The sequence below is a fragment of the Marmota monax genome, unplaced genomic scaffold, assembly GCF_021218885.2.
Source record: "Marmota monax isolate L192 unplaced genomic scaffold, Marmota_monax_Labrador192_F-V1.1 WCK01_AAM20220418_F8-fsc00125, whole genome shotgun sequence".
NCBI classification, from domain to species: domain Eukaryota; kingdom Metazoa; phylum Chordata; class Mammalia; order Rodentia; family Sciuridae; genus Marmota; species Marmota monax.
This window is the reverse complement of record NW_026695235.1, coordinates 2,535,816-2,672,284: the sequence shown is the minus strand read 5'-3', so window position 1 is coordinate 2,672,284 and position 136,469 is coordinate 2,535,816. Positions and strand designations below refer to the sequence as shown.

At 44.1% G+C, this 136,469-nt stretch overlaps 3 protein-coding genes across 5 annotated transcripts; 2 read left to right on the top strand and 1 right to left on the bottom strand.

Moving 5' to 3' along the window:
• The first annotated feature begins 15,831 nt into the window (after positions 1-15,831).
• On the top strand, positions 15,832-85,033 carry Urb1 (URB1 ribosome biogenesis homolog). Of its 3 annotated transcripts, XM_046439091.2 has the most exons (39): positions 15,832-16,080; positions 19,820-19,959; positions 20,887-21,038; positions 22,122-22,254; positions 26,735-26,831; positions 29,571-29,656; positions 30,661-30,795; positions 31,819-31,943; positions 35,156-35,351; positions 36,698-36,835; positions 39,100-39,273; positions 40,098-40,227; positions 40,826-40,942; positions 42,314-42,426; positions 44,379-44,498; positions 46,083-46,199; positions 49,303-49,441; positions 50,228-50,398; positions 51,355-51,548; positions 53,253-53,471; positions 54,096-54,275; positions 55,476-56,331; positions 57,283-57,484; positions 58,076-58,262; positions 61,590-61,648; positions 63,654-63,847; positions 65,218-65,328; positions 65,412-65,475; positions 67,042-67,213; positions 67,581-67,686; positions 74,887-75,047; positions 75,641-75,752; positions 77,468-77,574; positions 78,098-78,241; positions 79,365-79,474; positions 80,598-80,795; positions 81,678-81,919; positions 82,572-83,171; positions 84,310-85,033. In XM_046439091.2, the coding sequence occupies exons 1-39, from the start codon at positions 15,939-15,941 to the stop codon at positions 84,480-84,482; spliced, it is 6,816 nt and encodes a 2,271-aa protein (XP_046295047.1). In that variant the 5' UTR covers positions 15,832-15,938; the 3' UTR covers positions 84,483-85,033. The 3 variants fall into 3 exon arrangements, with proteins under 3 accessions (XP_046295047.1, XP_058433219.1, XP_046295048.1); XM_058577236.1 differs by lacking the exon at positions 39,100-39,273; XM_046439092.2 differs by lacking the exons at positions 15,832-16,080; positions 19,820-19,959 and adding an exon at positions 19,984-20,092.
• A 2,069-nt stretch (positions 85,034-87,102) lies between these two features.
• Mrap (melanocortin 2 receptor accessory protein) lies at positions 87,103-104,397 on the bottom strand. Its single transcript, XM_046439152.2, has 3 exons — positions 104,039-104,397; positions 90,130-90,229; positions 87,103-87,646 (listed from the first exon to the last, which is right to left on the bottom strand). Exons 1-3 carry the CDS (start codon positions 104,142-104,144, stop codon positions 87,526-87,528), a joined length of 327 nt encoding a protein of 108 aa, XP_046295108.1. The 5' UTR covers positions 104,145-104,397; the 3' UTR covers positions 87,103-87,525.
• Positions 104,398-117,086: 12,689 nt separating this feature from the next.
• Mis18a (MIS18 kinetochore protein A) lies at positions 117,087-129,969 on the top strand. Its single transcript, XM_046438822.2, has 5 exons — positions 117,087-117,454; positions 120,136-120,202; positions 124,319-124,441; positions 126,613-126,709; positions 127,271-129,969. The coding sequence occupies exons 1-5, from the start codon at positions 117,127-117,129 to the stop codon at positions 127,349-127,351; spliced, it is 696 nt and encodes a 231-aa protein (XP_046294778.1). The 5' UTR covers positions 117,087-117,126; the 3' UTR covers positions 127,352-129,969.
• The last annotated feature ends 6,500 nt before the right edge of the window (positions 129,970-136,469 follow it).

The following is a 136,469-nucleotide window of genomic DNA, read 5'->3' as shown; positions in this document are numbered from 1 at the left end:
CATTCCCTTTTTCCCTGATGGCAATGCTAAGCATCAGGATTTGTCGAGCCGGATCCAGTCTACTAGGCACAAAGATTTTTTAAATCTACATTAAAGTAAAAACTCAGCCTTCTCAATAATCCTGGGCCATAGGTATTAATGTGCACTTCTGAGTTGGAGTCGCTGGGCCTGGGAGTGTAGATAAGAATGCTCAAGACGCAGAAGTTGCTCAGTGAAGTTTGCCCAGGGCTCCGGTCCCTCTTGGATTTTCTAATCTATCCATGTATATGAATTGGGTACAGTGTGTGCCAGGTTCTATGCTAGGGACTGGACATACTGGCAGGGTGAGACAACCACATTCCCTGGGGGGCAGGGGCTGGCTGCACTGTTCTCTGGTTCTACAGTAGCTTCCAGATGCCAGGGTGGGCATTGTTACTGTGACTGCATACCAGGCGTCCTTATCTGTAAAGTCCTCAGGTTAGTTGTGAGGATTTAATAAGTGGACACAGGTGATGTGCATAAAACAGAGCCTGAAACAGTAAGTGTTCAGTCAATATTAGCTGTGTTACAACATGGAAGAAACACATTGGACAGTTACTGCCCAGCAAATGGAGATTGGTGAAAGACCAGGGACCACTGGAGCAAAAGAGAGAAAGAAGAAGAAACGAGCAGAGAGGGGAGGGCACATGCCAGGGGCAATTCCAAGGCAAGATGGATGAGAAAGATGGCAGGAGTTGGCACAAGCTAGGCATTAGGGGAGGGTGAACATTTTAGAAAAGGGCACTAGTCTGTTGAAATCCAAAAAGAATGTGGCTCCATAGAAGGATGAAGAGATGTCTAGGGTGGTTGGGACAGAGGAAAGGGCAGGGTGACCTGGAGAGTCCAACAGGCTGGAGCTGAGGACCTTGGAGGCCTCAGCAAGCACTTCCATCTTTATCTGAAGGTATTGCTTAATGGACATTTTTATGTGAAGCTGGCAGTAGGTTATAAGCAGAGAAGTGATGTGACTGGATGTGCTCTGTAAGCGATTACCATGCTTATGGCTGGAGGTTTAGCTCAGTGGTACAGCATTTGCCTAGCATGAGTTCAATCCACAACACCAAAATAAATAAATAAATACATACATACATACATACATACATATAAGAGTATTGTGGTTGCTGAGTGTAATGTGACTAGAGGAGTCAACAGGGACTCCAGGGAACATATGCCCCACAGAGACCCAACAGTTGCTTGGGTAACATTCATTGCAGCATATTCACAGTAGTCAAATGGTGGAAGCAACCCAAGTGTCCATCAATGGATGAGTGGATCAACAAAATGCAGAATATTATTCACCCATATAAGGAATGACAATCTGACACCTTGAAGATGTTATCCTAAGAAATAAGCCAGGCACAAAAGGACAGATAATGCACGTGTCCACTTATATGAAACATTTACAACAGGCAAATTCATGGAGATAGTATGTACACTAGAGATTACCAGGAGCTGGAGGGAAGGAGTGGAGAGTTATTGTTTAAGGAGTACTGAGTTCCTGTTTGATCTTCAAAATTCGGGAAGTAGTGGTGATGGTTGCATATCTGGGATGTTAATTACAGCCACTGAATTATATAATTAAAATGGTTAAAATGGTACATTTTATGTTATATAAATTTATATAAAAAAAACAATGTAATTTGCCCAAACTCATTGGATTTTGAATGGATGAGTTGTATGACTTGTGAAAAACATCTCAAACTGCTAAAAAGAAAAAAAGTCAAACAAGATCACTAAGGTGGGTTTGAAGAGATGGTCAGGAAGGAGTGTGGTCAGGAGAGCATGGCTGTGCTCTAGGCTGGTATGCTGCAGGCCCATACAGAGAGGGAGAAGGGGCCAACTTGGAAGAAGTCTAGGAGGAGGGTGGACAGCACAGTGTAACCAGGAGGGTGTGGGACATAAGGAAGGGAGAGGAGAGTGAGGACAGCGCCCCGGCTTCCCTCTGCATTGCCCTTCAATCGTTGGCTGTTCAATTGAAAGAGTTTACTTCTAATCTGCTCTCCTTTAAGAATTTTTTTAAATTCTCTTTTTTTAGTTGTAGATGGACACGATACCTTTATTTTATTTATTCATATTTATGTGGTGCTGAGGATTGAACCCATGCCTCCCGTGAGCGAGGCCAGCGCTCTGCCACTGAGCTACAACCCCAGCCCAAGGATGTTTTAATCTTTCAAGAAAACAAAATTAACTACAGTCATCTTCCTCTTTGCCTCCCACATTTCCAAGTACCTTGATTTCCCCAATCAAATGGCAACTCCCTTCCCTGCCCTATTCCCCTCCTTCTAAATATTATAGAATCAAATACCTCAAATTTGGGGCTCTATAAAAATTCATAGGAAAGGAAGGCAGGGAAGGACTGTGAGCTTCCAAGGAGGGGAAACCTTGCAAAATCAATTTGAGCCATGAGGAGGACTAATCTTTCCTACCAAGGCAATTTTCCCCTAAGCTCTTTCTTCTATGTGGGAATTTGATACATAAAAAGCAATTGTAGCCATTTGATTATTCAGCTCGATTATGGACACTGGAATTAGGGTGAATTCTGTCTGGTGAAAGGTGATCCAAATAACAAACTGTTCCCCAAAATTAATACTCCCACCAACCGTTTGAGATGATGCTAACCAGTTAGCAACATGATTTACTGGTTCATTACAATATGAAAATGAAGGGCCGCCTTTAAAAAAAAATTGTTCAGAATTCCAAGATAGCAATAGCAGAGCATTAAACCAAGCCTGGGCTATTTGAGCATAGGATCCTGAGTGATTGCCCAGGTCACATGAAGTCAGCCCTGCTGTTACCAGTATCTCCATTTCTCAGATGAGAAAACTGAGAACCCATGCTCAGTTGGACCATCCAAGCCAGAATTTGAAGCCCTCTTGTTCTGTAAGGACACAGCAATTAGGGGATGGATGCTAAAATAAGGACTGGGGATATAGATCAGTGGTAGAGCACCTGACTAGCATGGATGAGGCCCTTGGTTCAATCCTCAGTACCACAATTCTCTGTGGGGGAAGTAGGTGTTCCTTTTTATGTTCCATTAGGCACTCTTGTCTCCTCTTAATATGATTTTAAGATGTGCCTCTGTATTTGCAAAATGCATTCTGTGTATGAGAGGAATCCTTACAGGACGTTGTAAATTAGATGTCTTATTTCATCTCTCTCTTTTTTTTTTTTGGGGGGGGGTACCGGGGAATGAACTCAAGGGCACTCAACCACTGAGCCACTTCCCTAGCCCTATTTTTTGTATTTTATTTAGAGACAGGGTCTCACTGAGTTGCTTAGCACCTCACTTTTGCTGTGGCTGAATTCTGAACTCGCGATCCTTCTGCCTCAGCCTCCCCAGCTGGGGGAGGTGGGATTACACGCCCAGCTCTCTCTCTCTTCTTTTAAAGGTAATCTGTCCCATTTTTCTAAGTTATGTTCCTATTTTCCTTCTTCCTTGAGGTCCTGGTTGTTTTCTTCTGCATATATCCCAGCCTATTTTGGAAATTATATACCTGGCACTCAAACTTTATCTCTTATCCTTTCACCTGAACCATCAAGGTGAGACTTTTAGCTTCCACCAAAGATGAGCTATAGCCTTTCTGAGAAGACGTAAGCTACCATTTATCCACCTCAAAGAAACAGACCTTTCGGCTCAGAAGCAGGAGGCTAAATGTTGTCCAGATCTTAAAAGAACTTATTTTTAGAAAGCAACAAATGGGGGTTTGTTTATGGAATTGGCACACAGAGCCCATCAATAGCAGAGAACTTTCCTGCTGTTTCTGTAGAGGCTGAGATACACTAGAAAAGATGTGTGGGGAAGGCTTGAACCAAAAGCAGTTAAAGAAGGCCTTTAAGAATATGTTCACAGCTGTCAACTGATGTCTGCACTGTTAGCCCAGGCAAGGCCAAAGGCATCTAGTCCAATAGTGTCTCTCTTTTTTGTTTCTTGTACTGAGGATTTAACCCAGGGTTACTTAACCACTGAGCTACATCCCTAGCCCTTTTTATTTATTTATTTATTTGTTTTGATACAGAGTCTTACTACATTGCTGAGGCTGGCCTCAAACTTGTAATCCTCCTGCCTTAAGCCACCATTTATCCGCCTCAAAGAAACAGATCTTTTGGGTCATTAGTCCTCACTAGGACTACAGGTATATATCACCACGCTTGGCTAATGTTTTCTAAAATATACATTTTTCATTAATTTGTGTATACGCTGTCCATGTGATTACATGTGAGTCCTATTTTCTTTCTGTGAAATAAGAACATGCCACCCGCAAACTTTTGGGGTTCCTGGCTCATGGTCAATGATTGAATTCTGATTCATGGAGATTTTTCAGTGTGGGAATTCACTGGAAAACTCACTTTCTGGAGGAGAGCACAGACTGCATCCTGGAGGGAGTGGACACCTCTCCCCCATTTCCTGGCCAAGGCTGAAGAGTACGGTCTGTGTCCCAAGGAAGCCCTGAGGATCCTGCCAGTGGCTTGCCACTCTTCAGTGAATGCTGCAGGGAGCTAGCCAGCTTGAGCCCCACATGAAAACAAGGGATCTTTCATATCCAGAGACCCCCTACTCCCTTCTCCCCCTTCCTTTCATCTAGGGACTGGGCACTTTTTATGGTTTAGATACGAGGTCTTCCCCAAAAGCTCTTAAGTTAGACAATGCAAGAAAGTTTAGAGGTGAAATGATTGGGTTATGAGAGCCTTAACCTAATCAGTGTGTTGATTCACTGATGATTAACTGGGTGGGGAATGTAGGCAGGAAGGGCGTGCCTGCAGGAGGTGGGTCCTTGGGGCTGTGCCTTTGGGGTTTATATTTTGTCTTTGTTGAGTGGAGCAGTCTCTCTGCTTCCTGGCGGCCATGTCCTGAGCCACCTTCCTCCATCACACTCTTCCATCATGATGTTCTCCCTCACTTTGGGCCTAGACATATGGAGCCACCTGTCTATGGACTGAGACCCATGAGTCCCAGATAAACTTTTCCTTCTCTAAAATTGTTCTTGTCGGGTTTTTTGGTCACAGCAGTGAAAAAGCTGACAAAACCACTCTCTTCCTACCTCCTCTGATGTCAGAAAGGAAAGAGTGGCGGTGGAAGGAAGCTGCCTAGCTTGTTGGAAAGCAGCAGCGTGGGTTCTAGCAGCCAGGCCTCCCTGCAAGCCCACACAGCGTAGGGCAGTGGCGAAAGGTGCAGGTTCTGTGGTCAGTGCACAAAGGCTCTGCCAAGTCCCAGCTCTGCCAAGACTGGCCCTGGTGTTACAGCTGTGGTGTCGGTCAAAGTTAACAGCGACTGAGCGTGGAAGCGTCACATGTGGGTAGCCAGATGAAAAACACAGTCATCTATACTTTACATTGGCATTCATTTTATGGACTTGGTGCATTATTGTTCATTGAGCAGAAAATGATATTTGGTTTTAACTTGAACCCTTAGGAATGTCTTTGCTTCAAATGACACTTTGCCCTCTTCGGTAACGATGGAAACAGCTGCCAACTGTTTCCCCTGAGTGATAGCAGCCCAGTCTCTGGTGGCACAGTGGAACGGACTTCGCCATCAGAGAGGGTTGTCTTCCTCTTCCTGTACTCTTCCCAACCCTGATTTTGGAATACCCACTTTTGTTCCCACCTCTGGCCCACCCTGTCAGTCACCTCAAGCCTGTCTCAAGTCTTGCCCTGTCTTCTGCCCAACAGCGTCCCTGTCCCCTAGCCCTCTGTGACATGTAAGAGTTTGGGGAACCTGCCTTTCCTCTGAGAAGCCTGATGAATCTAACTTCAGTTCTGAGGTCTTCTCTTCGAAGGCCTGAAAAAATTGTTTATGTATAAAATAGATATTTAACCTTTCTTTTTAAAAATAATTTTTTATTGTGGTAGCAAATATATAATATATATAAATATAATTTATATAATTTGCCATTTAACCATGTTTATTATAATTATCAACACATATAAATTATGCAGATTAATGGGATTCACTGTTCCATACACACATACATGTCTGTTCCCCCTTCTCCCTCTACCTCTGTCCCCTTCCCAGTCTCTATTAATCTCTCTTCTACCTTGTGTTTATTTTATTTTATTTGTGTTAGTTTCTACACATGAGAGAAAACATTTGATTTAGTCTTTCTGTGCCTGTATTATTTTTCTCAACACAATAGACATGTTTATTGTAACACTCTTCACAATATTGACTAATATACGGAATTAGCCTAGGTGCCACAAAAAATAAATGGATAAAGAAAATGTGTTGTAATATACACAATGGATATTATTCAGCCATAAAGAAGAACAAAATCCTGTCTTTGCAAGAAAATGGGTGGAATTGGAGGGCATCTTAAACATTTTTAGTGTACAGTCGAGTGGTATTAAGTAGATTCACACTGCCCAGCAACCATCACCACCATGTGTCCATAGAACTGTCTTCATCTTGCAAAACTGAAATTCTGTACCCATGAACAGTTCCACCCTCCCTTCCCCTCAATCACCATTTTATCCTCTGTCTCTACATTTGACAGCTCTAAGGATCTCATGTCAGTGGAATAAATAAATGACTGGCTCATTTCCCTTAGCATAACGTCCTCAGGATTCACCCATATTATAGCATGTGTCGGAGTTTCCTTCCTTCCTAAGAATTTCTTTCCTTTCTAATATTATAAATATTATTAGATTATGTAAATATAGCAATATATAATAATATTTATGATATTATTCATAACACTCAGGTATGTATGAATGTATGCATGAATATATACCGAATTAGCCTCTCTGGTGACATGTCTCCAAAAGGAAGAAAAGAGAAGGGTAGTCATCTACCCTACATGCCAATTGGTTTCCCCTTGGTGAGCAGCGGTGAAAGGCCTTGGCCAGAGGTGAAGGAGAGGGTGGGAGGCCCAGGACTATGACTCAGGCAGGTGGCTGAGGAGAAGTCTGAGCTTTAAACAAGTCCTGGACAGAACCAGGGAATGCTGTGAGGCACCGCCAATGGCGCCCTCTATAGGTGGGAATCTTCACTTCTGTCTCAGAAACGGTGACAGTGGTCCATGAATTTTAAAAAATAATATTTTTTTGTGGCAAAATATTCACAACATAAAACTAGCAATCATAACCAAATTAAGTGTACAATTCAGTAGCATGAAGCACACTGACATTATTGCCCAAGAATCACCACCCTCTGTCTTCACCTTCCAAAACTGAAACTCTGTCTCCATTAAACAATAACCCTCTGTCCTCATATCCCCAGTCCCTGGCAACATCATGCTACTTTCTGTCTCTATGAATTTGACTTCTTTAGGACCTCATGTTAGTGGACTAATGTGATGCTTGTCATTTTGTGACTCACTTATTTCAACTAACATCATGTCTTCAAAGTTTATTCATGTTTTGCACATGTCTGAGTTTCCTTCCTCTTTAAGGATGAAAAATAATCTATTACATGCATAATCTGAAAAACAGTCTACTATATGCATGTGCCACGTTTCATATATCTATCATCCCCCAATTATCATTTGGGTCGTTTCCACGTTTTGTGTATTATGAATAATGGCACTGATGAAAGTGAGTGTCCAAAACATTAGAAAATGTACACGATCATTCTCAAAGGAGAACTGAAAGCTCTCAAAAAGAAAGTTAACCATAGTCCATCAAGGGGGATTCAGAATCAAACAACAGTGATCTCTGGTTAAGAAAACAAAGCAGAGGCTGCCAAACCGTCTCAGTTCCTGGTGCCCTCAGTGTCTTGATAGTTTTTCACGGTGCATCTAGACAAACACTCACTCAACAATGACGAGTTTGACTTTTACATTTCCTAACTGGCAAGATCCAAACAATAAATAATTTTGTTCTATTAATTAAGCAGTAGTTTGAAAAAATTACAGTACAAATAAGTTGAAAGAAAAAAGATTTTTATTTCATTCTTAAGTAACCACAATTATTTGCTGATGGGGTGTGTGCGCTTGTTGGGCACGTCGCTGTTTTTCTAACCTTGAAATCTGTTTGGGTACAGCTACCTTCATTTCCTGTTCCATGTTGACTTTTGCTTAATCCTTGTTTTTGTCAAGTAAACACTGAAAACTCAGCTTTCTGAAGCTGTGACATTATTGAACAGAAAGTAACTATATTGAACTTGAACTAGTAGTTTGCCTGGTCAAGAATTGCTCATTTCCTTCAACATACAAAAATTTCGAGGCAAACGGTAAGTTTCTTCCAGCTTTCTGGATACTTCCCGTGCCTAGTTTGGGAACTGGAAATCCATATCTCATCTTGTCCAACAAGAAAACGATCCTCTGGCTGACTCTCCAACCAACTTCTCCCTCCATTCCCCGGCTACGGTTTGGATGTGGTTAAATTGTGTCCTCCAGAGTTTCATGGGTTGGAAGGTTGGTCTTTAGTGTGATGATGTGGGAGGCAATGGAGTTTCCAAATAGGGTCTAGTGTACGTGATTAGGTCATTCAGGGCTGTGCCCTCAAAAGGAATTGTAGTTCTTATGGGACCCTAGTTAGTTACTCACCTTTCTGATACTGTAGCAAATACCTGAGATAAATCAACTTTCCTCCTTATAGAGGAAAAGTTTTCTTGACTCTCAGTTTTGCAGGTTTCCATCCATGAACAATTGGCCCTGTGGCTTTGGGCCTATGGCAGCTCAGTACCCCGTGGCAGGAGCACCTGGCAGAGGAAGCCCATTCACTTCATGGCAGCCAGGAAGCAAAGAGGGAAAGAGAAGGACATCAGGGTCCCATGATCTTCTTCAAGGGAACCCCCCCCCCCCCGCATCCAGACCTAAAATCTACCACTAGGCCCCACCTCTCAAAGGTTTCCACCACCTCCCAATAGCACCGTGGTCTGGGAACGTAGCCTTTAAAACAAGGGCTTTGGGGGAATATTCCAGAGCCAAACTACAGCAGTTTATCTTGAGAAGGTTGTTACAAAAGAGCAAAAGTGGCCTCTGCTTGTGGTCTGACTTCGTGTCTCACCACATGAGTGCTCTCTTACCTACATTCCCACTACCATGCCGTCTGCCATGATGGGATGAAGTCAGGACGACCTTGCAAGAGCCTGTGCCATGCTGTTCAGATTTCAGCCTCTAATGTGTAAGCTAAATAAACCTCTTTTCTTTATAAGTTGCCCAGCTTCAAATATTTTCTTATAGCAATGGAAAAATGTATAATACACAGACACTCTGGCCTTTTTGTGTTCCTTGACCACTGTGATTATGTTCCCATCTCAGGGCTTTTGTACTTGCTATAGCTTCTACTTGGAAAGTTCTTTCTCTATGGGTTGCCATGGATTTCCTCCCTAACTCAGTCAGGTTGTCTGCCATTCCCTGTCCCACCCCAGTTACCCTCACACCCTTTATTCATCTTTAGAGTGTTCATAGTGACCTGACTGTCATTTTGTCAGTCTTTCTGCCCCTTAGGAGGTGGTTTGCCCAAAACAAACCTCTCTGAAAATACAATGACTTTTGAATGTAGCAGTTGAGGGCTACTTCAATAGTAACAAAGCAAAACCGGCAGTTTGATGTAAATAAAATGGTTAAGCACAAAAGGGAAGCAAACTGGATAGTAAAGATTAAGAAAGTAAAGAAAATAATCCAAATGCATGAAATTGTTACACATTCAACAAGCCAGGCATACGGAAGGGAGAATGGAAATGGGAGGTGATGGCAACATTGTCGAATTGATGCTCAGTTACTCCTGCAGACTGCAAATCCAATTGCTCCCCACTGTGTGAAGGAACATCTCCAGATCCAGGTGGGAAGAACTTCAAAGTCAAATTGCAAAGAGACTCCTGCATACCAGGGAGGTGGAATTTATGACCATGTTTTGCAATCTACTACATCATACTTTTCTGATTGATTTTAGGCACTATTCTTTATCATTTATTGAAGTCCTATAATATCCTCCAGTTTTATCCATGTTTTCAAATGTCATACCACATTTGAAAACATGAATAAAACTGGAGGATATTATAGGACTTCAATAAATGATAAATTTTATATTTATCATTTATTGAAATCGTTTATCATTTATTAAATGAGTTTATAATTTATTAACAGAGTAGAGCTCATGTTAGGTGTTCTTACTACATGTACACACCCCTTAAAAAACACCCCTGAAGGGACACACAGAAATTTTGGGAGGTGATGGATGTGTCTATTGTCCTGATTGTGGTAATAACTTCGTGGTGCATGCACGTGTAGACACTCATCAAATCACGCCCAGTAAATATGTGCAGCTTATTGCATATCATTTATATCTTAATAAAGGTGTTTGGGAATAAAAATAAAAGTTCCTATATTCGTGCACATGTCTTTATTTTGTTTTGATTACAGTTTTCACAGAAAAGTTGGAAAAAGAGTGATTCTGTATATTCTCACACAGAACCATCTAGTATTCACATTTTCCATGAATAGGTAGTACATTTGTTAAAACTAAGGAACCCGCCTTACCATGTTACTCTTAGCTCAACTCTGGACTTGATTTGCATTTCCCTTACAGGTCATTTCTGCTCCAGTGTCCAGTCCAGGTACCACAGTGCATTTGCCATGTGTCTCCAGTCTCATCTGGTCTTTAATTTTTCTGTCCTTCCTTGTTTATAATGACCTTGACTGTCTTTATTTTTTTCTTTTCTTTTCTTTCTTCTGGTACTAGGATTGAACCCAGGGTCTGAGTCAAATCCCCAGTCCTTTTTATTTTTTATTTAGAGACAGGGTCTCACTAAGTTGCTTAGGGCCTCTCTTAGTTGCTGAGGCTGGCTTTGAAATTGCAATCCTCCTGCCTAAGCCTCCCAAGCTGCTGGGATTACAGGCATGCATCACCACGACCAGCTGACCTTGACAGTCTTTTAAAAAGAGTATTGGTCATGTCTTTTTTTTTTTTTTTTAAGAGTGTGCCTCAATTTTTTTTTCACATGATTAGAGTTATGGATTTGGGGAAGGACATACAGAAGTGAAGGATCCTGATTCCATAACATCAGAGATACATAGTAGCAGCATGACTCATCATCATTAGCGGCATGATTTGAATGTATCTCTGTGCTCATCAGCTTTCCACTGCTGTGAAAAAAATAACCTAAGATATACTGCCTGAGGAGGAAAGAGTCATGTGGCTTACAGTTTCAAAGATTTTAGTTCATTGTCAGCCAGCTCTATGGCTTTGGGTCTTTTTGAAGCAGAACATCATGGTGGGGAGTGGATGGTAGAGCAAAGATGCCCACCTCATGGTGGCTTGGAAGCAAAGAAAGACAGAGGAGGGATCAGCTCCTAATATCCTCTGCAAGGTCACGCCTTCAGTGACCTAAATTTCTTCCATTAGGCCTCACTTCCTAAAAGTTTCACCACCTTCCAATAGCACAACAGGCTGGCGAACAAAACTTCAACATGTGGCCTTTGGAAGACATTTCAGATCCAAATAATAAGGAACAAGTATTATTTCTTTGTTGGTAGAAAATTCTCTTCTGATAAATTAATTTGAAAATATTGCTATTCAAACTTTTAATATTTCTAATGATTAAGGTGTCAGCCGAGTCTACATAATAATGTTGAAAGTTAACATTTGATACTTTAACCTCTAAGTTGGCTATAGTTTTTGCTACATGTTGCTATTCAGGCCCTCAACTCAACAACCTAGTGTTCTTGAGTAGTCAGTCAGTCCAGTCTGAGTTCTCGGTCATCAACATAATACGTATTTATTGAGGACATAGCCCTTTCAGGCATTGTTCCAGAAGGATCTGTGTGTACCATTTTAAAATCTATTTTTGAAAATTGAGGCATGTCCCCAAATTTAAAACTATAACATGTGGGATGATGGTTGGAATTCAGGCAGATTGATGCCCATCTTCAAAAGCTGGTTTTCTTCTTTGTCCATGACCTACCTGCCTTCTCATTCCCTCCTCTCCCCACATTTAAAGCCACAGTGATAAGCCAGGTGCAGTGGTGCTTGCCTGTGATCCCAGTTACTTGGGAGACTAAGGCAGGAAGATCACAAGTTTGAGGCCAACTCATCAAGACCCTAGCAACTTACCAACTTAGACCCTCTCTCAAAATAAAATTTAAAGGACTGGGAATGTGATTCAGTGGTAAAGCACCGCTGAGTTTAATCCCTAGTCTAAATGAATGAATGAATGAATGAATGAATGAATAAAACCACACAGTCACTAACTAAAACACAGTACTAAACATTCATTTGGGGGGGGGGTTGATCTCCAAGAGTCCTTTTTTAAAATGTAAAAAATAATTTTGCTCACATCCAGAGATGATAAAAAAAGCGTAAAAATATTTTTGAATATGCTTCAAACTGTTACTCTTCCCCAACACCTTATGGTGAATTTATCAAGTTTCCTTATTTTCTGATGACTACCTGAGAACACTTTTACAAGGGAACAGATTATGGAGTATAGGGAAGGAAGACAGGACCTAGCATAGGGATCCAGGAAGTCCTGAGAGAGACAGCTCCCTTATTGCTATTTTATTTCATATTGAAGAAGGGGAATATTTTTGACTCTTTTTATTTTATTTTATTTGTGGTGCTGGGGTTTGAACCCACGGCCTTGTGCATGCAAGGCAAGCACTCTACCAACTGAGCTATATCCCTAGCCTTACTCTTAATTGATTCAGTGAAGGAAAAAGATAGACAATGCTTCTGCTTTTTCTATTTTTCACTATAATTTTAGAAGGAAGCCCCTAATAATCTAATCATAGTTATACTAATGTTATGTGTCCATTGTTCAAGTCACTCATTTATTGCATGGCCTTGTGACAGTTATATCATCCTGGATTCTTGGCTAACTTATTTACTTGCATGGGATGTATTAGGTATGTTATAGCCTCAATGATATAATATATAATAAGTCCTTTATGATATAAATAAATATATATGATATAATATATAATAAGTCCTTGGTGGGTAGAGATACTGAGTTACACTTTCTGGAGTATATTATGATTAGCTATATAAAGCAATGTACATATCATATGTTGGCAGATACTGGTACTTTGTTGACATAAATTTGGGAGAATAAGATGCTTATTTCTCTTTTCCAGCCTGTGGATATTGTGTCCTTCACTGGGATTCATAGCAACTGCCTTTGAAACAATACATTATATTTCTTTTTGCTAAACAAGCAGATAATTAAACCGTCTTGATCTCAGAAAATGTTACACTAAAACATTTATCAGTAATGAGATTAGAATTTGTACCAGAATAGAGAAAGGAATTCCATGCTTTCGCTCTCTAAAATGTGATTGTATTAATAAGCTTTGATCCAAATTAAATAATGCAGGATAAAACTACAAAAATAACTTCGTCTAGTGAATGAAAACTCTCATATTCTGAGGATTTATGATGAACACAGTATATTATGAACTTTATGTAGGTTTTGATTGAACTTCTTCTTTTGCTCCTTTCCAGGACTTAAATTTAACCTTGTCAGATTGAAATGGGTAAGAAATGAACACACACACTTAACAGGTGTAAATGAGAAGGAAGGTCTCTGGAGATGATCTCATGAGCTTCACTAGTGGCTAATAAAGGTTGGTCACTTCCTTTCCTAATTCACCATAGTCCTGGGGTCAGTTCAAAAGCTTCCAGACTCAAATCTGCATTGTGAGCCTTTTGATCGCATTCCAATAAATCAACCTGCTATTTTAGAATCGACTGACATTAATCTAGCTCAAGACTTAGGTCTATGCATTCATTCACATTCATATCTATATAGACATTTATTTATTCATCAGTTATTGAACCCTATGATGTGCCCTGTGATGTGCATTTTATATAGTGGGAATGGAGCCTTGACCTTTGTTTGTGTCATTAGACACATTAGTGCATATTTTGGTGAAGGAGTTTGACAAAGAATATTCCATATCACCAGTAGGTGAAAAGGGAAGCAAAGGAAAATAAAAAGTAAGAGAATAGACAGAGGGGTGAACAAGAAGAGTCCATATGAAGTGAGACACTTGAGGTTTGTCCAAAGAGTTTCAGAGAGAATGTCCCTGAGGAGGATGCCAGCTTAGAAGGTCCTAGGAGCTGTAATGCTCAATGTTCAACAGGCCGGAACAGACTTGAGGACAAACAATGCAGGTATTTTGTATGGAAAGCTAAATCACTATCTGAAGGTTGGTTGTTGAAGTCTGTATCTGAACAAGGGGTTAGTGACCTGGCACCAGTGACTTAGGGTATTGGCCTGAGTCTGTTGAGCATCCATCTATACTTCTGATCCATTACCTGACATCAGGTATGTCTCTGGCAAAGGATGGGATAGGCACTGCCAACTTCCATTTCTTTAATTTGGTGCTAGATGAGTCCTGGTTCCACTTAGGAACTGGAAAATCCTGGCAGGTTCCCTACTCTGTCTAATTCTTTGTAAAGCAAACCAGCCCCAAGAGATAGTAATTTGCCCCAGGCCCACAGAGATGGAAACTGAATTCAGCTTTTGCCTGTGTCCTGCGCCTTCCTGCTGTCTCTTTGGGTGGGCTCACACTGGCAGAAAACAAATTTTGTGGCAGCCAATTAACCAGAGAGGAGGACTAGTGTGACCATTAGTTAGAAGTCTGTCTTCATTAGTAAGTGTTGCCCTTTATAGTCTGAACTTGGAACATTTCTCAATATCGCTACTTTTTTTTTTTCAAATGTGCTGGGGTGTCTCCCTCTGTCTGACTTCCCCCATATGACATTGGCACTTCCACAGGTGCATTTCCTAGTCTTCCTAGGCCTAGGGTCAGAGGCAATACCATGTGCTTTTTCTCTAGCAGGTCACAAAGAGCCACATCCTCAGGAGCTTAAAACACACTTGCTTACAAAAAACAAGATGGTATTTTTTCACACTAGAAGACAGGACAGAGAATTCCAGGAATTACTGTCCTAATAATTATGATTTATTTAGATAGTATTGATGAGGTTGTGTTATACAAAATGCACTTGCCAATTTTTACTTATGCATTTTTCCTTTAATTTTATTTCAGCATATTTAATGCAGAGTACACAAGTCAATAACGGTTTGCAAAAACAGACTTTATTCCTGTCAAAGCAGTTTTACAAACATTGCATCATTTGCTGTGCAGGCAGGACTGGGTATGGCTGGCTTTACTATCTTCATTTGAATGAGGGAAACTTAGATGCTGCCCACTGAAGGTTTTCACACAAGTTACTTCATTTGATCCTCCCCGTGCATCTTACACAGCCGAAAGAGCGCGCACACTCCCATCAGTCTGGGCAAGAGTGGGGTGGAGGTTAATCAAGGCGACTTCCTGCTAGACAAGCCTGTCTGGTTCTGGTGGGGACAGACGATGGGGTCGGAGTTAGGGGCACATCCCTGGGTCCTGGTTCCCGAGGAAGGATTTCCCAGCAGCAAGCCCGCCTGGCATCTAACCCGGGAAAATCCACCCTGGCCAACCCGCGGGACCCCCAACTGGCAAAGTATAGAATCCCAGTGCGCGCAAGGCAAGTGCTTTAAGCGTCATCTTTAGGGCGCCCTCAAGTCAAGAGCTGAACTCGTGCTGCTGGGACGCGCGGAGGCAGGTGTCGCAGCGGTCCCGAAGGACCTGGGAGGTCTTTCTGTTAGGCAACGGGAGAGCGCCGCCCGGGGCCAAAGGAGGGCCCCAGTAGGCCCTAACCCGCCACAGCCGGGCGGGGTGTCGTGGCCTGCGGGCCTGCCTCCAGCCCCAAGCCAGCCCACTGCGACCTCAGGTACCAACGAAACCCGGGCTCTGGCTAACGGCCTGCCCCGGCCCCTTAGCGAGCCCCGCCCCTCAGCAAGCTCCTCCCACTGACCCGGCTCTCTCCCCCTTACCACGCCCCTTCCGCTGATCTCCCATTCCGGGCCCCGCCTCTTCCGCTAGCCCCGCCCCGTCCCTCTCACGTGTGGGTTCTGGAGCGTGTCTGTTTTCTGCTGGAGTCCTCTCGCCTGGAGGCCTGAGGTGCGTGCTTTCCGTCGCACCGGTACCGTCTCGGCCATGGGGGTCTCCAAGAGGAAAGCCTCAGGCGGCCAGGGCGGCGCGGCTTCCGCTGCGGGAGCAGCCAAGCGGGCCCGCACTGAAGAGCTCACGGGCGTGCAGTTCAAGACTCGGCTGAGGGATCCGCAGGGCGCGGGGCCGGGTGAGTGCCGGGCGGCAGGCCCCGGGCAGCGAGCGCGTGCTTGCGAGGTGGCCTTCCTGCCACTGTCTAGACACGGCCAGACACAGCCTGCCGTTTCTGCGGGTCACTGAGGGTCAGAGCCAAGCTTCTGGTTTTGAAGGACACTGAGACTCCTGTGACTGTGCGTCCAGGGTCCCCGGCGGGCCAGAGCAGCTCCAGGACTGAGTGCTGCATTTCATTGCCCTGGGCTGTCAGCGACAACAAGGGCGCTGCCTCACTTGGTTTTGACAGTTTCTTGCTGTTGCCCATTTCCCTTGCCTGGGCAGAACCATCAGCCAACTCTAAAATCTCCTTGTTTCAATTATCAGGAAAGTAAATCAAGCATCCCCATTCACACACAGAAAATGTTTATAGGGTTTCTACTTGGTTCAGGCCAGTTCAGTAAGACAGTTTGGTATTTCCTTGGGCCGTTAGCGCCATTTTCAATGCCTGTGATCCTTCAACACTTAGGATGACCTGATAACACATGTGCAAGCTATGAGAAACCACCATAACTACTTGTCAGTTGCCAGGATTGGGTCAGTGACTGAGATGGAGCACATTCTGTAACTTAATCTTACTGTTTGTAAAGTGTAACCACACTTAACAACTACTTGCAATTCTTTAGAAAGTATGGAGGTTAGGAAGAAAGAAACACAATTGAATGTGTTGCCAAGTGGAAACAGTGGTGGTATTTCTTCCACATTAAAGAAATTACTAAATCTATGGTCAGCATATCCTCAACTTCTAATTTTTCTCCTATGGATTCTGTTTTTAAACTTTTGATGCCTGCCAGGAACACATACTAATACATTTCATTCATTTAGCCTTTCAGTTTTTTATTAGGGTCCAGTGTTTGTTAGGGTTGAGATAAAATGGTGGTGAATAAAAATCTGCCATAGGCCTTGCCATTGTGGGTCTTACAGTCAAGTGAGAAAGCAGATAATCAATAAAATCACATATATATAATTCCAAAGGAGCCATGCATGGTGTCTGAGGGTACCTAATGGCCTTGGAACTAATTTGTGAGATGGAAGAAGATTCCTCCAAGGACATGGCTTTTCAAAAGGGCTATAGAAGGGGACAGAAACAAGAGCCCTTCTGGCACAAGATGTGTTTAGCTACTATATCCATATTTTATTGTCTGGCTCAGAGAGTACCATGTCATTCATGAGCTGCATCAATTGAGCAGGTGTCAGAAGACAACTGGATTGACAGGTGATGGTTGTAAAGGAAGTAGCTGAAAGATACTGCAAAGCTGAAAGTCAGTGGGTGAAAGCATGAATCCCTTGTGCAAAACTGCTTTAGATTTATGTTTGAATCTAGTCTCTTCCTTTGATTCTCTCCTCCCCTTTTTGATATGCTTTCAGCTTCCTCTGAGAGAATTTCTGGAAGATCAGGGAAGTAGAATTGAAGGATGCATATTGGAGGATTTTCTTTCCATATAGGCTTGAGGGACAATTTCTATTTATACTTCTTTCGCATGGTACAGGAAAAAGCTGCAGGTGATTGGTAAAGGGTGCTCAGTGGATCATCAGGGATGATCCTAGATCAAGAAGTGTTCTGCTTCAAGCCAGTTCCTTGGAAAGTTTGTGCCCCATATTTCACTGCTGATAGAAAAGATCATACTGAAATACGAGTACACAAAAGATTAAACTTTGGAGCTCTCTAGCCTCACATTGCTTCTGTGTTCTCTATACATTAAAGATAGTTCTGATCATTTGGATGTTCCTAGCCGAACCCTCCTTGTGCCTCATTCCAACCCCCGGCCTTGGCAGCTCTCCTTCTGAGTGGCCCTGGAGTCCATCAGTTCCCCTCTTTCTCCACCATCATTCTAGTCCAGGCACCTTCAGTACCTATTGGACTGTGGCTAAAGCTGCCCAGGGTTGGTCTCTTTTCTACCCTCGATTCCCTACAGCCCTTTCTACATGCAGGAGGTAAATGATGTTTTAGAATTTCAAATCTGATGTTGTCACTCCTCTCATGGCTTCCTTCTGTGGCATCTCACTGTTCTTAGGGTAAAATCCAGACTCATTACTGGTACCTCAACTACCCTTGCTTTCTTCTCTGCCTTCATCTCAGGCCACGCTCACTCACCTACTCATCTACTTGCCTAGCATCAGTATTCTCCAGCCTCAGGGCCTTTGCATGTCCTTATCCTGGAACACTAACTTCCAATGCATTTTTGCCATTATCAGGTTAAGCATTACTGCTTCAGGGAAAACCTTCCCAGCCCTCAACTCTAAATCATGTTCCCCAGTTATAACCTCATTATACCTTGATTTTTGCTTCATTGCACTTAAGTATAACATGACTATTTAAGTGATTGTGGTAGGTAGTTAATAAACATTCATGGAATGAAAGTTGGTCTCTGCTACTGCATTGTATGTACATGTGAGTAGAGGCCATTTCCAGGTTGTTCACCAGCACTTCCCAGGCACCCACTGTAATGCCCAGTGCATGTGGTGGGTGCTCAGTAGATGGTAAATAGAAAGGTGAGCTCAGAGATGGCAGGTGTAATAGATCAGCAGTTTCAACTCTTGAATAGCCTATACTGTCTGGAGTTTTATGTTAGAGTTTGGCAAATGATTCCTTAAAAAAGAATGAATATTACTACTGTTCTTTCTGAATATAGTAGCAGCCCTTGCTGTCTCTTGCATTCTTGCATTTTCTTAAAGGAGAGGGATAGGGTCAATTCCAGATACCTGAGGATTGAGCTCATGTGACCCTTAAAGGGAATTTTTAGGGTGAATTTATAGAGAAATATGCAAGTAGGAGTCATACCTCTTGGCTTTTGAAGAGCAATAAGGCCCACTGCAGTTCCTGGTGCTGGCAGTGGCCCAGGCTCTGTACACTGTATACTCCATCCCACATAAAGCAGCACAGGTCAGCTGTAGCTTTTGAAGGAAGAACATGGTTTTGGGAGCAAGACTGCCTGGATTTGAGGTCTTGTTCTGCCACTTCTTAGTTAAGTACCCTTGGCCAGGGCCTCAGTTTTTTCATCTTTAAAATGGTTCTAGTTCATGGGGTGAAGGGTCATGGTGAGAATGAAGTGGCATGACATAGAGCTCATAGGTTGCCATCTGTTAGGTGAGGAAATGAAAGCTAGGAGGCCCAGGTGAGAGTGCTGGCTGGAGCCAGGATTGAAACCTGTGCATTCTGTAAGCTCACAGCTTGTTTATTCCTGTACTGCCTTCATTCATCAAGTGTTTTTGTAATGTCCATATGGATCATCTACTGGAGCAGTTGAAATAAAGTACATGGCTTAAACTGCAATTATTTATTTTCTCACAGCCTGGACCCTGAAAGCTGAGATTGAGGTGCCAGGATGGTTGTTTCTGATGATGATTCCTCCTGGATTGTAGTCAGTTGCCTTCTTTTTGGGTCCTCCTGTGGTCATCACATGTAGAGAGAGCCTTCTGATATCTCTTACTTTTCTTACAAGGACACCAATCCTGTGGGATGAAGGCCTCAATCCCATGACCTCATTTAATCTTAATTACCTCCTGAAAGGCTCCATCTCCAAATACAATCTAGTAGGAGGACCACATTATGTGAATTTGGGCGGGGGGAACAGTTCAGTCCATAACATTTCCAGTGGCTTCTCTGGCCGTGTAGGTAGGTCATGGGGATCACGACAGGGAAAGCGGTTGCAGTAGTGGCTATGATTGTTTCTGAGGAGACTGTCCTCGCTGACCTTTGAACATTACTCTTATTTCAGCCTTGGAAGCATTTGTCACTGCTGCCAAGAAGCTACCACAAGAAGACAAGTATGATATTGTAGAAGGGTATATAAAGATATCTGTTGAGTGTGCAGAAGTTTTCCAGCTTCTGAGTGGAGAGAAGCGGCCTGAAAATGAAGTATGTTGTTTCTTACCTGGTTTGATGAAGAGGAAAAAAAAAAGTTAATGATGTTGTGATGTTAAATTTGATGAAATAATGATATAAACATCTCAGACAGTGCCACGTTTCTACAAGAATGATGTTTCTACAGGTTTGTCTTGGTGCTATAGGAATACATTCACTAGTACCTTCATGACCTTTGAAAGCATTTTAGTTGGAATCACTAACTTATTATTAATATTTGGTGAATACTCTCAGAGGTAGGATCACAAACTCTTAATCAGAATGTACCTGACTTATTTTAATATAAGCAAAACAGCTAACCACTGTCTCAGGACATGTGGAATTGGTATTATCTTTTGGTTCCAAAGAGGTTGAAAATTTGAGATATTTATGAATTTGTTGAAGTCTCAAGATTATTGTTATAAAGACGGAACAGAATGTTCTCAAAGTGATGAGGCCCAATCCTTTTTAGAGTTTTCTCTCTTTTTGGGAGGTAGGAGTGGGGGTGGTACCAGGGATTGAACTCAGGGGCACTCTATCACTGAGCCACATCCCCAGCCGTATTTTGTATTTTATTTAGAGAAAGGGTCTCACTGAGTAAAGCTCCTCACAGTTGCTGAGGCTGGCTTTGAACTTGCAGTCCTCTGGCCTCAGGCTCCCAAGCTGCTGGGTGCATGCGCCACTGCACCCAGCTAGAGTTGTTTCTTTTCATGTAATTGTAAGCAAGCCATTTTGTATTTCCAGTCCAGAACCTGGGTCTTCGCAGGTGAGCCTGATAAGCTGCTACCTTTGCCATCTTTGGCTCAGGATCTGAGGAGGCCTGACCCTGCACATTGAAAGTTTCAAGCCTGCAAGTAATTCTGGCTTAGACAAGAGGAGCATGTATGTATAATAGGAAAAGAGATGAGATGATTTATAAGTGTTGTAATTTCTTCTTTGCAGATGCTGTTAATATTTCAAGTTTTTGAGGCCATATTATTGCGGACAGCGAGTGATCTTTCACATTTTCACATTGTGGGCACCAACATTGTGAAAAAGCTAATGAACAACCATATGAAGCTCATCTGTGAGTCCCTGTATGCCTCAGGTTATCGGTAAGTTGCCTATATCTGTGTGGCAAGCAACTAGCCTTTGGGTTTGGTCTGTGTTCAGCTCCCAATGAGTGCATTTGACCTTTACCTTCCCTCATTAAGGAGAGCTGAGCTATTTCTGAGCTGTTGAGGTGGTGCCCTTTGCTCCCCCAGCCCCGCTGCCTTCCTTGCTGTCCCAGGCACAGCCCAGCATGCCTTACGTAGTCTGTTCCTTCTTCACTGACTCTTTTCCCAGGTAGTCTCAGGCTATCTCTGTCTACAGCACTTTGTGGAAATGTTACCTCAGTGGGGCCTTTGTTGACCATCCTATGTCCAGTGGCATACCCGCTGTCCTGCCCCTTCAGCCTGCTTTAGTTTTCTGCATAATGATAAATACCTGTACAGTTGACATAATATTCCACATCTGTCTCTTGACTGCCTTCCTCCACTGGAATGAAAGGTGCATGTGGGCAGGGCCTTGCCTATCTTATAAAATGTCGTTGCCTTCCCCCTAGAACAGTGTGTCGCACATAGTGGGTGTTCACTGAGCCACCAGTTTTGGATAAGTAAGCAGAAAGGCAGCCAGGTGCTCACTTTTAGAGAAAGGTCCTGTGTTCCAGACATGGGCTGCAATGTGGTATCTTGGTCACATGATAGTTTACTTGAGAAATAAATTTTCACCTTTGTTTTTTTCTTTCTTTCCTTTTTTTTTTTTTTTTTTGGTGCTGGGGATTGAACTCAGGGGCAACTCTACCACTGAGCCACCTCCCCAGCCCAATTTTGTATTTTATTTAGAGACAGGGTCTCACAGAGTTGCTTAGCACCTCACCATTGCTGAACTCTTTATCCTCCTGCCTCAGGCTCTCAAGCCACTGGGATTACAGGTGTGCACCACTGCGTACGGCTACATCTTTGTTTCTTAATCTAACTCATTCTCAGTTTTTTAGCTTTTGAAGTTTTGTTATACTTGAAGAAAGGAAAGAGCACATCTTCCTCTATTCTGGTTTTGGGATAGCAGATCACACAGCCAGCTGTATGCTTGGCTTCTTCAGGAAGTTGTCTTGTGTTTCTGTCCCCTAACATGCTTGGCTTTCTGTCCCTGTGCAGGTTGGCTCGGGCCTGTCTTAACCTGATGGCTGCCATGGTGAGCCAGGGTCCCGAAGCTGCCAGAGATGTCTGCAGCCATTTTGATTTGAATAAAAAGACCTTGTACACCCTCGTGACTAAGCGGGATTCAAAGGTAAGAACCCAAGGGTTGTGCTCCTCCTCTCTTTGGAGGGCTGTGGTAGTTTATTTTTCCTCCTCTTGTCTCAGTCCCCAAGCACTTAAGAGAAGGCTGTCCTTTGGCAGCAGCCAGCCTCCGTCTGTGAGGAAGGTAGGCTTCACCCTCGCTGATGATGGGGCCAGCTCCTTAGCAGAGCCTAAACAAGTAGGACATCTCAGGAAGCTTCCAGGGCTGTGGGGGAGGGGAAGTTGGCTTGGTGATGCTTTGCTTGTGGCCTGTGAGGATGACTTAGTTCTCAAGTGTCTCCTATTCTAAGCAAATGAGATAACCTCCCAGTCCATCAAGGCTATGAGGTTTCTGAATACCCCAGTCCCCTGTTCCTGTTCTATCCACTTGGGAGAGTACCCTTGGAACTCTAAGCCAGTGACATCCTCAAAGAGGGCTCTTATTTTCCTTTAGTAAGTGACTTGTGCCTCCCAATTTTAATCTTGTTATGGGTAAGGGATGGATGTGCCTGAGAGAATGGGAGTGTGAATGCTTGGTCTTTAGGAGTTCCCCAGTAGCTCTAGCAGTGTCACTTGGTTTGGACAGGCTCTTGAGGAGAAAGCACATTGGGATTTCTGTGATACCTCCTGATGTGCCACCTGTAGTTGTGGCAGTGCCTCTTTCCATTTGCCATGTGGGCTGTCTTGCTGGTGAGGTCAGTGTTGTGCACAGCCCCATGGAACTTTCTTCCACTTCCTGAGCAGGCAGACAAGTATCAACTCCTATCTGCCAAGGTGAGAACCACATTAGAACAATTCTCCTCTGTAACCACATGCTAGCTTGTGCTCTCAGTTTTTCTGGGAATTCTAGCTGGGTGCTATGGCATGCACCTGTAATATCAGTGGCTTGGGAAGCTGAGTCAGGAGGATCATGAGTTCAGAGGCAGCTCAGCAACTTAGCGAGGTCCTAAGCATCTTAGTGAGACCCCCACCTCAAAACAAAATATAAAAAGGGCTGGGTATGTGGCTTAGTGGCTGAGAACCCCAGGGTTCGATCCCTGGTAAAGAAAGAAAGAAAGAGGGGGGGGGGGGAGAGAGAGAGAGAAAGAAAGTAAGTAAGTTTCTGCATTGCTAGGAAATAGACTGAAGGGTTAATAATAATATCAAGTACTTTTATGGCTCTGTGGGATTGGCCTGATGTTGAGGGTTTTACTGAAATTACAAATAAGGTATTCTCTGAGGGAAAAACATCCAGGTCTTAGTGTCTCTTGGATACTGTGCTTTATTAACATGTTGACAAATTCCATTCAGTGAGTAATGGCTTCTGACATTTAAATGCATTTCTCATAAAAAGAATGTGTGTGTTATTTGCACACCAGAGTAGATTTCGCTGTTCTTTGGTCTTGGCTGGCAGGAAGCTTGGCAGTAGTTATCCATCAGGTACCCCTCCCCTTTTCCCTGTCTCTCTTGGCCTTAGCAATCCCAGCCATCTGAGTAAAAAAGAATTAAGTAAGTACCCAGGCCACCCACCAAGAACAGATGATGTGGGAAAATCAGCAAAGGCTTCCCTTCGTGATGATAGTGCATCCAGCTGTTTCATCTCAGGGTCTCAGGGCAGGTCATTTTACCTCTTCAGGATCTCAAAAATGGGAGTTAATGTCAAGTTGAAAGTGTTTTTACCTCTTGTGTAATTTTCTCTATCAGGTATCTTAAGTGTTTTGAATGCTGTAGGAAATGGTGTCTAGACATTTAATTTTTGTCTCAATATAGGGAATCTGAGGGATATTAAAGGAACAAGGAACCCCGTGTTCCAGCTTCAGCCAGCGTCATCCACCTTGCACCATTTGTTGCTCAGCCAGCTTTTCAGTTTGCTTGGCTGTACGTATTATAACAGATGCTGATGTGAATCATAGTTCATCATGAATATTTCAGCATGTACTCTAACAGAAAAAGACATTTTAAAAAACGAAACCACAGTACCATTATTGCACCTATTATCATTAATTATTTCTCACCATCATCTAAAACCCAATTTGTCTTAGAATTTTCCTGACCATCTCAAAATATTTTTATACTTTGCAGTTCAAATTGAGATTCAAACAATATTCACATGTTGTATTTGGTTGATGTGTTCCTCAGGTCCTTTTAAATATCTTTTGAATTTTTGCATTACCCCTCCTTTTTGTTCAGGCCATTTCGTTATTAAAGATGCTGGTAGCAATTTCTGTATTTTAACGAGTGTATTTGAACACCTGGGACAGAATTATTAAAGTCTCCTGAAGAAAGGATCATGGGTATATTCTTTCAGCCAAGAAAAGCATTGTTAAAATCTTGTGCCAGAGAGCAGTTTTGCCAAATATGTTTTAGTCTATTTTAGTGTTTTACAGAACAAGCCCTGAAGGATCCAGGATGTTTGCTTCCTGGAATAACAGCCCTGTGAGGTCACAGGGTAGGAATGAAGAGTAGGCACATGGCCCTCTTTCAGTGGGAGGGGAATGCCTTTGAAGAAGTGCTGGGGATGTAGACAGACCCAGGTGGCTATGTGGGAGTGTGGTGGCAGCCAGCCTGGAGTGGGCAGGTGCTGCATAGTGGGCATTTTCATCTCTCTGCTTCCTCTTCAGGGTTAGCCTCTGAGATTTTGTGTTGTCTGGGATACATAAGATGGGAGCCCTGGTTAATAAATAAGTTCCTTTTCTTTTAGAAATTCATTGCTAGAGGGATTCACAGGAAAATCTAGTACAACTCTGCTGTGACAGAAAGCTCTAGAATGGCTGAAACTGGGACCAGCATTCCAAGGCCCTGTCTCCCAATATTGTTACTTATTTGTCTTTGCGTCCTTTCAGCCTGACATGAAGGCTTCTTGAATCTTGTGGGGGTTTTGAACATTGAGTTGGCAAGTGAAGGCACAGGAGCATGGATAACATCCTTAGGAAATGTAGCTCATTTGCAGCCTTGGTTATCATTGTACCTGGGCTCCATGAGGTAAAAAGACCCACAGACAGTTACCCAGAACAGAAAGGATCATTTGAAGCTCTCTGGAATGAATCAGCATTGGTGTAATAAGATCTTGCTGAAATGCCATGTGCATGGACAGAGATTTAGTAAATAAAACTAATGTGCAAGGCCTTGATCCAGATGTTGAATCCAGGTGTTGATCCAACTATTCTTTTCCCCGGCAGAAGCATATACCCAACAAAGCAAGAAGAAATTGATTAAATACTTGCATAGAAACTGAATTGATATGAAGTGTGCCCCCATGCCCTGAGCAAAAATGAAATGCAAATGCCATGGGAGCTCTGAGAAGAAGGGAGGATTTCATCAAACATAACATAGCACATTGTTCAGTTATTTCTTATTACCCCAGTTCGGGTACTTGCTTAGCAGCTGTCTGACCTTCAGAGAATTTTCCCCTTCTGTAAAATGAGGATGGTAAACATTTCCACTTAAGCTTGTTAAGAGAAATAACTGAGATAATAGATGTGCAGTATCTGACATGGTGACTGGCATATAGTAAGTATTCAGTAAGTGTCATCATCATCCTTATATAACTGCTGCTGCTTCTGTTGCCACCAGGTGAGACATAACTATTTGGAAGGCAGAGAGGACTTAATCTTCCTAGGCATTGAGGGCAATAATTCTCTATAATATTAACTTATTTCTTGTTAGTGAATTAAGGCACTTTGGAGTAATGGATGAGGGAGAAAATTTCTACTTTAAGCACACTTACCAATTCTAACAAAAGACCTGCATGGCAATGTATCCTTGCCTGCTTGGATGTAGAACAGGCTTGATGAGATATGACTTTGCTTTAATGACATTGGGACGGGAAACCGCTTAGCTGGTCCTACTGACTTCCTTGGAAATTCTGGCTGCCAGTCATATCCTTTGGTGTCTGCTGCCTTAGGTGATGGCTGAGACCTGAGGGACAGAGTGAGCTACGATCCTGGGAAGCCCATGCAGGGTTTGTAACATGAAGCATCTGTGCTTTGATTTGTGCTGAGTTCATACCTTATTTATAATATCTAATAAAGACCAGACATCACCTTGGCTTCTCATCAAAAACAGCACCAGTCTTTCTATAATCACTAGATTTTCAAAAACATAGGTGGGTTATCTTTATTGGCAAACATGGAAAACATGGATCTTAGCAGGGTGTCTTTTGCCCTACACCAGCCTGTCCCATAAACTAAAGAAATGTACATGTTAAGTCAGGCAAGGGAATAAAACTTGTTACCCAGGCTTTTTTTAAAAATAGGATTTGAAAAGAGAAAGTAGAGAAGACTAAGGAGAGGGAAAAGCGAAAACAAAAACAAACAAACAAACCCAAAACAGAATCCTGTGCTTTCCATAAAGAGTGAGAATTGGCCTTAGACATCCATCCCCTAATAACTGGGATAAGACTGGGAGGCTGGTGATGCTGAGCTGAGAGATGTGTGCATGCAGCTGCGTTCCTCCTCCTGTGGCTCTGTGTGAGAGGTGCATGTGACATGTGGGTCTCTTTTGTCCTCCAGGGAGTGCCTGATGTCCGGCTGGCCTACATCCAATTCGCCCTCTCTTTCTTAATTGCTGGTGATGACAGCACTATAGGGCAAGTGCTGGAGCTGAAAGGTAGGTGTTCCCTTTGTCCCTTAGGAGAGCCCACTTGTTGTGGTTCTGAAAAGCTTGCCTCAAACTGTTTCTTCCAGAAGTCTGCCGCTTTTGCAGCTGCCAGGTACACTGGCATGAAGGACATGTATAGGGCAAATCTATGGGCAATGCCATCTTGATTGCTACTCAGCATGACTGAGCCAGGCATTCCTCCTGTAAAGCTGTCTGGAATGCTGGGCAGTGCCCTAACAAAGGAGCAGTGCAGACCCAGAGAGGCAAGCAAGGAGCCTTTATGACTTTGCCTCTAAAATATACACAGATTCCTAGCCCTTGCTTCCTGGCTTTTCTTAGTAATTCCATTTAAAAAAATAGTTTATAGTATTGGGGAGTAGCCTAGTGGTAGAATGTTTGCTTAGCATGTGCAAGACCCTGGGTTTGATCCCCAATAAATAAAAACTTAGTGAGTTTGCTTCAAGTTATCAGAACATTAGTAACAGGGCTCTGGAAAGCTCACATTTGACCACTTGGTGACTGTCTCTGTAGAACAAGCCTTAGCATAGTTTATTAGGACGATTGTGTTTTTGTTTTTTAATTTTAAATTTTAAATTTGTTTTAATTAGTTATACATGACAGTAGAATGGATTTATATACTTTGATATTCATAGATGGGATGTGATTTCTCATTTTTCTGAGTGCACATGTTGCAGAATCACATTGGTCATGCAGTCTATATATACGTAAAGCAATAATGTCTGTTCCATTCTACCATCCTTCTCATTCCCACATTCCTTCCCCTCCCTTCACTTTCCTCTGCCCAATCCAAGGTAACTCCACTCCTCTCTAGTGTCCCACCTGCCCTTATTGTGAATTAGCATCCATATACTAGAGAAAACATTTGGCCTTTGGTTTTTTGAGATTGGCTTATTTTGCTTAGCATGATATTCTCAAGCTTCATCCATTTAGTAAATGCCATAATTTCATTCTTTAAAGCTGAGTGATATTCCATTGAATATGTATATCCATTCTCTAATGAAGTACGCCTAAGTTGGTTTCATAGTTTAGCTATTGTGCATTGAGCTGCTATAAACATTGACATGGATGCATCACTGTAGTATGCTGATTTTAAGTAGGACCACTGTGTTTTATCAAGAGATTGGGTTTGATGATAAATACAACATAGTTCAGCATCTGGGAATTACTCAGTAAGTTCTTGGAACCATGTCCCATGTCCATGGGTAGAACTCTGAGAGTCATCCTTGGTGGATGACCAGGGTGCTGTATGACCGGTGTCTCCTGGGGGAGCTCTTCTGCCTCTCCCAGGGTGGGAGACGGGAGCTTCCTCCAGAATGGGGTGGGGCAGAGGTCAACCTGTATGTTGTCAGCCTAGTCTGACAGGGCTCCATCACTGCCATGGTAGAACATCATGGAAGAGGAAATGTACTCTCTTTGCATGATGTTGCAGACAATTCTTTCCTTGCTTTGCCCTTTGCCAGGAACTAGGTTCAGGATGTCCTGCTGCTGCTGCTGTTGGGGCAAGGTGTATCTTCATAATTCCCTTGTGTCCTCTCAGCCAGTTGGCATTTAACTGAAGAATAAGGGGCCAAAGGGATAGGTTTCTGCAGGGCAACTGGCCTTATGTATCATAGCATTTAAGATGCTTGATTCAGCAATTTCATGTGTAGTCATTTTTCCTAAGTAGTTAAGGATGCGAGTAGAGATTTGGTTAAGAGATACTTTTATCATATAAACTGGAAATTGGACTCTTATTAACTATCACCAGGAAGAGACTGGTTGAACAAAGGGAGTTCAGGAATATGCTGACATCAGAATTTTTCAGTGTTTTATGATTAGATGTAAACTTAGTCATAAGTTATAAAATATGATCCCATTTTACTGACAGTTAAATAAAGTAGTCTGTATTCATCAGAAGGCTAACAGTTAATTCAGATGTCAGTGGTGTCACCTTTGGGAGTCAAGGTTATGGTTGATTTTAAATCTTATACTTTTGGTTTGCTTGGTATTTTCTGATTTTTTTTTTTTTTTGTAAGAATAATAAATTTGGGGCTGGGGCTGGGGCTCAGTGGCAGAGTGCTTGCCTGGCATGTGTGAGGCACTGGGTTCGATCCTCAGCACCACATACAAAAATAAGCAAATAAAATAAAGTCATGCTGTCCATATACAACGACAAAAAAAAAAAAAAGAATTTTTTAGAAGTTATCTGTGCCCATGAAGCATGCATGAAATGAGTAAAATTGTAATTGTGTCAATGCTTCTATCCAGTGGAACCAGTGCATTAGTAATGACAAAGCCTCTGTCTCCCTGGTGATCGAGAAATATGAAAAGAAAGCACAAAGCAAAAAGCAAACAAAATTCCCCTCGAATTACCCACCACCAGCCAGTAAATTAATGACTCATTTTAAACATTTCTGAGCAAGTCTAAGCAAGAAATAAATTTTAGATTTATCATACTATAAACTCCCTTTCAAATATTCAGTATTGAGATCATTTTACTTAGTGGAAGAAAATGAAAGTAAAATGAGATTAAAAAAATGACTGAACTTCTTAAAAATTATTTAATACTTTAGGTACTCTTAATTTCTTGTGTCACATAACTGGGTTTTCTTACAATGAATTTGTATAATCAAGAAAGATAAAACTTTTTTTAAAGGCACATGTTGTTGTTTTTTGTAGCATTTAAACAGTTATTCTCTCATCTGTTCTCATTTTCTGAGTTTAATGTTTTGAAACTTTTACTTTCAGAATTTATTCCTTGCATTTTTAGCTCAGGCATAAAGGAAGATAGGATTTCTACCATCAACATTTTGTTATCTACCCTGAAAACAAAGGTATGTGTTTGGTGATGGGTGTATGTGTTGTTTGTTTTCTCCTAGTGATTGAAGAAATGGTTCCTGGCATGTTCAGGGCTCTGGAGGCTACAGTTATGTAGGCTAGAGAAAAGCAGTGGGTGGGGATCAGGGATGCTGTTGTACATCTTACAGTGCACAAGACAGCCCCCACTCCCCCCATCAGCTTACCTAAGGTAATACAAATATTACTATAATACAAATAATGACATAGAGGTTTTTTTTTTTTTTTTTTTTAAACCTCCCAGAATAGCAATTTTAAAAAAGTAAATGATAATGCTGGCAAAGATGCTTTGAATGGGGTACTTCATTAGAGAAGGTGTTGTAGCCCTGTGGAAGACAGTTCTGCTACCGTATGTCAAAGGTCTTGTGTTGGTGGACTCTTGAGTTAAGGTCACTCTGAACTGGAGTATCCACCAAAACCACATAGGGATATGTTGAAATACGTGTATGTGGGTCATACCACCAGACATTTTAGCGTGGGTTTGAGGACTTATGTCACATTTCCATTTTTAAGAACCACAGCAGGTTCCTAGTCAGAGATGTAGTGAAGACTGCGAGGACCTGTTCATGGTTTTATGGGGAATAGGTAGAATGTGGAAGCACCTTGATTGTCACCACAGGGGATTGTTTAAATAAGTTGTGGCCTGCTCATGGCATAGAATGGTATTCAGCTTTCAAATGATGCTCTAAAGGAAATCTTTCTTAAGTATTTTTTTTTTTTTTAGTTGTAGATGGACACAATAATTTAAATTTTCTTTATTTATTTTTATGTGGTGCCAAGGATCAAACCCAGTGCCTCACATGTGCTAGCCAAGTGCTGTACCACTGAGCTATACCCCCAGCCCTCTAAAGGAATTGTTAACGATGTGGAAAAAGCTTAGCTGCTTAAGTAAGGGAGGCATGAAACCATATGTAAACGTAAATTTAGTTAAGCAAAAGATAAGCAGTTCTTTAAGCTTCATTTGTTTTACTATTATTTTCAGGTAGTTCACAGTAAAAGTATCACAAAAACACAGAAGGTTCGTTTCTTTACTGGGCAGTTGCTGAACCACATAGCGTCTCTCTACAGCTGGAATGGGATTGTCGACGTGGCGCTGGAAAACCCTGAGGCAGACAAGGTGCAGTCTCAGTTGACCCCAGTGCTGAAATGTGATCCTCAGGAGACTGAAGCATCTGTACTCTAGTCCATACTCAAAAAACAGTCCTCTCATTTGATCTCTTTTCTTTTGGCTATATGGTTATATTATTTGTTTGTTAAACACAATATGATTTTTAAAAATTTTTAATTTTTACAATAGGAATTTTTTCCTAACCTTGGGGTCATTGTGATAGTACACTGTATTTATTTTTTTAATGAGAAAACTATGACTCCCTGTGGCTGACTGACATCTTAAATTCCACATGCAGTGCCCACGCCATAGATTTATAGGGCTCCTCCAGGCTCACTCTTCCTCCTCTCAGTCGGCCTCTTCTTTTTTTCCTTCTCTTTTTTCATATCTAGTTTTTGGAGTTTCAGAGTTTCTTTCTTTTACTTGAGGATGCTGTCTAAGAGACTTCACAGTTCCTTACCTCCTGACTTGGGTAGCTTATTTGTGATAGTTAACTCACGTGTTAAAACAGTTGCTCTCAACATTGACCCCCATGTGTATTGTTTCCTTGTTTTTATTTTCCTTGGGGTATTTCTGAAATGGACTCGGCCAGTGGAGTTGAAGGTGCAGCCTTCCTGTTAACTACATGGTAATTGCCTGTCTAGATTCTGCTGTGCTTCCTTTTATCTCAGTGACTTGCTGGTATCCTCTTGTTTTGAACATGTTTTTTTATGTTCCCATAGCCGGAAGCTCCACAGGCTTAATAAAAAACACTCCCAAATGTGGAATTTTATTCAGAAGTATGAGAAATTAAATCATTTTTAAGCATTTATCAAAACAGGTTTTGACTTGCCTTCCTTAGAGTATTCTTTCATCTTGATCAATATATTTCGGTTGTTTTTCTTTTGTTTTCTTTCGGAATAACATCCAAGTGTTTGATTTTAAATGTTTTCCGAGTTGTTAAAATCAGGCAGGTGATACTGTTTTTTATTCTATAGCTATTATCAAGGTTTATGAGCTTGTGAATCACTGAAGCTTTTTAAACCCTTATAGGTGTCTGCTGAAGAAGCAGGGAAAGCCATGGTGAGGGAGCTTGTACATAACTTCCTGATGGATCTTTGCTGTTCTCTCAAGCATGGCATTAATTTTTATGATGCATCTTTGGGTACCTTTGGCAGGTAAAGTACAACATTCTTATGAACCCCATTGTGTATGCTCCTCAAGTCCTCCTGTGGTAGGTTAGGACTGAAATTGTGGACATTATCTAACTCATTTTAGGGCTGGGCAGTTGGGGGCCCAGAGAGCTTCTATTTGTGTCCCCTCAGGGGCAGAGGCCTCAGTGTAGCAATTGTTCTAGACACATGGGTAATGAAATGTTTCACCGAGGGAAGTGTTCAGTTGTTTACTTAGAGATGGTGGTGGTGGTCAGCTGGATCCAAGAGTGAGTTGCTTAAGTCAGCTTTCCCACTAGGGGAACTCTGACATGACCTCACATGGTCCCAACATAGGTACCATATTATCCTGATTTCCTAGAGGAAAAAAATGGTCACAGAGAGGTCAAGATACTTCAGTTTGCATTTGAACTCAGGAAATCTGGTTCCATAACTGTCTTAATAACTCAGTAGTTGTTAATGATATAACTCCAATACATATTTTTTAAATCACTAAAATAATAAACCTACTTTTTTCTCATTTGACAATAAAAATGTTGGATATGTTTTCTGGTTATTGTGAATGACTTATCCCTCATCCCCCTTTGACTGCATAGCATTTTATTTTAAGGGTTTAGATAGTGTGATTTACTTATAGTTTCAGGTAGTCAGAAAATGCCTGATTCTTTCAGAATGGGATAACGTGATGGGAATTATTCTGCCTGCTTGTGACTTTGCACTCATTTCAATTCTGAGATTATTCTGATTTCAGCTTGCCACATCATTTTTTTCCTTCTTTAAGTTTTCTCTTAGTGAAGTGTATTTATCTCATCATTGTGAATGAGTTTATATCTCTGCTCAAATGTAACTGCATTTTTATAATCTAATAAAAATCTTAACCATGCTGAAAACACATACGCACCCCCCACACACCTTTAAAGTGTTTTTTTTTTTTTGATATTTATTTTTTAGTTGTAGTTGGACACAATACATTTATTTTTATTTATTTATTTTCATATGGTGCTGAGGATCCAATCCAGGGCCTTGCACATGCTAGGCGAGCGCTCTACTACTGAGCCACAACCCCAGCTCCTTTTAAAGCATTTTTACCTCCATAACAAGACCCATGAAATAGATGATCACTTAATGAGCACATTGAGTCAAATTGAGGGTGTGGGTCTTTTTGGAATAACCTGTTGTTTTCATGAATTTTGAAGCCACTAGCATAAAATAAATGCTATGTTGAGGGAGAGGAGGGGAGCTATGTTTGTGGATAGTGATGGGAGGCCTTGAGGAGGTGGAAACACGTGCTTCCCTGACAGTTGTGTGGCTCGTCCCTCTTTTTGTCCAGGTTCCTGTAGAAAAGTCACCTCTTCAGGGAGGTCTGCCCTTGCCACTCTCTCTGAAGTACTCCCTCCTCTGTCAGCGTCTTTTTGCCTGTCTCAGCCTTGTCACTGATTTCAAGAACCAGATGGTATTTTAGGCTTGGCAAGCCATAATTTGTTGTGATTGCTTAGCTGTGCCATTGCAGCACTGGCGTGGCCATAGATGTAGATAAATGGGTGTAACTGAGTTCCCCCAAAACTCTTTACATGTATAAAGCTAGGTGGTGGGCTGTGGTGTGGGTGTGGGTCAAATTAGACAGCTAACCTAGCTAATTTAACTCTGCAGACCTACTCTAATTCTAACGGCCCTGAGACCTTAGCAGATTACATATCCTCTCTGCCTTATTTAACTCATTTATCAAATGGAAATAAAAGTAATGCCTGCCTCAGAGGGGTGGAGCATGGCAACTGCCAGGGGCAGCATCTGGTGTGCGTTGCAACCATATCAGTATAAGTGCTGTTCATTTTATTACACTGTTTATTAAAATAATAAGTATGTGTGGTATTTTTGGCACTATTGGTAGACTTAATGTTCTTTTCATTTGATAGTAGAAACTATATTTCTTTTGTTCATGAAATTTTTATATAAAGAATTTTGCATCTTTTAAAATTTTTTTACACCTTTCTCTTAAAAGAATACTTTTCAAATAAAATTATATGCTAATTCGGTTTTAGAGAAAATTTTATATATGCAGCTATCATTTAGCATTTTAGTTTCAGTCAATTTATGAGGAGATTCAAGACATAGAGCACCAAGACTTCAGGATAGATAAATAAAACCTAGAGTCTGTGCTTTGGCTGTGTAGATCCTGGGGTTATTGCTCTCTTTATGTGATACAGGGTCTGCAAGTTTTCCTTACTTTTACTTTGAATCATCTTTTCATGCTCTCGAAGATCATCTTTTCATACTCTAGAAGAAGGAAAAATTTTGAATACTTTCGAACAGTGGATTTTTCCCAGTACTAAATAAACCAGAAATAGAGGGCAGAAGATGTACACAAAGGCTTTATGCTGTCTTGTAGTATTTTAGAATTAATTTGATGTCATTATGGACCTTGTGGCAACGCATGAGCTCTGACTTCATATGAAAAAAAAAAACTATCAGAAGAAAAATGCCTTTCCTATCTATATTTTTTATACTCACATATATACACAATATATACATATTTAGCTTATGCTTTTTTGTATGGTTGGGGAAATCTGGAGAGGGCAGAACAAAGGGTTTTGGAAGTTTCCACCATAAAGAAATGATAAATGTTTGAAGAGATAAACATGTTTAACCTGCTGTAAACATTATGCAGTGCATCCTTGTATTGCGATGTTACATGGCATTCCATTGGTAGATAGTTTTTAAGATTTTATGTGTTGGCTAAAAAATAAATCTTAAAAAATTAAGGGGCATAGGATGTTATTACTATAAGAACATAATTATTATTCAATAAATGCCCATTGAATTGAATACCAAAGGAAAGGAAGAAAGAAATTGGGGGAGGGAGTCCTGCTTGCTGGTTTTGCCTTGTTTTTTTAAAGTAGCTTTGCCTTCTAGGCAGACTGTAGCTGACTGGCAGCATAAAGAGGTCGCTGTCTTCATTTTAAGTCAAACTGAACTTGAGGGAGGGAAGGAGGAAAGCAGGAATGAGAGTAGGACAAGGTAGGGGCCCTTTCAGCCACTCAGGATTAGGGGGTGGAATTGAAGCCCTCTCCTGTGGCACTGAAACCCTACATGCCACTTTGTACCCTGGGGGACATTTGCCCACTGCCCTGTTACTCCTCTGTCTCTGAGAGTTGCTCCAGCTCTGAGCACATTTTGAATTGTCCTTGTTGACTCTTGCCTCTTGTCTCTCTCCTTAATAGAGGAGGCAACCTGACACTCTTACACTTCTTGTTGGGTTTGAAAACAGCAGCTGAGGATGAGCTGGTGGCTGAGCTTGTGGTGAACATCCTTAAGGTGTGCCCGGACTTGCTGAACAAATACTTCAAGGAGGTCACGTTTTCCTTTCTTCCAAGAGTGAAGTCCACTTGGCTAAATAATATTAAACTACTAAACAAGGTAAAAAGTACCTGTTGGCTGGGGCAGGGCAGAGCATGAGGAGTTGGGGGAATGCCAGGCATTCTGGTCTGGTCAGGTGTGCAAGGGAGGGGGGGGGAGACCTCCCTCCAGGGTTAAAGGGCTATTTTAGATGATGTTAACTTGACCTTATTCTTTGAGTAGAGCATGTTGATTTTCAGTGAGCTGAATTTTGAGCTTTATTTCTTTTGAATCTGTTGATCCAATTTATCTTCCTCATTATGATGTTGCTTTAGGTGAAATCTTGTTAAGTCTGAGCACAATGAAGCCAGAGTTAGTGAAATATCTGAATTGCAGGACAGTTTTTAAAGATTGGTTTCAAGTCCATAGAATAACTTGAAATGAACTATTGGATGTTTGCATCCCCCTCACCAAACATTGGAGGTACAGGTTGAATATCCCTACTCAAAATGCTTGGGGTTAAAAGTGTTTCTGATTTTAGAGTTTTTGGATTTTGAAATATTTGCATAGAAACATGTTGGCATTCAAAAAGCTTTGGATTTTGAATTTTCAGATTAGGGATGCTCATCCTGAACTTATTATACATTCTTTGGCAGTATTGCCTGGCTCAGTTAAGCTTTTTTGCTCTGATTTATGGCCTTCTTAGCGATGAAGTACCTGGGATTATTTTCTTGTGCCTCAGTCTGGACCCAGCATTATCTGTTTCATGTATGAGAATTTAGGTGCATGTGCAGTTCCCATGTGTATTTCCAGGTGAGAAGGATGTGCCTTGCCCCTTAATGGGGGAGGATGGACGTCTTCTGGCAGCTGCTTCTGGTACTGTCCTCCCAGCCTCACTGAGGGGCAAGTGCTTGGTCTCTGCAGCCTGAGTTGAGTCTTTAATTTGACTGCTTATTAAGTAGTATTATTAAACCACATTCCCATGTGGTTCAAGGGAAGTCACTTAACCTCATTGAGGGCCAGTTTTGCCATCCATAAGCACATTTTATTTTTAATGTTGGTTGTCCCTACCCCAAAGGGATCGTGAAACTTTAAAAAGATGATGTGATTTGTCAGGTGCCTGTTAAGTGCAGTGGTTGATAGTGATACCACTGTTAGTTCCAGCAGTGATCGATTCACCATCAGAGGCTCCCCAGACCAGGCCAAGCTCTGCTTTGGAAGTCACTGCTCTGATGATGCCAAAGTGGTAACCGTATTTTTCTTTAACAAGTGAATTTGGGGTTAATTCTAACCTTGCTCCTAGTGGCCAGTCTGACCTTTATTGCTAATTATTTGATTGGAATAGCTTCAGTGTTGGGTTCTGAAAATTAGCTTCAGGTTTAAAACTTATTTCTGGCACCAGTCAAATTTCTTTTCTTTTTCTCCAGATCTATGAGGCCCAACCAGAGGTTTCCCGAGCATTTTGGACCAGAGAGTTTATCCCCTTGCCACGGCTCCTGGCGATGGTGATGGTGACCACAGTGCCCCTGGTGTGCAATAAGATCATGTTCACTCAGGCATTAAATGTAGGTCATGGGTTGCCCCACTTCTGGAACTTTTTCCTGCTAAACTCTCTGGCTGTGTGCTTGAGTGTTCTGAGAATACCAGCCTGACTATTAGATTGTATTTCGTCACAGTGCCTCTGAGGCTTCTAGGACGGGATTTTAGCTTAAAATGGCCCACAAGTGACAAATCTATATATGTGGGGCAAGGACCTTGGAGCGGAAGCCACTCCTTCTAGGTGTGACTGGGGTTCCATATCTGTCCTTCTCCAGCACATGGCAGGAACCTCTGGATACTTCTTGCCTCTCTAGTCCTGCCTAGGGTGGGAGAAATGTTAGAATCAGAAAGGGAAGCTCCTTTATTAAAATATTATCAGTTTAGAATTTTGAGCAGCATGGGGCTGAAATTTGCCAGCAAAGTTTTTCTTTTTTGATTCAGATGATTGGTGTTAAGATTTCATTGCAACATTTATTTTTAGTCATTTTTGAAGGACACGTTGGTGAAAAAAAATAGGTACTTATATTTTACATTTTAATTTATTAAAGAGGTCCCCAGGTCCCATCAGGAGCCACATGCTGAAAGGGCTTGTATATGTTTCACCACAGCATTATGGGTTTAGGTAAATGGCTGTGAGTCGTTGGCACAACTGGGTTCTGGGCCCTGCCAGTCTCTTTTAGGCCTGAGCAACTAAATTCTTCCTGGGGAGAGTAGGCATCTAGGGGGCACCTCTGTCCTTTCAAGCAAGCTGGAATGTATGATGTCAGTAGGAACAGGGTCAGCTTTGTCACACAGACATGAGTTGGCCCAGTGATGATGGCACGGTCACCATAAAGTGGTGTAGACAATGCAATTGAATCTTTTGGTTTCCTCCAGGTTTGTGCTGAGTTTGGGCAGTGGGTCAGGAACAGAGAGGACACCCATGTGGGATGAGGCAGAAAGGTCTTTTGTTCTTTCCTCATAGGAAAATGAGGGCCTATCTAGCTTGTCCATATGTTTTGTGGGAAACACTAATATTTCCCAAGGGGCTCACAGGAAAATGGAACTGAAAGGAATAGATCAGGTATGGCTCTTTTGAGGGCTGCATTTGTGCTCCCACCTGCTTCCTCCTGGCATTCTGAAAGATGAAAGGCTGGCCTCCCTCCCCTCCCTTACAGTGTTGTCTCAAGATCCCCTCAACGGAGTGATTCAGGGAGTGAGGGAGGACACAGTCCTCTCCTGGCGGTGCCATCCTGTGCAGGCCCAGGGCCATTGAGCCCCGTCTTGCCCGTATTCCCAGGTGTCCTTCCCAAGACACCTTTTTCATATGAGTGGGATCCACTGGTATAAGTGGATCTGGGGACTACAATTATCAGTTGATTTTGTTTTCTCCCTTACAGTGTTGCCTCAAAAATTGCTGAAGAGTTAGTTTATTTTAGAAACAGGAAACAAGAAGGACTTATGAGAAGGGGCTTGGGCTTTGTTCCCAACCCTCTAGTGTCATGCGAGCCCTTGCTTGGGGCCTTCTTTTGAAGGAATTGTGGGGTTGCAGACATTACTGGCTCAAGACATTCTGTGTGCCCACTTGGAATAAATCCACAGCTAATAGCAATGCTGGGACACCAAGCTGTAGTGGTTATTAGACTCAAATTTAGTTAGGAGGTCATTTGTTCCTCCTCACTTCAGATCTTGAGTGTCCCACCCAGAGCTGCCATACCAACAAATGTGGCATCACTAGGATCATGTGAGAATGCACAGTTCACTTGAGTTGGTCTGGGCCAGAGCCTGGGCCTCTGTAGCCCTTCGAAGAATGGCACCCCATGATCTGACACCTTCCGTAGGTTAGTGCTGTCACACTGGAGCTATGCTTCCAGCACCTGAACCTCTGAAAGACACGCTACCTTCTGAATCACAGCTTGCTCACTGACCTTGGAGGTGGTTTTTCTTCATGAAGAATCTGACATGTTTTTCTGCCGTCTCTCCCTGATGTGGAATGCTTTTAATAGCAGTGGGTGGGTTCTGGTGAGATTTTGTGCTTTTAATGCAGATAATCTGTGTCGTCTGATTGGTTGTCAGAGAAGGCTTACTGAAAACAGACCACAGAAACCATTAGTAACCACTTTCCTGGCAGCCGCCGAGGTTTGACCCAGAGGATATCTTGGGGGCACAAGGTCTCCAGGTCTCACATTGTAGAGTTTATCTATCTCACATGGCTTTCCCTAGTGGTAACCCAGGAAGGGGCAAGAGCCAGCCAACCCAGTGCTTAGAAATCTAGAGACATTTGTGGATTCAGTGCCTTTTTTCTTCCCAGTTGGATAGCACATCGGTGAGATACACAGCTTTATCCCTTGTTTCTGTCATTTTGAAAAGAGCATTAAAAACCATTGACCACTGCCTGAATAAAGAGTTATGGCAAGAATCAGGCGTGTACACAGCTGTGATGATGGGAGAGTTTGTGCTGCTCTTCAGAGAAGCCCTGAGCAAGGTAGGCACGGGCCCAGGTTTGGCCTTTCCCTACAGACCTCACCATTGGGCAGGGCAGGGTGAAGGGGCCGAGCTGGAAGTACAGAGGGTGGGAGCCAAGTGACGTGTCCTTGAGCCAGAAGGCAGAATGTGGCACAGATGCTGAGGATTAGCTGATAAAAGTGCCACATGTGTTTCACAGTTAGCACAGTCCACAAGTGCTTGGGCAAGGTAAGAATTCAGAAGATGCACTTGGTCTCCCACAGAACTGGTAGTGGAGTTCTGGTTCAGGTGGGACCTTGTGTCTCATCAGGGGCCATTGTTGTGCCCCTTCCCTTGCCCAGTGGCCCACTGCTGCACACATGTGCTGAGTGTACTGTAACCTACATGAGAAGGGGCTAGGTGACTAGGGAAGCCCCCACCCTTGGCTGATTCTGCTAATAAGGAAGGCCAGACTCTTGCAAACTGGTCAGCTGCTCTGAGAGTAACCGGGTCGTTTGGGCCAAGTGCCCTGGAGCTGGTCCTCAGGAATCATCTCTTCAGGCCCATAGTCTAGCCTGCTGAATGAGTCTTCAGGGGCTTGTTCTCATTATTAGCTCTGTTGTTTTCACCAAAGCCTATGTATAGTTCCAGAAATTACACCACAGAACAGAGCTTAAAAGAATGTGGGCCTGTTCTCACCCAGCCTCTCACCTTTTTCTTATGCACTAACACTCATATACTAATATTCACACTCATGCACACGTGCCCCTCCCCCTCTGCATCTTGCTTCCTGTTAGTATGCTCAGGTTCATTTATTTCTCTTCATTGTTTACTATGATGATTTGTTGGCTTTTTCCTATTTAGATTTTGCCAGACCTGAACACTATCGTGTGGGTCTGGCAGTCACTTAAAAAGCAAGAGACAAAACAGGATGATATGAAAGGGAAGAAAAGAGGTGACAGGATTCCAGCTGCCGATGTGACTCACCAGAGTGGTAAGGGCTTCTGGATGGGGGGAATCTCTTGTTTGTCCAGGAAAGAGCTGACAGTAGCCTGGGATGGCTCCTACCTAGAGGGGCCCCTCTGGTGGTGAATGTATCTTTTGTCCTTTTTTGGCTTAGGGCAAGTACTGTCTCTCTGAAAACTTGAATTCTGTGTGTCATATGCTCTGGGCTTTCACTTGATAGGTGTGTGGATTAGGGGGCTCTTTTGCTCTGTAGATGGAAGTGGGCTACGTGGTCCCCCTCATATTAAAATATATTAACTTGACCTTGTTGACCAGGTAATGAACTTTGTCTCTCCTATCTAGATCCTGTTGAATCCTTACAGAAATCCTATAGGTGTGGGCCCTGCTGTATATCTCCAGAGCTCAGATGAGGACACAAAAGCACAGAGAGAGCAGCCACCCTTTCCATAGTCTTAGCCTTTTTCTTTTTGTTGATGCCTTACATCTTGTCATGGGGATATGTCGGCAGCCTTAGTGTTGAGTATGCTATTGATTGCTATACAGTGTCACAGGTGGCTCAGCCACTTCCCAGTCGAAATCCAAGAACAAGGACATTTCCTAATCCAGCCTGTTTTCTTTTGGTGCAGACGATGCAGAAACCATACTTTTGAAAGCCATTCTGCTCCAGGTCATATGCCTCTACCAGAAGGTGGTCCCCCACATGGTCATGCAGTATAACTTTGACTTCAGCAAGCTCCTGAAAGGTTTGTATTAGTGGTTGCAGAAAAGCTGCTGCTCTTTCCACCACGAGGCTGAAGTAGGCACTGATAAACGTGAGCAGAGCTTCAGACTGAGGATCAGGAAAGTTGGGGGTGGTTTACTGGCATATTAAATATTAACTGAACACTTAGCATAGGCAGTAAGTGTGAAGAGGGGAGAAGCCAGCCAGCCTGAATCCACAGCCCAGATCAGGTGACATTAATTGTAACACTGACTTTCAAGGGAGCAGAGCATGCTGCAGAAAAGAAAGCCCCATGGAAGGGACATCCCACACCATTCATGCAGAGGCACTTGAAAGTAGTTACCTCGTATTTTTACCTCAATGAGTTGGGTTCAAAACATTTCTCATAAAAGTAACATTATGCTAGTCTGGTCATGGCTCCCTAATGGTCAGGTTTGCCTGATAAAGTTGACTTTGCTATTGGGCCTACAGAGGAAGACTTGCAAAAATACCATTCTTGGCATTTATATAAGCTATTGAAATAGTCCTTTTTAAGAGCTGTAATTAGCTTTTTAAATTATTTGAAGGTGAAATGTTTTCTTTGCCTTGAGAATATACTAGAGTATTGCCATTTAGGACTTAGTAGTTGTATCCTTCCCAAGCAAAGGACAAACCCAAAGACCAGGCTAAAGGATAAGGGCCCTATCTCAGGCTCAGCGACCACAGTACAGTCTCTGTCCACAAAACACCTGCCCCGTGGGCAGTAAGGCCTGCATCCCATGTAAGGAATAACATCAGGGAGGGCCCACACTTAGAGGCCATGATTCCAGGTATAGGCCAAGGCCAGCATGGGCTGAGTGATGGGTAAGGGTTATTTTGGGCAAGGGAAATTTGAGCTTTTTATTGAAGAATTTGGATAGGCCTGGTAGCAAGGCATGTCAGGGGCAGCATTTCTCACATAACCTGTGTGAGGGAGCATAGGACATGGGGACAGACCCACATCCTTTTTTCTTTCTAGATATGGGGTTCCTCATCTGGTCCTTTTAGCCAGGGTAGCAGTTGCCAGGCACCCACACCTGAATGACTCTTTGTCTGTGTTTAATTCTAATTTGTTATATATGACAGCAGAATGCATTACAATTCTTATTACACATATATAGCACAGTTTTTCGTATCTCTGTTGTACACAAAGTATATTCACATCATTCATGTCTTCATGCTTGTACTTAGGGTAATGATGTCCATCTTATTCTACCATCTTTTCTACCCCCATGCCCCCTCCCTTCCCCTCCCATCCCTTTGCCCTATCTAAAATTCGTCTAATCCTCCCATGCTTTCCCTCCTAACCCCACTATGGCATTTGGATTTTTAGGATTGGCTTACTTCTTGTCTGTGTTCTTCACTTCCATCACAGGCATCATCTCCGAGCAGGGCCTGAGAAAGGAGGTGCCACCCATCCTGCAGCACCACATGCTAAAAGTGGCCCTGGAGCTGCCTGCCAACAAGTTTCTATGGTTGAAGACACAGGTGGGAAGTAGAGATTTCCAGATTTGCTGGGCTTGTTAGCTTCTATCTCAGTGCTTGTTTTTCTTGTCATTTAAAAAAAAAATGTAAATAAAATACATTCCTTCTCCTTTGTCCTCATGGGAATAGACACCAAGCCAGGTCAAGCAAAGGATTAAGGGAAGGTCAACAAACACTGCTTACAGCACTTTGTATCTCAGGAACATCTAGGAGCTTTTATAGAGCATGATGTTGACTCATGGAGGGAAGTTCAGCATGCAGGAAGGAGGTGTTTTCCTGTGGATGTTTAGCTGGGTGCAGTGATACACACTAACTGTTCGGGAGGCTAAAACAGGAGGATCTGAGTCAAGGCTAGCCTGGGCAACTTAGTAAGACCCTGTCTCAAAATTTTAAAAGTAAAAAGATCTGGGGATATAGCTCAGTAGTAGAGCATCATGGGGTTCAATTACCAGTACTGAAGAAAAAAAACAAAACAACAACCCCTGTGTTTTTTTGTTACTCCTGTGCAGTGAGGGAAAACTGGCCAGCCAGACTAAAGCATTGTCTAAGCATTGCTTCTTAGTAGCTCACATTTTTTTAATGACTTAGATCTTATGTTGAATTTTTATAGGAACTAATACCATGGAAAGGCATGTTGGACTTTATACAAGGGGTATTTCCAGAAGGGTCTAAGAATGCTGTGTTGCTGGGGTACATGTATGCCCCCTGCAGTCATTTTGCTAAGGTTCCGTTCATCACAGTTGAAGCCCACTCTTCCTGAGGACTTCCCATGTGCTAGGCTGTGTGCAAATGCTTTATAGGGCTGCTCTGTTCCCACCACCTAGAGACAAGGTGCTGGGGCAATAAGCACAAGTTCAAGGCCCCAGCTGTGAGTTGAGGTCCAGGAGGGGCCCAGGCATACCTCTCAGAATCCTTCTGTCAGCTTCCTACTGAGCTGTGAGGCACTGGACCCCACCCCAGAGAGGCAGTAAGTGGGGAGTGTCATTGACTGTTTTTCACTCTTGCTGAACTAGGCTAATGGTCTTGATGATTTAGTTGGAGACTGACCAGAGGCCTCTTGCTGTGGCAGAACTGGTTTAAAGACATTAATTTGTATACTGTGCTCCACCTTATGCTTGTAAGATGCATCTGCTGGCATGGTCTGCTAGGCTGAGACCCCAGCACTTTACATGTTTGGTGTCATCCTCATTGCCAAGGGCTATGGTGAGTTTTGCAGACTCGACAGAATATGAGCTGGGGATTTGGAGCTCCATGCACTTCTTTTTGGTCCTCGTTATTTTTATGATATATAATTATATATATAGGCATGTGTTCTAAACCCAAAAGCCTTTTAGGAGTATAAGTTGCATATAAGTAGTCAATTATATTTGCACAAGCATCTGATAAAGTAAACCCATTGCACCCTTAGACAGTGTCAGATGGCCTCCGTTCCCTCTTCACCACCCACCAAGTATACTGTGTCTACTCCAGGGCTCCCTAAGCTTGGTTCCCAGGAAACAGCCAGTTACCTTCTGGTGCTTTAGTTCCCACATCTGTAAGATAGGGTAGCAGCTATTCCACCACCTCCAGGGTTGGAGAAAGGGGTTGAGTACAGTGTACGTTAAGAGCCTAGAACTTTGCCAGCACGTGGAGAGGGCTGCCTGTGTTTACTGTTTGACTTGCTGTTATAAGGGTGCTGTTGGGGGGTTTGAATAAGTTGAGGTTCCTTATGTGTAGAATAACTGTACTCTTGCTGAATGATAGTTAAAATGAGATGAGGTGGAGGATCTGGCAGTATACTGGACATGTAGTTACCTGTTTCCTCAGCAAGTAATGGTCCTTGTTATTTTTATGATATATAATTATATACTAAAATTTAATGTATGTGTATATTTGTGTGTGTGTGTGTGTGTGTGTATATATATATATATGTATATAAAATTATACATATTGAAAATAAATTATTCAATCTCTAGGAAGGCCCAGATATAGAAATCATTGGAGGAGAACGATCAGTGTTTTACTTATTGATGAAAATGTTTGTGACCAGTAGCCATTTACAGCTCAAGTCATCGACCAAACTTCTGATCATAAAGGTGAGCATCTTCTGCCAGGTTTTAATTCTGGAAAGCATTTGTATAGGTCTTCCTTATAATAGGTGCTTAGGGAGCAATTGTTGAATTCGGGAACTGTTGTAAAGTTTACAGCAGAGGGTTTTAGGGTAGTTTTAATTTAGTGTGTCTTAGCTGCATTCCTGAGAAGCAGCATGGTGATGGGATAAAACATGGGCTTTGAAGTGTGATTCCTGGATTTGAATTCTGGTTTGGTTCTATATCTTCCTGGGTTGCCTGGATAAACTAGTTAACTTCTCTGAATTGTTTTCCCATGGTGAATGGAAACAATAAGACCATAGGGTGGTAGAAAAGATTAAATGTAATAAAGTAGTAGCCTAGCACATTGTAGACTCAGTAAATACCATATGTACTCTGGGGAACCATTTAATAGTCAATGCTTGCTCTCTCATCCCTGGACTCTGCCTTCTCTGAAGCTTTCAACCTTTTTGATCTTGTCTGTTACCCTCAGCATAGGTGTCACCAAAGTCAGTGGGAGAGAATGAGGGCTTTGTTTACTTCTCTTTCTCATATGTGGTTCTCACTTTTCCACAATTGCCTGAGGTCTTACTATAGTGTAGCAAGTATAAATAAGTATAAACAAATTTATTCTAATTTGTTATATATGACGGCAGAATGCAATTCATCTCATATTACACACTATACTTGCTATAGTATAGCAGGGAATCTATTGCCTCATTTTTGCTCTGCAAAAAATATCTTGGGGGGTGCTACAAAAACCACATTCACTGTTTTTAGGGTACAGAGATGTGACCTTTCACTTTATTTGAAGGGTTGATAATCTCACTTTACTTTCTCCATCTCACCTGAGCTGCCTGAAGACCATGGCTGAGTCTTTGCCCCTGCAGGTTGCCCTTTCCATTCAGGTAGTGCAGGTGTGAACTCAAGGGCAGACACATTTTATCATCACTAGTGGCAGATGAGTGGAATTGATACACTGCAGGGTTTGGGGTGCATACCCTTCGTTACAGGGCTCTGTGCTATATGGGTGTTTAACTCCTCAAGTCTCTGTCATCAGATCATTAGGGGTGTCATTTATTCAGCCCCATAGATTCAGATCCTGCCTGGTACCAGATTCTGTTCTGGTGGTGGTGCTTCTTGCTCAGGTCTGGGTCTTGAGGTACCACATTGAAATGCTATGGTGTGCCTGGCTGTGTCCTTGGGGGTTTCCTATAGGCCAAAGGTTGAGTTGCTATGACGGGTCAGTTATTCCACGTTTACCTAGGTCTTTGTGAAAATCCAGGTGGAATGCCAGCCCCTAAGTGGCAGACGACTCTTTCCCCTTACAAATTCAGGAAATGGGGGAAAGGACTAAGCAGCAGTGAAAGGGGAATCGCATTGTCTTGGATAGACCATGAAATGATTCCTTTTCTTAGGTTCCTTCCATAATGGGGGTTATTTGGAAGCAACAACTTTTAAACTAAACCTTTAGATAATACATTCATGCTCCCTGGTTTCCACTTAATGCTGGGGAAGCATGAAACTACCATGGCTCCCATGGAAAGTGGATTCTGTTCTGACCCATGCTGTGGCATTACTTGCTCACAGATCCTGCGGGACACAGGCGTGTTTGAGCACACATGGAAGGAGCTGGAGCTCTGGCTGGAGCACCTGGATAGCACTGCAGAGGAGAGCAAGGAAACTGTGATTCAGTTTCTGGAACGGGTAAGCCCAGATCCTTACAAGGAGGGATGTGTTCTGGAGTATGTGTGGCTTTCTCTCAGCACCCTCAGAGATTGTGATGGGCCAGCACCAGAAGGGTCCTTATCTCAGCTGGCTTCTTTTTATTATTATTATTATTAAATGATTTATTCTAACTTGTTATATAAGACGGCAGAATGCAATTCATTTCATCTTACACATATAGAGCACAATTTTCAAGTCAGTGGTTGTACACAAAGTATTTTCACACCATTCGTGTCTTCATCCATGCACTTAGGGTAATGATGTCTAACTCATTCCACCGTCTTTCCTACACCCATGCCCCTCCCTTCCCCTCCTTCCCCTTTGCTCTATCTAAAGTTTCTTCATTCCTCCCATGTTCCCTTCCCTTCACGATTATGAGTCAGCATCCTCATATCAAAGAAAACACTTGGCCTTTGGTTTTGGCTTACTTCACTTAGCATTGTATTCTCCAATTCCATCCATTTACCTGCAAATACCATGATTTATTCTCTTTTAATGCTGAGTAATATTCAATTGTGTATATATACCAAAGTTTTCCTATCCATTCATCTACTGAAGGGCATCTGGGTTGGTTTCACAATTTAGCTATTGTGAATTGTACTGCTATAAACATTGATGTGGCTGCGTTACTATAGTATGCTATTTTTAAGTCCTTTGGGTATAAACCAAGGAGTGGGATAGCTGGGTCAAATGGTGGTTCCATTCCAAGTTTTCCAATGAACCTCTGTACTGCTTTCCATATTGGCTGCACCAGTTTGTAGTCCCACCAGCAATATATGAGTGTGCCTTTTCTCCCACATCCTCACCAATGCTTATTGTTGTTTGTATGCTTGATAACTACCATTCTGATTGGAGTGAGATGAAATCTTAGTTTTGATTTTCATTTCTCTTAATTGCTAGTGATGATGAACATTTTTTCATATATTGGTTGATTGATTGTATAACCTTTTCTGAGAAGTGTCTGTCACTGTCCTTGTCCCATTTATTGATTGGGTCATTTGTTGTTTTTAGTATTAAGGTTTTTGAGTGCTTTATATATCTTAGAGATTAGTGCTCTGATGTGCTTGTGGTAAAGATTTGCTCCCATTCTATAGACTCCCTATTCACCTCACTAATTGTTTGTTTTGAGGAGAAGAAGCTTTTTAGTTTGAATCCATCCCATTTATTGATTCTTGGTTTTAATTCTTGGATTATAGGAGTCTTATTTGGAAGTTGGGGCCTAATCTGACATGATGGAGATTTGGGCCTACTTTTTCTTCCATTAGGCACAAGGTCTCTGGTTTAATTCCTAGGTCCTTGATCCACTTTGAGTTCAGTTTTGTGCATGGTGAGAGATAGAGGTTTAATTTGATTTGGTTACATGTGAATTTACAGTTTTCCTAGCACCCATTTGTTGAAGAGGCTGTTTTTTCTCTAAAATACGTTTTTGACACCTTTGTCTAATATGAGATAACTGTAATTATGTGGGTTTGTCTCTATGTCCTCTATCCTGTGCCATTGGTCTACAGGTCTATTTTGGTGCCAGTACCATGCTGTTTTTGATACTATTGCTCTGCAGTATAGTTTAACATCTGGAATAGTAATGCCACCAGCTTTATTCTTCTTGCTAAGGATTGCTTTGGCTATTCTGGGTCTCTTAGTTTTATCCAGATGAATTTTATGGTTGCTCTTTCTATTTCTATGAAGAATGTCATTGGAATTTTGATTGGGATTGTGTTGAATCTGTATAGTGCTTTTGGTAGTATGGTCATTTTGACAATACTAATTCTGCCTATCCAAGAACAAGTTAGATCTTTCCATCTTCTAAGGTCTTCTTTAATTCTTTAGTGTTCTGTAATTTTCATTGTAGAGGGCTTTCACCTCTTTCCTTAAGTTGATTCCCAAGTATTTTATTTATTTATTTATTTTTGAGACTATTGTAAATGGGGTGGTTTTCCTAGTTTCTTTCTGAGGATTTGTCACTGATGTACAGAAATGCCTATGATTTATGGGTGTTGATTTTATATCCTGCTACTTTGCTGAATTAATTTACTAGTTCTAGAAGATTTCTGGTAGAATTTTTTGGGTCTTCTAAGTATTGAGTCATATTGTTGGCGAATAGTGATAATTTGAGTTCTTCTTTTCCTATCCATATCCCTTTAATTTCTTTTGTCTAATTGCTCTGGCTAGAGTTTCAAGAACTATGTTAGATAGAAGTGGTGAAAGAGGGCATCCCTGTCTTGTTCCAGGTTTTAGAGGGAATGCTTTCAGTTTTTCTCCATTTAGAATGATGTTGGCCTAGGGCTTAGCATAGATAGCTTTTACAATGTTGAGATATATTCCTGTTATCCCTAGTTTTTCTAGTGTTTTGAACATGAAAGGGGTGCTGTATTTTGTCAAATGTTTTCTCTTCATCTGTTGAGCTGATCAAATGATTTTTATCTTTGAGTCTGTTGATGTGATGAATTACATTTATTGATTTCCGGATGTTGAACTAACCTTGCATCCTCGGGATGAGCCCCACTTGATCGTGATGCGTTATCTTTTTAATACGTTTTTGTATTCGGTTTGCCAGAATTTTATTGAGAATTTTTGTATCTATATTCATTAGAGATATTGGTCTGAAGTTTTCTTTCTTTGATGTGTCTTTGACTGGTTTTGGAACAGGGTCATATTGGCCTTATAGAACGTGTTTGGAAGTGTTCCCTCTTTTTCTATTTCATGAAATAGTTTGAGGAGTATTGGTGTTAGTTTCAGCTGGCTTCTTAATTCTGCTGATACCTCAGAATCCACTCAGTTGTAGGATCTGTGAAAAAGGAGCAAGTCACTGCTTGCTGTTTCATTTCCTTTCAGGAGTTTTTGCACAGGGGAATAGGAATAGACTAAATGCAGTATTAGAGGAACAGTATGCAAAACAGAGGTTTGTTTTGTTTTGTTTTAAATCTAATTAAAAGTTAAAAAAACAAGAACTTTACAATAAAACTACTCACTAAGGACTGTTAACATTTTTAGTTCTTGATTTTTGACCATTGGCTTTTTGGCCTTTTTTTCCCCAAAACTCATGACTATCTAAATGTTTTCCATTTGGCTTTTTACTGCCCAGATTTTACTGACATTGGTGGCAAATCCTTATTCATACACAGACAAAGCATCTGACTTTGTCCAGGAGGCCAGTACACTGCAGGCCACCATGACGAAGCAAGATGCCGACGATGCCAGCATTCCTGTGTCCCACATTGATGGTAGGTACTGAGGTAACCCTCCCCCGTGCTGTGCAGCTTGTGTTCTGAAGATCAAGCCACAGTGGTATATTAGCCACAGAGAATGGGGCTGCACTAACGCCTCAGGCAAAGTGCTGATGACCCGTTTCTTGGTGTCAAAAATCTGCCTGTTCCAGAAGTTTGATGCATTTGTTTATGTAATGAGCAGTATGTGCAGAGGTTACATGCTGGATTGTTTACTCTGTGCCAGGTGCTTTTGCAAGCTTTTTACAAATCTTAATCATGTAAACCTCATAAATAACTTTTGGGTAAGACCACACTGCTGATCTTAATCCAGGTAAACCTTACCTAAAAGGAAGGTATTATGGTCCTGGTCCTCATAATATGTAGATGAAGCAGCTGAGGTACCTAGAGAGTTTAGAAACTTGTTCAAGCTCATGCAATTACAATGGAGTAAAGTCAGGATTTCAACCCAGACTCTCTGGCTCTGGTCTGTGCTTTAATCCTCAGACTCTTGCATCTCAAATTTGGCTAGTTTTCCAGTTTAAAATCCCTGGGTTTCTCGTGATACTTGAGAATAGTTCAATCTGTTCTCAACTTGGCTGAATATTCTGCATTTTGTCAGAGATTATAAAGACTTCTTAGGCAATGTCTTTGTTTAGAATCTGACTGTATTGAGTGTTTTCCCCCAAGAGAAGTTGAGATTTGTTTCTCCTCATGTTTCTCCCTCCCTCTGGGACTGTTTGACTGGGGTCTTCTGGTGGCTCTTCTCTCAGTTGGACTCCCTTCTCCTGTCTTCTGTCTCAGATGTGCTGGACATGGTGGACGTCCTGGTGGAGGGCAATGAAGGCTTGGATGAGGAAGTTGGATTCTTGTTAAATGAAGACATGATCCTGCTCACATTCCCATTCAGTGCGGTGGTCCCTGCAGCCCTGGAAGCCAGGAATAAGTTGCTCCTTGGGACAGAAAATGAAGCAGGTACCTGTACCTGCTATTCTGGTGGCATTGGGCCAGCTGGGTCTTGAGGAGTAGGATTGCAGGGGCTCTAGAAACAGTCACTAAGAACACTAAGAACCCCAGGCAGCAAGAGTTCAGACCCACCAGACTAATAACTGCTTGCCAACCTGGCAGAGCTCAGAGTGCAGCATATAGGTCCTGAGGCAAGTGCTGAGACTGGCCTTGACTTGTGGTCTTCCTGCCTCCACCTTGAGTTGCTGGGACTCAGTCATGTGCCACTGTGCCCAGCTTACTATTTTTGATATCCCGATGATGAGGATGAGTCCTTCATACTTCCTGGGTTTTCCAGGCAACTCAGACCCAAGGAAGCATCCACAGGTCGCATTGGTGTAATTAGACAGGACAATCCAGGCTTTGCTACCGTAATAGGTCAGACCCTACATGTCAGGGGTCTAATGTCATAATCTAGTACAGGCTGTTCCCAGTGGTTGTCTTCCAGTAGTTGATTCAGGAATCCAGGTTGCTCTTGATTTAGAGCTGTGCCCTCTCAACATGTGGCTTTGAGGATCACTGGAAAGGGGAGAGAGTGGACAATTAAGGAAGAGATGTTGTGGCCTAGAAGGGACAAATCCTTCCAGCCCCATTCTACCCACAAGAGGGGGCTCATGTGCGGAAGCAGAGGGAAGGGCCTAGTGAACCATAGAAAGTCCTAGGTCCAGGTGGCTTTGGACTTGCTTCTTATATGCCACTTCCCTGCCTCAGGACCTGAGATCTGACCATGAACTGTCTGTTTTATAAAGTAGAGCTTACAACAGTCTGTGCTGTAATACCTACCTCCCCATGTGGGCATGTGACTCCTAATAGAATTGCTTGAATTTTTCTGGGTCTTGCATAGTTGTGGAAGAAGGTAGTCTTGGTGGCCCTTAGGAAGGCACTTGTGGCAGGCCTTTTCCCACATGCATCTTGCTCCTTTGCAGGGGAAAGCATCGTGACGTATCTGACAGCAGTGCTGACCGACCTCCTCCACACCCAGAGGGACCCCCTGGCTCTGTGTCTTCTCCTCCAGGCTTATGACAAGTTTGAGCCTCCGGGCCCACCTTGCTGCCCTCAGCTCTCCAGGTTTAGCAGATATTACAGCCTTTGGATCCCAGAGCAGGCCCGAGAGCCCTGGGTGAGCTATGTCTGTGATCGCTGCTCCTGCAGAGGGTTTTTTCCTATGAGCCACAGCTGCCTGTGCCACTGCTGTACAGCTTGCAGGGAGAAGTTGCTAACCTTCAAGTTTCCCCTATGTAAGAGAGGACGCTAAGTGGTGACACTGCTGCTCAGCTGATATGACTGAAACACAGAGGACTCAGTGTCCAGCAAGATTATATTTCCCACTGGTTCCATAGTGATGACAGTTGGCTTATCACTGTTTCAGCTTAGGACAGTAGGTTGTCTTTCTTTTTTTGTTTACTGACTGGTGTGTGACTTGTTGTCACTGTCTTCTGTGAACCTTAGCATTTTCCTAGATTTCCCATGCTCACTGGCAGACCTGCTCACTCAAGGTCCCTAGCAGGTTTCATTCTGCTAAACTGGGATTTTTTTTTTTTTTTTTTTTTGGTGGAGGCTATGTTATAATGGGATTCTAGCTGCAGGGCAGAGTATTTATAAAAGCCGTGTGGAGCCAGTTAACTTTGCTGTATGCATTTTTTGTGGATTCATTAAATTTCACTGTAGTTGAGAAAGCAGACATGTTAGGGCCCTTTTCTTCTGAACAGTAGCCACACTGATTGCATGTTTTCTGTTTATTAGTGCATTCCCAGCCCCATACTAAGCACACTGTATGTATTTTAAGCCCTTTAATCCTAACAACAACTCTTGAGAAGTAGGTCAAGACTACTACCACCCTTTATATACATGGAGAAACTGAGGCAGAATGAGCCCACAACCAGCCAAGGTTAGAGTCAGGATTTGGTCCCAGCATTCTGGCTCTAGAGCCCATGTTGGTAACAGCTGCTGCCACCTTGCTCTGCACAGAGGCCAAGCTTCTGGCCAGGTGGTTGGTTGCTAGTGTGGAGCTGCTGGATGCTCTGTGCTGCCTCTTCTGGACACTCGGTGTTGGCGTCCCTGCTCAGTTGTGTATGTACAACAGAGGCTCCCACTTTCAGGGTGCATTGGAATTCCCTGGGGCTTGTTCAGATTTGGCTGGCATGCACAGCATTACCCAGCATGTCCCAGGTGGAGCCTGAGAATCAGTGCTTCTCAGCCTGTCCTGGTGGTACTGCTGTGCTGGTCTGGGAACCCCACTTTGAAAACCTCTGAGTTTGGGGGGCATGTGTGACATTGGGTTTATTATCCTGAGGAAGTTAAGTGTTTGGAGTTATGCTAACAAAAGTTATGTGGAGTAAATAAAGAGGGCAGTAGGCAGTTTTGTCAGAAGAAATGAATGGCTTCTGTTTGAGACAGGTTGGCTCCAGAAATTTCCCTTCATTCTGTTTGTTGTTTTCCTGTCCTTCTGACAAAATACGGGTCCCTGGGCTCATGGGAGACAAGTAGCTCCAAGGACCCCTCTGGTCTGGGCTTTTCTGTTTCCGGGGATCATCTATCCTATAGTTAAAGCCTTGTCTGTGTGGCACAGGGCTCTGCTCTGCAGGGTCTTTGTGCCTTCCTCTAGATGCCATATGCTCTGTCAGCAGAAACACACTCTAGGAAAATATGTGGGGCTGGTAGCGTTGGAATTAAGTCTACTAAAATGCCACACAGTTTTCAGTCTTTAGCATGATTTTCATGAGGTGTCCTTTGTTACGTGTGTCACCTTGAGTTCATCACCTGTACGCACTGCGTTATGTCATGGTAATTTGTCTTTTATGCTGTCTCTTGCTGTCTCCATCAGCTCCTACAGGCATTAAGCAGCCTTGTACCCCACGCACCTCCAGAGGCCTCCTGCTTCTCTGCCCTGCTGCAGACGGCCTATGAGAGCCAGACACTTTTGGAAGAGTGCATCCAGGCACGGCTGCAGGCTGCCATCCCACACCTTGCCCAGCACCAAGTCCTGCGCTCAGCCAAGCAGGTGCTGCTCTGCCTCAGGACCACTGTGGAGAATTTCGGCCAGGTCAGTGTTGTCTTCCAGCCCTCGTGTTCCCAGCGCTCTACCTGCAGGGAATGTGGCCTTGGAGCTGGTCCCCACCACAGGACAGGATTTCTAATGGTCTGGGGCCACAGAGCAGGCCTATGACTCAGGAATCTGGACACCCAGCTGTGTCTCCCCCATGCTGGCCGCTCGTTCCTGGATTAGGCATGCAGAGGCAGCAGCATGTCTCTTGGCAGCAGATGCGGCCACAGTTTGGCATGGGGTAGCCCTGCCCCTCTTAGAGTAGACTGGGTCAGCAGCATGGCAGGCCCCCTCCTTTCCTGAGTTGATTAATCCAGTAGCTGACCATCGAGCTTTTCCCTGTTGTGGTATATAGTGTTCCAGGTTAGGTTGAGGTTGTCTCATCCCCCTTAACCAAACTAATCCTTTGTGTTTCACCCACGTCACGAAGACAGGTGTCTCATTTGAGAGACGACTCAGGGTGGTTGTTCACGAACACAAACACTGTGTGTAAAAGGCCTTGGCATCTCAGCCTGCTCCCTTGAGTCTTCTTTTCTTTCCTGATTACCCAGGGACCTGGAAGTCACTGCTGGGTCACCAGGAGCCCTCCCTTCTCTGAGACTCATGTCGTTCTCACCCTCACAGCTGGGCAGAAGTGTGGGGCCCCCCCTCCTGCAGCTCTTCCTGGACCTCCTGAGGCTCTTGGTTATCCACTGTGAACAGTTGGATGCCCAGAACCGACAGAAGTGTGAGGCCGCCCAGGCCGAGTCTGACCTTTTTCTGGACATGGAGTCTGTGGCCTCACTGGAGTTGGCTGATGACCAGGTACTACCACCTCTTTCATAGGCAGCCTGTTAGCCTTTTCCCTAAGGTCACAGAGAGGGATAGATAGTGGCTTTCTGTGTGTGTGCTTCTGATTACAAATATGTGTTTACTAAAGAACAGTAGTGAAATGCAGAAAACTTAGCAGAGATGTTGACCTCATAACCCCCACCCAGGGGGGGGTTTCCAGTTAGTCCTCTGCACAGTCACCCCCTCCCTCCGCAAGCACCCCCTCACATCACATGCTGTGAGCCTCTTGGGAAGCCTGTGCTGACCAGAATGGGCAGTGGGAGCCCTTTGTGAGCACAGGAAGTACAGTGCTCTGAGAAGCAGCCTGTGTCTCCTGTCTTTAGTCTTGTGCAGCAGGCTATTGAGGTGGGTCGGGTATGTGTTCTACAGTGTGCCATGTAGCTGTTCTGCTGGGCTGCAAAGGCAAGCAAGTTCCTTATTCATAGTCTTCTTGAGACAACTTTTTTATTTTGATCTCTATCTTGACGTCTGAGAGATGTGTCTTCCCTGTTTCCAACTGGCAAAGCTCTGTTGGGAAGGTGGTAGGCTCCTCCCTTAAGAAAAATGAGGTAAGAAAATGCATTCCTGTCCCTGTGGACTACAGGAATTCCTGGCCAGAAGTCAGGTTCAGCAGGGTTCCACAGGACAGCTGAACCAAGTCATTCTCCAACTAGCCAAGAGCTGCTCTCTGGGCAGTGCTTTAAACTTGGTTGGGCCAGAATTAGATTCTCAGAGTCCCATGAGGCCAAGTGTCCTGAGGTGGAGGCAGGATTAACTTCAGTCAGGACACCTTCCCAAGACACATGGTCTGAGCTGTGACCACTTGATCCCAGTTGTCGGTAGACACCACATCCCTCTACCAGATTTTGCAGGGCAAGGCTTCTGGGAGACCAGAAGGTGGCTTATCTTAATCACATTTTGCATTCGTGTGTGGCCCACCCTCTGCATTGGGTGGCCGGGGAGAGCAGCTTTGCCGTACAGTAAGTCCACTCTGGCTGGTTGCATCAGACATGCTCGTGAACCTGGGTCAATGCCTTGCAGGGAGGAGCAGTCTGTCTCCCGACCAGTGGGTCAGCAGTTGGGCTACAGCGCTGCCTCCTCCTCACTCTCATGGCAGTGAGTGCTCCCTGGCAGCTGTGACTCCTCCTTGACCCTGTGCCTCATATGAAGTATGTCACTGTCTCTGTCTTTCAGACACTGGATGAGGTGCTAATGGCCATCCTCAGACACCCGACACTGGAGGGCTGGTTTCTTGCCCTGGAGCAGCAGGCACTGCCCCCACACACGCTCAGCCCCATCCTCGTGAAGCTCCTGGCGACCCACTTCAGTACAGGGGCCCTTCAGCTGCTGGTGGTGAGTGCCCCAATCCTTCGTAACATGGGTCGGCTCGGCCTCCTGGCCAGGTACTCAGAGGCCATCACCCAAAGTGTGTTGAGGGAGCTGCGAGCCAGGAGAGCAGGCCCACCCACATCACTACCCAAGACCCTACCACAGCTGAAGGCCCTGCAGGAACTGCACCCATACATGGAAGGTGCCCAGCTCCGAGAGGTCACCCTGGCCTTGCTGGACCTACCTGAGGCCCACCTGCTGGCCCAGCGACCCACGAAGTCCCCTGGGAAGGAGAAACACCTGAGCGCTCTCGGAAAGACTTTGGTGCAGCTGTTGACTGGCAGCCCTCAGGACCAGCTACAGAGCCACAAGTTCCTCTGGTCTTCTGAGTATGTGAGAGGCCTGGGGCCTCTGCTCCCAACCCTAGCTGTGGATGAACTGGACTCCGTGTTCCTGCACACTCTACAGAGAGACCCTGTGCTGGCCTCCGTGGTGGCAACCGACCTGCTTGACTATTGCCTGGTCCGGCGGACACAGGCGGCCCTTGGCATCGCTGCCCTGCTCCTTCAGCAGAGCTGCACCCACCTGCTGAGGTTTGAGCTGTGGTGTGGGCAGGCTAGTGTGGGGTTCCACCTGCAGGAGGATCTGGACAGCTTCCTTCCCCTCATCCATCTGTACCTTCAGTGCAGGACTCAGGGCCTCTTCGTGCGTCCAGCGAGAGGTATGGAGAAGGCTGGCTTTGGGCAACTGGAATGTTACAGGTCAGGGGCTTGAGGAGGAGAGGTACATGTTCCTTTTAAAATCCCTCAGCATCCTGGTCTGAGTGCTTTAGTTCTCTTTGCTCTTCCAGCATCTGACCAGCTCTGAGGATTGAGGAAGGTTGAGAAATTCCCAACACCCTTCCACCTCTCCTAGCCTAGGGAATAAAGCATAGCCCTGGTGCCCCCTTGTTACCCTGTGTGAAGGGGCAGGGTTGGGCAGTAGTTGGGGTCTGGGGCTGTGTCTTGCCAAATTGAGGACTCATTCAGGACTAGGCCGTGCCTTGTCTATTGCACTGTCCCCACCTCCAGGGGAGATGGTGAGTTAGTGTCATGTGGGACAGTGTGGTTCCGGCTTTCTTTTTTTCTTTACCCCGCTTGGTTTCAGTTCTGATGTACTTTCTGATTACCTCGAATTCAGTTAATTTTTTTTCTGTTAAATGCTCAAATGCCTTTTCCCTTGCTGCTTTGCCTGTTTTGTATAACTTTGTATTGAATGTGAAGATGCTTTAGAAACCAAGACAGACCCTCAGGCAGGAGCCTTCCTCCAGGAGTTCTTGATGTACCTTTCCTTGGGCACCCTCCCTGCTCCCACATCTTGGAAAACGAGTCCCGTACTAGTTCAGAACTTCAGTACTCATGGTCTTATGAACTTAGATCTGGGGCATACGTGGCACACTGGGCTCTAGCATTTGTCAAGAATGTTGACTGATGAGATGGAAACGTTTAACAGCTGGCCCCGGGTGGAGGCAGATGTATAGCATTTGCTGATTTCCTTGATGCCAGTACTATTGCTATGGCCTGTTTCAGGCTACCAGAGTGACATCACAGGATACCTAACAGCAGCTGGCTGCTGTCCAGGCTGGCTCAATTGAGCATTGTGTGATGACCTCTGCATGGTGTCTTTGTCCTAGTGTCCTCTGCTGTCATTTCTGTCTTGAGGAAGACCCTGTGGAAACAGCTGCTGGACAGGTTTCTCAGCACTAATGGGCCCCCAGAGTCTGGGCTGCTTCAGGAAACTCTGGCCCAGCTGGTCCCATTTGCAAGAGCCAAAAGTCTCCGAATGCTCATGGGCCATTTGCCCAGCTTGCTTCAGACTCCAAACAGTCACAAGAGGTAGGAGGGCATGGGTCGTTAGATGGCTGGTCTCCTCTCAGCTTCACTTTTCTCTTTAGTATTTATGAAGTAAGTTAGTGAAAAACAGCTGCTGTCCTGTTGTGCTGGTTGGTGAGGAGCTGTTCTGACAAGAACTCTCCTTCTGACTGCCCATGCTGGAGCAGGCACATCTCCGGGAGCTTCTGAACTGGTGGTGATTTCCCACCATGGGTTGGTTGGCAATGTCTGACTTTGTTTATTGTCACAGCTGGGGTGAGGGGTGTGGTATCCAGAGGGCAGAGGGGGCTGGGATACTGCTAAATATGTTGTAATGCACAGGATAGCCCTCTACAAGAAGGAATTATCCGGCCTTAAATGTCTCAGTGCCTACTTGGAGGGACTCTGATCTAGATAAAGTCTAGACATAAACATATCCTTTTCTCTGCTGATACTGTTGGTTGTGAACATTATGGTGCATCTTTGATGTTTAAGAGTTGTGGGGAGCCTGTGGTTCCTAGGATGGGGAACAGGATTCAGGGCATTGTTCCCTTGTAGGTTTTTTCAAGGTTGGATTAAATCCTCTAACTCTGCAACTCTGGTCTCCTGCTACAGTTGGCTCATGGCAGACGCGGTCTCCACAGCCCTGGAGGGGTCCTCAGGAGAGCTGAGTGCCTGGAGGAAGACCCTGCTAGAGTCCTGCATGCAGTGGCTGCTCGCGTCCTTCAGTGGTAGCCAACTAGGTGATGCCAGTACCCAGGAGCAAGAGAGGCAGATGCTGCTCAGATTAACCGAGTTGTTGGTAGGTGTCATTTTTTACAATCCTGATGACACCTTTAAGGGACAGTAAGCTAGATAAACCAAGCTTTGCAGATACATTTCCAGCCAAGTAGTATGGTAGGACATAAGAGGGGCCATGTCCAGGTAGAGTGGCAGATGGGCAGCCCTGGAACTGATGAACTGTCTTACATCAGGAGCAACTGCTGTATGTTGTCAAGTGCTTTTTTGTATCTACTGAGATTTTTGGTAAGTTCTTTGTTTTAGTTTTTCTGTTAATAAGGTAAATTATATTAATTGTGTATCGAATGTTTAACCAACCTGGCATTCCTGAGATGAACATACTTGATCATGATGCATTATCTTTTTTATATACATGTGATTTGATTTTAATGTTTTATATATTCCATAAAGTATTTTTGCTTCTGAGAACATGAGGGATATTAGTTTGTAATTTTATTTTTCATCCTGTTGTATCATTTTTCCTCTGGCTGATTCCCCACCCGCCCGGGTTGGGGGTTGAACTTAGGACCTCATGCATGCTAGTCAGGTGCTCTACCACAGAGCTACACTTGCAGCCCTCTAGGACTTTATTTTTATTTTTATTTTTATTGAAATGTGGTTTAAAGCAATTTTATTATGATGCATCTTAATGCAGTTTTCTTCAGGTTTCTTGTGCTTAGGGTTCAATGAACTGTTGAGTCTGTGGGTTGATAGTTTTCATTACAATAGGAAATATTTGGTCATTGTTCCCTTCTATCAAAGTGTCCTTTCTGAAAAATACTATATTTTGCAAAGAAATAATTAACATCCCAAAGTTTAGCATAAGTATATGAGTTGTTCTCGATGCTTGGTATCAAATTGCATTAATAGTCCTAGACTCATGATTAAACTCTGAATCTAAGACTTAAAGTAATTATAGGAAAAGCGGTAATAATGAACAAGTATGTGGTAAATATATTTTTAGGTCATAGATTAAGCTGTGTACTTATTTAGTTACTTTACGAAACTATGAATATTTATGCCACAGATTTGTGAATTTAAGGAACTCAAACATGGCAGAACTGAGAGGGGAGGATCATGCCTGAGACCAGGAGAGCTGAGCCGTGGAGGCAGGAAGTGCCTACTGGCCATGGAGCCAAGGGAGTGCTGCCCAACTTCATGGGCCTCCCCTCTGCCCAGCCATGGGACAGGCACTGGATTGGGCCTTCCTTCCCTCTTGTTTAGTTGAGATATTATTTATGTATCATGAAATACACAACTGTTGAGTATAGTTCATATTACCTGTGTACCCCACACTCCTGTCTAGGATTTTCATTTTGGGGATGATTCCTGAGCTTTTTCCCCAAACGTGCTTCCCTCTGAAGCCATCACTCTTTTTTTACCCCCAATACTGGGGTTGGAAACAGGGGCACTCTACCACTGAGATATATACCCCTAACCCTTTTTCTTTATTTATTTTTATTTTGAGACAGGATCTCACTTAGTTGCTCAGGATGGGCTTGAACTTGTGATCCTCTTGCCTTGTCCTCCTGAGTAGCTGGGATTAAGGCATGCATCTCCACATCTGGTGGAAACAACCACTCTTGATTTCTGTCAGCATTAGATTATTTTGCCTGTTTTAGATCGTCATAGACTTGAAATCATACAGCATAGTATGGACTCGTCTGTTGTAGGAATGAGTAGTCTGTTATGTTTTGTTGCTGAGTACTTCTCCATTGTATGATGCCTACTTCCCCTTCCCTAGTCACATGAAAATTTGGAATTACTGGTTTTGTGACTATAAAACTAAATTTAAAACACACTCATTATAAATATAAAGCATTGTGAAACACACAAAGAAGAAAATCAATAGTCTCCCATTACCTAGAGGCCATCCTACTATAGGTTAGGTGTACATCCTTCCAGAGATCTTGCTATATATATATATATATCAATGTGCGTGTATGTGCTCATGAGATAAAACTTAAGTGTAATTTTAGGTTTTCATAGAATCATATTGTGCATGCTGTATGTAGCCTGGTATTTTAGCTGTTGGTTTGGTCTGTTTTTTTTTTTTTTTAATATTTATTTTTTTAGTTGTAGTTGGACACAATATCTTTAATTTATTTATTTTTATGTGGTGCTGAGGATTGAACCCAGGGCCTCGCCTGTGCTAGGCAGCTCGTTCCCACAAAATCTACCGCTGAGCCACAACCCCAGCCCTTGGTCTGGTTTTTTAACATAATACCATATTTTGAAATTTCTTTCCCATGCCAGTGACTGAGCACTGCCTTGACCTTGGTCTTGGTACAGTGGTCATTCCCAGGTAGATGAACAGCAACATGTATTGCTGCACCTATGAGTGGCTTTCCAGTTGTTGCTGTTAGGAAGAGTACAGTGTATTATCATAAAGCATATGTGATGAATCTTGCTTGGTCTTTGCACATTTGATCGCTTTTGTCCAGTTGAATACCTGAAAGAGGAACTGCTGGAGCAGAGAGAACATATTTAGAATGGGATGAGTAGAGTAGCTTCTTTCAGTAAAATGATGCTTTCTGCTTTCTGGACTCATCCATTGTGGGAATGTGAAGTCTATTGTGTACTGAGTAGGAGTTGACCAAGGTGCCAGCTGCCCCTGGGATTCCTTCCATTGGTTCTGGCACTAAAGTCTCCACAGCATGGCCAGGTTGGTGGAGCGAGGCAGCAGCCTAAGCATGCACTGCTTTTAACTGGTCTCTCTGGTTCCAGCATCTATCCTTCAATTCCATGTCCCTCTTCCCTTTGTCCAGCATGTACCCAGTCTCACAAGTGGTTCTCCTTGGCTATTTAATTAAAGACTAACTGCAAATCCTTTAGTGCTGTTTGAAATGGTAGACTAAGATAAACTTAGCAGGATGCCTCAGGAATTTTTCTTTCCCCATTCAGTGAGGAGGAGCATGCTAATAAAATGTCAGAACTCCTAGCAGAAAATAACGAGTTGTTTTTGTTTTAAGTTAAAAAACATCACCAGAAGCCTGTGTGCTTTTGAGGTTATTTGGATAGCTGTTTCATATTGACTGGAAAGCCCTAACTTCAATCCATAGTCTACATTTTAGGTTCTCCTCTCTGCCCTCCCAAACTTAAACTATCTTGTGCTCATCAAGAGTGACCTTAAGGGACTAGAACAGGAGCCGCTGGGAAGGATCAAACACTTATAGCAGGGGAGGAGTCGGGGCTCCTCTTTTTCAACTCTTTGGTCAGATATTTTATAGAAGGGGAATCAGACTCAGAGAGGTAGCTGCCTTCCTAAAACTTGTACAGCTAGAACCTCTCTCAATATTTTTAAAACACGTTGATGTTTCATGATATTTCTTGCTTGCTTTATTCATAGCGTGCACTTAATGAAGTTGATCCTGGTACTTGGCAGAAATTTGTGAAAAAGGGACTCAAGTAAGTTGATTTTTTTTTTTTACTTGGTATCATTTATAAAGGTGTGAATGTCATTAATCATGAAAAAACTCTTATATAGCTTGTTATAATACAAGTGGAAGAGCAGGTGTTGCCTCATTTTTAGAGCTAAAAGATAAAGATGGTTGGAGAAATGAAATGATTTGCCTGTTGACACGCAGGGTGACTTTAATGATGAGGAAAGAAGCAACATTTTGAAAAATGAGATATTTTTAAAATACCAAAACGTGCAAAGAGTAATAGCATCCAGATTTGATCCATGATGACAGTTTTTTATGCCTATACTAAATTTGTCCTAATTCATTTTCTCTCCCTTCCCCCACTGTTCTCGGCTGTGCTTTGTCTTGTTCGTGTATATTTTGCATTTTCACATTCTACATGTCAGTGTATGTTTTATCAGTAATGTTTTATGTGTTTAGTATCTTACACAGATGTCTTTTTCCGTCTTTTCTTTCACCCAGTTGTTTTTGATTTATTGAACTTGATGCATGCAGATCCAAGTCATTCATTTTTATTGCTATGTAGTATACTGTCTTTAGATGCTGCACTAATGTAGCCCGTCCTCTACCAACGGACATTAGGCTGTTTCCCCAAGTCTCTCCCTTAGAATCCTGACTAGACTAGCACATGTATCTTATGTTGCTGTGGCTGGGAGGACACGCTGGCTGTTAGTGTAGGCACACCTGCAGAGTCCCTCGATGTGCATACTGCTTTCCACAGTTGAGTGAATTTGCTCTCTCTGCAGTGTGGGTGTAAATCCATTTTTCATGTCCTGTTGACACTTGACATGGTCAGACTCCTTAGTTTTTGGCAGTCACATAGTTGTGAAATGATGCTGTACCATACCTGTAATTTTCATTTTCCTGATCATTCATTAACTTTAGTCAGAGAAAACTCTCTCTCACAAGAGGAGAGAAAGAAGTGAAAGAGGGTCCAGGTTAATGACAACTATAGATGATCATTATGTTGTGATGGCTTTCTCTCCAACTTTGGTTAATTTGTGAGTATGGAGTGCCTACCTTAACTTAGTTGATTCTTTTTTTTTTTTTTTTTTTTCGTTTGGGGCAGGGGTTGGTACTAGAGATTAAACCCAGGGTACTTAACCACTGAGCCACATCCACGGTCCTATCTGTCTGTCTATCTATCTATCTATTTATTTTGAGGCAGAGTTCCTTAGGGCCTGGCTTACTTATTGCTGAGGCTGGCCTTGAACTTGTAATCTTCCTGCTTCAGCCTCCCAAGCTGCTGGGGTTACAGGCCTGCTATACCATGCCTGGCAATTAGTTGATTCTTAACATTATTCATTTAGAACTAAAAAAGCTTTTTTCTAGATTATGGATATTCTGTCTTTGTAGTGGTTTTGAAGGATTTAAGTCATAGTTTCCAGCCTGAGTAGCCAACAGGAAGGAAGCAAGCGAGAGGCCTGGCTGGCAGGGTGGGCTGGGCAGCACTCGGTTTCTCTCCTCAGGCCCAGCTCTTCCACTGCCTCCTGGTGTTTCAACTAAACAGGAAGTTTGTTTGGTGTTTATGTCATAAAGAAAATTGGGTCCTATGCCACATAAGACATTTTGGTCACTAATGGGCCTATATACGATGGCGTTCCATATGAGATTGTTTCTCCTAGTGATGTAGTAGCTGTCTGAGTAAGCACACTCGTGATGCTTGTGCAATGACAAAAACTGTCTAATAGTAACAGTTCTCAGAGCGTGTCCCTGTCATCAGTGGTGCAGGCTGTAAACGCACTGTGTCCCACCTTGTTTTCCGAAGCGTCTCTGTGTGGTGGTGGACAGTGAGAAACAAGGCTAGCAAGGATGATGCCGTGGTAGAGGTAGAACCCAGGTGATGGGTATGTGCACATCCACTGTGACATTCTCAACTTTGTGCTGTGTTTGAAAATCTTACTAGAATTTTGAGAAAAAAAAAAAAGTTTCCTGTAGAATACACTTCCCTAACTTGAAACTCTTTCCCTTTTACCCTGGCCTCCCAGGTTTCGCTATCAGGACCACACCTTCCTACAGACCCTCTGTGCTGCCACACAGCTCCTGTATGGCCCGGAGAGCACTGTGCACACCAAGCTCATCCAGCTCCCGGTGGTCCACATGATGCTCACCCAGCATTCTCTGTTTTTGCCAACACTGCTGACATCTGAGGAAGAAGGAAACCCAGACAGTCAAGTAAAAGGTGACTCTCACACAGCCTTCCCAGTTCAGTTGCAGCTTTTATTTCCTGTGTCATCAAAACTTCTCTCCCACTGGTTTTCAAAGCTAAACAAGTATTATGAAAATGGCAGTAGAATATCTTGTTTCTGTCAAATCCAGAGTAAAGAAATACTGCTGCCATAAGTTCAGACAACAGTGAGACCTGTTTTAAAGGCCTCATCAGGCTTAAGGGGTCGTGTACTGTATTATGCGCCAGTGTTAGTGTCTGGGAGTTAGGGAAGGTGAGGGGTGTGGGTCTCTAACCTGAGAGAAATTGATTAGTTGTGTGAATTTTCTTAATGGAAAGATTGAAACTTACCAAGGGAGAAGGGCTGAAACCTGCTCCTTGGCAGTTTACTGTTGTGCAGCTCTTCTAAAGCCAGGCTTTAGAAGCATTGACTAAGCAGCTACTTTATGCCCATGAGTCCCAAGTGTGGTTTTGGCTATGGAGGATGTCCAAAAAGATGTCTGACAGTCCCTGTCCCCTCAAAGCCACACTGAATATTTAGAGAAGCAAAATCAACACCTCAGATCATTGGAAATCTCCACAGGGGCAGTCAGTAATGAACTGCAGGGTAGAAGATAATTGTCACCCAAATGATAGGTAATAGATACATTAAAAAGGGTTGTGCCCTTTATTGAAGCAGGAATAGAAATAATATAGATTTTGGTGGCATAATTGTGTCATTTAGCCTTTCATCTCTGTGACAAAAATACCCAACAAGAACAACTTAGAGGAGGATAAGTTTATTTTGGCTCATGACATTGGAGATTGAGTCCATGCTGGTCTGACTCCATTGCTTTGAGCCCAAGTTGAGGCAGCATATCATGGAGGAAGGGTGTGGAAGTTGAAAGAGAAGGACCCACAGAAAAAAAAAAATCCACCTTTTCTGGGGCATACCCCCTGTGACCCACCTTCTCCACCTGCGTTACCACCCAGCCAGTTCATTCAAACTAGGATGGACTGATTTGGTCACAACTCTCATTATGTAATCAGGTTGCCCCTGAATATTCCAGCATTAACAGGAGCTCTTGGGAGACACATCATAGCCAAACCTTAACAAGAACCATAGGGGAAAATGCTTGGATTTAAAAATCTTGGGTGGCTTAAAATTGTGCAGAGGGCATGAACAGAGACTGGTCCTCAGCCTTGTCAAAGATCTAGGGATACAGCTACTATGAAGATATGTTTATTTTACAAAACAGGAAAGGGACTGGACAGTGGTCCAAATCCCAGAATCATTCGGGGGCTGTTTCAGGCATTTTGATGTTCCCTGGAATGTGCCCTCCCCTACTCCTGTGCTGAATGTATGTGTCTCTGCAGGGCTGAGCATTTTGGTGTTTCTCTTCCAGAAGCGCTGGTGGACCTGATGGCGACCGTGGTGAGGATGTGCCCCTCTGTCTGTGAGAGCAGCCACTTTGCCGTGCTTCTTGGGGCCTACAGGGCCACCCTCAGCATCTTGGGTAAGGGTTGAGAACTGGTGGGGTGTATCCCATGGTGTGTTTAAGGAGCTCAGCTTCCTAAAGGGAGCCTCATTGACTTCCAGATCAGAAGATTTTACTTCTCCTCCGGGCGTATGAACAGAACAAGCTCAGCCTCATTAGTTTCAGGTGAGTGACGGAGCCTGCGTGTGCTGGGACCAGCAGGCACTGAGGGCATTGGCCTTGATGGTGCAGCTGCCTCTCCACACAGCAAATCCCAGGCTTGAGAGTTTTCTTATTGGTTTTCAGTTCTCAGTTCAGGGTGACGGAGACAGATCCTCTAGCTCATGTACAACTCCAGCACGAGCTACTCAGGCAAGGCTTGGCCTTGCCTTGGGTCTGCTGGTGGGCCTCCCCCGCTGACCGATGGTGCCTGTTAGTGGAGGACCCGCCCCTAGACACACTCCTGACTAAGAGGTCTCATGTGATTAATTTTTATGGAAATCTTTCTCTTCATGCTTCTCTTTAAGTAGAGTGACATATGATGGGGTTTGGGGAGAAGAGTGAAGAGGGCTGCCTGAACATTAGGTCTGTTCTGTTTGCCCATTCCTGCAAGTGTCTCTCTGTACCCTCCGCCCCATCTGTCACTCTTCCTCTGTCTGTATATCCTGGGCTCCCAGGAGCTGCTTCACTTTGCTTAAAGTTGAAAGCTGTATTAGCTCAGAAGCTGCCACCATCCCAAAGAAAGAGAGACATTCTGTCAAGAATACCCAGGTCTTATGTAGAGACCCATTCTTCCCCTTGTGCACTGGCCCCTTCCCTTCTCACCTTGGGGTTGGTACTCTGTCATTTGTACCTCTCCTGGAACGGAACAGTCCCTGTGTACCTGAGTGAGAGAGGAGGGCAAATCAGACATAAATCTCATTACCATGAAGAAAGAACCCTTCTAACTGTCCGTGTTGTCTCAGATCACCCTTAAACTCAGAGAGCCAAGAAGGGCAGGTGAGGCTGTGCAGCAGTGACAGCTAGCTTAGGTTATGAGAGCCTCCCTTCAGCTCTCAGGAGAGTGTGAAGGAAGGAAGTGAGCTCATGGGGCTCCATGGAGCTGAGGAACATAAAAGCACTTCTAGTTCCCCAAAGTACTGTCTCCATCCAGGAGATGGCAGAAAGCTGATTGACATTTCAGAGCAGGGAAGTGGCCCTCCTCAGAGCTGGCTTTAGGAGCATCCTGACAGTAGTAGGTCCATCCAGAAGGTAGATAGGGTAAGAAGGAAAATTGGGAGGTGGGGGTGAGGAGAGAGAGGCCTGTCATTTTCTTGGCAGAAGGCCTTGGGGGCCCTCTCTGGGCAGTTGCAGTGGGGGTTTGTGGCATGCATGGTGTGCATGACATACCTGTGATGGACACTCCAGGTGGGGCAGTCTAAAAGTCTTATGCAGGCAGACCTGTTCACTCGTGGCCTGTGGGCAGAAGGAGTTCAGGATTCTGCCTTTGGTGTAACTGGGGCTCTGCAGCCAGGCTCCCCAAGTTTGAATCCTGGCTCTGCCACTTGCCAGCTGGGAGGTAACCAACCAAGCATCTTTCCTAATATTCTGCCTCTTTTTCCTGTTTTCACAAGGGGGTGATAGCACTGCCTTCCATGGGGGCATCGTGCAGATTGTGTGAATTAATGTACATGAAGTGCTTAGGATGGTGTCATGAAGTGCTGTTTCTACTGAGTCCCTGTGACCAGTCTGCACTCCCCTTTCTGGCTCTAGGGTGCTGCTGTGGGGCCCAGCAGCCGTGGAACATCACAAGACATGCCGGAGCCTGGGAAAGTCGCTGTGGCAGCAACCCAGCGTTGGGGATATTCTTCGCCTGCTGGATCGGGACCGGATGATGCAGACCATCCTGCACTTCCCCTTGAACCGAAGGCTGCTGCCTCCTGAGGTTCGGCTTTTGCCTTCTGCCCCTTCCTCTCCCAGGGCTCCCTCTACACCCTCAGCTTTGTCTTTCTTATTAACTTTTTATTAAGTAAAAGCCCAACTGTGTACAGAACGGACTGGGCCCCAGGTACGCCTCACCCAGACTGGCTACCTTGTATCATTTATTCCCCTCCCCCACAAACTTATTTGAAGCAAATTCTAAAGATCATAATATGTTTCATATGTAAGCATTGCTTTTTATAGAATCTCTTATGCTTTAAGCTCTTAAATATTCAAAATAATTTGAGCTTTGATAACAGTGGGTTAACATTGACATGCTGATACATTTATGAGGTTGAGTCATGCATTTTTATTGGTTTTGGCTATTTCAGGACTCACAGGAATCAGTGTTTAAAGACAAGAGTGTGAAGGTGGATCTCAATGGCCTTTATGACCCCTGCTTTCTCCTTCATCTCTTCAGTGAACTGACCAGGCCAGGTAAATGCAGCCTCCCTCATGGATGCCTGGCTGCTGTGTGGGCTCCTGGGGTCAAATGACAATGTCAGTCGTTGCCATAATTCCAGGTTTAAGGTCTGAATCTTGAGATCTTGACTGTTCTTTCATGGTCTTCCGTTGTCTTCTCACCTTTTCATTCCAGTGATTTTCAGCAAAGTCACTGTTATAGTCATCTTTTCATTGCTGTGACCAAAAGACCTGACAATAATAACTAAAAAGAGGAATATCCTTTTGGCTCACAATTTCAGAGGTCCATGGTTAGCCAACTCCATAGTTCTGGAGAAGAGCATCATGTTGGGACGGCATGGTGGAGGAAATCAGCTCAGGACATGGAAACCAGGAAGCGGAGAGAGAGCTCTGCTCATCAGGAGCAAAATATAAACCCAAAGGCACACCCGCCAGTGACCTGCTTCCTCTAGCCATACTCTACCTGCCTACAGTTACCCAGTTACTGCCTAGTTCATGTATATTGGTGGATCGGTCCACTGATTACTTTATAAGTTTCATAATCTAATCATTTCACCTGAAAATGATGCTCTTACACATTCATTTTAGGGGGGACACTTCATGTTTAAACCATAACAGTCACAATTCTCACGTTTTGAATATAGAGTGGTTTTTAGAAAAATATATATTTATCTTTAAAACCAAGGGTGTCCCTTCTTCCTTAATGTTTTCCTAATTCCTAATGATGAGCATTTTCTGAACTTTTACTAGATAGTGGTCAAATGCCAACAGAAACTAGAGTTTTTATGCTTGAGTTAGAGTCTGCTGAGGTTGACTTGGTTTTGGCTTAAGTGTATTTTGAGAGTTGCATTTTATGCCCAGAAGCCTGAGGCGGGCAGTCTTTATGGATAAATGGGTGATGGGGAGTGAAAATATGTATGTATATTAATAGTCCCCCTTACTGGGGAGATATCTTCCAAGACCCCCAGTGAATGCCTGAAACCACAGATAGTTGCAAACCCTATATGTTCTGTTATTTCCAATGCACACAGAAAGTTTGTGATAAATCACTTGCAGTAAGCAGTCCACAATAGCTTACCATAGATTTTAGCAACCTCAGCATAGAATTTATTTTCTTGCCTTAAGTTAAAAACTGCCACTTTGTGGCCTCTGACATGTCTGAATTGCCAACATCACTTCTCTTGCTCTTTGGGATCATTATTAAGTAAAATAAAGGTTACTTGAACGCAAGCACTATGACACAATGACAGTCTTGATAATAGAAATGATTACTAAGTGACCTGCAGGAGGCAGGGATGATTCACATTCTGGGCCTGACATGCGTATAATTTTATCATGCTGCTGATAGCAGCCTGCAGTTTAAGACTTGTGAATTGCTTATTTCTGGAACTTTCCATTTAGTACTTATAGACAGTGGTTGACCACAGATAACTGAAAAACTGTGAACACCTTGAGAATGCTGAACACCTATTAGCAAAGATGAGTTGAACTTCCCAAGTTAAAAAACACCAAGAGTTTCTCTTTGAAATGTGCACCCATTTCTTTTGTCCATTTTGTAATGAGATTGTGTGTTGGTTGAGTTTTGAGGTTTCTTTATGTATTTTTGATGTAGTGTTAGTCCACAGAAGGATATGTGTCAGCTTATCTCTTCATCCTCGAAACAAGGTCTTTGATAGAGCAGAAGTTTTCTCTAAATTAGATAGATTTATTCTTTTTAATTCCAGGGTCTATTTGAAGCATGAAGTTCAGGTCCAGGTTGGTTCGTTTGTCGCTGATGTCCAGTTGTTCAGCCCCCATTTGTTGAAAATGTCTCCTTTCCCTAGGCTGCAGTAGGAGCCCCTCTGCCCACGAGGCCTCCTGGGAACTGTCCTGAGAGGCCGGGGAGAGGTGGCTATTACTAACACCAGGTAAGGGCCTTGTCAAAGCTGGCAGTGGGGGCGGGGGTTCCTTGCTCTCCACTGGGCTTCCTGTGACACCCCAGTAGGGATGCGAGGGCTTCTTGGATGCTGTCTCAGGAGGGAAATTGGGGCCTCTCCTCATAGCCTAACAGGGCTGAAGTCCAGGCACCCCACTCTGAGTTTGCTCGTGTGGTTCAGAACACAGTGAGGTGTCTGACTGCAAGTCAGGTCCTGTGTTGTCTGCCCCTTTCTAGTCTTGGCTCCAGAGAGGAGGCTTTTGTGGTCAGTGCCTGTTGGCACTTCTGGTTGCTGCTTTTTCAGTTCATCCCTCGGATGTAGGAGGCGGAACAACATTCCAGGGACCCTCAGCACCTGGGAGGTATGGGGGTGCCTTGGAGGCCTGCTGGTGTGTGGAGGGGTTCCTTGAAGGGGGCGGGGGCCTCATAGCTGTATACATTGGGTGGACTAGGGAGACCACGCCCCCACTGTCTGTCATACTTTCCCCTTTTTTAAACTTGAAAGTTTTCTTTTTATACACAAAAGCTCCTACCTGTGGACAGTTGTGCTAAACCTCTACCATTGCCCTTTGTAACCCTTTTAAAGGGATCAAAGGAGGCTGGCTTTTCATTGAGATTCCCCATTAGTGGCTCTTTGTGGCTGGCACTAGCTCCCCTTGAAGAGCACAGTCCTGTTCCTGAAGCTGGATTTTATTTGCAAGCGAACGGGGTATTTTGTACAAATGTCAGAAAGGGTGATAGCAGATGGGTGTCCTCATCGCCCAGGTAGGCACGGGCAGTAGGCTCACCGAGGCAGATCCGCTGTCTCTCTGTGCCTTGATGGTGCCATCCAGGTCTGTTCTTCATCACACATGGAAGTAAATTTTCCACAGTGTAAAAATATGAGTTTGTTGGCCATTGTAACTGGAGAAAATTAGAACAAATCATTTGGTCTCTTCCCCTGCTTCACAATAGAACTCTTAGAATATTTAATTCTTAGGAAAATATTTAACAGTAAAATCAGTTGGGTATTTTTCCCTAAGTCTTGAATACTTACTTCCTTTTTATGTGGTAAGGGGCAGATCCTGGGAGCCTGGGAGCCTTTTTTGAGGGGAGATGTACCAGTCACCCATCTCCTTACCTTTATGTCTCCCGATACAGACTATTTTAAATCTTACTGCTATAATATAGTTCTTAAAAAACTGCAAAGCACATTAGTCCTCATCCTGAAAAGTATTTTCAGTAACTCAAAATACTGGTGGTATTAAAATTCACCTTGAAGTAGAACATTTCAAAAAGCATAGAGGTGGAAAAGGAAATGTATACAACGAAAACCAAAATACCCTCCAAAGGTAGGTTTATGAGGTGTTGCGCTGGGCTTCATGTCCTCAGCAAAAAATGGATGCCTGGTGACTTAAACAGATTTCATTGGCTGCTAATAAAAGCAAACCACCCCAACAACAAGACAATTCATTGGGAGAGGAAAGTTCCAGCAATAAAATCAGTTAAGCTGTGATACACAGTTGTTTTGGTGAAGCCACCAGCCAAATCAAGAAATAAAGCCTAGGGCTGGGGTTGTGGCTCAGTGGTAGAGCGCTTATCTAGGCATTGGGTTTGATCTCAGTACCACATAAAAATAAATAAATAAAAGTACTATGTCCATTTACAACTAAAAAATTTTTTAAAAAGACATAAAGCATAGTGGGTAGCTCCTCAAGCCCCTTCTTGCCCATATTTGGACTTTACATAAATGGCATCATTCATGGTACATTCTCTGGTGCCAGGCTTCCTTTATCCCCCATCACATCCATGAGAATCACCAAGCTGTATGAAGAAGGCCCCCACAGTGTGTTTGTACTTCCCACCTGGCCCAGGGATTGCTGAGCTTCTTGTAGGCCCAACTTGGGTATATGGTGAGTCTTCACGTGTCCTGTCAGTCAGAGAGAAACCACAACTCACAGCTCCATTTTCAACCCTTTGCTGCAAATGGGAACCTATGTTCTTAACCTTAAGCCCTTGACCAAGAAATGGAGCCAATCAAGGCTGTTGGTAATGGCAGTGACAAACACTTTCTCCACGGCTAAGTCTGGTCCTCAACGGAAGAGATCTGAAATCTTTAGCTCATAGTTCACAAAGCAGCCAGCACAGGAAGGTCACTTGTTCTAAGCCTTGTCACCAGATGACCAATACGGAGTCCTACCCCACAGTGCACGTGGTGGGGAGTCCTGTAAGAAGAGGCTTGAGGGAGACTTCCGGATTTAATCCTGGATAATCATTCCAATTAAGCCATTCTCTGAAGGTCTGTTGGTCCGAAGGCCAAATTGCTATTCATGAAGTTCTTCAAACAGAGTGACATTTATAACTGTTTTTAAATAGCCTATTATATTTTCAGCATCCCAAGGGCAACCCTAAGTGTTACAAAGCCAAAGCTTCCATAAAGTAGCAGAGATGATTATGAAATATGAAATTGATTTTTCCTTATGAACATGTGGAAAATTCATTTGTCTCAGAATGTCAGCAATTACTAAAAATATCCCAGCCAGCTGAGTACCAGCTCATTTTAGTGAATGTAACATTAAATGTTTAGACTTCTTTTCCAAATATATTCTGTGTATAGTATTTGTTATGTAGGTATGTAGGTATCTCTCAAACACAACTCTTCTTTTCCAAAACAATTTAAATCTAATTTGGTGTTTTTAAAGCTTTTGGGCTTTCCTTCCCCATCAAAAGTAATCAGTTGTGAGAAATTAAGAAATTGAATCCATCAGCCATTGGAACCCACAAGTCCTTTTCCATTCTTTCAGTTTTTATCTGTGTCTTGATGTTAAAAGTGGGCTTTGGTAGGCAATCTGCACTGGAATTCTGCTTCTTTCCTGATCTGTCCATCTCTGCCTTTTAATTGGAATATATTCACCAGTTATATTTAATGAGATTATGATCTGACTCTGTTTTACCTTCTTTGTTGATTTTTAGCGTGTGTGTGTGTGTGTGTGTAGTGGTTGCTTTAGGATTCGTATTACACGTCTTTAATTTATTGCCATTTACCTGCTGTGGAGATGATTCCGCTTTGGACATGGTGTGAGATCCTTATAATGGTATGAACCCATTATTCCCTTTTGGCTTTTGTGCTATTCTTACCACACACTGTATTTCAATATCTATAAACCTCACAATAGATTACTATTTTTGCCTCATTATTTTTTGAAGAGATTTACTTGTTTGTATTCACCACATGGCTGGCAGTTCTTTTATTAGTGCATATTAATTATACAGAATAATGGGTTTCATTGTGGCATATTCATACATGCGTAGACATACTTCAGTCACTTTCCTGCCCTCCCTCCTCCCCCTGCTCCTTCCTCTTCTCTAATAGTCTCCCTTCCTGTAGGTGCCATTTTTACCATTTTTTTTTTTTGTTCTCTGTAGTCCTTGATGTAGATCCACATTTCTATTTGATATAATTCTACTTCTGTCTGAAATACTTCAGTTAAGAATTCTTGTAGTTCAAGTCTGCTAGTGATCAAGTCTTTTAGCTTTTTTATATCTGAAAAAAAAAAACTTTTGAAAGATTTTCAAAGGGAATAGAATTCTAGTTTAATAGGCTTTTTTTGTGCAGTTCTTGAAAGATGTTGTTCCACTGATTTCTGGGTCACACAGTGTTGCTAACAATAATCATCTGCCATTTTTCTTCCCTTTTTTCTGTGTGTTGTGTATCTGCTTTTAAGATCTTTTTTCATCACTGGTCTCAAGCAATTTGATTAAGATATGCTTGGATAGGATTTTTTGTTTGTTTGTTTGTTTTCTTGTGCTTGGGGTTCCTTGAGCCTCTTGGCCCTATGTGGGTATAGGTCTTGTCAAATATGGAAGTTTGGGCTGCTTAGATTGCCCCACAGCTCAGGGATGTTCTCTTCATCATGGTTTTTAAAATGCTGTTCTGTCTGTGATTTAGTTTGGATAGTTCTATTATTACTGTCTTCTGAGTCACAAGCCTTTTTATTTTCCATAGTATCTAATTCAGTGGACCATTCAGTACATTTTCATCTCAAACATTATAGTTTACATCCCTAGAAACATGGTTTGTGTTTTTATATCCTATATTTAACGTGCTCCATCTGCCCTCTAATAGTCTCCCTGTTTTTTAAAAATGCTATTAATGGTGTATCTTCTACTGGTAGTATATTACAAGATTACCAGCTTAGAGCAGTCATTTCATTTGGCTTGCATTTATTTCCTAACTAGGTTACTGGTTACTCACTCTAAAGAACATCATAACATCTTTATGGATAATTATCATGGCTAGGTTAATTTTATGTATGTGTTTATGGCACTGGGGTTTGAACCCAGGGTCTCAAGTATGCTAGGCAAGTGCTATATCACTGAGCTACATCCCCAGACCTTTTATTTTATTTTATCTTATCTTATCTTGAGACAGGTTCTTGCTAAGTTGCTCAGGCTGGTCTGGAACTTGCAATTCTCCTGCCTTAGCCTCCCAAGTTGCTGGGATTGTAGGCATGCATCACTGCACCCAGCTCAGATAAATCATTTTTTAACAAAGTGACCTATCTCTATTCCAAGTCCTTCTTGACAGAATTTGTTTTGTAAAAAGGCCTGGGTTCTTATTAAAGTATTCTGAACATTGTGGTAAGGTCCTCTGCATATCTGATCCACTTTGAGTCTTGTCCTCGTCTAGAGCAGTAGGAGCATCTCCAGGCCTCACAGATACCAGCCAGAAGGCTCATCTGGCTATAGCTGTTACTCAAGTATGGTGAACCAGTCTTCTGAGAGATTTTTTTTAGTTTGTTTGAAGAATGAATAAGGGTTGCAGAGTGAATCTAGCTTAATTAATCCTTTGGAAAATTGATGGGCCAGGTCCAACTGGCTTATACTGGCTACATTTCCCAGCTTCCCTTCCCTTCTGTATTTCCTAGGTGGTGCTTGCAGTTAGTAACACCATGGCTGTGGGCTGAACAGGCAGACATGGGGAGCTGGCTGCAGATCCCCAGTCAAGGCCCCGGCTCTTGGCTGAGCACTTAGCCCTGGGTCTCAGCATTCCTCTGTTCCTTTCCAGCTCATGGGATGTTCATGGGAGAAAGTGAAATAACCCCAGTGAGGATTTGCAGGCTCTTAGAAACTGAAGACATGGCAGTTATTGCCACAAAAAGGAAGATATTTTTTAATCCAACTCTGCAGCTGTTAGGGAGCCAGAGAAAGATTTTCTTGCTTACATTCAGCACATGTAGCTGAGATTGGTAAGATGCAGAAAAGAATAAGAATCATAAAATCCTGTTGTATGTTTAGTGTAGTATTTTGTTTTCCTGTAGAATTTGTGGTGGACTGTCGAAAATTTTTGGATTCAAATGCTCTGGGCCTAACTGTGGCAGCCCTCAGTAGCTATGACCCCCAGATGCGAGCTGCAGCTTATTCCGTCCTGGCGGCCTACTACTCACATCTGGAGGGTGCTCGGTTCAGGGAGCAGTCCCAGGTGAGTAGGAAATGGGGACAAGCCTATGGGAGGAGGATGGGCCTGGCAGATGTCAGAGAGCTAGCTGGCTGTCTGCTGGGTCTGGTAGGAATATTTACTGGAACAGGTATGTTGCTGGGAGATTTGCTGAGGAACTAGACTTTTGCCTCTAGGAGGTGATGCAGGAAGCTGCCTTTGAGCCTCATCTCCTGGGGAGTAAGAGCAAGGTTTCCCCCTTACAATGGCTCTTCCTGTAGGTAGACAGATGCTTGGTTTCTGTTGAGCATTTCTTTGGTCTAAACTCAGTGATGAAGATTTCTGACCCTCAAAAATCTGTGCCCTGTGCTAGGAGAGGACCAAGAGCAGATTGGCCTCTCGGGATACAGTGCCTGGCCTTATCTCTGCCATTGGGCATGGGCTTGCCTCCTGAAAGAAGGTGAAAAGCAAAACACGTCCCTAAAATGGTAGCAAGCTGGTGTCCTGTGCTGTGAACTGCATCCTTTGTGTCCCTGGGGTGGGAGGAGCAGGCACACCTGCACAGTGGTGGTTCAGCTACAGAGTCACAGTTCTGAAAGTGCTCCCCCCACCCCACCCCGCTCTACCCTATCTTTCAGCTGCTTTACCTGTTGGATGTGGTCCGGAATGGTATTCGAACCCCGAACATGAGACTCACTTTTACCTTGGCTCTCTTCATTGCCAAGGCAGCCCTGCAGATTTTGAAACCAGGTACTCCTGATATAATCTGGTTGGAGAGAAATTGAAAATTGGAGATTGAGCAAGTTTGCATCTGGGATTTATCCCACGGGTGTAATCAGTCACATATCTATGAGAAATGACATGTTCGAGGTCATTCAGAGCCCGTAATAGTGAAGAATTGTAATAGTGAAGAACTGGGAGCCATCGTAACACCCATCAGTAGTAGACAGAAAATAAGTGTTGAAACTCTGTAGGACTAGATCCAGAAAAAACTAAATGGAAAAAAAAAAAGATGCAGAACAGTGTGTATGATGGGGGCAAGGAGTATGGACTCACATTTGCATGTTATATAAAACTGGTAAAAGCAAATAAAACCCAGGAAATCACAGCATCCCTGAATGTGACCAAAATATTAGGGACTAAGCTGGGGGCTGAGAGCTTGGACTTGAGCTAGGATGCCTTGGGCCCCTTCCTGCCTCGGTGTCTTCACTCTGAAGCAGGGTGATAGTAGCACCACTGCTACACCTCTAGGATCACTGTGCAGGTGACACCCCAGAGCCTTCACAGGCTGCCTGGCACAGTGCCTCCCATCAGGTTGGCCGCTGCTCTTGGTCCTCACTGGTCCCTGCTTAGGAGAACGCAGAGTGGCTTAGGGATCCCTAGCTGGAAAGCATGGAGTCACTGTGCACGTGTCACTGGGTTATTAGAACACAGCTCCAGTGTTACCCACAGGGAAGCGGGGCTCCTCCACTGTGAGCAAGAAACCTTAATTCATCACATGTCTTTGTTTTGCCATTATTGAGAAAAAATGGTGGAATGCTGGTACGATTGAGGACTGCAGGGTTCTTTTAGCATAGATGGTTGTATCTCAGATGAGAAAACAGCCCCCCAGCTGATGCCACCACCCTCACACCAGCTGAGGCCCCCAAGGTTGAGTAGTGTGTCCAAGACCACAGTTAGCTTGTAGTCAGGCTGCTCTTAGAATTCAGATCTGATTTTCATTTCCTCCTAAGTAATTTTTTTAAATATTTTTTAGTTGCTGATGGACTTTTATTTTATTTGTATGTGGTACTGAGAATTGAACCCAGTACCTCACACAGGCTAGGCAAGCACTTTTCTACTGGGCTACGACCCCAGCCCTCAATCCTATGTAATTTTTATGACATGGTTTTTCCCTGCCTTACAAATTTGAGGAAGAAGAAATATAATTAAAAATAATTTGTAGATTTTAAAGGTCCTATTATGAGAAAATACAGCAGAGACCATGATGTTTGTAGTCCCCACCTCCCATCCAGTGTGTGGCACCCGGGTATAGCTGTCCCACTCAGCACTCAGGTTGAGGTGGGACCTGCAGGCAGCAGATGCTGAGCTGGCTCAGGCTGTAGCGGGAGGAGGGTCTCACCTCTGCCTGTGTTCTTGAACTGAGGCTCCCTTCCTGAGACAGGTCTTCTCTGTGGGAAGCAGAGGAGAGTGGGCTGATGGGTGTGATGTCAGTCCTGTGCTGCTGTCTGTGTGGCCAGGTCCAGCAATGGTTCTGAACCACAAGGGAAAGCCCATGCGTGGTTGCAACATCAGGTGCCAGCTGTATTCTAATTCTCAAGAACCAGTATTCTGGACAAGGGTAGAAAAGCTCCCTGGGGACAGGGCCTCATGGCTAATACCCAGAGCACCTGCCTCCCGTGCTCTGCCAGCTTCAAGGTGTCCTATTGACATCTGCAGTCAGTGACTATCTTGCCTATTCTCAGAGGAACACATGTACTGGAAGATCAGCAAGTTCCTGCTGTCACATGAGTACTTGAACATGGACAAAGTGCCGGGCTTCTACCAGTTCTTCTACAGCTCTGACTTTGAGGTAATGCTTTCAAAGCTCCCAGAGACTCCTGAACTGTATCACTCAGTCACTGTTATTTTTCTGGTGTTTTCCTCATTAATACCATTTCCCACACAGCTGAGATGATTGCACAAACAAGGTCACAAAAAGGAGCTGTTCACATGGGCTTCTGCGTAGATGGGGCTCCTGTCCCACGCACTGATCATGCTTCTTGAACCCTTAACACTCTCTGTCAGTCCTGACTCTTCCCACATTCTCCTGGGATTTCCTTGGTGAATGCCTGGGTTAAATAAAAGTATCTTTATGTGGAGCCCCCTGCCTGACCAAAGACAGCTTGGTGTTTGAACTGACCTGGTCCTTTATTCCTGACCTGAAGCAGTGGAATCAGGGACGAGACTAAGGGTTTTAATATATAATCAGAAACAGAGGCCAGGGCTTCTATGGCAGTCTTCGCCACCACTTGAAAACAGTGGTGTTTGAAGGGTTGTCAGATAAAGGGACTTTAATTTAGTTAATGATGCTTTCTCATTTGCCTGGGTTATAGCAAAAAACCGAACAGGAATGGGTGTTTGGGATTCTGCGGCAGGGGATTCGCGACAAAAACTGCTATGAGCTTTGTGCCCGGCGAGGGGTCTTCCACATTATCCTGACCTTCTTCAGCAGCCCGCTGTGTGACGAAGTGGCACAGGTGAGCTAATTCTGTATGATTATTTGAGACAGAAAGGTCTGCTCTGTTTTGTGGTTTTATTTGGAAGCCAAGTCCTTGTGAATTCTAACCCAAGTGTGGATGTGACTGCCCTGAGCCTGGCTTTGAAGTGAGGAAAATGAGGTTCCATTGACGGCCGTCCTGCTGCCTGCATGTAGTGTAGGCTAATTCACTCATGCGCAGGGTGGGATGCCCAGTATCATTTCTCCCCTGATGAAATGCTTTTCATTGCCTCCCTCTCGCTGTGCTCTTGACTGATAGGGATGCCTTTTATTTTGCTTTCATAAGAAAGGGACCAATCAGTAATCATGAGCCTGTGGAGCTGGCCAAGAGCTTAGGAACAAATTACCCCACATAAGTGACAGAGGTGCCCTCAAGCCACCAGGATTTCACTTAGTGCTCAGAAGCATCAAAACTTGTAAGGAAAGGAGAATTGGGAGTCTTAACTGCCTGCCTCCCTCCCCTAGCTAATTTGGAATCTGACCTTAGACTTCATTTCCTGGGACCAAGAGCTGACAAATGTGTTTTTTAGGAAATAGGTAGAAAAAGGCTTTGGCATTTCCATTAATTCCTAGCAAGTTGGCTTTTGTTTCTGGTATTTTGTGAAATGTAGCTGAATAGGAGTAAGTCAGGATTAAGAAACATGTTGGAATAAGCAGAATTTGAATACAGTGGCTTTTTACTTTGTTTTGGCATATGAGAATTCTGAGGCACTATTGAGTATTTCAGGGGCAGTCCCATCTTAATGGCCCCCTTTCCAGGTAATGAAACAGAAGGGCAGAGTAGGCTCCAGTGGCTCAGAGCTGGGCTAGAGATGGGCCCACATTCCTTCCCCCACTGGGCTGCTGCATATCTGGGCTGTGTGGTTTCTTGGCTCCATCTTTGCTTGTGGTTGGTTCCTTATGATGGGTTTGTTGAAGTGGGGCTCTTCCTAGCCTACCAGTTGCTGGAAGCCTTTCCTCTGGCTGTCAGTGGTGGGAAAGGATACTTTCCTTCACAGCCATACTATGACAGATTTAGCAAAGCAGCCTTCATTTGGAGCATGCCTTTGATAAGTAAGTTTGGTTCTCCCACTAAGGAGTATCATTTTGTTTTGGATTTTCAGAATTGGATCCTGGAAATTCTACAGAATGCTGCCCAAGTTGCCAGATCTGCCTATGAAATTATACGGGACTATAGCCTTTTAACGTGGATTTTACACATCCTTGAGAACAAGTAAGTGCTTTTTGCATGAGAGGTATATCAGGTTAGAGGAAGGTGGAATGGAGACATGATATCTACTACCAGTTGGAGTGTCTAGTAGACACCATGCTCTCTGAAACAGTGTCCTCTGATGCCCAGCGTGCCTGACAGTCCCCTGGTAATACCCAGGTGACTTTCCCTCCCCTTCCCTGAAGCTCTTCCTTTCGGGGTAGATTATTGGAAGTTGCTGGGTGACAGTGGCTCAGTTCAGTACTCCCATTGCCACTGCGGGTCCAGGGGGCTCAGTGATGAGCCTGCACTGCCGTGGTGCAGGGGGCTGGCGTTGGAGATTCACTGTGATACCTGACGACCTTCTGTCCCTGAGGCCATCGAGAGAGCCGAAGACTGTTACAGGGTGCTTGTGACTGGAAGACTTTGTCTCTCAAAGAACTAACCACTGTCAGAGAAGCCCAGAGGTCTCTAGGCTCTTCATGCATTTTTTTTTTTTAAGTATCTTCTAAAATTCCATAGAAGAAAACAATATTCTAAATATTATGTCTTTGAACATCGACTTTAATAAGATAGTTTCAGATTTATAAAAGGCATTATTAGCTGGACAGTGGCGCAGGCCTACAATTCCAGCTGCTTGGAAGGCCGAGGTTGGAGGATTGAGTTCAAAGCCAGCCTCAGCAATGGTGAGGCACTAAGCAACTCAGTTTGACCCTGTGTCTAAATAAAGTACAAAATTGGGCTGAGGATGTGGCTCAGTGGTCGAGCGCCCCGAGTTTAATCCCCCACCCCTCCCCCCAAAAAAACTACACAAATAATAAAAGGCTTAATTAGCCAATTATTCCTGGTTCCTGGCTACTACCTTGAAGTTTTAGAAGGTTGCTATCATAAATGGGACAGTGTAGTGCAGCTCTCCGGAACTTCTAGAGGGACTTAGGGCAGTCCTCTGGTTAGAAAGGAGTGTGGGGCCCTGGCTTGTGTTGGAGCTGAGTTGGCATCTGGGCCACCCTGTTTTTATTTAGAGGATGTGCTTTTTGAGAAGGTGAGCAGATAGGACCATATCCTGTTCTGCAATCCTGCCCTCCCACCTCCACAGACCGACAGGAGAGGATGTGGCAGGGCTGGACCACTGCTGTGTTTGTTTCAGATTTCTGGAGACTCAGCTGCTCTCTAATGTGATCTCCTTGCTGCATACACTGTGGGTGACCAACTTAGGAGACAAAAGAGTAGAGGGGAACAGCCAGCCACCCTGCCAGCCCGGCTCCCACGAGCCCCGCAAGCTGCTCGCCCTGCACCTGGTCAACGAGTTCCTTTATGTCCTTGTCGCACTTATGAAGCATCTGAGGTGAGCTGCCCCACCAGGTGACCCCTAACATGCCTATTTGAGGTTGCAGTGGCCAGTGCCACTTACTACTCTTTCCTGTTACTAAGGACACCAAGATGCCACAGGTGGGTTCTGGCTATGTCCTGGTTTGAATCAGGCCAGAATTCTGGTACCAAGTGTTGATGTTGTAAGGACATCTGTTGCAGCTCTTTTCTTCACTCTGCTAACAAACTAGAAGATGAGTAGCAAACAGATTATGCTCAGTATAAAGCATTGCTTGATAAGGAGCAGGACATTCTGTTTCATGTTCCAAATTCAGTGAAGTCTCTGGTAGACAGCTATGCTTCTCATTTTGGGATCATCAGGAGTTGTTGCTGAGGACAAATTGCTCTTTAAAATAATGGTTTTACTTTTAATGTTGTGTGGGATACATGTTACTTAGTTTTAAATTTCTTAGAGTTTAGAGAGATGTGTCTCCTCCCAGTGCCTATCAGTCAGGCATCAGCCATGGGAGTGATGCTGTCCTGGAGCCTTCCTGGGCCTTCTTCACTTGAGTCTGATAGTCCTGAGATGGAGAGGAATTGGCACAGCCCTGGTGTGGATTCGTGTACATCTCCTAGCCCCTGACTCCTCAGCTTTCTGCCAGCTACTCATTTAGCTAAGGTTTCCAAACAGACCTTTCTTCCTCTGGGGTAGGGGTTAGACTCTGGGTCTTCTTTTTCCCCTTCTCTGGAGCAGCTCACTTTTTCCTCTTCTGTGTACTGGGGGCTGTGCTAGGTATCTATTGTAAAGGGAAACCTGGTTCCTGAGTGAACCGACATTGAAGGCCACTCCAGCCCTGTGCTGTCCTTCCGGGAGAGGGAGGCAGCTTTTGCTCAGTCTATAATGTCGGCTCCCCAACAGGCCTACCTTGGCTTCCACCCAGCTCATCAGCTTCTTTAAGACACTCGACTCTGTGCTGAGATACCGGGCCACCGTTCTGCAGACCTTTAAGGACATGGGCCGATTCACTGTGAATGAGATGGTACTTTCCACCCAAGATGTCCTGATCCTCTTGCATAAGTGGAGCATCATCGAAAGAAACACTAAGCTGCAGGAAGACCTGAGAGCAGCTATTGAGAAGTGCCAACTCAGGGACCTAATGAGTAAGTGTCAGAACCCAAGACAGCTCTCAAGCTGCTTTGGGTCCACCCAGAGCAGCCAGAGTCCCTCCCTCTGTGAGCAGCATATCTAAAGCCTCAAGGCCTAGAGCGAGTGGGGAGACCTGGGTTTAAGTCCAGCCTTGCTGCTAAGTAGCTTTTGCCTTTGAGTAAGTCACTTAACCTCCCCAAGTATAAGGACGCTGACCTGTAGAGCAGGTAGGAGGCAGCTAAGAGCTACTTGCCCACCTTGCCCTGTGATGTGGGGTCAAGAGAACAAATTGGCCAGACCTCCTGGATCCACACTGTGACACTGCCATGTCCAGGTCTATGTTTCCTCCTGTGTATTTCTTTTTCTTTTTTGAGGTGAGGTCTCTCTGAGTTGCCCAGGCTGGCCTCAAACTCTAGTGTTCCTTTACCTTAGCCTTAGCCTCCAAGGAGCTAGGACTACAGGTGCACCACTGCACCTGGCTTTTCTCATCCACTAATGAAAATGTTGTCATTAACAGCAATGGCAGTGGATGTCATGTAGGAGAAGGCTTCTAGGAGCAGTGCCACGTGCCTGGGACCCTGAGCTGCCCCCTCCCTTCTCCTTAGAGGAGGATCTGTGTGGAGGGAGGTGCCCAGCCTCACTGCCGTTTTTCTCCTTGATTAATAGAAGTGCTCAAGGATAAGAACAGGCCCATGGTGCCAGCCCGAGCCAAAGGCCCGCGGAGCCGGAAAAGAAGGCCTGGAGAGGCAGAGGCTACGGTCAACCCTGAACTGACGGCATCTAGTCTGGAGACATGCAAGGGTCTCCTGCGGTCCATACTGACCTACTGGGGGCCTGTGGTCCCTGGATCTGAACCTGCTCAGGAGCCTGCAGACCAGACCACCCTGGAAAGTGAAGCACCAGGTCCTGGGTATGCCATTGCCTCCCTGGTGGTCAGCTGGGTGCTGCGGTCAGTAGGCGAGTGCCCGCTCAGCAGGGCAGAAGCTATGGGACTCCTTGGCTGGCTCAAGAACCACATTTTGCCACATGCAGAGGTGGTAGCTGACCTTCTTGGGGACAGTGCTGTGAGGAGCAGCATGTTTAAGCTCTACAGCCGCCTCTGCAGTGCTGAGGAGCTGGTGGGTCCTGCACAGGATGTGGCCTACCTATTCACCACGGTCATGCTACAGTTGGTGGCAGCTCAGGGCCAGGTACAGAGCCCCTTCCACCAAGCAGTGGAAGCTCTGTGGACATCTTCTCTGGATGAGAAAGACAAAGCCCCACAAGGTAATACTGGCTCTTTGGTTGGAAGCTAAAGGAATGTGTGAGTGGGCTGGGCAGAAGCTTATGTCCCTTAGAGTCAGTTAGGCCCTGCCAGAAACTTCCCAGTTTGGTGCTTTGACAAAGTATTTGAGTGGCCCCTCCCACAATTCTGGGGATTGCCAGTAGTTTGCCATTTGGCCCTAGTGTAAATGGAGAGGAAGCCTTTGCCTTGGCTCCCAGGTGAGACACCAGTGATAGGTTTGTGGTAGAGAAAGGAGCAACCTCAGACTCTTCCATGCTGCATAGCACAGCATGTGTGACCTCCACCCAAATGGAGGATTGCATTGCATGTCACAGCAAAGCTTGTACGTGTGCATGCACACAAGTGTGGACATCTGCAGAAGTGCACAAATGCATGCGCGTGGTTTGTGCTTGCACTTAGCAGATGCCCACAATTTGGGACACAGGAGTGAGTGAAGAAGGAATTTCCCAGCTTAATGGTTGTGAGAAGACTTGGGAGGCAGGTGTGGCCTCCTCCATCTGGGAGGGTGCTCCCTTTCACTGAGGGATGTAGAGGGGAGCTGGGAGGGGAAGAGCCAGCAGACCACGCAAGTGAATTGACCCAATAGTGTGATGACTCTCTTCCTCTCACCTGGCTGCAGCCAGAAAAGTAAGTCTTTCTGCCCATTAGACCATCTCTCCCCACTCAGGCGGTTGAGGATATGATGTTAGATGATTCTGGGGAGTGCTTCTCAGAATCCAATGCTGGCTCCAGGTGTGGGTGCTCAAAAGCAGAAGAAACCTATGTTGTAGTAACTTCTTTTTTATATTATTTATATTTATAAAATATTCTCATGGGCTGGGATTGTGGCTCAGAGGTAGAGCGCTTGCCTACCATGTGTGAAACACTGGTTTGATCCTCAGCACCACATAAAAATAAAGATATGTGTCCACTTATAACTGAAAATAAATATTTAAAAAAATTTCATATTCATCAGAAGGTTTAAAATAAAAATGATTAACACAGAAATTAAGCCATCACAAAAGCAATTTTTCGTATAGGTGCTCACCCGGTGTTGCTGCCCTGTGGCGGGTGGCTGGCTTTCCCTCCCAGTGGGCACGTGTCCTCACAGCCTTGTCTGACTCTTCTCTGCCTCCACAGCATTCCTCGTGTCCCTGTATGTTAAGGATGTCTGGCTGGGCACCCGGCAGCCAGCCAACCTTCTGGCCCATGTTCGAATGGTCTGTGATGCTGCAGAGGACACGGCAGGTGGTGAAGAGGAGGCCATCATTGTGCTCTGCAAGGACACTGCTGCCTCTGTCTTAGAGGCATGAACACCAGCTTCTGAAGTTTGGCTGAGTCAAGTTTCAGGAAAGACATGAACCAGCAGGTTCAATACATTAACTCGGTTTTCTGAAAAATGTTAGAAGGACTTCACTTAACTGACCAATAAATAATAAGCTCAAGGGACCATGTGTACCAAATGGGCAGAGCCATGTGACTCAGGTGCATTAGGGCCACCAGGCTCATCGGGGCCAGGTGGGCAGGTCTTTCCTCGTCTCTGGGAGTGCCTCGTGTTTTGCTGGAAACTGCTCAAGTCAAGGGTGCTTGTGAGTGCAGAACAGATTTGTGGATATTGAATCAGCTAAGATATTGAAAAGTCTGTCATTTTTTGATGACCATGAAAGTAGATATTTGAAGTTTCTGTCTGTAAGAAGTCATGACAAAATTTTGTATACTCTGCGTAAGTTCCAGCAGTGTTTTTGATTATTTTATTATTAAATCCTCAAGAATGACAGAAATGACAGCCTATGTTTCTAAAGTTATATTTCAAAGAGATTTTTGAGTGTTATAATTTCTTGATATTAAATGTCTATTTTTGTAATGTTTTTGTGTTTTGCTTTGATTTTGATGATTTTATTCCAGAGACCTGCATTTTGTAGGTCAGAATTTGACTTTGGAGGTTCACATGTTAGTGGGTGTTGGAGATAATAAGAGTCAATGTGAAATCTCATTGATTTCACAGCCAAAATACTAGTCTGGTCCTTTCAGACTCTTCCACACATGCTGGGCCCCTGGGGGGCTGTTATGTTACTTGGGAAGCAGTTACCTAATTTGTCCGGTATAATATACATAGCACTGAGAACGGCTTGGTTTTGCCTTAAACATTCACACTTACCGATATTCTTTTTAGAATGTTTTGTAAGTTTTAAATGACTTAAGGTTTTTAACTGAAGTAAGAATAATGCCTACTATGTTTAGTCCTTTTACCACAAATAGAGTTCGTTGTCTACAAAGCAAAGGCCATTTATCTCTCCTGTTCACTCCCCCATCAAAAGAGGCCACAGCAGGATTCTTGGAGACCATTCTGAGGTTGAAATTCCACATTTGGATTCAGGTTGGCCTCTGCAAGCACTGTTCCAGCTAAGGCCCCGTTTTCTGTGCCTTCTCTTCATGGTTCCCTCTGTACCTGTGTCTTACCCTTCTGTCACATGCTTACTGAGTTTTCTTCTGATTCATGAGGAGCAGGGTCTGGGGTATGTCCCTGCAGCCCAGGCATCTAGGGGAGGTGAGGAGGGGCCACTCACAGAGTGGACTTCCTTGGCCCCAGCACAGGCCTCGGGCTGTCAGCTATCTCCTACGTTCTTAAGTTCCAACCTGGGTGGGATTTGACTTCCCAGCTTTGCTGGGGCAGGCTCAGGCTCAGCTTACCTGGTGACCCCTGCCCACCTCTGACATGAGCCCTGGGAAGGTGGGGTTGCCGGGCAGCCCTGGGGCTACTGAGCACACCTGTGCTTTCCCAAACACCCTCTGCCAACTAGGGACGTGGCTCCTTTCCCTGCACTTTCTTTGAGGAGCTATCTCCCAGATCTTTCCTTCTGTGGCTAATTCGTGATAGAACAAGTGAAATAGATGTGTTAGGTGATGACAGGGACTTTAGTGCTGAGTTTCAGCTCAGTAAGTTGGGGACACATTTTTAGCAAGTGTCCCCCTTTTCCTCATCTCCACAACTCACCAGGCTATTCTTCCCTTTCTGGATATATTGCCCAAGTCTAGGAAGGCCATACCTGGCCCTCACCCTGTGGAACCAATTTCTCGTCACTAGGGTGGAGGAGAGTCTCACTTTGTAGAGAATAGATTGTACAAGGTCTTTACCAAGACCTATAACTCAAAACACTGAACCATAAGTACAGCCAGTTCTCTGGATCTGCAGGTTCCTGGACCACGAATTCAGCTAAGAATTGCATCTGTACTGATCATGTACAGACTTCCTGTCATTCTCTGAACAGCCCCGTGGAAAAGCTGTTTCCTAGCATTTGCACTGTTAGGTATCACAAGTATGGGAGGATATAAGTAAGTTATATGCAAATACATTTTACAGAAGCAACCTGAGCCTCTGTAGATTTTGGCCTCCTTGAGGGGTTCTAGAACCAACCCCCCAAGGATTTCAAAGGACAGCTGTATTTTAAATACTCCTGTGAAAGAAAAAATTATTTTAAAACTAAAACTCACCAACTCGTTACCTAAAAGTTCTGGGTGGCACAAGTGGGTTTTTAGGACCTTGTTGCATGATTCTGCCTCTTCTCCAGGCCAGTGATGCAGGGTACTAGAGGACTAGAAGCTCGGGGATCTCAGATCCATGGGCACAAGTGGCATCTGGAGTGGGACTCCACCTGCCAGCCTCAGCATGGCTGAGGCCCTCTGTGAACATGGAGTCTGCTTTGCTTCCCTTGGGCACAGGCACTGCCTCCCTGCAGGGGAGACCTCTTGGGCACTGTGTTGAAAAACTGAGGAGGAGAACATGACCTGGCCAGCTGGCTGGCAAAGGAGATGCCACCACATCTTAGTAGTGGAGGACACACGAGTACTGTGCAGGCCTCCCCAGTGTCCTAACAAAGGTGTAGATGGATCAAGTGCACGCAGGCAGTATTCACAGAGGGGCAGGCACAGTGGTAGGGGTCAGTAAGGACTTTTAATTCATGCATATTTTATTTTCCTACTCCTCTTAAAGCCAAAGTAAGAAGTGAGCAGATTAAGTATGGTAAATAAAATCAGCCATGTCTGTGATGACTTCTCTATGCCAGAGGAGCCATATGCAAGTCTTTGACAGATGCTCATGATGTGCCTCCTGATAGAGTCGTTGACCTGATCACTTTCTGCTACATGTAAACAAGCTTTGAAAAGGCAACATGTGTGTCCAGGTTGGTTCAGCATTACCAGTTCACTCAGCCATGATTGTGGTTAATTGAGAGGTTCTGTCTCCAGGCTCACTGTACTTGATCCTGATGTCAGGGGGACACCCATCCAGGTCCTGTTCCCAGAGGAGATCTGTGGGAACCACGGGGATGAGGCAGAGGGACTCTCGTGCTGTAGCCACTACTCAGCCCCAGCTCTGCTTCCTGGTGTCTCTACTGCCCCGTGGGAGGCCCTCCTAAGGCAGGAGGGGAGGTTGAGGCTGTGATTCCATGGGCACATTTGGTGATGCTGGGGGCCGGTCCTGTGGACAGAGCAAATGGGAGACATCAAAGGAGCTGGCCGAAAGCATTTCTCACCTGTGCTGCCTTCCTGTCACCCGTCATCGTGCCTGCCCAGGGCCATAGGGAAGGCCCATGGAGTAGGGGAGGGGTCACTGAATCCATTACAGATTTCTGAGAAGACAGGAAGTGCTTTGTCAGGAAGGAGGCCTCAGTCTCTCCCTCAAGGTTACTTCCTCTTGATCTCATTTCCAGGGGCCTAGAGCAGATTCACCTTCCATTCAGCCACTGGTATGAATAAGCTCTGCTTAGATCCATACCCAAGCCAACTTGTATCTGAGATAAGAAGTCCATCCTCCCTGTATTCTGCCCAGAGGTGTAGGGGCAGTGGACGCGCTGCCTGGCATGTGCCCCAGCCACCACTTCCCACCTGGCTTGGGTATCTTCCACAAAATAGGATAGTAGGTGCCCTACAGGTATCATCAGGGTGAAGTGAGGCATGTGGGGGCCGCTGCCTAAGCTAGAGGTCAAGTTTCAATGTGCTATTATGTTCACTTAGATGAAGAACACAGGACAGGAGCCCATGGAGGTAGAGGCCCCTCATTTCAGAAACCTCAGCATAAGACAGCCTTTCATTTCTTCCTCTCTTCCTTTATTCCTTTCTTCTACATGGAAAGAGTGACTCCTCGGGGAGTACCTCTCATTCCTAAATCTTACTAAGGATCGTCTTTGCTGCCCTGGGTATTCCGTGTCTGTTACATGGTGCCGTGAGGGCTAAACAACATGAATTCGCCCCTGTAAAACTGTAGCCCAAAGACTGTGCTGTCCACTGGCACTGGGCTCTGTAGAGGCCCCGGTGTGCCCCCCAGACCAGGGGACTTTCCACCAGGAGGATTACAGGCAATCCTTGCAAAGTTTCCTAGGCATAGGGAGGGCCTGCTGCAAGACACCTCAGAGGAGCAGAAAAGAAAAGTGATTTCCTTAGTTTATCCCCAAGTGTCTCAGGGTAAAATATGCTTAAATGTAATATGAGTTCTAAATTTTGAAAGAAAAGAAGGGATTTCTTCACTGCTCAAAAGCTGGACCCTTGGCTGGTGATGTAGTTCAATTGGTAGAGTGCTTGCTCCACATGCACAAGGTCTTGGGTTCAACCCCCAGCACCACACACACACACACACACACACACACACACACACACACACACAAAACTAGTCCCTGCCTCCCAGCCAGAAATGACCTGGTGAGTGTAGACAGGGGGAATTAGCATCTGAGGGCAGGGTGGGAGGTAAAATGGGGGGCGGGAGAGAAACAGAGGCCCTTTTACAATGCATCAGTCCACAGGTTCCTCACAGGAGCTGACCAGGGACCCCATCAGGTGTAGGGGTTGGTTCTTTTAGGGGCACCAAGACCCCTCCTCTCTTCCTATCTCAGCAGCAGCTCTGCCCGTCTCTGCTGGCTAGCTCCTGGAGTTTTGAGTGGTCTTGCTCCTCAAGGACTACCCATATGGCTGTCATGGTCCACAGAGGTGCACAGCCCAGTCGTCCAACTGGACCACTCAGTGCCACAGCCATCGTACCTAGTCCATCTCTTGGGTTCCTGATTCCAAATTTGAAACTGGGCATCAGACAGGCCACACAGCCACCGGCCAGCTTCTAGATGGGCTTTCACTGGGTCCATTGCCCACCCTGATCCCATCAGCCTGCAGGCCAGTTGACTAGCATGAGGCAAGATTCAGATGAGCTGGGTTCTAATTACTGCTTGAAGCTCCTAGATTTTGTCTCCAATGCAACCAACACTGAGGCACACATACGGGATTCAATAGGAGATAGTACTCACAGTGCCTCATCTAAGGTTGCATTTTCCTGTTAATCTGGTTGGCAACACTTAAGGGGCACATGGTATCATTTTGTTACCTTTTTAAACTGAATTGAGATATATTTTACATGTGGTAAAGTTCACCCACTTAAATGTATAATTCACGGTTGTGCATCTGTGGCCATAATCTAATTTTAGAACAGTTTTATCATCCCCCACAAAGGAACCCATAAGCAATCCCTCACTTCCCCTGCCTTCTCCAGCCCTAGACAACCACCAGTTTGCTTTCTATCTCTATGGATTTTGCCTATTCTGGACATTTCACATAAATGGAGTCACACAATACGTCATCTTTTGTGTCTGCCTTCTTTTACTTAGATGTCTTTAAGGCATAGTCAAGTTGCTTAACCATGGGGACACATTTGGAGAAGTGGGTCATTAGGCAGTTTTATTGTCATGCAATCCTCAGAGAGTACTCAACACACACTAGACTGTCTACCAGATAACCAGGAGACATACTCTCATGGATCCACCACCTTTCTTTGTTGAAGAACACCTTGTTATGTGGTGCACAACTGTCCGTCATGTTGTGGTTGGACTCGGCCCTCTGTTCCTGTTCTGCTGCATCAATATTCTATGCCACTGCTCTTTAGCGTCTGAGTTCCCAGAATGCCCTCCCCCTCCCACTTACCTCATCTGTGAGGACCCCGACCAGGACATGTAGAGCAGAATGAGGAAGAGGAGCACCACAAAAGCAGCCAGGCTCACCCAAAAGGCGATGACAATAGCATCTGCAAGAGGAACAGGATGTTCTTGAGGTCAGTTTGCCATCAACCATAACCAACAGTGAGGGGAAACAGGGAGTCCAGGTACCGCACTATGGCCCTGAGTGGAACTGTTCTCTAGTCTCACCTCTCAGCCACTGGCCTATGGAAGGTTTTCCAGGAAAGACCTTGGGAAAGAACAGTAAAGTAGGGAAGTAGGCATTTTTTTTTTCCAGGGCAACTAGCCACTGGGTAATTAGCTGATTGTTGAAGGAAAGTAGTTAATACAATCCTGCGACACCCTGTAGATCTGCTTCTTAGATATTGCTACTCAGAGGAGCGGTCCTCAAGGATTGGTTTTTCTTCCTTCTCTCCCTGGGAAGGGAGAAGAAAGGGCTGTGGGCAGCTCCATGGCCTTGGTGACCAGCCTCATGGGGAGTGGTGTCAGAGGCCCCATGAGGCAGAGACCTAGAGGATGATGTGCCCTGGGCTGTGGTGTCCATGGAGGGCCAAGGCCTCGGTGCTCTGAGGTGGTCAGCTGAGGCCTTCCCTGGGCAACCTGCCCAGGTCAGGGACTAGGGAAGTAGTCTCCTTTTTCAGGTGGAAAAGCTCACCTCTGGGCAGTGTAGGGAGAAGAAACCCTTTTGCAGCCACTATGCTCCAGCAAAGGGAAACCCAGAAACAGGCCTAGCTCTTCTAGACCCGGCAGGACCAGCTCTTCTAGACCCGGCAGGACCAGCTCTTCTAGACCCGGCAGGACCTGGCGGGGCAAGTGGTGCCTTTCTCTGGAGCTCCAGGTCAAGAAGATGGTGTAAGTTGCTGGGGAACCGTTTGCTACCAGTAGGGTGGGTTTTTTCTTTTTTCCTGGATGATTATTTAATGGGTGAACAAATGAATGGGAGAAAGAACAAGCAACCGAAGGAATGAATGGAGTGTTAGAGATTTGTGAGCCAAACAGACATGGAGGTGGAGCTCTAGGTGTGACTGATGGAATCACCATTCCTTGAAATGCATGGAGGACTGGTTTCAGACCCCCTATAGATACTGAAATCCTTGGATGCCCAAGTCCTTTATCTGAAGTAGCACAGTATTTGTATATCATCAACCCACGTCATGCTATCTATCCACTTAGAATCATCTCCAGATTACTTACAATACCCAGTACAATTTTAATCCTATAATAGCATTTAGTAATTATATAATAAATATATATTACCATATAATAAATTTATATCAAATTATATAGTAAATAATTATATTGTTCAGGTAATAAGCACAAGAGGAAAGTCTGCACATTTTTAATAGAGATGGGATTTTTTTCAAGCATTTTCAGTCTTGATTGGTTGAATCTATGCATGTAGGGGGGTGGTACCTGAGTACAGGGGGTCATCTCTGCCCTCCACAACTCAGAAGGTAGAGGGAGAAACGGAGGACTTGTAATTATGAGTGATCCTGGACCCTAACCATTAACGTTGAAAATGGTCTAATGGGTGCGTACCTGTAATTCCAGCAGCTCAGGAGGCTGAGACAGGAGAATCGCGAGTTCAAAGCCAGCCGCAGCAACTCTGCAAGGCCCCAAGAAACTCAGCGAGACTCTGTCTCTAAATAAAATACAAAACAGGGCTGGCTCCGTGGTTGAGCGCCCCTGGGTTCAATCCCTGTTACCAAAAGAACAACAACAACAAAAAAAGGTCTCATGAAAAGCTGCCGCACTTACAATAGGAATCAGGAGCCTACTGGCTGGTGACACATCAGCCACTCGGGGTCTACACTCCAGGAAAGGACGGATGCCAAACACCAGGCTGGCTCTCACGTCTTTTCTATCTCTCCTTGAGCTGAGAAGCCCATGGTGGCACCCAAGAACATTAAGCTGCTTGGGGGACCCCTGGACTCCTAGAAAGTAGAAATGACACCACGTGTCCAGAGCTCGAGGACTTGCCAGCTCACTGTGCATTAATTCTCCATTCCCAGAGAGCTGCCATTTACTTCATAGCTTTCCAAGTACAAAAGTGCATGTTTTTTTTCTGAAAATTTGGCTTGAGATTGTATTCAGTAAGGATATTTTAGATTTCTGCGGACACTAATGCTTTTTTCTCCTCCATCAAAACAGTGCAGGATTGGAGGTCGTTCACCCCCAGGTGAGTTCTGCCAGGACTCTTAGGAAACAGATTTCAACAGCCGAGCGCTCCCTTCTCTCAGGCTCACCCTCATCTGCCTCAGTTCTTGTCACTATCCCCAGATACTGAGGGGAAATGAGGCTCCACCTTTCAAAGCACAGTGTGTTCAGATGAGTGAGATTTAAATTTTTGCCACACCGAAAGATGATCAGTAGCCACTCCTTATTTTCTGTACTAAATTTGTTTTCATCGTGTTCTTTTGAAAAAAGGCAACCAAAAAAATGCAAGCCCTTTTCTCCAAGTGCTGGGAGAGAACATTTTGTTCCAAGAGCAAAAACTGTCATTTCCCAGTTTGGGGAGGTTCTAACATCCACGGGTTGTTTTCTCACAGAGTCCCAGGCTGGCTTGATGGTGAAACTGGCCCATTTATGGAAAACTTCCTCCCTCTCCTCCCCTCCTGTCCTCGCCACCTCCCTGTCCCCTCTTGTTCGTCCCTCTCCTCCCTCTCCGTTTCTCCTTCTCTCTCTCCCCCCCCATCCTCTTCTCCTTTCCTCCCTCCCCTCTCCCCCCTTTTCTTTTCCCTCCTTGGTCTCCTGGTAAACAGTGGTGGAATGAGAAGCATTAGACATCAACAGTGGAGTGACAAGAAAAGGCTCTGGGTGACATGGCCTGGCTTCCATTTGCTTCGCCTTGAGGGATTTCTCCTCCGAACTTGGTCCTAACAAATGACCCCCATTAAGTTTCCTACTCGGTGGGCACTTCAGTTTTGTTGCGTGAAAACCACTCAATCTCAGCTTTAGCTACTAACATTTGGGTCCTGGAGGCCTAGGAGATCCACTTCAAGATCTTCCTCTTACTGGGGGAATGACGGTGTGACAAAAGCCCAACTTTGGAGGTGTGGAACTTTGAGTTCCAATTCTGAGGGCCATTCCTTAGCTGTGTCGCCTCAGGCAATCCGAGATTTTCCCATCTCTGAATCTGTTCACTTGTAAGGTGGGATGACAGTACCTATTAGATTAGGTGTTGGGAGGATTAAACAGAGTGATGTGTATGTGTAATGCACGTGGCGCAGTTTCTTGTTCAGTGATGTGAAATGATTTATAAATAGAACTAAAATTATTGTTTCTGTTCAGAGGGTTTTGCCGCAAGTGATAGTACTGCTTCCTTCAAGCTCACTAAAGTGTAAGGTATGAGCCAAAGTAATTATGGCCCAGACTGATGGCTGTTGGTCCTGCTGTCCGCTTCTGTGTGCCGCCATTGTGATGGACCCTTGCTTTCCAGTGGGCACATGGCTGTCTGGGGTGAGACTACATCTCACAAGTCTCCTTTTCAACCAGACAGGACCATTGATAAGGTTATGGCCAAGGAGACGTGAGAGGAACCCTTCCTCCAGAGACTGCTAGACTTCTGGTCCCTTGTGTCCTTTCTTATTCCTCCACGCCATTTTGCTACTTATCGTGGATGTGAGTAGGAGCTTGGCTTGGGACCTGAGGGATGTGCCTTGGGTGGCAGCGTAATGAGCTGGGGAGAAGCTGGTTCCCCAGGATTTCATGGAGCTCATTCACCAACCCAGTCTGGCAGACTTTTACATAAGAGAGAAATCAACTTCTGTTTCATCAGCTACTCTGCCAGCCATCATCAACGTCCTTTTCCAAGTCAGTGAAAAAATGGAGTTGGTAACGCCAGGACCAAAAACCCAAGTGAAGGCTGACCTTCAAAATAGGCACCCTCTCTCTGTCACAGAGAGAGAAATTTCCTAAAATTCATTTATTGATCAAGAATTTACAGGACTCCTCTGTTAAGATTACTTTCAAGGGCTAGTTTGTAGATCACTGCGCACACACACCCACACCCACACACACACAAACACACAATTTGCTACATTATGAGATCTTATTGCATTTTGACTCCTAGAAACATCAATCAGTTTAATCACCCATTTCGTTTATCTGATTTACTTTTGAGTATATCTAAAGTAATTCCAGGAAGCAATCCATTCTCAAAAGATATAAAAAATTTACCACCATAGTTATTTCATGGAATGTGCTGTAAGTGTCATTAAAAAGGGTTAAAAGAAAGTTTTGAGCAATAACAGAATCATTCAGCAGCTGCACCTCCTCCTAGAGGGCACTTCAACACAAATTTATTCAGAGGTAAACATTCTGGTATCTCTTTAAGCCAGTATATCCTGCTGCCCTACGTATAGGACACCTATAAAAATCATAAGTTGATCAATAAATATACTTCTTATGGTGCCTTTGAAATAAATATTATGATTTTAGAATTTTCTATTCTTTTGAGGAAAGTAATTGGTGAGTGATTACAGTGTTTGAAAGTATATATATTTTCTTCTATGTTAAAAATATATAAAGGGCCAGGTGTGGTGGTGCATGCCTGTAATCCCAGAGACTTGGGAGGCTGAGGCAGGAGGATCACGAGTTCAAAGCCAGCCTTAGCAACGATAAGGTGTTAAGCACCTCAGTGAGACCCTATCTCTAAATAAAACACAAAATTGGGCTGGGGGTGTGGCTCTGTGGCCGAGTACCACCAAGTTCAATCTCTGGTGCCCCCCCAAAAGAAACACACACGCACAGGCGTGCATGCACACACACGTGTGCATGCACACACACGCGTGCACACACACACACATATGTAAAGGATATATAAGCTTTAGATTGATTTCCAACCATTTCCATTTTAATGAACTTGCGTTAGTTTCCACTGAAATATTTGCAGAACTAAAAACTTGGGTCTCTCTCTCTCTCTCTCTCTCTCTCTCTCTCTCTCTCTTTTTTTCCAATTTTTCCACGGGTAGAGAGTACCAGGGATTGAACTCAGGGGCACTCAACCACTGAGCCACATCCCCAGCCCTATTTTGAATTTTATTTGGAGACAGGGTCTCACTGAGTTGCATAGTGCCTTGCCATTGCTGAGGCTGGCGTTGAACTCAGGATCCTCTCCTCCGAGCCTCTGGGATTACAGGTGGGAGCCATTGTGCCCGGCAAAAAATTGGGTCTTCTTGGGTTGAAAATCACTACTGTGTCACGCCCAGGGGATGCACCACTGGCTGAAGAGATTGAGGCCATGGTAAAGTCGGGCCCTGAAACATTACTCTGAATGCGAGGAAGGTTGTAGGCCGGACTTGGTTCAGTCTGTTCATTGAATTCTTTGCACTCAGAAGAGACTCTTTGTGTTCAGAAGAGATTGATTATTGGTGTGTTTTCCTTCTGCTGCTCCCAGCTCTTGGAGTAGCAGATGAGCAGGCCACATTACTAAGCTGCCAGAGGCAGCACATCAACAGGCCTCAATATGAACTATGACACGTCCCTCCTAACCCGTAATTAAAGAGAGGCACCACATGGACGGACCCAAGAGTAGAGAGCCCAGCAACACAGCCACACTCCTAAAGGGGAGCCCAGCCATCTCGCTGCTGTCTCCAAGGGAGCTTTAGCCCGGGAGCTGGAGGCACATCTTGTTAGAAAATCTGTTTTGTTACTATAAAACTGGAATATGGGATTGGTTTTCCTGGAAGCTTAGCGGCACAGGCAGTCAAACATACAGTTCGTCAATTCAGGCAGGGTCTCAGTAATCGAATCTGCGTGTTCCACCTTGTTAACAGCTGGGGAGACCCTTTTTCTCTCCACAAAACAACCAGAAGCCATGTCGAAAATCACAAGGCTGAAAGTGCCTGTGAACAGAATCACACCAGGTTTTGAGCTTTCCCTGGGAAAGGTCAGCTGTGGCCTTGGACCCAGCCCTGGTTGGCCCAAGCATGTTATGTTTTCTATACGTCCCAACCATGATGGGCTATATTCCAGTGTATGGGCACGATCACAAAAATCTTAAAATCCTTCCTGCTTGTCTCACGAGTCCTGGGTATTTTTCCTCTATTTTGTTTCCTTCTCTGTTCAGTGCAAGAGTCAAACCCAGCCTGGTCTGCCATGTTTCAACCAGTTGACCCAGGTGACCTTTCATAAGAAGATCTGAGCCAGAGCTTTGCCTCTTGGTCCCCACCTTGAAGCCCTCCTGGCTCTGTGACTCCTCTCCCAGCTTCTTCCTGTCTTTGATGTGCCTGCTACAGAGAAGCCTGCAGAACTGGGGGGCCGGGTTTTCTGAGGCTGGGGAGGGGACCCAAGTGAGAGAAAGTTGAATGTATCAGCAGGAGAGTCACCTGCTGTCTATGATGCCCCCTGCCTGGGTGCACCTGACCCTACCTCTGAAGCCATCAAAGGAGACTATGGAAACCTGGTCCCTTCCTGAGACTGCCTGATTCAGCTTTTGTTGATCATTTGGGAAAATAAAAGTGACACAGGGACAGAGGTACCACAGAGTATGGATAATAAAGATGTCCAGTTTTGTATTTTTAGTAAACTTACTGGAATTCAAATACCGAGAACAGAAGTTTATAGGACATCTTCACTGATACCCAACAATGGTAGAAGTTTTCTCTCCTTAGGATGAATGGTTTTAATAGGAAAAATCTTAAAAACACCCTATATATCCAAACTTGGAGAACATCATGAAGCCATTTACAAAGATTTTGTGCAAGAATATTGAATGACCTGGGAAAACATGACATTGGTAAGTCAAGCCATTTAAAACACGATATTGTTATGGTTTGAATATGGGTAGTGTCTCCCAAAGGCCCACCCATTAAAAAGTTGGTCCTCAGTGTGGTGCTCTTAAGAGGTGCTGTGGGCCTGTAGGAGGTGGGGCCTAGTGGGAGGTCCTTAGGTTACTGGGGACATTCCCTCAAAGAGGACTGTGGGACTCTGACCTCTTCCTCTCTCTGTTTCCTGGCTCATGGTATGTAAGTGGTTGTCATACCAGGTGCTCCCTGTCGTTGCCATCTGTTGCCCTCACCAGAGGCCCAAAGCAATGGTGTCATCTGATCGTGGATGGAACCATCCAAAATCATGAACCTAATAAATTTTTCTCTTTATAAGTTAATTGCTTCAGGTATTTTGTTATAGTTACATGAAGATGACTGATGCATAGGGCACAAAAAGAAAAAAAAAAGAGTACAAAACACATAGATAATGAGATTCTATGTGAGACAAACCTTGGAGGGCTTCAGACCTCTTCAGAGAAGGTGTAGTTTGGCCACCAGATAGCAGAGATGTTGGTTGGCTTTGCCAGGCCTGAGCTAGTCTGGAGCTGAGGGACCAACCACAGACAACCTTCTAGAGTGACAGTGGGCGGGGGGGCTGGGTGTTCAGCGGGAGTCTGTCTGATGGTGTATCATAGACCACAGGTGGCTATGTGGGGGCCACACAGGGCTGTGGTTTCCACATTGAGACGGCCACACAGTGGTTATTGCCACACTGAGGCTGCTAGATGTCAGGGGTCCAGGGTCCAGCCAGTGGCTTCACCAGATGTATTCCTGCCCACCCTGCTGACTCCTGCCCAGCCCTGCCCTCTGCACTGCCCCTCCCGATCCTGGACCTGTGAAATGCACGTTGTGCTTCCTTTAAGGAGAGGTGCTTAAAGGAATCCTGTCATTTGTCACAGGGGCATATTTTCGGTGTCAATTATCAATGTATCTCTCCCCAGTATTCAGAGCTGAGAAGCAGTAGGTCAGTGACTGACACAGACATTCATTGTGAAAGTTAAGACCACATACAGGAGCTGCCTGCTACACACGTGTTTCTATTTATCCAACAAAGATTTATTGCATGCTTTATATGTATCAGGCCTCACTCCAGATGTGGGCCGGGTTCCTATTCCCTGGAGCATGGAGTCTGTTGAGAATTTGCCACTCTCACTCCAAGTACCGTGGGGAGAGACCTGGAGGCTTTGGAACCTGGGCTTTAAGTTCCACTCTGTGAGTACCTGGCTGCGCCTCTTTGGACCCTGGTACCCCTATGTTCATTTCCAATTCAGAACACCGTAGCATACTTAACGTAAGTTGGCCTCTGCTTCCTGGACAGTCAGCTCCCAAGGGAAAGACTATTATCAACTTTAAATTTCCAGCCCCACTACGTCACCTGCCCAGGTGTTATCCACCATCAAACTTTCTATTTTCACCAGAGGAATATGTATAGCAAGCCAACTGGATCTTGTCACTTCCCTGTCTATAGTGTTAGATGACACCTATGGCTGATGGGAAGTCCTTTGAGACTGGCCCATGACATCCAGCCCCCGTGTGGCCTATAGCTCTCAACTCTGTTATACAAAAAGAACTCACTTGTCATCCTCCTGAACACACCTACTTTGTCCATGGGAGTGTTCAGGGACTGTTCTCAACCCTAGAAAAGCTCTTTATCTTAAATTCAGGCACATCCTTGTTGATCCCATGGGACTCGCCTTCTCTAGGAAGATAACTTTTGCCCTTGGGACCATCAATCCCCAGACCTCTGACTTTCCCTTGTGGGAATCCTTCTCTGTGCTCCACAGACAAACTTTACAAATCTCCAGTGCAACACCATTAATGGATTAGTAGGTTATTAATGGTATCTCCCTCCTGACTGGAATGATGAAGATAAATACAGAGTAGCCTTTTTGATACCTCCATCAAATCAGTGACCTCTACAAAAAAGGCCCCCTCTAGAATAAAAAAAAAAGACTCAAGGAACATAACAACCAGATGCTATCCATCCATGTGGATTGGTCAAAAATAGCTCATAAGCACATATGGGGAAAGTTGAATCTAGACTGATGTGTTAGTCAGCTTTCCATTACTGTGACAAAATACCTGAGATAATCAACTTAAAAAGAGAAAAGGTTTGTATTAGCTGACAATTTCAGACGTTTTAATATTTGGTTGCTTGGCTCTGTTGCTGTAGGCCTGTGGCAGCACAGTGCAGTGTGTCAGGAACATATGATGGAACAGCTGAGAAGCAAAGATAAAGACAGGAAAGGGCCAGGCTCCCAGTTTCTCTTTCAAGAGGATGTCCCCAGTAACCTAACTTTCTTCCACTAGACCCCAATTCCTAACGATTCTACCACCTCCCACTGATGCCACAGACTGGAAACCAAGCCTTCAACACACGGGCCTTTGGGTGACATTCAAGATCCAAACTGTAACAGCTGAGTAGTAAGTGACACTAAGAAATAATCACTGAAATGCTGCAGGTGTACTAATATCATTTTCTTATGTTTTCCTAATGAAGCATTTGGCAGAGGAATGTCATGATGATCTACGTGGAAATACGTAATCAAAAAGTAAGTGAGAGTAACAAAATTAAGCTAATGAAAAAATCCAGGGCATGAATTTATTTTTCTCTTGTACCACCAGCTCCCGGCGCAATGTCTAGCAGGTTTTTTTGATGGTTGAATTAAACGTGAACAAAGGTAAAAAGGTAGGAATAACTACCGTGCGTTTCTGGTGTGGTGAGGAAGTGGGTTTCATTGGAGAGAATGGAAAACTAAAGTTATAAGTCCAAGTTTCAGAGGGAATGCCCCAAGTAAGAGGGGGCTTAGGCTCATTGGGGAAGGCAGAGACAGGGAAAGGCCGAGGGCCAACAGCTGAGTCTATACAGTGACACCGAGGACCTGGGCCCGCCGTGCTCGAGGGCCACCAGCTGGGTGGCTGTGATTAGCTAGGTGCCCAGAGTCAGGACATTTTCTAACCTTCTCTAAGACGCAGGTTTGGGCAGCTGATCGTGTTTGGGCGGCTTGGAGAGAAAGAGCAGAATTAGGAGACAGTTTCCAGGTGCCCAGGTGCCCAGGAGGAGGAACCTGCTGTGGTACAACCAGGACAGCCCAGAGTACATTCGAGGGCCAGTGGGCCGGTGTGGTCTGTTTGCGCTTCTACACCAACATGCACAAACTGGGTGGCTGTTATGGCTTGGATGTGAGGTGTCTCCCAAAAGCTCATGAATGAGACAGGACAAGAAGGTTTGGCGTGAAGGGATTGGGTTGTGAGAGCCTTGACCCCTCATGGATCCAGTGAGTGGCAGCTGAGGGTGGGCAGGGTGTGGCTGGAGGAGGAGGGTGTGGGGAGAACGTGCCTTCGGTGGAAGGGGGAACTCCTGACTCTTCATCCCTTTATACAGACACAATCCCGCTCACGATGTCCCCTCCCTCATGACCTGGTCACCTTCCAAAGGCCCTGCCTCCTGACGCCATCACATCCTGTTGGGGGTTTGAACACGTGGATCTGGGGAGGACCCAAGCCTTTGGACGCCAACAACGGAGGAGAGAAGATGGAGATGGAGATGAAGACGAGAGTCACAGGCCGGGGTGGGGACAGGGACACAGCCTGTTGCGGATTGACGTTTTCTGAAGAGACAGTTCCAGAAGACGACGATGGTGCGCAGCCTGACCACAGGGACCCAGAGAAGGAGAGCTGGGGAGGGGGCAGGAGTTTGGCAACCAGGGTGGAGGGACTGGCTGGTGGCCAGAGGGCAAAGGGGTCGGGTCCTGTTCATTTGGACAAGGCTGAGGAGGAAAGGCGCTGGGGGAGGAGGCACCAGCCCCGGCTAAGCCGGTGAACTGTGGGAGCAGGACAGCTGATAAGACGGCCAGAGAGGTGCACGCGAGCTCCCATGCCAGTTCATCGCTCTGGTGGCCAAGTCTCTGTGGCTACTGTTCCTGTGGTTAGGGGATTCCCCATCCCCTCTGCCACCACGAATGGTCCCCGCTGAAGACCAGCCAGCCTGCTTTACAGCACCCTGCTGTGGGGGGGGTGTGTCTGGTGTCCACACACGACTGAGCTCAAGGTGACGTTTGTGGTGGTGACTGCTGCAAGTGGTTTATTTTCAAAATGTCTTTCCCTTTGACACAGGCCTCTACAAACAGGAAACATGGCCTGCCTCGAGGGCGGTCCTTGTTACCGTGAATTATGCCAGGTGAGAAAAGCCAGTCACAAAGGACAATAGCCTATGTTTCCACTTATAAGGGCCTGTCTCGGTTAGTGTGGACTCTGTGACTAAAACGCCACCGTCTGGGTGGCTTAAATAATAGAAATTCACTTCTCATAGTTCCAGAAGGTGGGAAGTCCAAGATCAATGTGGACAGTGCCTGGTAAGGACTCTTCTGGTTACGTTCCCCCGTAGTGTGGGGTGGGGGAGAGAAGGAGAGAGAGAAAGAGATCCCCCCGGTCTTTTACAAGGACACTAGTCCCCTCTTGAGAGCTCCACTTCATGACCTAATCACTCCCAAGGACACTGACTCCAAATCCCACTGCACTGGGGAGTGGGGCATCAATGTGAGTCAGAGATGCACAAACAGTAAGTCACAACAGGTCCCTGGCATGGTCAAATCCACAGGGACAAAAGTAGGGTGGCAGTGGCCAGGGACAGGGGAGGTTTAACAGGTACCAAGTTTCAATTTGGGAAAGGATGGCTTTCTGGAGATGGTCAGCGGTCACGGTGTGCACTAATGTGAGGGTACCTGCTGCTGCTCAGCTGGATTCCCGAGTAGTTGGGATGATAAGTCTCATATTATGTGTAATCCCTCAGTCAAGAAGAGGGTCTCAGTCCCAGAGGCTCGGGAGGCTGAGGCAGGAGGATTGTGAGTTAGTTCAAAGCCAGCCTCAGCAAAAGCGAAGGCCCTAAGCAACTCAGTGAGACGCTGTCTCTAAATAAAATACAAAATAGGGCTGGGGGTGTGGCTCAGTGGTTGAGTGCCCCTGAGTTCAACCCCTGAACACCCCCCACCCAAAGAAAAATGGTTTCTGTCAAAATGGACTGCATCAAAATATTTAAACTCTTTCAAACCACCCAGAGCATAAAGCTGTCGTCACTAGCAGACAGCATAGCTTTCTACAAACTCAAGGTCCTGTCCTCCCCAGCTGACAGCAAGGACGGCCCTTGCCCATGCACAGGGCCCCCTGCCTGATGCAGTCACAGACAGGCTCTGGGAGGAGAGGGCTGATTCGGGAAAGTTCTGGGCTTTCCCTCAGGAGTGTCTGGAACGAAGCTATTAGACACAGTGTGTAGAGCAGGAGTGTGTGAGCGAGCAAGTGTGTGAGCGAGCGAGTGTGTGAGTGACGAGTGTGTGTGCATACATGTTCACAGGGGGACAGGGACACAGACATACCCTAGTTGGCATGGAAATGTTAACATTGTTGTTTTTTTTTTTTTTCCCCTCAATGTTGGGGTAAAGTGTTTTATTGTATGAATCTTTTACTAAGAGCCTATTAACCTTGAAAAATATATCTCAAAAAATTGAATAATACAATATTTCAGACATAGATAAAATATAGAAGAAAATGACAACATCTATGTATCCCTTAAACATGTTGCCATATTTGATCCAGATGCTTCAAAAAACAAACAAACAAACAAACAAAAACAAACCCAGAATTAAAACGTTACAGAGAGAATTGGAAACCTGCCCTATCCCATTGTCTCCCCACCCCAAGGGAATTAGAGACTGTCTCAGAATTTCAACACTTCTTCCCTTGACAGATGGAACCTGATTCTCTCCTCTTGAATCTGGCCAGCCTTAGTCATGTTCCCGCCCAAGGCCACGCAGCTGGCGAGGGGCTAAGATGCAGATCCCAGCTAACTGGCCTGGAGACCAGGTGACCCCCTTCTGGGGACTTCCATCTTCTGGCCTGGGCCCCAGGACAAAATGCAACAGTGACCTATTCAGGGTTTAAGCATTCTTGTGGGAGGTATTTTTGTCTAACCCATCATTTCTTTTTCTAGAAAAAAATAGAAATTAAGTTCAGATTAGACACCAAGACTGAGGCACCGGAGACCTACACAGGGGTCATAATTCCTAGAGGAGCAAGTCTCTGTGGGTTCAAAGCTCTCCTCCATCCTAGGGTTTGCCTCTGTGACCCTCTAGTCAAGTTGGAACTGATCTAAGAAACTGAGACTTCTGAAGAAAACTGTTTTAAGAAAGATTTCTTTGGAGGTTAATTTGTTTGGCTTTCCTATAAGCTTGGTGACTTCATTTACTTTTCGAGACAGATACAACGTGATTGTACTGTGGGAAATAGCCAAGGAACCCGAGGTTTCTGACTGGATAGGCAGAGGGCAGGTTTCCTTCTGTGGACTCCCTGTTCCTGGGTTTTGTTTCTTATTCTCATTTCCTTGGCTGACTTTGTTATCTTGATTGAGTAGCTGGACAGATCAGATTGTCCACAAAGTGCCAAGTTACCCAGGAGAAAAGCAAAGAATGTTAACTCACGTTTATCCTCCCTGAGACCATGAAGATTATATACCAGTTTGCATTTCCCCAGGAATTACATCATATATCTTAGAGGTAGAGAGAAGACCTCTCCCAAATCTAAATAGAGACAATGGAAAAAGCAAGCTGCAATTTGAAGAAACTCACTGAGATTATTAGAACCCCAGACAAATGAAACTTGATCAAGGAATCTGTCTTAACAGAATATTGTGGCTGTGTGCGGTGGCGCATACCTGCAAACTCAGCAGCTTGGGAGGCTGAGGGGAGGTAGGAGGATTGAGAGTTCAAAGCCAGCCTCAGCAAAAGTGAGGTGCTAAGCAACTTAGTGAGACCCTGTCTCTAAATAAAATAGAAAATAAGGCTGGGGCTGTGGCTCAGTGGTCAAGGGCCCCTGAGTTCAATCCCTGGTACCCTCCCCCACCAAAAAAAAAAAAATTCTTGATTTTGCGGCAGATTAACACTACAAACTTGTTACAGAAGATTACAAACACAATTTGACTCCCATTCATTGTGTGTGCATGGTCCCACTGCTGCTTACCCTGACATCTGCTAGAGTAAATAAGAAGAAAAAAAGGCCGGAGTTCCCAGTGGACCCCCAGCCTCTGCCTGGCCTCCTTTCCCAGTTTCGACTCACGTTTGTTGGCTTTCAGCTTCTTCTCGTCTACAGGAATGAGGTCCAGGTAGTCCAGGTAGTATTCATAGCTGTAGTACGGGGAGGATGTGTTTGTCCCGTTGGCCATGATTGTGGCACTGGCGAGGCAGCGTCCTTCCAGTGGCTCACATCCAGAATGGGGCTCTGGGCCTCTGGAAGGAGATTGCTTAACTGATTTCTGTAGGAATCATCCAAGTGTGTCTGTGGGTCTCCAGGCACAAGGCCTGCCCACTTATCAGAGCCGCTGTGCTGGATGAAAGGTCAGGGGGGTGTGCCTGACATGTTCAGCCTACAAGCAGGGCCTCCCATCCTGCCCCCACTTGATGCAGCTCCAAAGCAAGCAGAGCAGAACAGCCAGAGATCAGATTTCCAGTGCAGCTCTAGATGGCCCCACAGCAGAAGGAGGGGAGCTGGGCAGAAGACAGACGCTGGGGCCTCTCGAAAGAGAAGACGCCCAAAGGGCTGGAGAGGACAATCACTTTTTGCCTTCAGTAATTGAAAAGTTAATAAAGCCATTAGCGGAAGCCTGACAGTGCCCTTGACGGCATGGAGAGCTCTTGGTGCTATTAAGCAATCAGCAAGTCCCTGGCTTGGATTCGGTGTCTGAGAGCAGGAGTTGAGAGATGCCAGCCCTGAACTGTTCCTTGCACACGTATAACCAGTCCCTTAAAACCAAAATAGCAGAGTGTAGCTCTCTGCTTTTCCTAAACCCCCAGGAACCAACCAGCCGGCTGCATTTGTCCCAAGTAAAGAGGCTGTTTATATGGACAAAAACCTCCCAGGATTCAGCTCTTGGCCAACACACTGGGAAGAGTTCTGAGTTTCTGGAGAGCTGCCCTCTAAAGTGATTCCTTCGCTCTTCAAAGACCCTTAGACGGTACTAAGAGGAACACTCTGTGTTGGAATGAGAAGGCCGAAATGTGAGAGGAGCCCCAGAACTTTGTTTTTGGGAATTAGGACGTCAGAGTACAGTTTTAGGGGACCTTTCTTGTGATCTCCCCGCTTGCCGGGGTTATGGATTCAGGTCTACACTGCCAGAGTTAAGCCGGGCATTGAGAGTGTGGACCGTCCACCCAGTTAACCACAGCTCTGCTGGTCTGATCAGGCTGCTCTGTCCAAGGCACCCCTCAGCTGACGGGGAGGGGAGGGGTGAGCTCTTGGCTTCCCAGAGCCAACAGGGGAAAAATCCCTTGAAAAAGTCAAAGAAGACTCCCGTTTCCTCCGCTCTGTGCACTTCTGATGTCTGGGTTGGTTTTCTGGGGTGAGTTCCTTTCACGCCAAGTAATTCCCAAGTTTCAGTTCAGTTCAGTTTTGATGCAGGTTGATAGATGCATCTGACTTACAAGCCCAGAGATGTCAGAGACACCCCCACCTCCAGGATAGAGGCCCAGTCCCATGAAACACCAGTCAAAGTCCCAGATAGTCACTGTTCTTCTGAACCCCCAGATACACATCAGCAATCCCCACAGCCCCCTCCTCCGCTGTGATTCTGTCATCACGCCTTGTCTGGCTCAGATAACTTTGGAAAACGGGTTACTTACAAGATTACCTGTGTATCCAAAAAGAATACTAGATACTAAGGAACAGCTAAATGGAAGAGATTTTCCGTCGTTCTTTCTCCCTGTCTTCCACCTTACAAGAAAGTCACTGTGAAAGAATCAGTCCACTGGGGGTGCTTTCTGTTCCCTCCAACCCCACCCTGTGTATAAAGCCAGGACCGCTCAGCTCATCAGAACTCTTGCTGTACCGAATGAGTGTTGCCTAATTCTAGAGCGACAAATAAAGCCAATGAAGGTCTTTACACGAAATTTGTTGGAATTGTCTTTGGGCAGGATTTGGGAATCCATGACAGGGTGGATGCCGAACATGAGGATGTTTGAGAAAAGTGAACGACTGGTTAACACCTGGTTGGAAGATGTAGCTGACTTGCAAGCCACAGTTTCTGTCGGTCATCTTTCTGTCCCTGTTAGTCAGCTTTCCATTGCTGTCACCAACAGACCTGACACACGTGACTCAAAGGAGGGAAGACTGTTGGGCTCAGTCCAGGGTCAGCTGCTCCACTGCTTTGGACTTGGGTGAGGCAGGACATCATGGCAGAAGGGAGTGGTGCAGCACAGGTGCTCAGCACATGGCAGCTGGAAGGAGAGAGAGAGGAGTGGGGGGAGGGAGAGAGGAGAGAGGAAAGAGGGTCCCAGGACAAGATGCAGTCTCAAGGGCGTGCCCCCAGAGACCTACTTCCTTCAACCACGCCCCACCTGCCTGTGGTTCCCACCTCCTCTCAGCGGTCCTTTCACGTTGCCAATCCATCAGATGGATTAACCACAGGTGAGGATAGAACCCTCAGGATCCAGTCACTTCCCCAAAGACCGCCTCTGTACATTGCTGTATTGGGACCAGGCTTCAACACATGAGCACATGAGCTCTTGACGAACATTCCAAACCCAAAGCATGACAGTACTGTAACAACTACCTGATACAATCAACTTACATAGAGAAAAGGTTTATTTTAGAGGTGTCAGTCCATGGTTGGTTAAGACCTGTGCCACCACATCATGGTGGGAGCAGATAGCTGAGCAAAGCTGCTGTCCTTAGGGCCAGGAGGTGAAAGAGAGGAAGAGGAAGTGGTCAGGGCTCTATGATCCCCTTTAGGACACTCCCCACCTCAATGACAGGCTCCATCATCTCTTAAAGGTTTCCCCACCCTCAACAACACCATACTGAGGACCACGCCTTTAACACATGAGCCTCTGGGGGAAACTTAACACCCAAATTAAAGCACTCTGAACGGTGTTTTACAAAGAGGGTTCCAACCTTTCACCACTTACACACCCCCCTCATCCTGACTTTCCATATCCTCAGAAAACAATGAAGAGTATTTCTGCACCTCTTGCCCATGGGTTGGACTTGGACTTGTGTTGGCTTTGACTCATACAAATATTATGAAGTTGTGTTGGCTGGGGATACAGCTCGGCGGTAGAGCACTTGCCCAACATGCACGAGATCCTCAGTTTGAATCACAGAACAGGGGGAGAGAGGAGGAAGAAGTCATGTAAGTTCTAGGCCAAGGTCTTAAAAGGTCTTCCACACTCTCCATCTCCTGCCCGGTTACTATGTGCGTAAGCAGGAGCTGGCCTTCTGGATGATCGGGACAGCTGTGCGGTCAGCGGCCAGGAGCAGAGCTGCCTAGCTAACATGCAACTGAGCACAGAGCCATGAGTAGCCCAGTCCCAACCCAGAGACACCCAGCTGAGCCCAACTGCATTGCTAATCCACAGAACTGTGAGATTTAGAGCTAAATGGGGGTGATTTCTCACTCAGTAAGAGGTAACCAATAAAACATGAAAATTTCTGTTGCTTTACATCTTTATCAAATTTATTATTTTTAGTCTTTTTAACTTTATCTACTTTGGTAAGTTCCTATGATGTTTTTTTAACTCACTTCTGTAACCCTTAAGTTTTCTGTTTTTTAAAGTGTTTGAAGACAAAGATCGTGCTCTGCCTGGTAGCTGTGATATCAGAATCTGCTGATAGTATCCATCAAATTAAAAACTTTCCATGAGATTTAAAAACAAAATCCTTAGTTGTAAAAACCATAAGGCTGCAAAGAATGCTATGTCAACCATCCCAAGTTATTTATATATAAAATCACAAAATTAGAATCCAATCAAGCCGTGTGCCATGTTGTGAAATAGTATACATTCCAAAAACCAGCCTGCAGATAACAACTGCAAAATGTGGACAAGCTATGATATGGGGACACTGAGGAATGACACCAAGACTAAGGGAAACTGAAGGGAGGGCCACACTGAGCCTGGGAACTGCACCGGGTGAGCTTTGTGTCTGTGGAGCGTTTCCCTGAGTGCATTCCTCGGGCTTGGCTTGAGGAGTCAGGGGACCTGTGGGGGAGCAGCAGAGTAGGGGGAAAGTGGAGGGGCAGGGCATACTGCAGGAAAAGGAGCCATAGAAAGGCAAACCCCAAAGTCTGCTTGCTGAACTTCACTTGGGGGCTGGGAAAGTGGCCCGGTGGGAGAGAACTCGCCTAGCGTAGGCAAGGCCCCAGGTTTCCTCCCCAACACAGAAAAATAAATGTTCATTTCCTTGACTGAGGTCCAACACCAAAATGAAAGTGATCACAGCAGCCAAATCTGGAACAACTGGGTTCAATAAATGAATAAGAACATCCTAATAACTATTTATAATAAGATAAAAATGAAAAAATAGGAATATATATTATTGTTATACACACACACTTTTTTTTTTTTTACAACTGATGAGATTACATTGACCAATCATTATTATTCAAACACTATAATTTACATTAGGGTTCACTCTTAGAGTAGCTTATTCTGTGGGTTTAGACAAAAGTATGATAATATGTATCCACCATTATATATAGTGAGAAAAGTCTGACAGCCCTAAAATTCCCCATGGTCCACCCAAGTGCTCTAAGTATTTCATTTTGTGGGATGCTAACAGAAATGGCAATCTATCTTTAATTTCAAATTCTACTTATTCATTGCCAGTAAGTAGGAAATTGACTGACTTTCATATTATTCCTATATCTGTAACCTTGCTAAAATTGTCTATTGGTTCTAGAAATGTTTTTGTTAATTGGTTTAGATTTATTTCTTCCCTCTTGTTCAGTTTACCTTTGATTTCCTTTTCTTGTCTTACTGCATTGGCTATGACCTCCAGTACACTGTAGAAAAGAAGTGATGAGAGGGGACATCTTTGTCTTCTTCATGATCTTTGAAGGAAAACTTGGTTTTATTCTTTCATTGAATCGGCATCTATTTGTTATTGAAGAAATGGGTTATTTTTCCTGAAGAGTTTGACAATTGATATCACAGTAGTGTTAGTACTGTTTTCCCATCCCTGTATTTCCTGAAAAATGAAGTCAGACTAAAAGTGAACCCTTGTTTGATCAAGAAGAGTCTAATTGGTGTGGTGTCCATTCCTTGGAAGACACAAGATGTCTGGTTGTTTTCTTTTTTAAAATTGTGTCTTAAAAAGTAATGATCATTGCTGAGATCATTTAATTCATTGGTTGTAAAGATGGTAATCTTATTCTATCATTTCTTCTTTATTTATTAGCTGCAATCTTTGTAAAAAAACAAACACTTCCTCATGAACTATTTTGTTATCCAAGGTCTGTCGGGAGAGGTGAATGAATCATTGCTTTGAACTGGCACCTGGACAGAGGTGACACTGCTCCTGGGTATTTCTCTGGGAAGCCACTGATTGAAAACTGCCCAGTAGATGGTGACCTCTGTTAAACCGGAGAATTCTGTGCTTGCCATAGAATTCTTTAGCTCATAGCTTTGAATTCAAATGCCAGCTCCCAGGGATAGAGGAATCTGAGCATAGCAAGATAACTACAATGTTTGACCTATGCTGTAACCTTCAAGCCTGCTTAGTAGAAACTTTGGACAATGGGTTTCCTGGGTGCCACAGGAAGCCCCAAGCATTGCAACAGTGAAATAGCTACAAGAAAGTTTCTAGCCCTGTCACTTTCCAGTGCACAAAGAACAATGCCTCTATAGTCCTTAACTTCTTGATCATGAGACCCTATATAAGTAAACTTGCTGGGCCAGCTCTTCAGACACTGTTTCTCCTAGAGTGTGTGTTCCACATGATCCCAGCTTTTCCTCAATATCTCTGGGTGTGTTTTTCTTAATCCCCCATCGCCTCTTGCTGGTTTCTCGAATTCAGCTGTGTGGATCAGAGCGAAGTTCCAGTTTATAGATGCTGTTATTTTTTTTTAAAGGTTTTAGAGAAATGATTGTTTTCTAGCATCCTCCAAAGGTGAACAGTGAATGGCTATAAAACACGGTTATGAATTTGTGGATCTAAACACATTTTTGTGCTTCAATTCCTTACTGTTGTGTAAAGTGCCTCTTCATGTTATTCCTTTAGTAGTTTGTTTTTATTTGATTATTTTCTGGAATGACAGGAAGTTTCAGCCTTATTGTATACATTTCTTGCCCTAAACGTTGGTTTTGGTCATTTCTCAAGGAATCCACCATTTCTCTTAGTGAGAAAGGGATTTAATAATCACTGTCTGGGTGCTGGGGTTGCTTATTGTTACTGGGCTGGCTACAATGTTTAGGTCTGTTCAACTAGAGAGCTAGGAAACATTTATTTTTTAAGTTAAAAATACAAGTTCATTCTCATAGTTCCACTTCAAAATCAGCTTAGAGTTTTTATTTAACCATATCTTAGCCATATCACTTTTTTTCAAAACCTAAAACCCTATTCTCAATGCAACAAATCTTCTCTTAAGGCTCCAAAATCTTACAATGATATTTTAGAATGCTAAGTCGTGATGTGAATTTATTTCATTCATTTGCTGTAGTCGATTAGTTTACTCTTTCAGTTTGAAGATTTGTATATTTTAGCTCTGGGAAATTGTATTGTATCCCTGGGTGTAGTGGAGTATGCCTGTAATCCCAGCAGCTCAGGAGGCTGAGGCAGGAAGATCTTGAGTTCAAAGCCAGCCTCAGCAACTTAGTGAAGCCCTAAGCAACTTAGTGACACCTATCTTAAAAAAAAAATTTAAAAAGAGCTGGGGATGTGGCTCAGTGGTTAAGGGCTCCTGGGTTCACTCTCTGATACCACCCCTCCCCTCCAAAAAAGAAAGAAAGAAAGAAAGGAATTCTATTGTATTGTTTCAGATGTTGGACTCCTGAACTGAATGCCTGAACGCTTATGACTCTTCTCTCCTGCTTTTTTATAATTCTTAGTTGTTTAGTTCTATTTTCTGCAAATTTCTTCATCTTTCAATTCTGCTATAGATACAATATTTCCTCAAATCTCTTTAAGAAGACTGAATTTGTCACACTTAAGGACCTCTGGTGTTGTTCTGGACTCTGCCATCATGATGCCCATCTTTCATCAGTCTGTTTGGAGAACAACCTTTTAGTGAACAGGAATGTTTGTGTTTGGCACAGGTGTCAAAAACCATCATTCTCTAATTGAGACTTTCCTCTGGTATCCAGAAAAATGAAAGGAACTAGGAGAAAACTTGGGAGTTTTCCTTCTTTCTCCCAAGAAAGCTTGGAAGAAAGTGAGAGTCTGACTTAAGAATTTTATATTGGAAGTGTCCTCTTCCTAATGTGATATTGCAACCCCTCAAAATCAACACTCTCGAAAGACTGTGCTTTGAAAATGACAAGGCCATCATCAAATGTATGATATTAAAGTTCAGTAATGTGGTCTAGGGGTGCGGTCACTGTACTTGGGATTTGGAGATTCCAGTTCCATACTGCAATCTGTGTTTAGTGAGAGAACCCCAATTTGAACTAGCTTAAACACAGTGGGGTTTGATGGGGATAGGCTGTGAAGGTGGCCTGGGCAGCTGGGGGGTGAGCGGTGGGAAATGGATATTGCAATGACTCTGGGTCTCCTCCTTGCATCTTGCTTCTCTCTGAATGTCAATGTCATGGCAGGCTGTGTCACCACTTCAGATGGGACACATCTAACCACAGTGCTGGATCATGAATCAAGAGGAAAGGTGAGCAGAGGACCTGGCAAGTCCAGGGGTGGGCACAGATTTGGTGCTAGTTTGGTGACCTGCTCACTTTGAACCAGTCACTGTGTCCACGTTCAAACTGGTGGCTATGACTGACCATTAGAGTTAGGGCACAACCCACCTCTAGAATGGGGTGGGAATAAGGTAAACTTTGAGGACATGAGCCCCACTCCAGCCACGCTGTTGGAGTTGAGGGGAGAAGTAACAGTTTTCTTAGAAGGGGAGGAATGTGCTTGACAAACATCAGCCCAGATGTGCACAAATCTCTGCTTCGAACTAGATCTGTGACTCCTGAATCCCCTGGACCTCAGCTTTTCCATCTGTAGAGTGAGACGTGTCTTTTTCTCAGCTCAAATATGTGATTTTGCTAAAAATCATGTTATGGCTATGATTCCACATATTAAATAGGAGAGGGAAACTAACTATTTAAAGAACATCCTTCCTTCAAGAATTTTTAAGAAGGTGAAGCATATTCCTGTAAGTTATTGTTTCGTTCCTGGAACACAGATATAAATATCTAACCACACTTTCCCACAATGCATTTTATCCTGTTAGGGAGGGCTGTCATGGTGGCAGAAGGTCCCTGGGGGTTGAGCACACAGTATGGCAGTCTCTTGGCGCCAGCTTGTCAGGGAAGGCAGCCTCTGGTGCCATTTGCCTTCTAGACATATCTCTAGTAGAAAAAGTTGGATCGGATGATTCTCCAATGCAGCTGCAACCAATTCTCCACGTACTCAAGAGCCAGCTGTCTGATGCCAGCAACCTGCAATCACATCTTATTGTCATTCTCGTGTGTAAGTGTAAGGAAGTCCACGCCATCGAAATCTACTCTGGGACTGTAATCAGCAGCCATTAATTTCTAATTTTCCTCAATCGTCAGAGCACTTTTAAGAATCCATAATTCTTCTGGCAAAATTGTCGAGACCTCATCTGGTTTGTCTCCCTTTTCCCCATTCCTTCTCTTCCCTAGTTATTAGTACTCCCCACTCCAACGCTAGCACTTGACATTGAGTTGGACTAGAATTTGTTTGTTATTTACACCAAGGCTTCTGAACCAAGCCAGAAATGAGATTTGAATCAGGTCGTCTGAGTAACTGATGGATGAACAGGAAAGTCCAAAGGGTGGAATAAAAATGGAACTTGACTTGACATTTGCTTCTCTCTATATATTTAGAACTTATTCTACTTGCCCTGGACTAAATCAAGGACAGTCTCTGGGTGTCTTTCAGATATTCCCTGTTACCAGAATTTTAGACACGGCTCTTGGGGGTTCCAAAGGACTAGGTTTGGCCACCTCTCCCAAGATGCCAACCAAAGAGATAATCAGTGTGAAGGCAGGAAAGGAATTTATCAGCATGCTTGGAAGAGCAACAGAGGTTTAGTGACTTAAGATTTGTCTCCAAGGGGGTAACAAGAACTTTGAAATTTCATAGCAAAGAGAACAAAGGCAAGGGTCTAGGGTTTACATAGCTGGGGGCTTTGAATAGCTGGCAAAACAGGTCACCTTGGTCAGGCTTTGGTCTGGTTGATTATTATTATCTCAGAATTGGTTCTACAAAGTTCCCGGGAATTTGTCATCACTTGAGGGGGAGATTCTGTTCTCATTAGGAGATGGTTGGTCCTGCTCAGGGGAGCAGCCTCGGTTCCTGCCATGGGTTAACTGCTCCTGCTTAGGGGGGCAATCTCATCATGGGGTGATCTGTCTGTGAGGCTCACTGTTGCTTGGGAGTAGCTTCCATTCCTTATCATAAAGATGTTTATGGATGAGACCTGTTGTTCCTGGAACCCAAGGTCACTGCAGGAGAGAATGATTCAGGAGAACTCAGAAGGAAAAAAAGTTAAACAGGCAAAATGGAGCTGGTTAGGTCAGTGACTGGCCCCTCGTTCACCATGCACCCTGCTCTCTACTGTGGGAGGTTGACCTGATGGGTGACATCAACATGCTCCACATCTGCTGGACTCTGGCTGGATCCGGGCCATGGGGAGCTCCAGCAGGGAACTGGAGGGAAGAAGGGCGAGGTGAGGGGATTCAATATCTTACCTTTCTCCTGAACGGTCACTTGGTCACTTCAACTGAAAAGCAGTTCTCTCAAGGAGAGCTGCTTCTCACAACTCTCTCTCCTTCAGGCTTCTAGCAGTTTCTCTCCTGGTATCCCTGTGGGTCCAGCGAAAGGTGGTTTGGGCCGCTAACCTAGACTCATTCCTGAAAACCCAGATTCTTGCACTATCTCTCGTGGTTTTCTCTTAGGTGCTGTCCACACCACTGTCATTTCATACTTTGTAAAGAAACACCCCCCATATTTGGGGAATTGGAGTCCATGTTCTGCCAGGGCTTCTGAGGAAGTGGTCAGTTCCGCAGCTACTTTAGCTGCAGACAGAATCTCAATGAAGAAATGATAGTGCTGATCGATATGGGAAGCTGCCCAAGGTGGGGAAGGGGGCATAGCTGGGTCTACCGTCTCTCGCCTCCCCTGCTCCCTGCCTGTCTGAACTAACATGGGGTAAGAAAGAGGCAGGAAGTTTTCACCTGAACCTGCTCTATCATATCTTGGTTTCATGCCCATGGTTTAAATCTCTGGGAACCCATTCCTGGGATTGGTGGTGATTGTGGTGGAGTTGGACAAAATCCCTTCCTTGTATAACTAGAAGGAAAGATGGTTCAGAAAGATGCTACCACCAACCAATCCAAGGTCACGATCCTCAAGCATTTCATTTTGTCCCCAGTGATTTCGAGACTTCTTAATTATTTTATATCACACCGTAAAACACATGTGCCTACAGAGGAATTTATTTTGCATTGGGACTGACTTCCATTAGTCACAAGGGGATCCATGATACTTCCATTAGGCATAGTGCCCAGGATCCATGATACTTTTAAGGGTCCCCCATGAGAAGCTTAATTTCATTTAAAACCAGAAAAAAGTTAACTTTTATGTCAAGGAAAATGTTTTCCTATATAATTTACATATATATATATATATATATAAATTATAGTAACACAGGTACAAAATTGTATAATTTTTATTTAGTTTTTATGGAGGAAAGGGCCCATCAAGGCAGAAATGTGTTGGGTCCCTGAAAGTCACCATGCAGCCCTGCTTTGGCATTCATTAGTCCCCTTCTCTGCAGTTTTTCTTTTACTGGCTTCATCTGTCCCTTGTGTTAGTCAGTTTTCTACCACTGTGACCAAAATGCCTGACAAGGTCAACTTAGAGGAGAAGTTTATCTTGGCTCATGGTTTCAGAGGTTTGGTCCATGGTTGGTTGATGTCATTGCTCTGGGCCCAAGAGGAGGAAGAACATCATGCAGAAGGGTGTGGTGTGGGAGCTCATGGTGGCCAGAAAGCAGAGAGAAGGAGGGAGCGAGATGAAAGAGCCACAGGAAAGATGAACTCTTCCAGGTCATGAACCCTTGAGGCCCACCTCTGCTAGCCACCGCCCCCCCCCCCCATGGTTGCCACCCAATCAGTCCATTTAAACTTGAACAAAACGATTAGGTTACATCCTATTAATCGAATCATTTCACCTTCGAATATTCCTACATCAACACAGGAGTTTTTTGGGTGACACACCTTATATCCAAATCATAATATCCCTGGTCCAAAATTAAATGGAAAATTCTAGTACCAAACAATTTGTAAGTTTTAAAAAACATTTATTACAGTGTATTTTTACATACTTATATATTGTAGTAAATTGTTCTATTTTTGGTTATTGTTATTTTCTTACAGGTGACTAATCTATGAATTCCACTTCCTCATGGGTATGTATGTGCAGGAAAAAACAAGGGGTTGCTACTATCTGTGGTTTCAAGCATCCACTGAGGTCTTAAAGTATCCCCTGAGGATACAGGAGAGGGGTTGCTTTACTGGGATATGTCATATGGGAAATTGTTGACAATAGGAAACCAAAGAGTTCATCCCTTGAATTCTCAAGTTGCTATCCATTTACTTAAAGAATTCATGTGGATGTGCCAATATTACCAGAGACATTGTGCATGAAGACGGCAGTCTAGGAAGGCCGGGTTTGGCTCTATAAAAATAAGCAGGAGGGAAGAGAATTCCAGGTGGGAAAAAAAAAAAAAGGTCTAAATTATTTGAAGCATTTTCTTTTGGTTGGAGGCTACTTAACAATGGCATGGTGTGCTAGGGCTACCTTATGCACATATTCTATCACTCGATCCGCATTAACAACCCTGTGCAGTACTGACCCATTAACCCATGAAGATCAGACTCGGAGAAGGCCCATAGCCTTTCCACCTGTTTCCTACACGGTTACTCCCAACCTCGTGGAGGCAAGGGTAGGGCAACCCAGGACTTCCGACTCCAAAGCTTTTGCTTTTTGCTAATGGCCCCTAAAATTGGAAGTAAGTTTTATCTAATCGAGCAAAGTGAGCAATGACTTGAGAGGAATACCCAAAGCTCAGTGGGAGCAGATGCGAGTCCTTGGGGGTAGCTTTCCTCCCAGATGCGCTCTCTATGGTGTGGTCCCTCGGTTCCCCACCAGCTTTCCCTCCAGACCTGGGCCTTCTGAAGTCAGAGGCTGGCTTTCTGGGGCAGCTGAGGAAGTCTGTGGCTCCTGCAAGGGCGCGCAGCTTCCCCATCCGCACAGTGGAGCACTTCCTCGCTTTCCACCCGGTTCGCTCCGGCCCCTCCCCCGTCCCAGCCAGCTTCTCCAACTTTTTGCAAGCTGCCCTCGTCCGAGGGACCCAGGGCCCTTCTAAGGTCTTGTTCCAGAAATAACAATGCACAAAAAGAGCTTGTGATGAAGCGGTTCCTGCCCACCTCGAAGGAAGTGGGGCCTCAGGAGCAGACAGGGCAGTGCCGTCGTGGGAGCGCTCATGCTGATAGCCCCTAAGAGCTGCTGGGGACGCGAATTCTCGGTCTCCGACCCTGAGTCTGTGAGAGTGGGACCCGGAATCTTGTTGAACAATTTCCTTGGTGGCTTTTCAGGCACGCTAAAGTTTAGGGGACCAAGGCACCTCGCCGAGGGGCTGGCCATAGAAAGCACCTACATGCTCCTAAATCCTCCGCCCGGGCGGCTGCGAATCCGCTGCTACTAAACACTGAAGCTGCCGCGGGGGCCTCGTGGCTTTCTCAGTGATGCTGTCCTTTCCACGTAAAGGGTGAGTAACCCTTCTTAAGCTCATAATCCAGCCAATTTTAGCAGCTTTAATTTCTTTAGAACCGAGGATCTCACGCAAAGCGTAGGGACTAGCCCGCCTGGCCCAGCCGGCCAGCGAGCATGCGCATTAGAGGCTTCGCACCGCCTTCCTTAGGCCCCGCCCCTGGGCCACGGCCCCGCCCCTGGGCCACGGCCCCGCCCCTGGGCCACGGCCCCGCCCCTGGGCCACGGCCCCGCCCCTGGGCCACGGCCCCGCCCCTGGGCCACGGCCCCGCCCCTGGGCCACGGCCCCGCCCCTGGGCCACGGCCCCGCCCCTGGGCCACGGCCCCTCCTGGTGACGCCTTGCTGCCCCGCCCCGCGCAGGCGCAGCCGCGTTTTTCCCTTGGAGCTCTGGGGCGCGGGCTATTTGTAGATTATGGCGGGCTCTTGGTCATTGGATCGTCACAGAGGGTGTACCTCCACTTGCTGCGCGGGTGACCTCAAGGATAAGAGGAACGACTCGTCGCTGTTGGGCAGGCGGCTCTCGGAGGACTCGGGCCGCCACCGGCTGCTGGAGAAGTGGGCGAGCATGTGGAACTCCGTGAGCACAGACGCCTCCGAGGCCAGCACCGAGAAGTTTCCCGAGGAGGCGGCCCCGGCGGAGCCCCCGCTGGTGTTCCTGTGCTCTGGCTGCCGGCGTCCGCTGGGCGACTCGCTGAGCTGGGTCACCAGCCAGGAGGACACCAACTGCATCCTGCTGCGCTGTCAGTGCGGGCAGGCCGCGCTGGGGGGGCTGGGGCCTGGTTCCCAGGTGTGCCATACCTGGGCCTCCTGAGGGAGGGAGGGTTCCGCTGCAGGGAGGCTTGGAAAGCAGAGAGGCCCTGGGTGAGCTTTCTCAGGAAAAGGGGAGGAGGAGGCTCACTCTGTTGTAGGGATAAAGGAGGCAAGGCACCGAAGATAGCAGGAAACAGTTTTATTTGGCTGCAGCTAGGTTCAGAGGGCACAGCCTTTGCTGTAATCAATCAATCCCCTGAACCCCGAGTTCAGGGAGTTTCAGAGTTTTATACCAAGTGTGTAAGGGGAGGGGCTCAGAAGTTCACAGTCTGCAGAAGTTCACATAAAAGCAGCTCTTTCTCTCACTGTTCTGGGCAAGTTAACTCTTCAAGGACAACACCTGAGAAGGGGAGAGCTTCTTCTCCCCTCTCCCCGCCCCAGCTGTTACCATGGAGCCCAATTGGTAACTTATTTTAAAAATGTAGACATCTCTGTGAAGCCCAGCTCAAGGCGAGAGGCCTTGTTTGCACATTTCTACAAGGTACTATATACTGGATACGTTTGTGAAAACTAGTAAGGGGGTGTCCAGCACCTGGAGTGCTGGTATCTTCCCGGCCAGTGGCCAAGTAAACAGGGCAACATGAAAATAGATTGGACTCTTTCGCAGAGACTCTTTTGCTGATAGTCCTAAAATCAGCCATGGTGAAGAGGGCTTTTCTGTGGAGAAAGGGGATGCCACTTCAACCCCAGCAGTTGGGTTCATGAGTGACGGCTCTTTTTATGGGGTCCCCATCCAGAAGAGCAGCGGTTGGATGAGCAGCCGTGAGCATTATTCAGAAACAAGGGACCATTTGAGGTGTAGCCTGACCAGTACGGGTTGCTCCCCACGGGAATCTGCGGGCTGTTAATTTCTCACTTAAACTTCCAGATACGCTCCATACACATAGGCACTTATTCAAATGCTAAAGGTTCAAAAAGACTTGAGATTACATTCATATCATTAAGACTAAATGGGCACAGTTCTCTTTTTTGCCGCATACGTATATTCTGAATATTTTCCATATTATTTGAACACGATACGCCTCGTTTTAGCAGCTGCTTAGTGTATTCTTGTTGAGGGGCTGTATGGCTTGGTGATGAAGGCTCTAGACTGTGCTTGAGTTCTGGTCTGCCGTTGATTAGCTGCATGTCCTTGGGCAGGCTAGTTAACTTCTCTGTGCCTCAGTTTCCTTTCCTCTTCTATACAACTGGGGTAAATTTCACATGGGTATTGGTGAGAAGTGAGTGAGTTAATGTGTGCTATATGTTTTGAGTAAGACCCAAGTGCCATTTCAATGATTTCTCTAATGAGAGTGTTGTCGATCTGCCCAATCTGGCTATTGATAGAGGTTTAGGTTGTTTCCAATACTATATGATTAGAACGGCATATATTCAGGTTGAATTTTGATAGAGTAGGAGCCCTTACTTTTGGTATATGGGTTTATCTTATATATGCCTTTTAAGAAATAGTATGTTAAGTCTTTCATTTTATTTGTCTTGTTTTTATAGCTTTTCTATTTTTTGCCATATTAATTTTACATATAAAGTGCTATTGTTTTCATGATTTAGTTTTTTATGTCAGTAGTTTTTAAATTTTAAAAACTATATACAAATATCTTGGTTTATTAGCTTTAGATAATTTGATTTACACCCACCTCCCTACCCCTTTGAGAGACCAATAAAGAACACTTGGATAACTCTAATGCTTTATTATTATTATAAGAAAACTTCTCATAGGCCTTCCTTCCCTGAGTTTGGTTAGTCATCATAAGTTGTCTTCCCTCATCTTCCAAAAAGAAAGCATTGAAGGAGGAAAAGGAGTGGAAATGTGGTAGGTCAGTCAGCACTACTGCAGGTCTGTACTGCTAGTGCAGTAGGCGGTGCTGGTGGTTTGGGGGCTGGAGCAAGGTTTGTGAAGTAGGGCTGACATGACAGCAGTGCAGTGGATACAGGGGAGCAGGATGAGGAGGTGGAGAACCAAGGACCAGGGCTGGGTGTACTCCCCAGAACTGCATCATCTAAGGATGACTCCCCAGCCTCTGAGCTGAGCAGTTGGGCAGGTGGAAGTGGGATGTACTGACTTATGGTAGACTGTAGAAGCAGGTGGAATTAAGAATCTCTTTTGTCCTTCTTACGTCTGATGTCTTTTCTCCAATTCTCTGGGAACGTCTTCCTGTGGTCTAGCTGTGAGCCTCGTCCAAGTCATGGTCTAAGTAAAAGATACTTAGCTGGGATACTAAGGACCCTTTCAGTTATTTTTAGAAAAATGAGCTCTGCATTTGCAGTCTGGAGGTGTATCTGTTGGCTTTTAGCAACTTCTTTGGTTTTGCTCCCAATTTTACTCTGTCTGGCAGATGTTCTCTGTAGTCTGTGATTTTAGATTCTCATTGTTCCAAGTTCCACTACTGATTGAAACCCCTCCCTTTGACTTTATTTATTTTGTTAATGTCACTGATTTCCAAAGGAAGGGAATAAAATAACTCTTCTCCCACCATCTTTTCCTGAAGACCCCTATACATTGAGTTTTGAACCATCCTTGTGTGTGTGACTTTGGTCTCTTATTTTGTTCTGGAAGTCCTCTGTAAAATCCCAAAATACATTAATAAAGCGTTTTTACTTTCTCTCTTCCCAGGTGTTTCCTGTAATGTTTCTGTGGATAAAGAGCAGAAGCTTTCCAAACGTAAAGATGAAAATGGTTGGTGAGTAAGGTTGTATGTTTGTGATATTACTTTAGAGAAAATGCTTATTTTCAGATGAAACTCTTCCATCATCCCATTATCCCAAGTGATTACTTAGGCTAAAACTGTTTTCATGGTAATTGAATCAGTATAATATTGGTCATTCAAAGATATCATTTCTTCAGTGATGGTGGTTGGTCCCCTTTAGATAGTGAAATGGATGTTTCTGAACTTCTGAGGGCATATTCTGACACTGCCTTTATGGGTCTTTTGGCTTGATGCTGAAGAGAATTGAAATAAAACAGAGAATAAAAATATCTCTATCATAAAATCTCAAAGTCAAGACAGGTGCTACCTAAATGTCAGGGAACATATAGAAAATCTACGTGTGACTGGGGATATAGCTCAGTTGGTAGAGTGCTTGCCTTGCATGCACAGGGCCCTAGGTTCGATCCCCAGCACCACAAAAAAAAAGAAAAAGAAAATCTACGTGTGTACACATATATACAGCTTATTGGGGTAAACAGATAAGGCTGCCCATGGCCATAAGTAACCAACCCTTGGGGCTGCAGCAATCCCAGGCCCTGTGTGGCTACTGCAATGGTTGAGGGGACAGATATCTTGCCATATCTGCCACCCATCAGCTGCAAGTGGCTAAATGGGAAGCTCTGTCTCATATAATTGTTGCCAAAAATGAGAAATGTATCTTACTGAGGTATATGAAATAATTTTAGGTGGTAGTACACCAGAAGCATACATTGATAATTATATATATTTTTTTAATTTTTAAAATTTGTTTTGATAATTATATTTTAATTACTAAAAATACTGACTTCATTTTTAGTAACGATAGGGTATCCTATACAAGGAATGTATTTTAATTTTTAAAAATTTACTCAAAGGAAAGTTACATTGATAATGATATAGGTAATATGTAGATGTGACAAATAGTGCTGTTGGCAAGCAGGTGATTAAGACTTTGAAAACTCAGATCATTTTTCACTTTGTGGATGAAGAGGACAAGGCAGGGAGGTTGGAACTTCACTAAGGCTGGGGCTGATTTACTGAAAGGGCTTGGATGATGCTTGGGTCTCTCTGAAGTGTTCTGTCATCTCTGCTTCCCAAGTCTGGTCATTTGATGTCATCTTCTCCATTTTCTGCCATGTCTGTGTACCAGCTGCACTCTTGTATTCTTAGTGTGTTTTCATTAAATTAATTCAAAATTGGAGTTTAAATTTATTTTTTAAAGATATCTTTATATTACTTCCATAAATTCTTCATTGATCATAACTTTAAAGTAAATCTCAAGGTAATGACAATGAAATGAATATTTTTAGGTCTGGCCAAAATATCATTGCTGACCAGTTCCTGAGGTCTGTTCTCTTACTGTTAAAAAGATTGGCAAGTATGAGACACGTGTTAAAAACAATCTAGTCAAACAGACTTTCTTCTCTTTTATAATGAGGATTGGTAGATAATTGAAAAGGAATTGATTTTCTCACTCTGTGATCCAGAGTTATTTAATGTTGTTTACTTGTATCACCTAAACCCATTGTTCACACTGCCTTAAATTGTCTTGAGTTTCACTGAGGCCGTGTACCTCCACTTTTGGAAAAACCATGTTGCTTTGGCATGTGTGTGCATTTTTTGATAGAGCCACCCTACCTGTCTCAACCAATGTGCTGACGGTAGAAAAGCACTGTGGGCTTTCGAAGGAGGCAATACTGTTTCCTCTGTACATTCTGACTCTGCCCTTTGTTAAGGATCTTTCAACCTAACTCATTCTTCGTCTAAAATTACCTCATGATTTCTGCACTGCTTTTTCAACATTGTTGTTCAACGATAAGGGTGAATTCTGACAAAAACTTATCAGCCGTGTCTGCAGGATGACGCTGTAGTGATAGTGGCTCTCAGCCTTCATTGTCCCCTGGGATTATTCTACAGGTGTGGTTTAGCCTGTTTTTGTTACTATAGTGAAAATACGGGAGGCAGGTACTTTATAAACAAAAGAGGTTTATTTTGGCTTGTAGTTCTGGAGATTCAAGATCTAGGGGCCACATTTGGTGATGGCTTTCTTATTAGCTGAGTCGCCAGGTGGTACAGAGCACCACATGGCAGGAGACAGGGAGCTTGCATGTGTAGATCTCTTTGCCCCCCTTATGATACAGCCACCAGGATTCAATCATGGGGACCAACTCCTAGTGATCTAATCTAATCCTAATCAGCTCTCAAAGGTCCCAGCTTTGAACACCATAAGAAGTCTTGGTTTGCATCCTCTTAATACCTCAAAAGGGGATTAGATTTCAGCATGAATTTGAACAAACCATATTCACACCATACTGAAATGTGAAGGGTTTGTTTGTACTCTGGTGGTGCCTAAACTGTTTTTGATAATTCAAGTTAAAACAGTCTTAACCAACGATCAGTGTGTTTTGAGGTCAACCCCAAGATTTCTCTGAGTGTTCTTTCTTGGCTGATGACACTTACATTAGATGTTAGTTCACAAGCTTGATAATTTTAAGTGGTGGCCTCTTAATTATTATAAGGTTGGTATGTAGCATGAGATTTGCCATTTTACTGTGGGTAGATGCTTTTATATTTCTTACATAAAACCTTTTTTAAAAAAATCCCTTAGGTGCTTAATATGGAATCAGTGGTATGTTATTTAGCTAATTATATCACTAGTGAGAACTCATAATTTATCAGGTGGTGATCCATTTTGATCTTTTTTCCCATATGTTGTTGCAGTAATTAGAAACATCTCCCGGTATCTGTAGGTAAATACTCATGCACTCTATAATATGGTGTCTGGTTCTTAGAAGCTCCTTTTGCTGATAGAAGGAACAGGTATTTAGGGATGATGACTGGCTCACATACTGAGCAAGAGTTAAAATGCTCTTGAAGTAATAATCTTTTAGGATATATATTTCATGACTGTGATCAATAGATCTATGTGTTGGGACTGTAGTTTTAGTATAGCTGTTTATAGAATCATAAATTTGGAGTGACCAGTGTGACAGGCTTTGGTGAGAACAGTGGATTTTAAGCCACATTTAAAGAAGACAGAAATTGGCATGGTAGCAGCGGGGTACGTTCACATGTGTGGAAACTGAGTTGGGAAGTGTCCATATGCAGGAACAGTTATGTGGAGAAGTAAGGGTGGATCATTAAGCAAAATACTTGTGAACCACTCATGTAGGATATCTGTGGTTGACAGAAAAGTACTGTGTCAAAGTGTAATGTTTTAAGAAAGTTAATTCTATCAAACTTATATTGAACACATGTCAGATATTTATTTAACCAGTTAACGAGGGAACCAGAACATGGCAAAGCTGGATGAGAGGGAGGGTACTGCCATTCAGGTCAGATCTAGTTAATGTCCTGCAACACAGCAGCAACCATTGGAGTTATCTTTTCTACTAGCAGAAATCATTTGCATCTCTACCAGACTTAAATTATTTGCAACTTATCAGTCTTCTATGATTCATCATTAACTTTAGGCAGTCTTTTTAAGTAAGCAAACACCTTCTACTAGAGCAAGCTAGACAAGCTTACGGCCCATGGACTGGGCCCTTTTTTGCGAGTACACTTAGTTGGAACCCAGATTATTCAGTTATGTCTTGTCTCTGGCTGCTCCCATGGTCCAGTGGCAAAGTTGATAGTTACCACAGATACAGATGGCCTGAAAGTCTCGACAACTGTATATTTTCTGGTTTATTAAAGGAAAAAATTGCCTAGTACCTTTGCCTAGAGCGCTAGTGACCCTTGGTGGGCTTATTGGTTAGACAGTGACATTAAAAGGACATGTAGACTCTTTTAGTCATATTTCCAAAGTCAGTCTAATTTTCTAAATACTGGACAGAAGAGTTTACATTCTAGAAGGTATCAGTATCCTCTCTTCTTGTCATTTGTATGTCCGTGTCATTAGGTGTGCAAGGCAGTGTGCCTGGAGATGAATACAGTGTAATATGTCTTATAAGCATCTTACCATCATTTTTTCCTTCCACGTATATGAATCAATATGATCAGAGTGGCACAGTTTAGAGCTTAAGTACTTAGCATTTATGGATTTAACAATGGGGTTTTGGTCATAGTGAGTTGCTATTTTGCTAAAGTGGTGGCATTTCTTTATGACAGCATTCTCGAGACCCTGTACTGTGCGGGTTGCTCCCTCCATCTTGGCTATGTATTCAGGTGCACTCCCAAGAATCTAGATTATAAGAGGGACTTGTTTTGCCTCAGTGTTGAAGCCATTGAAAGGTAAGTTTCCTTCTGATTTCTCAGTTAAGTTTACGGAGAAGATGATATGAAAACATCAGAACTAAATCAACACTGTTTGTTAAAATTTATTTTCAAGTAATAATTTCTGACAGTCAAATCACTAATTTTTGTTTTGCTTTGATCTGACTGCTTTGGCACTGGAAAAGTCAAGCATTAAATTATTATTAATTATTAAATTATTACTTTAAAAAATTGAATGTAGCTTTGTAAGATTTTTTTTTAAGCAGTTGTGAGGATCAGTGTATGTTTTCCATTCCTTCCCTCCCTCAGTTTTTAGCTTCCTAGACTTTTGTGAAAAAATAGGAATTTCAAAATTGGTTAGGAAAGAAGTCTCTGGTGTTCTGGAAAGGTAGAGGCACAAAGTCCTAACTATTTCCAATAGTAAAGAATGGTCTACTTCTCTTTGAGATACACAAGAAAATGTCTTGAACAAGGAGATATACAAGGAAAAGTAACATTGTTCATGTAATAAAAGACTTAAGATTTCTTTAGAGTAATGGTTAGGAAGCATTCAGTTCTGGTCTAGTGACAGAATCAGGGAATTTCAGGTATCTAAATGGTCTTCCAATTTATTGGCCTTTTTAAATGGGAAGCATAAAATTAAGTAAATCTTTGACCCCAGGGCATTTTCACTCATCCTGATAAAGATGTTGCCCTCGAGATTTTTAAGCATGCCTAAGAAAACTTGTATTATATTAGGAAAGAGAAACAAATTAAGAAAAGTGCCTATACTTTCATTATTTGAGGCATTTCATTCCCTGTGTTGAATTTCTTAGATTTTTCTCTTTAAAAAATTTAGAACAGTATTCTTTTTATGAATTTCTAATCCATTTACTCCTTGTTAAATCACTGCAGTTTTGAACTCCCCGCCCCTTTTTTTGAAGCTAGACAGTTTTAGATCAAAATTTTATAATCCACAAACTTTTCAGAGGCCTTAGACAAAAGGATAATATAACAAGTTCTGTTCCTTGCTACAAAGCCTGTAGGAGTGTCTGGCGAGATGTCTGTTTTGGTTTTAATATGTGAATAGAAGACGTGGGCCCAGACAAATGCTACCTTAATATCCATGAGAATTTTACCATGTCTTTGAAAGTACAGGTATAAAAGACGTGAAATTTGAATCCAGCAGAGTTGGTACAAAACTTTCAAAAGTGATATTATCTGTGTAAAAGAAAATGTGTAGGAGGTTTTACCCCAGAAGATCATAATATTGAAGCTGTTTTTCCTGAGCAGTTGCATTTAGAATCCAAGTTACTTTTGGGAGAGGATTTGAATGCCGAGGATTCTGTTTTTATTTGAGAAGTAGATACCTTCTGTAATGTTTATTTATGGTTTTAGAAGTTACTTAAATGCCATTTAGTTTTTCTACCTCATCTCCTTTTTTTATTTGATTTTATAAACAGCATGTTAATTGCCTTCTGCAGTTTTGCCCATAGTGCTGTTTTTTTCAGGAATATAATTTATAGGATTTCCAAGGGCAGACTTATTTGACAAAAGAAGCAACATCAAAATTGTTACATGTAATAAAAGACTTCTACTAAAGAAATGCAAAAGAATCAAATTTCCTTACATGTCTAGGTTTATTTGGTTGCCAACACTTGGGCCTGTTTTCCACCTGTTACCAGGTCATTTTTTCTGCTATAAATACTTTTCCAAGCCATAGTATCTCACGACCTGGAGAGTTGAGCCACATATGACTTGGAGCATAACTGTTGAAACTGCGCAAATTTTGGAAAGCATGAGTTGACCCCACAAATTATTATTTATTAAAAGTCAACTTTGAAGATACATTTCCAAAATTTATGTAAGACCATAAAGCAGTGGCTTCTTCAGGACCACCATCTTCTTCACGGTCTTTAAACTTGTCTTTAGAGTTTTGAACTCTAACATTTTGCCACTCAATAAAGAGCAGGTTTATTCCAGTAATGAAATGTTTGTGGACAGTGAATATGTAGAAGTATCTGGACAAAGCTGCTGTACAGAATGACATGATTTTGTGTAGTACAGCTTCCTAGATAAGCTTTTACCAAAAATAGCTGTTTTGTTTGTTTACTTGGTATATAATGTACTTAGAGTTTTAGTATTAACTGACATAAATTTAGCATTTGTTTCTTTTACATGTTTTAACTTTGTACTGTGTTACACTTCAGTTATACTTTAGGGTCCTCCGAAAAACAAATTATGCCAGAAGATAAAGAGCTTTTTAATCTTGAAAGCCGAGTTGAAATAGAAAAGTCTCTAAAACAGGTAATTTTATTCTGAATGTTTTATGTCTGTACAAACAATTTCCTGTCAGTGAAAAAGTTCTCTACGTAGTGAGACTCAGAATGCCATCCGTTTTGATCTTAGCCCTTTATGGCAACAGAGTGCGTATTTCAGTTGTCAGTAGAGTTGAATTTTGGGAGGAACTGATCTGTAAATTAAGCTGAGACTTTATCAACAAACTAGTGAGGACATTTTATGCCAAAATCAAGTCAGTATGTATTCTAAAATGATTAAACTAGAAATATAGCTTTGAATCAAATCACTATTTTATTGGAGTCAGTTTCCTTGGTATAAACACACTTGTATTGAATGTTAATGTCTTCTTGTGGTCAAACAGGCAAGATGGTGGCAAGTGAATAGTTGAATTATATTTTATTTAAATAAAGTTACGGCCCTAAATAGTTTTTGTTAAATACTGAATATCTATTTTGTATAATGAATAACTTGAAAATTGCATTAACAGTGTATATTTTAATTGCATTTAACCATGTATAATTTTAGCCATATATTCATGCTTGTGTTTATGTTTTTTCAACTCTTTAGATGGAAGATGTCTTGAAAGCATTGCAAACGAAGCTGTGGGAGGTTGAATCAAAATTGTCCTTTATGAGCTGCAAAAGCTGAACTCTGTTCCATGTTGCGTGTCTCTTGTTCTTTCCCATCCATTATGTCTTAAATGAGAAGAATTGTAGAATCATTTCTGCAGCTGTATTTTATGGCAAAGAGGTGATTATTTCCCACATTAGAATTTTTAAGCTATTTTGTGATACTTGCTGGAATTGAAATTTAGGAGTTTGTATTTTGATAAGAAACTGGGCTGAGTTTTTAGAATTATTTTCTTTCTGTGTCAGACTCATTATTATTGATTTTCTATTTTTTAAAGAATAATTTTGCTTTTAATACTTTGGACAGTGGGCTGGGATTGTGGCTCAGCGGTAGAGTTCTCATCTAACACGTGCAAGGCCCAGGGTTCAATCCTCAGCACCACATAAAAATAAATAGATAGAATAAAGATATTATGTCCAACTACTTCTAAAAAATAAATGTTTAAAAAAATACTTTGGACAGTATTAAATAGTGAATGGTAAAAATCTTAAAGAGTTCTCTCTCTCTCTCTCTCTCTCTCTCTCTCTCTCTCTATATATATATATATATATATATATATATATTTAGTTGTAGATGGACACAGTACCTTTATTTTATTATTATTTTTTTATGGTGCAGGGGAATCGAACCCAGTGCCTCACGCATGCTAGGCAAGTGCTCTACCACTGAGCCACAGCCCCGGCCCTTAAAGAGTTTTTTCTGCATCTTGCGTGATTGAATCTTCTTTAAAAACTAATGCTTAAAGTTCTCTGGAGAACCTGTCTATTGAGTTATTTGTCAGAACCATGTGGAAACTTAGACAAGAACAGAGTAGCACAAATGTATATAAGGGTCCCACTTTATGCTACTTATTTACTACTGTATGCTAATGAAATTTATCAGAGAGTAATAAGTATCTCTAGGGGTAGGATTCTGGGAGAATTTTTTTTTTTTTTTTTTGGTTTTCTGTAGTGTAAGACATTTATTAATAGTAAGCATGTATTATTTTTATGACCAGGAAGAGAATAAAGATTAAAACAAAGTGCTCTAAGATTGATTTTTACGAGCTGAATCGTGGTATTTGAGGTCAGAAATCCTGGTGCCATGGAATTTGCATACTCGCTGAGCATGGAACCATGGCAGGCCTCTCAGGAATGTAAAGGTGACCCCAGATTTCCCCAGGGCTCTCTTTGTTTCTGGATGCAAATGAAGTCACATAAAAATATGTACAAGTACTTCTCTTAACTTCTGCTTAGAAGTTCTAATATTCCTGAGAATAACAGAATTATTGTGTCAATGTCCCAAGTCATATTGTCTTGTCATTCAAAGTCCTAGTGTAACTGCTTTATTAGCCATGTGGCCTGGGGCCCATCAATTTGATTCTCTTTTTCTCATCTGTAAAATAATTACCTACCTTTCTTACATCAAGGATGATCAAATTAGAAGATGTACTTGATCGTACTTTGAAGACAGGCATCACAAAAATAAATGATAAAGATTTAGTCCTCAGGAGACTTGACTTGATTTAACTTCTAGCTGGCTATAAAGGCCAGTTTGAATTGTCAACTTGATTGGATTAAGAGATGCCAACGATTAAGAGGTTTATGGGTATGTGGGTGAGAGTGTGTCTAGGAATGATTGGCATGTGGGATAGCCAACTGAAATGGAGACCTCCCTAAGCAAGGACAGCACCATCCTATAGGATGATGGCTTGGATAGAATAAAAGAAGAGCAAGGAAGCAGATGCAAGCTCCATTCTTTTTGAACAACTTCTTGATTGCTGCTGTGATCATCTGAGGATATCGGCTCTTGCTTTTTCACTCTTCCAAAGCGTACTCTGCCAGTGATTCTTCAGAAGCCTTCCATCTTGTGCTAGGGTAGCTTGTTGATCCCTCTTGTTCTGGGGCTTTAGCCTCTTGGACTTCGAAGCTACTGATTCTTCTAGCTCTCTAGCCGGCAGATGGCCATTGTGGGTTATCCAGCATGTGGTATCTTAGGACAACCTAATAAATCCCCTTTTTATGATTATACTTCCTGCTGATTTTGTTCCTGTAGAGAGAACCCTAATACACTGGCCTACCCATAAGATTGGTGGATATGAAAGAAAAAAAAAATGCACTCAATTATCTAGTTTCTTTTCCAGTTACAAATATGTGAACATTGAGGAAATTTTAAAAAATAGGAAAATAGTGGAAAGAAAAAAATAAAACCACAAGTCTGACAAAGATAATTATGATTCACACTTTTGAGTGTGGCCATTTTAATATGGGAATTTGGGATCATACTGGACATAATTACTTTTACTTAAAATATTTCCTGATATATTTCTACATTATTAAATAGAGGTTGAACAGCCGTAATATGAAAATCCAAGATTTGAATTGCTCCAAAATGTAAAAAAAACCTTAAAATCTAAAACACTTCTAAGTCCTAAACACTTTGGATAACGAATACTCAACCTATAATCCCTTATACCCTGAGTTTTGTCTACTTATAATGAAACATCATATTTAAAAACTTGTCCAAGGGGCTGGGGATGTGGCTCAAGTGGTAGTGCACTCGCCTGGCATGCGTGCGGCCCGGGTTCGATCCTCAGCACCACATACAAAAAACAAAGATGTTGTGTCTGCCGAAAACTAAAAAATAAAAGACCTCTCTCTCTCTAAAAAAAAATAAAAACTTGTCCAAATGTGTTTATGTGGGGTGTCAGTTTCCTGTTACTACCACAAATACTTGAGATAATCAACTTAGAAAGAGAAAAGGTTCAATTTGGCTTACAGTTGTTGTGGCTTGTTACTTAAGGGCCTGTGGTGAGCAGCACTTCGAGGTAGGATCATGTGGCAGAGCAAAGCCTCTCAGCTCACGGCCAGAAGACAAGGTCAAGACCAGAGTCCCGCAGTCCCTTTCAAGGGTAGACCCCAGTGGCCTGAACTCCCCCTGGGCCCACCTTTTAAGTTACCGTCACCTCCCAGTAGGGCCATTCTGGGGACCAAGCCTTTGGGCCTCTGGGTGACATTTCAGATCTAAAGAATAGCACCTGGAATGACATCCACACTCTTTAGTGGTTTATTTGTCAGTGGAGTTTAATCATCAAGTACGATGGGACGTGTAAAGCTCCAGTGACACCCAGGAGCCAGCTCTGGAGAGCCATTGTTAAGTGTTCAGGAGTAGTGTGAACTGGTGGTTAGGCCATCGGTAGTTTGTAACTGGCCATGGCAGGGGTGTTAACACCAGAGAAAGCAGCAACTGCTTAAAAAAAAAAATCTGCTTCCCCTGGACCCCTGGGGCTGTTTTCCCACACTGTCCTTTATATTTTCAGACTCCTTCCATACTTACAGAAAGACTTACCTTTAAACACCCCAAAGACCAAGACCTAATACATCTAAAATGAAGCGCTATTTCTTACCACTTGAGGGATTAGTCACGTTCTTCACCCCTTCTGGAGGAAGAGCAAAGTACCCAAAAGCACGTGACTTGGAATTTTACGTAAATGGCATTATATACATCTTTAGGGTTCTCCCTGAGTACGGAACTGGGGAGTAGCTTGAAAACAAGCAGAGAAAGTGCAAAAGCAATTGTTGCTGGGGCTCTGCTGGCTGCTCCCCTTTCCCCTGATTTCCCCTGCATTCTGCCTCTGCCCTTGCTACTGCCTCTCCAGTTTCCCTTGAATACTTCCGACTTCAATGATCCTATTCTGTCTCTGGACCCTGGATCTGAATCTCTGATGATCTGCAGACACCCCTGCCCACCAAAGGCACTCTGCACACGGAGCCTGTTTGCTAGGACAGAGCCCGTCATTCCCTCTCAGCCCTCTCCCCTTCCTGCTTTTTCTGAATTCTCAATGACTATCCTGCCCTCGACCTGAAACCCTAGAGTGACATCCACTTCACCATGCCTTGCCTCCACCTCCAGTCGATTGTCAGGGATGCTTGATTCTCTCCCGAATTTCCTCATTCCCCTCTACCCTGTCCATTTTCCTTTTAGGCTTCATTATCTCCTGCTGAAATCATCATTTAATGACTGTAATCCCCGACCCTCAAATCCAGGGAACACCCTGTAGTTATATTAGGCCCTCCACATTCTGCATTTCCCCATTGCACACAAAATACACTTCTCGATATGGAGCCCTCGATCTGGCCCCAGGTGGCTTTGTGGCTCCATCTTCCCTATCCTGCTGGCACTCTGATCTTTTGCCAATCAGACACACCCCGTGCCTCATCTCTGCCCCTTTTCTGTGTAGTTCTTAGTCCTCCTTCAAGGCCCTATTTGGATGCCACTTTCTCCGAAGTCCTTGTCCATTCCTTTGCCGGAATGAGCCCCTCCTGCTTCATCACTCCCGTATCATTTCAGGATATTCTTCTTGCCTTATTACTTTGGTTTTGTATTCTATTTTTGTGGGAATGGTTTCTTCAAGACTGGGTTATTTTTTCCCCCCCAGTGTGGGGACTTTTCCCCCAAAGTGTGGAACTTTGTACGCTGGATGGAGACAATAATAGTTTTTAAATGAAGAGAGCAATTTTGATCCCATTTATTCCCTGTAAGATCAGTCATGATGGTAAATGAAACAAACTGCAAAAACTAAGCTGAGAAAAATGTTTATATCAAAATGTTCTAAACTGGTTTTAATATTTCAGAATTGACATATAAGAATTTAAAAAAACCCACACACCTAAGTGCAGTGGTTGTGTGGGGTTAGCATGAAATGTTAACCTTGTAAATAAGAATTCAAGGGACGATTACCACATTGAACTCATTTGCATGTGTAATTGCCCACCTGTGATCATTCTACTGTCTACTGCCTATTCCTTCTTTCTACTCCCACACCAAGATAAAAATACTAGGTATTTAAAAATTTTTTTCTAACCAAATACAATAAATTCTTAGAACTGGAAGTGCAAATGGGACTCCTCTATTTGAAACAAGATGCTTACAGTGGGCTTCTGCGTGTGCTGAGGGAGCGAGAAGCCCAGCAGATAGATACACACATGGGCCCCTTGCAAAGTGCAAATCACAAAATGAGACTTGGAGATAAGTTGTCCTAGAGTGTACCACATTCAGTGACCAAGAACACCAGGAAAGAAGAACACGGCGTGTATTAATGCAGTATCCATAAGTGCAAACAGATGCCAACCCGTAGCTGCTCCTCTAATAGGAGGGTTGTGGGTGGCCAGGAAGGTGTCCGAGGTGGACAGCAGACCTTCAGGCCTCATCCAGGCTGCTGGACTGGAACTTGGGAGTTCAGACTCTAAGTGTCCCATCACATCCAGTGTGAGACAAGTGGGCTGAGGGGCAGTGCTGCCCAGCTTTCATGAGTCAGATGGTCCTTCCTTAGGCTCATCCACTCTGGCACCACTGTTAATTTGCCCAAATACATAGTCATTTTTCTAGTACCACATCTGACAACTAGTGCCCTAGGTTTGTGCTACTCTCAGACCCAGACCAAGACTGAGATTTTTTTTTTCCTAACTCAGACCACAAGGGGCCGCATTTCACCACATAAATATTCATCCTGTCCAGCCTGTCCACAGCCACACTGAAGGCTGCAAGAGCCCCTTCCGATGGGTAGGTGCCTCATTGTGACCGGGAGCTTATCCATCCACTCTTGTAACAAAGCTCCTTAATTAAATTAATAGCCGCCCCCCCCCCACCCCACAACCGATTGCCAACAGTTTAGGTTATTCATTCCTAAAATTGTTGACACCTACGCTCCTGCAGCGTTTCCCCCAAGAGACTCAGATTTTACACGGGAAGTTAATTATGGTTTCTCTTTCAGTCATTTCTTATGTTTCCATGACTCAGGTTCATTACCAAACCCGTCCCCCTACCCTCCCGCGCCCCCCATGCTTTCTGAATTCAATCCTTTAATGCTGTGTTTTCCAGTTTGGTTTGAAATTACCAACTGAAAAGTGTCAGACTTCCAGAACATACACACTTTTGATCACCTTGCTGATGTGTCTGACTCAAGAGACATCCCAGGAATCCTGCATGGCTTGTATCAGTGCCATCGACTCCTTTGGAAAGATCAAGGAGCAGCTTTATCTCCTTACAGAACAAGACATCCAAAGCATATTATTTAGATTAGAACATTTTCCCAAACTTAGTAAATTAACAAAATTACAGTTGGCCCTCCCTATCCATAGGTTCCACATTAACAGAGTCAACCAGTCATGAATCAAATATATTTTAAGAAATTGCCTCTGAGTGAACATCTCTTTTGTTTGCCATTATTCCCTGAACTTTGCATAGCATTTACCTTATATTAGGTATTATAAGTAATCAAAAGATGATGTAATGTATGGGAGGATGTGTGTAGATTATATGCAAACAATATCATTTTATACAAAGCACTTGAACCAATTTTTATATCCTTGTGGGTGCAGAATCCAATCCTCTGTAGATCCTGGGGAATGACTGTACATTTTATGTCAGACTTTCATTTGCTGCAATAGATTTTTTTATACTTCTGTATTAGATTACTCATGCATTAAATTATTATATTCATTAGAATGTCGCACAGGCTGAGAGTTTGGTTTGGTTGTGGCTTTGCTCAGGGGATACAGAGAGGACTGGGAAGCCTGGAGCCTTGGGGTCTGGATCCTGCTGTGCCTCTCACTGTTGGGGCATTTTGAATCCTTGCCTTCCCATTTCCCAGTCTCAGTCCCCTCAACTATATATTGAGGAGGTTTTCAAATCGATCTATAAAAGCAATCTGAAAAAAAATGAAAAAAAAAATAAAAGCAATCTGAATTATTTTGTTCATTTTAGTTAAGTCAATGTTGGGTATCTCGAATCTGAAAATCCCAAATCTGAAATGCTCCAAAATCTGCAAGAGTCATAATGATGTAACGTCATGAGTGGAAAATTCCACACCCAACTTTATGTGAGGAGTCACAGTCAAGATGCTGGTCACTCAACATATTGTATAAAATCACCTCCAGGCTAGGTGTCTAATAAGTACATGGGACATCAATGAATTTCACGTATAGACTCGGGTCCAATCCTGAAGATACCTCATTATGTGTATGCAAATATCCCCAAACCTGAAAACATCTGAAATCTGAAACACTTCTAGTTCCAAGCATTTCAGCTAAGGGATACTCAACCGATACTGATCTGAAATGGAGACCGTGGTCAGTAGCTGATCACACAAAGCATGTGTAACCCGATGGACAGCAGCAGAACCTTGCCCTTTAGAGCATGAAGACCACAAAAGAGGCTTAGAATAGAAGTTCCACCCACACTTGCTGTTGCCGCTTGATTAACAGTCGTGGGTGGCAGGCAGGTGGCATGTCTTGAAGACAATACTTTCATTGGCTCATGGAATTCTGAACAGAATGAAAACATGGGCACGTGAGCACTTTATTTAACACCATCTCTGGTCAGCAGCATTTCACAAGCATCTTCATTATCGAGATGCACGGGTAATTTCTTTTGTCATCGCTTGTGTTGCTCTCAATGAGAATGCGGGCCTGCTGTACTCGGTTCACTCACTCAAGTTCTGTTTTCTCCCCCCTCTCTGTATCCCCTGAGCAAAGCCACAACCAAACCAAACTTGAATTAGTCAGCGTTGGATGTCAGCCATGGAGCAGGACCAGCAAAGTCCCGTGATGCCAGCCCGCTGGGCAGGGTTTCCAAGGCAACGGCTGCCGTCTTTCTCTCAGAAGGAAAACCTAGGAGAATCCAGTCCTGATGTGGCTCTTAAGAGAGCCAGTGTGGGGGAAACCATCTGTGAATGAGGAGACTTTGCTTCTAGCCTGGTTTTGTTTCTTTCTTGGTGAGGATGAATCTCATTCACATCTATTTTGTCTTTTGCTCTGAAATGAACATTTGGATTAAACTATTTGTGATGGACAGTTAAAAGCATAGTCAAAAGATACACAGACCACCAGTCTGAAAAGCCCTGGGTGATCATCCTGATTAAGAAATAACAGAGTCAGGTTGGATGTCATGGCGCATGCCAGACATCTCAGCTACTTGAGAGGATGGCAGGTTGGAGGCCAGCCGGGGCAAAATAAAAAGAGCTGAGAATATAACTCAGAGATAGGATGCACCTGGCTTCACTCCCCAGTACCACAAAGTCAGGTTTCTCAGAGAAACAATAAACATTTGTCACTAAATGTAAGATTAGCGTGAGCCAAGATACAGACAAGCATAGTCCCCAACCAGAACAGCTCCCATCTCCAATGCTCTTCTCATCATTTGGGCTATAAAGTCCAAATCGGCACGAGTGGAAGAGGGAATTTTTCATAATGGAGCTGGAATGACAGCCGTAAGCTGTCTCAGGCCATCCAGCCTCATGGTAAGAAGTCTTTCTAGCAAAGGCTTCCTTAGCAGTCAGGAGCCATCAATTGGCTTGGTGTATCTTCCTCCCTTCTGCTTGTGATGGTCGTTCAGCTAAAATTTGGGGGCCAACAGAGGTGAGGCAAAGAACCTCACCCCCCCCCCCTACAAAGACCTATCCACAGGTGTGGCTGTATGCTGGACCGGTAGTCAATGACGGGTAAGATCCAATTGCAATGGTACCAACCTAAGACAGGAGGCTGACACCTTGAGGTCAGCTCATTCGATGATGGATAAGGACCATATGTACTATTGGACAACCTAAGGCAGGCACGTCCCTAAGCCACATGCTTGTTGTTTAAACAGAGAGGGGGAGATGTTGAGAGCCACAGCCGAAGGGGCCCCAGCAAACTTCCAGCTGCCAGCTGATGATTGGCTCACAGCGGCCCCAGCAAACTTCTAGCTGCCAACTGATTGGCTCCTCTGCCGTGAAGCTCATTGGGCTGTTTCCCCGCCCTTTCATACCACGGAGCTGCTCATTGGGGAACTTTTTTTGGCTCCGCCCATGAGACCCAGCCAATCGGCCTTAAAAGCAGGAGGAGTGGGGAGGTTGAGAGGCTTGTGGGAAGCCGGTGGTGGCAGTTGGGCGCTGAGGGAATAGAGTTTAAAAACCACTGGACACTCAGTGACAGAAGAGTCCAATTCAGCCCATCAGGTGGGCTGGGAATAGAGGCCCCGAGAGACTCCTGAGCCTGGGGAACCAACAGAGAGGAACAAAAGGGACGCTGCCTCTGAGGTGGCGCCCTCTGAGCTGGCCTGGTCAGGGGGTTTTCAACTTCCTCATCTAAAGAAGACAGCCCTTGGGGAAAGAATACAG

Excerpts from the sequence above, each read along its gene's own strand:
- Urb1 (XM_046439091.2), top strand. The coding sequence starts at position 15,939 with ATGGGGGTCTCCAAGAGGAAAGCCTCAGGCGGCCAGGGCGGCGCGGCT. Across the intron at positions 75,048-75,640 it reads GGTTCAGGGAGCAGTCCCAG|CTGCTTTACCTGTTGGATGT; the intron begins GTGAGTAGGAAA and ends CCTATCTTTCAG. Across the intron at positions 83,172-84,309 it reads GAAAGACAAAGCCCCACAAG|CATTCCTCGTGTCCCTGTAT; the intron begins GTAATACTGGCT and ends CTGCCTCCACAG.
- Mis18a (XM_046438822.2), top strand. The coding sequence starts at position 117,127 with ATGGCGGGCTCTTGGTCATTGGATCGTCACAGAGGGTGTACCTCCACT. Across the intron at positions 120,203-124,318 it reads CGTAAAGATGAAAATGGTTG|CATTCTCGAGACCCTGTACT; the intron begins GTGAGTAAGGTT and ends TCTTTATGACAG. Across the intron at positions 124,442-126,612 it reads AGTGTTGAAGCCATTGAAAG|TTATACTTTAGGGTCCTCCG; the intron begins GTAAGTTTCCTT and ends GTTACACTTCAG.
- Mrap (XM_046439152.2), bottom strand. The coding sequence starts at position 104,144 with ATGGCCAACGGGACAAACACATCCTCCCCGTACTACAGCTATGAATAC. Across the intron at positions 90,230-104,038 it reads GAAGCTGAAAGCCAACAAAC|ATGCTATTGTCATCGCCTTT; the intron begins GTGAGTCGAAAC and ends TTCCTCTTGCAG. Across the intron at positions 87,647-90,129 it reads TCGGGGTCCTCACAGATGAG|GACCGGCCCCCAGCATCACC; the intron begins GTAAGTGGGAGG and ends CTCTGTCCACAG.